The sequence below is a fragment of the Delphinus delphis genome, chromosome 21 (genome assembly GCF_949987515.2).
Source record: "Delphinus delphis chromosome 21, mDelDel1.2, whole genome shotgun sequence".
NCBI lineage: Eukaryota > Metazoa > Chordata > Mammalia > Artiodactyla > Delphinidae > Delphinus > Delphinus delphis.
In genome coordinates, this window is record NC_082703.1 from 22,441,448 (window position 1) to 22,565,809 (window position 124,362).

Below are 124,362 nucleotides of genomic sequence, written 5' to 3' on the forward strand. Positions count from 1 at the left end.
CAAAAAGAGTCAGGTACCACAATGTTCACTGCAGCACTATTTACAATAGCCCGGAGATGGAAACAACCTAAGTGTCCATCGACAGATGAATGGATAAAGGAGATGTGGCACATATATACTTTAAGTAGTGCAAGGATTCCAAACTTTTTAGAAAGGATGCACTCTTGGATTTTTTGGTTTTACAACATCCCACATGGTCTCCATAAATCCCTTCTGGTACATATTTAGTTTTTTAATTAAAGCAAATTACAACTGGTAATTCATTTGTTTAGGGATTTCATACCATTCTTTAAGACAATTTAGGATTACTCAAAACAGGAGGAGGATTTCTGGATCAAATCAGTGGATGAGTCCATCAAACCATTTCATATAATTCGGGAAAAGAAACCCATAAGGGAGACCCCCTGAGTCAGAAAGTGAAATTAAGAAAAATATATCCTGTTTTCAGAGTGAAATCTATGTATTTTCACTTATATTTTGGCCTCATACTTTAGTGGCTTGTATGAACACTGTGTTTCTTGACCCGGTTTTCAGTTTTCATATACCAGGTTTATGTTCTACAGTACTATGTATTTTCTGTAATATGCTCTCCATATTTTCAAGTTGTTCTCCAATTATAAAAGCAGGACTAAAAGAGCTCAATGTTCTTGTGTCTATCTAGCATCTTCTTCTCCATGTTGACTTCTAGAATGTACCAAGCTTGAGTGCCTGCAGTGCTGTACATGGTGTGCTCTTTCATTCTCAAGTAAACGAATTATCATGCTCTTAAGTCCTAGCCTTGGTCGGCTGGTTTTGCTTTCAACCTCATTCAGTAGACTTCCTTGTCATAATAACCAACGAATGGCTTCAAGCTAAAATACTCGTTTAACTGCTTCTAACTCTCCATCCTCACTAATTCTATTTCCTTTCTTCTCCTGCATTTATAAGTGTATCTTTTGACTTTGTACTGTTGTACTGAATTGCTACAACTCTGAAAGTTGTACTTTTACTTCAAATCATTAATTAATCACATCACTGGAACCTTTTTGTAAGCAGGTTTTTATGAAAAAGAAGCCAATACAAGGAAACAAAAATTATATCAGGAATTTTTTCCAAAAACATAGTCCAGGATAAATTGGGTCTGTGTAGATTCATCCTATTCCCATACACATTTCATATTTCCATCTGTCCAATAAAGACTCTGTTCAAAGTAGTGATCCTAAAAAGCTGATTATAAAGTCCTAAAATAACAAAAAATCTTGAAATATATAATATGCATTGTAACTATTGAGGTGGGAAATAATAGATTAACTTATGTAAGACTGATTTGCAATAAGAATTTATATTTAAGGGAGTTTTCTGTTTAAGAACTTTTATTTCCTTAAATCTTATTCTAGCACCACTTGATTTTCTATTATTTTTGTTGGTGATAATGTTTCTTTAAGATTTCTTTTTGTTAATGCTGCTGTGCTTTTATTTTGGTAGTACTGATCTGCTCTTAGTTTTTTTCACTCCCTCCCAGGAACCATAGTCATCCTAATTATTATATTTTAAGTCTTTACTATTCTCACATATTTTTATCAACTACATTTGGCCCTCTGTAACCGTGAGTTCCACAATTGCGCATTCAATTAACTGCAGATTGAAAATATATACATTTTTTAAATGCCAGAAAGCTCCAAAAGACAGAACTGGAATTTGCCACACACTGGCAACTATTTACATAGCATTTACATTGTATTAGGTATTATAAGTAATCTAGAGATGATTTAAAGTAAATGGGAGGATGTGCATGAGTTATATGCTAGTACTACCATTTTATATAAAGGACATGAGCATTAGGGAATTTTGGTATGGGAGAGCGGGGCAGGGGTGTGGATCCTGGAAACAATCCCCTGTGAACACTGAGGAATGACTGTAATTAATTTTTGAATGGCAACTTTCTGTCCCTAATAATTAATTTACTATTCGTTCCTTATTATATTGTTTTATTACTAAGTAACTGCAGTGTATACCATTTCTTTTTCCCCCTCTAAATTTCTTATATATTCTCACAAATAACTTGACAGGTTGGGTTTATGTAACAAATTTCCTCACACTTCTCAGGCAAATGTACCAAAATAAGGAGATGAATATTCATAGGGGAGAATATATATCCATATATATATGAATATTCATATGTATATGGAAAATCAAAGATAAAAGAAATATTGAGGAATATTAAGAGTCTATAGCTATGTTTCACTTATGTTCATTTTATGTTGTTCATATTTATGTTCATGTACATATGATTTCTAATATTTTATTTTGTAGTCTGCCTTCTCCTTCACTCTGATTCTTTTCATTTATACCTAAACATTTTTGTTCTTAGGAATTCCAGTTCTGGATGTGGTAGTGTAAATTATTTGGATTAATCCTCCTGCTGAGAACTAGAATATCTGAACAATTATTTTTTTAACGTTTGAAGTCATCAAGGAATTATGAAGTCAGGAAGAATCAAGGATCCACAATCTTAAAAAAGAAGGAAACACAAAGAGATGGTCATTGCATTCAGGTCTCTGGAGCTTCCGAAAGAGGCAGATGAGAAGCTGAGCAGCTCAACAGAGGTACTGACAAATTCATGAAGTTAGGAGAAAAACCTGGAATTCACAAACTACCGAAGAAGAGGATCCCAGGAACCCCTCTAAGCTTTGGATAAGCTACAAGGCTACACTCTAGGACTAAGTGTGAACTCTAAATGAACTGACCTTCAAAGGGACTAAAGCAAGCTTCAGATAATCTCAGCTACTAACAAGAAGAAAAACGTAAGTGCTCTATTTAAAGATACCACCATCTTAGACTCCAATTTATCTCCCGATTTTTCATATACAGTATCTGCTACTCATTAAAAAAAAAATCAGGAAAATGAGGAGACAAGTTAATGTGATAGCTAACCAAGGGGGGCAAACAATAATAAAAACAGACTTACAAGTATACAAATAATCCGACACAAACCTTAAAATAACTGTACTTAATATGTTTACAGAGATAAAAGGTGAAATTGAGAATTTATGTAGAAAACTGGAAATGATTTTTAAAATGAAACTTCTATAACAGAAAAATTTTATAATGTGTTTAGCAGCTGGAGAGAGAACAGTGAACTGGAAAATCAGTAATAAACATCCAAAATAAACGCACAGAGGAACAAAAGGATAATAAACGCAGAAAAGAGGCTAAGAAACATACGAGCTATAGTGAAAACTGTATGAGGAATTGGTCCAGAAGAAGAAGAAAGAGAGAATTAAACAGAAGCAATATTTGCCAAGATAACAACTGAGAATTTTCCAAAATGGATGGATGATATCAAACTACAGATTCAAGAAGCACAATAAAACCAAGAAGGTCACTATAAAACATATCACACCTAAGCACACCACAGTACAACTGCTGGAGATGAAGGGCAAAAAGGTGTTAAATGTAGCTAACAGAAGAAGAAAAATGAGCTTCAAAGGAGCAACCAGACTGACAGCAAAAATATCCTTCAAAAATGTAGGTGAAACAAATACATTTTCAGACAAACAAAAATGAAAAAAATTCATCATCAGCAGACCAACACTAATGAAAATACTAAAAGATGTTCTTCAGCCAGAAAGAAAATGATTCCAGCTAGTAGCTCAGAGATGCAAAAAAGAGTGAAAAGAAAAATAGAAGATAAACATAAAGGGAAATATAAACGAATATTGAGGATTGAAACCATAATAGTGAAGTCTTACAGGGTTTTAAATATATAAAAATGAAAATACATGGCAAAACCACTCTGGAAAATAATTTGGTAGTTTCTTAAAAAGTTAAACATACACTTACACGTGACGCAACAATTCCAATGTCCACCAAACGGTGAAGGTATAAACAAATTGTGGAATTTTAACACAATAGAATATCACTCAACTGTACCTAGTAATGAACTAACTGATCGATTTTTCTGAACCAGCCATCTGTGAGTGGGCTCTGTCAGTCTTTGAGGGCTGGCTTGCTGACTATCAGATGAGCTTTGATGAGCTTTGACACAGCCAAGTCCAAACTGTCACGGAATAATTTTGCCCTGGGCTACAAGGCTGCAGACTTCCAGCTCCTCACTTCTGTGAACCATGGCCCTGAATTTGGAGGTTCTATCCAGCAGAAGGTTAAGGAGCAGATTGAAATGTCACCGAACCTCGCTTGGGTGGCTGGCAGTTAAGGATACCCGTTTCTGACATCACCGCTAAATACAAAGTGACTTATAGAACTTCTCTATCTGCTAAAGTAAGTCATGCCAGCCTGATTGGACAGGGCCATACCCGAACACTTTGCCCAGGAGTCAGACTGACCCTATCTGCTTTGATTGATGGAAGGAACTTCAATGCGGGAAATCACAAGGTTGGGTCGGGATTTGAACTAAGAAGCTTAACGTGGTTTTGAGTAATGCACCAGCTTTGTCCCTGGGAATTAAGAGAAATGAAACCACTATGTCTTGACCTTAGTCAAGGTCTTCTGTGAAATTTGAAAAGTGCAAACTTTTATTCTTCCAAAAATTGTAATCTTGCCCATACTGAAGTCTAGAGATCGTAAGTCCATCCTAAGGGAGGTGCTTGAAGGCATTCCTGGAGGTTGTCACGTTTGTGCCACCTTTTAGTTCCGAAGTGTTATTTTGAGTGTGTTCCTCAGTGATGATGTAGTGTCATGTTATAAAGAAATGACATGATCCTCCAGTTTGTACATCACGTCCTGCCTGTCCCTCACTTCCTCATGTCCTTTTATTATATTGGTCTCTGTGCTGTAGTGGAATCTTTGGTTTTGCATCAGAAGAAAATAAAATAAAACCATCACATTTGAAACAAAAAAAGAATGGTTTAACACCTGAAAAATTTTGTCATATTAACAGAATTAGGGGAAAATATCATATTACCTTATAGATAAGTGCCAAAAAAGAACTTGCCAAAATTCAATATATATTCATGATTAGAACTTTTAGCAAATGTAAATAAAACTGCTTGAATCTGATAAAATGCACCTATAAAAAAAACGTACACAAACATTATGATTAAACGTTAAAAACTTTCCCTCTGGAACTGAGAATGAGACAAGAATATCTGAGCCAACTAATAAGAAAGATAAAGAAAACAAGTGTAAGAATATGAACACAAGAACGAAAACTGCCCCTATTCACAGGCAATTTGGTGGTGTACATAGACTATCCAAAAAGATCTACAGCTAAATTATTAAATTTAATTAGTTAGCAAGGTTGCTGGATATACCAATATACAAAAATCAATTGTATCCTTCTATCCCAACAACAAGCAAAAAATTAAAATTTTTATTTATTTATTTTTATTTTTAATTATTGAGGTATAATTGACAAATAATGTTATAGTATTAGTTTCAGGTACAACATAATGCTTTGACATTTATATACATTGTGAAATGATCACTATGATAAGTCTAGTTACCATTTGTCATCACAGTTACGAAATTATCTTTTCTTGTGATGAAAATGATTTAAGATCTACTCTCTTAGCAACTTTCAAATACACAATACAGTATTATTTGCTATAGTCAGCATGCTGTACATGACATCCCTGTGGCTTATTTATTTTATAACTGGAAGTTTGTACCTTTTGGCTTCCTTCACCCATTTTGCCCACCCCTCACATCCCCTCTCTGGCAACCACCAATCTGATCTCTGTATCTATGAGCTTGGCTTTTTTATTTGTTTGTTTTGTTTTAGATTCCACATATAAGTGAAATCATGCAGTATTTCAAGGTCCATCCATGTTGTTGCAAATGGCAAGACTCCATTCTTTTTTTATGGCTGAGTAATATTCCTGTGTGTGTGTGTGTGTGTGTGTGTGTATGTGTGTGTGTGTGTGTGTGTATCACATCTTCTTTGTCCATTCATTCATTGATGGGCACTTAGGTTGTTTCCATGTCTGTCTATTGCAAATAATGTTGCAGTGAAAATGGGGGTGCAGATATCTTTTCAAATTTTTGTTTTTGTTTTCTTCAGATAAATACCCAAAGGTGGAATTGCTGGATTGTATGGTAGTTCTATTTTTAATTTTTTGAGGAACCACCATACTGTTTTCTGGAAAGCCATTTGCCAAGCAAATTGGAAAGAAAACATCAAGAGAAGTTTAGATAACATAATTGTCACAGTAATTCACCTTCTAAGAATCTATCCTTAGAAAACAATAATATCACAAACACACTTGGACAAAGGCTTATGTCCAAGGGTGTTGCAGCCTTGCTTACCATGGCAAAAGACTGAAATAACGTAAGTGTTCAAACTTAGGAGAACGATTATAGCGACACTGTCTCTCCATCAGATAAAATGTGCCTGCCAAAAGAAAATAATAAAATGGATAAATATATAACATAATTATAATAACTATAATCACTATCTATGTAAATATATTCATATTATATGTAATATACAATAAGAAATATTTTAATAAAATGGAGAATGATCATGAGATACCATAAAGTGAAAAAAGGAGATGCAAAATTGTAAATATGTACTGGAAAAACCCAAATGTCCATCAAGAAATGAATGGATAAATAAAATGTGAAACACACACACACACAATGGAATAGTAGTCAGCCTTTAAAAGAAATGAAATTCTGTTACATGCTACAACATGGATGAACATTGAAAATATTACGCTAAGTGAAACAAGTCAGGCACAGAGGGACTAATAGTGTATGATTCCGTTTATAGGGGGTACCTAGAATATGTAAATTCGTAGGGACAGAAAGTAGAGCAGCGGTTATCAGGGGCTGGAGGAGGAATGAATGGGGAGTACTGTTTAATGAATATAGAGTTTCAGTTTGGGATGATGAGAAGTTCTGAAATGGATGGTGGTGGTGGTTGTACGATCTTATGAATATATTTAATGCCACTGAATTGTATACTTTTTTTTTTGACAATGAAAAAAGCTTTAATTCTGTCTTGAAGAAGAAGAAATGTTACCAGTGAATCACACACAAAAATAATTCTTTAAGCAAACAGACCACACTAGTCCTGTGATTTTTTTTTTTTTTTTTTGGTTGTGTTGGGTCTTCTTTGCTTTCTCTAGTTGCGACGAGCAGAGGCCACTCTTCGTCGTGGTGCGCAGGCTTCTCTTGTTGCAGAGCACAGGCTCTAGGCACGCGGGCTTCAGTAGTTGTGGCACACAGGCTCAGTAGCTGTGGCTCGCAGGCTCTATAGCACAGGCTCAGTAGTTGTGGCGCACGGGTTTAGTTGCTCCGCGGCATGTGAGATCTTCCGGGACCAGGGATTGAACCCATGTCCCCTGCGTTGGCAGGCGGATTCTGAATTGTATACTTTAAAACCATTAAAATGATAAACTTTATGTTAGGTGTATTTTACCACAATAAAAACATGCCCAGGAAAAAAATACACAAGTTTACAGAAAATGCATGCTTTGAAATATGGGATGATGTGCAACTGATATTAAGATGTAATCTCTGGATACCGATTGATTCATTTTTAAAATTGGGATTGATTCATACAGAAAAGATGTGGAATTAAACGCCTACTATGTGCCAGTTACTCTTCTAGGATCTGGGGGTAGAGCTTGGTAAACAAGACAGGTGGCCCCTTAGGGCAGGAGATAACAAATATTGAGATTATAAGAAATTCTTTCTTTTTTATCTCTTTCTATATTTTCTAAATCCTTCTCTTGAGTATGCTATTTTTATATTTGGGGAGAAAACATAAGTGAAAGAAGAGAAGCAGTTGAGATGGACTTTCTCCCTTGGTGTAAACTCATACCCCATCCGTAGAGAGAAGAACAGGCCTGATGATGGGTGAGGGGCTGAGGGAGGAATCAGAATTTACGGAACCAGAGAGACCTGTGGTTCCTGCTCAGTCTGCCATCCTGCTTTTCTCCCTGTTATGTTCTGGGTTTTCCAGCTTCCCGAAGCATCTGGACTACAGTTACTCTGTTAATCCTGCCCACTGCATCCCATTCCGATGGTTTACATCCGTATCCGAAAGATTAAGAGCTTCGCTTTTCTAACGCCAGGATTTTATTTCTTTGAAAATAGTCCTGCCACAACTTTTGAATCATTGTGTTGGCCCTCTCTCTACTTACAAAAGGCCATGAACTGTCTTCTAGAGACTCACAAAGCCGATCTGCAAATATCAGGCAGAGGTCAGTAGACTCAGGGGTTCAACACGTCTCTACCGAGGAATCAGAGCAAAACTGAGATAATTTCAAGGCTTTAAAATGTAAGGAGTCCCCAGTGGCCTCATTTCTACATCCTGTCTCTGCCCCCAAATAAGTGACCCTAAGTTTGTTCTTTCTTGTCTGATACGGCTGGGATGAGGGGAGGAAGCTTGACCTGAATGAGTGGAATTATTTGACTTTCTTCACAAGAACCTCCCCCTCCCTCCCCTGCCAGCTCTTGCAATTCTTCTGTAACTTTTGGCCTAGGGATCTATTTTAGGCAGCCCTTTCCACACTCTACTAGAAACCTCTCCTGTTGTTGAACTAGATTTTGGAGGTGTATGAACATCTGGTTTTTAGACTGTGAGTCCCCTAAAAGCTGATATCATCATGTTTAATTCTAGCTATTCAGTGAATGTCTAATTTATAAGTCTATGATGCATGAATAAAACTGGCTTTCACGGCTTCATTTTCATCTTATTCTTAAGACAAATTTTATTCCCTGTATTTTCCCCACAAAAAACTAATGTTTTTCTCTTCTCCATTTCAATTCTTTTCATTTCTCTTTCCCCAAATCTCCAGTTACCAGTTCTTACCACTGAAAATTCCTTCTCTACTCTCTGTTCCTGCTTGTTCGTGATCTAGCAGCCTTGCCTAGGAAAGACGGTGTGGTTTGGTGGTTATAAAGCACAGGCTGCCTGAGTTCAAGTTCTGATTCCACCACTGGTTTGTAACTTCTGTGTGTCTCAGTGACTTCATCTATAAATTGGGGCTAATTGACAAACTATGTGATAGGGTTGTTGGGGGAGGGGTCAGGAATGCAAGGCACCTAGTGTGGAATCTGGCAACTGAAGAAGGATTCAATGACTGTTCGCTGGTAGTGATGTTGCCTGAATGGGTATAAGGAATAACATTATTTAGGTAGGCAGTCCTTCCTTCATGGACTTTGTCCAACTCTAGACTTGATCCTATGAGGAGAAAATGGATCATTGACCAGTGAGGGAAAATCCAGAAGAATGGGTTTTGGCCCCAGGGGAGAGGTGACTGAGAAGGGTGACAGCTGCCACTTGTCCAGCGCCTTCCAGCTCTGGGAGCACTTCTGTGTGCCTCAGACCCCTTGATGCTCCAGCAACCCCGCCATCGGCACAAGCTCTCTGAGATTCGGTGACCCTCCTCGTCAGCTGTATGGTTCCTCCCTTAAAAGGAAGAAGCCACAACCTAGAGATACAAACCGTTTGCCTGGGGCACACAACCAATGAGTGGCAAAGCTGAGCTGAAGTTCCTGGTCTTCAGAGGACCAACCTAGGACCTTTTGGAGACAGCAGAGCTGCTGGGTCTGTTCTTCATGTCCACTTGATCCACCACATTTCCACGTAATCGACCCTGCTCTGGGGGCCTTGCCTTCCTAATCAACCCGCAGTTACATCCTTCCATCCCCCGCAGCCCTGGAGTCAGTCCTGGACGCCACAGATGCAAACCATGAGTGTCTCCACCCCTCCTCACATACCTAGGGGGCTTGAGGATAAGCCACCAGCCCAGACTGGGTCCTGTGGCCTGGCCACAATTGCCGGGCTTAGGTGACTCTTGGAGGGACCTTGTGTGAGACTTGGCAGCTTCCAGAAGCATCCAGGGGGCTCACCTAGTCCCCAGCCCTCTCTCTCCCTGCGCCCATCTCTAGCTAAGCACTGCTTCCTTAAGTCTGGTCTGTTGCCCTAGCTAGTCTGTAGGCCATGGGGAGGCCAGCCTTATTCTGAATCCCGGTTCAACTGTCAGTGGACTTGGCACCCAGCCTGGCCCCGTCTCTGGGATTTGAACTGACCCATAGTGTCACTTCCTGCCATAAACAGATGTCTGGGAACCGTGCTTCATCCTCTCGGCTCCCGAGCACTAGAAGGCTGCCTGTGTCCCCCAGTCCCAGGCCTTGCCCACCTGCTTATAGACACTTTCTTTACCTACTGCTTCAGAAACGGGCCTCCCATCCCTCTGTTCCTCCCTCCTACCACCCATTTTGTCAAAGGACCCATGATATTTTGCATCCAAGTAACCTCAATTTCAACACAACCATAGGATTGCTAATACCTCTTTATGGAGTAGAATTAGACTATTCACTCCAACTGTGACATTGGGCAAGTTATTTTACTGCTTCAAGACTTTACTTCCTTTTAGTTTTATAGTGGACATTAAATTAGGTGACATCTTTCTGCTATAAAACTCTGTATTTAGAGCTGAAACATCTTTTCTGTTACCCGAGACCTCTAAGAGAGAAAACACGGTTATTGGTCTAATGACTTTAAGTAAGTCTGTCTGTCTTCCAGGGGGAGATTCTGCACATTTTCTCTGCCATAGACAAAGAACTCTAGTCTTTATTCCCAACTCATATCTCTCATGCTATTGTTTGAGAATGATCTTTTCTGTCTGTATAACCTCTATCATACTGGTCATTTTTTTAAATTTTCAAATCTACCTTTGACACTTCTATAAAATACCCTCAACTTGCTACATTAAGGTACTTGCATGAAAAGCATGATAATTTCCTTCAATCTGAAAGAGGTTTGGAGACCTCAAATAACCTTGGGAACGAAATAGCACCCTGATGCAAAACTGAAACATTGAAGTTCCTAGAGCTCAGCTATTTCAAAACTCTGTACTTTTGTCTCTTAATAAATGCTGTAATTCTTGGCTGAATGATTAATTTTCATAATTCTCATTTCTGTTTCTTAGACTTTTTTTTTTATTTCTATGTTTCTTGGTGGGGAAAAATTAGCTCCCACTATATCCCTATAGAAGCTTCATTAATTTAGTAACTCATTGATTCAACAAATAAACTTTTGCAATCTCCATTTACTCACATTCTTTTACCAAAAAGCACATGAGACCCATAGGCTTTTTGGGTCTTCACAACCCAAAACATCTGTTTGAAATGAAAAATTAAATCATTCCATGCTTATAGGCATGTTGATTGGTAGAAAAATTTGAATCATTATTTGGATTTTTAAAAATCCAACCCAATATTTTCCTCCATAGGGATTAACTCACCCCTCCTATTCCATAATCCTAGGAAAACAGTCAAATTAATTTCCCAGTCACCAGTGCATCTAGGTAGGACCTTACAACTTGTTCTCATCAATGGAATGTAGAGAAAGTGATCCTGCCACTTAGGGACTAAGGAAGTTCTCTTCCCGCTTCCCCCATTCGCTGATGGATGATTCCAGGATGATCTTGGGTTGAAGACAGCAGAACTTCACTGAAGGAGCTGCTTCCCTGAATTACTATGTGGAAGGCCACCTGCCTAACACCTGATTGGACATTAGAGTTCTGGGATTGTCTGATATAGCAGTTTGCACACCTGGTGAACACATCCCTCTTATCCTTTAAGTCGAACAACTAGTGACTGCAGAGTCTTTGGAGTAAGTAGCCTTGCCTACTTGCCTTGGCCTGAGGCCAACAAGGCTGCTCTGCAGGTGATTTACAGCAAGCTGGCTACTTACTCTGCCTTCACGTCATATAATATAACCTACATCCCCTCTGCAGAATAATACAGGGCTTCAAAGCCATGAATACATGCTCTCCTTTCAATTCTCCTTGGCTGCTCGTCCATGGTGGCCAGTCCCACCAGTCAGAGTTCATCAGCTTGTCAAGATCTCTCCCAATTTTGGCATCTTATGAATATAGCAGATGGGCTCCCTGGCATGACTCGATCTCAGAAACCAAAACAAAGCACCTGTATCTAGCCTTTTTCACTTCTTCCAGTTCACTCAATAAACATAATCTGGTTTCTTTCAAAATAATACGGTTATCTGATTTCCTTCCTAGTGGCTAGTTAAGCAATGAATCTGTCTTTCCACGAATTTACTGGGTCCTTGAGTTCATTTAAGGCTTTTCCTCTTACTCTTTCATCAGTCACAATCTCACTTCTTTAATATTGCCTGGGTTTTTCTGTTTGAATGTGCTTCCTGGTTTTTTCTGTGTGGTTTACAAACGTGAATGTCTTGGACCCTCTCTTCAGTATTTCCAGCTCAGTGCATCTTCACACCATTCTGTCTCTTTCACTGCCTGAAAATGTGTCTCACAGCATTTCCTCCTGGGTTTATCTCTTCTTTAGGAGAAAGAACTTAAAAGTAAGAGATGAATAATACAGAGATCTACCATTTCTCTGTCCCTATACTACAGTTGATATCAACTCTTTTTCTGTATCTCCCCTACTGGTTCAGGCTTCTTACAGGATAATCTAAACACCATCATTGATTGCTAAATCAAATCAAACAAGAGAATATCCAATTTGCTCCTTTTTCCTCTCACATTTCTCCTAATGTTTAAATTTCCCCATCAATCAATTAACAAATCACTTTGGTACACTTTGCCAAGAGCTTTGAGATGAGAACAGAAGAAACACAAACAAGTTCACAAGTAACTTGTGAGGCTGATTTATGCAAAACCATTCAAGAATAAGACAGTATATGATACTAGTTGTCTAGTTATATAAAAAGTGCATTCAGAATTGTAGACGGGAGAGACCAATGTGTGCTGGAGTAAAGGAAAACTTTAATAAAGATGGGATTGGGGATTAAGACATACAAACTACCAGTTATAAAATAAATAATCCACAGGGATGTAATGTACAGCACAGAGAATATAGTCAATATTTTATAATAACATTGTAATCTATAAAAATATCAAATCTAACCTAATATCTACTGTCTAATATAATATCTGCTATAATATCATAAGTCAACTATACTCAATTTTAAAAATAAATAAATAATAAAAAATAAAAATGATTAAAAAATAAAAATGGGATTTGGCCTTCAGGAACTGTTAGGCTAGAGCAATATGAAGGACAAGCATTTCCTACGTGGGGAATATCATGAACATAGGCACAGAGGCAGGAATAATAGTAACAGCCACAGTGGGTCCTGTTTATTATGCACCTATTATGTTCCTTGTACCATGCCAGGCCCTTTACATTCATTGTATCGAGTCCTCACAGCCATCCTGGGATTATGAGGTAGGTATTTCACAAATAAGAGAACTCGGATGTAGGGAAGCGGTAGATGTCAGATTCATGATCCAATGTCTGTGCTCCACCCATTACATAGGAAGGTGGGGCCGTTAAGAAAGGTGCCACTCTGGAGAGCAGAAGGCAGTAAACTAGACAGATTGGTGAGGCTAGATTATGGAGACACTGGATGCTGGATTTGACCTGAAAAGCAACAGGAGACTGTTGTAGATTTTTTAGCACATATGTAGCATGACAAGACAGAAGTTCAAGGCCATATTCATGTTAGCTGTAGACTCTGGGAAACATGGTTAACTTGCTGAGATTCAGTAAATGTAAAATGTGTTTAACAGTAGTATCAATTCATAGAGTTGAAAGGCTTAAATGTGGTAATGTATTTAAAGCTTCTACTAAAGTACTTGACATACAGTAAGTGTTTAGTTATGATACTACTATGATACTACTACCACTGCTACCGAAGCAGTGTTTAAGGAAGATAATTTAGAGAAAAACAACAAACATTCTACTCCCTGGAGAGATGTAACGAGATGGCTTGGGCTTCTTGGGATAAGGAGAGACAGGTATGAATTTGCCAACATGGCAAAGATGAGTCCACAGGACTTGGTGACTGATGTAAGGGACAAAGGAACACAAAAGCCCAAAGACACAAATTTAGAAGAATTTGGGTGTGAAGTGTGATAACATGGCCAGAAATTAGGAAGTGACGGGGGGAGTTAGTTTTGGGAGATAGCTGAGGAGGTAAGTTTTGGATGTTTTGAGCTTGAAATGATAATAATACATAAAGCAGTATGTACTACAAGCTTTGACAAAAAGGTGGTCTGTGGAAATGCAGATTTGGAGATTATTATAAATGTATTTATTTGAAAAGTGAAAATGAACAAGAGTCCAGTATAAAGAGAGCAGACCAGAGGACTAGGATTGACACCTGGGGGTGCCCACAGTTGAGGAGCATGATGTGGGAAAGGAGTCACTGAAAGATGAAAGGAAGGGGCAGAGAGAGAGAGAGAGATAAGACACTAATGTAGGTCACGGAAGTCACAAATCAGGGAAGAGAGTTTCCAAAAGGAGAGAGCCCTACTGTGCCCAGGGCTCCTGTGGGGAGAAAAGACTGAGGGGATTAGGAAAAGACTTCTACCATGACAGCATGGAACCCAGATGGGGAGGAACCCAGTTAGCAGGCACTGCCCATTAATGTGAGACATAAATATACAGAGAGAACGAGGCTGTAGCTAGAGGTAGTAGCAAGACAAACAGAGGAGGTTATTTCTTGTTCCTGGAGAGGCCAACACCACCAATAATCCTCAGAGTGAGCTTCCGTTCATCTCCACCCCTTGCCACGGTCATCACTTCACGGACATGCCGCCTTTTCCCATGGCTACTAAAACCGTCCTAGTCTGACCTCTATTAACTCTCATCTTCTCCTTTAGATCTCACTATTGCTACTGCACTCATCAACTTCATCCATTGGACCCCAAACCCACCATTTCTGATGATGTTGTGGACCCTATGATCTTTAACAAGCACAACTAAGATTGTTTCTCTTTCAAAGGCATCATCAGGAATGAAGATTATTTTACCTAATTTATTTTCTTCTGCTTAGACACAGGTATCTAAAAAACGATAGCAATTGTTATTCAGATCACTCATCTCAAGCATGCTCAAAGTTCCTTTACCTCTTACACTGTAATTGCATCATGAAATGTACCCAACAGTTATTTGGAGCATGCACTGGGAATAACCTCCCTGCCCAGCCAACTTTGTGATTCTTAGAATCCTATTTCCTCCACAAACCCTCTGCAGTTGGATTTCTCTGATTCCTGCCCTGTTTAAGCATAGAACTTCAATGATTATTGCCCATTTTTCTTCCTCCAAAACATGCTACCTGCATTCCATTTCAAGTTAACAAATATTGTGTGCCAATGAACAACGTAGATACAGTTATTGCATCGCGTAAGTAGTGTCTTATTTTCCTTCTGTTGTTGGTTTTACCCAATGAGCTAGCCTGAGTTAGCTTCATTTTATGTTACCTTCCATCATACAGGTCAGAAACCATGTCTAATCCAGCATGTGTAATGAAAGGCCATCCTCTACACTCCAGTATCCCTGCACAGTGTAATGTGCGAAATGGTACTTTATTGGTGCTTTTTGTTGATGAGTTGATAATGATTGTGACCCCATTCCTATTCTCTACAAGTTTATCTTTCATGGTAACAGCCAGATAGCCTCATTTTTCTTCCACTTCCTGCAAACCCGCTGCAGGCATCGTTAACTTTCTTGGTTGCCAGCAGCTCTGAGTTCCAGTTCTTCCTTTCAGAGAGTTTCTCTCTTAATATTTGTATCATAATGTTTACCTGCTTTCCTTGCATTGTATTCTGACTTTGGGCAGGTACAACAATTATTTTCTGATTGGAAGAATTCTCCACAGACTAGCTTCCGGTTATATAAGTTTCACACTTTGTTTCTCCTCCACCGCGCATATGTTTTCATTCTAATTCCAGATACCATAGGACTCAGTCAGATCACAGTACGAGCTCTGGCCTCGGACTTTAGTATCACATTCCTGGATGAGTGTCAGTAAGTCATAGGAGTGTTTCTGGAAGTCATTTCTGCTTTGGGAAGCCCAGTAATAACAACTATATGTTGAAGTTACTGAAATCCACATCTATAAATCCCACTCCACCAAAACTAAATGTATCCATAATTCACTTTCCCCTTAACAGGATCTCCAAAATGCTCATCATCATTCCAGTGACACCTGACACAAGGAGTAATGTGATGGAGAGGAGGTCAAAGTGGAAAAGTACAATGGATTTAACCAGTTGCAGTTAAGATATCTTACCTCAAAATTTACAAAACATATGACCCTGTGAACACAATTCTGGGATCCTCTTAGGGCCTTGGAAGAAGGTGTCAGTGCTAGTGAGGGGCTCTGAAACTAAAGCTTCATTAAATTCACGGCAAATCCACCTTTCTACTCTTGTCTCTCTCAGTTTTGTTTCCTCATCTGCAAAATAAGAATAATATTAGCTTTGCCTATTTGAAAGGTTGCCATGATATATATAATAAAATTATCTGTGTTTTTTAAAAGTGCTTTATATTACATTTAATGCATCATTAGAGATGGTTCTCACATATATTTTCTAAAATTGGCTATCACTTCTCCCTTCCCACCTTCTCTTCTTACAAAGAACTTTGATGCTCCTCGCATTGGGAGGCAGAGTCCCTGTTCCCTCTCTTTGCACCTGGGCTCCTGCTCACAGCCAAAGTGATACTCTGACTCCCTGAACTAGGTCATAAAGGCGACACGTCTTCCACCTGGCTCTCTGGGAATGCTTACTCTTGCAACCCAGCAGCTGTGGGGAAGCCCAAACTATAGAGGAGCCCACATAAAGAAGAAGAGACAGCCAACCCTCCAGCCGTGGGACGGGGTCCTCATGAAAGTGGATCCCCCAGCCCCAATTAAGCTGATGTTGAGTAGAACAAAGGCAAGCTATAGATTCATGAGCAAAATAAATGGCTGTTGTTGTTTTAAGCCTTTAGGTTTTGGAGTGGTTTGACTTGACGGGAACCAACCATCTTTCCAATGAAACCCCTCTCCACTCACTCCAGACTGAACTTCTCTGCATTCCCTGACCACACCTCACAATTCCCTACCCCTATGCCTTTCTCATACCATTTCCTCTACTGGAATGTCCCCTTCCCATTGAAATCTTACCTATCCTTGATGGGCTCACTCAGTTGCCACGTGTCCTATGAACCTCCCCTCACTGCCTCGGTTGGTTGTGATATCTTCCTCCTCTGAAACCTTGAAGAACTTTGTTTCCACTAGTCATATAGTACTTATTGCCACGATTGATGTTCAGCATATTTCACTACTGGCAAGGCCAAGTACCGACCAGTCAGAAGGGGGCCTCTTGAGTTATCTATCCTGTGATTTGGTGACCCTCCGCCTTGCAGCAAAGTTGGTTCCATGTAGTCTTAGCTCCTCCTGTGGCCTGTATGCACCTTCAGGGCAGGGCGCCTCATATATTTTTGTCAGTATTCCTGTCCCCCATGAAAACATAGGGTCGTGCGTGTAATATACTATATACATTATGAATACTTTGTTGAGACTTAAAAAATAGATCCCTGACTAATAAAAGAGAAAGTCCAGAGAGTATATACAGGGAAAAAAGAGCTTAAAACTGTAAATAACTGAAAAATAAGGTAAATTTTCTCAAATCAGGATCATGAAGGTTTTTGATCTGAGAGCTTGTGATCATCTAATTGCGTCTCACACTCTTGTGTGCAAAAGAATGGCTTGGGGAAAACTAGTGTGTGTTGGTGGGGAGAGAATGAAGATTCTGGATTCCACTCCCAGACATTCTGAATAAGTAGGTCTGGATGGGGCTGCTGAAATCTCCTCCTTGGTGAGATATGCAGGGGACTCTGATGCGGGTGGTCCATGGACCACACTTGCAGAAACCCTGGTTTGGTCAGATCCCCTCCATCGGTGTCTGGTTTACGCGCTCACGCTGTGTCCTGTGCCCTTTGAACTGGCTGTGGCTGCGGGCTGCCGTGAACCGGAAGAGATAGTGTGGCCAGAAAGAAAGAGAAGGTGGGAAAGCTGTAACTCCAGGGCTGTCTTTGAAGGAGAAATCATTGCCTTTAATCTGTGGGTGGTGGCTAAATGAAACAAAACACTTCACGGAGCTCAGCAGGGAAGCAAGTAGCCTGGTTGGGGAGTCTTCCTTCCGGGGGTGTCCTCAGGTGGGTTGACCTGTTTCCACATAGTTGAGTAAATTGTTGATGGTGTGCATCACCTCGTGCAGTTCAGTCTCCACCCTTGGCTACCCGGTTGCTACCAGTCCAATGCCTAATTTCATTTACTCAGAGCTAACATTAGAAGCCTGGATTCTAACAGATTAGCTTCTTCAATGCCTTTTTTCCGGAATAAAATCTATGTGGTTCTGAGTCCTTCAACTATTTAAAAATAAACTCACAGGGTCTTTCCAGCTTTGTTCTTCCAGTTTCACTCTCACCATCTTCTAGAATCCTTTGCCCAGTGAGCGAGTCTGCCCTGGAATCTGAGTCTCTGGAAGAGGCCTCTGAGTCACTGCTTACTCCTGTGCTGTCACTCTGGGGTCTCTAAGAGGCAGGGCCCCAGCCTTTCAAATCTCAATATTGCCCTGGAATAAAAACTGCCAGATGACCTGTAACTCAAACAGCTTTTTGTTCCCAGCATCTTCCTCACCTTAGAAGGCAGAAGAGGAAAGCAGGGAAGCAGTAGGCAGCTACCACTGACTCACCACGAATCATCCTCCACCATAAATTATTCAGGAACTGCAGAATAGCCATCTTCTATAAAATTTTAGGCCTTTCTGAAAACACTCTTCATCTTCCCCAATCTTTGTGCATTTTAAAATTTTCATAAATATCTGCCTGGAACATAGTCTAGCAACTGACATCCACTAAGTGATAGAGACCCTGTGGAACTTGCATACTGGGCTAGCGTGCCGTGTTCCACAAATGTAACCACAAAGATGGGGAAAGTCCCTCTCATTGCCACAGACCTTCCTTAGAGCAAGATTCCAGACTTTCTGTTGTTGGTCTTTAATAATTGTGCTTTGTTGATTTTGTTCAACTCGGGCATTCAGCATTTGTATCAACACTGTACAAAGCACTCTCTCCCACGTGAGCTCATTTCATTTTCCACAACACCGTGAGACAGGTATTGGTTTCAAATCAAGAAACCAAGGCTCTGAGAGGCTCGGTGACTCTTCTAAGGTCACAGAGCTAATAAGTGATGATCAGGAGCTTGACCTAGGACCTCAGTGTCAATTCCAGGGCACAGCCCCCCATGTCATGTGGCACTTGCTCTGTGTATGAACCATGAAGGGCCCACACAGCTTGTTCATGAGAGAAACTGGACACGGGCCTGAAAGCGGCCATGGGGGCGCACCTTCCAGACCTCCAGCTACCAGGGGCATCGCTGGTCCAGGGCACCAACTGCCGCTCTGAAATCCATCTCTGCCTTGGCCAAGGTCTCGCTCCCCACAGGCAGCTCCCCACCGATGACTGAAGGTGGCAGGGGCGCTAGGAACGGCCCCTTCCTGGGGGACATGGAGCTCTTCTGGCTGGCTGGGGACTTTGTCTCAGGCTCCCTCTGGCTCTGCCCAACTTTACCACGACTGCGAGGAAGAGTCCATCCCGGCTTCCTTCCTCTCCTTCCCTCAAGTCCGCGGGCAGGCTCGCCTTCCTGCAGCTCCCTGATCAGTCCTTGTCTGCTGCTTTTCGAAGGCCCCGGGTTATCACAGCCTGTCTCATTCCTTCATTGCCAACACCCCCGCAAGGCACATCTCTAGGCTCAGGAAGCCAGGGGAGGACCTAGTGTTCAGACTCTCATGAAATAGCAGATGAACCAAAAAGGCAAAAGGTAGAAAGGCTGGGCAATTTTCAACATGCATGCCCACGCTGGGCTGAATCTGTCTTTAGACATGGAATCTTCAGGGAAAAAGTTAAGCAGGGAAACTGCCACAGGCATGTCTGCACGGGCAGCCTTCTTGAAGTGGTCGGGAAGAAGTACTTTTCCTAAGCAGCTTGCTCCCAATGAAGCCCCATCTCACTGTTGGAGCTTCTGCACCTCTCTTAGGTTTCAGAAGCCGCTGTCCTCAAGACCTCTTTTTACTGACCTTTGAACTGCACGTGATGGGGAAGAGGCAACCAGCTATGACGCATACTTGTTAAAGAAAGAAATACCCGTGTTGATTCTTCCTGGGAGGAAGATGTCAGAGAAGGCATTAGTCTTTGTCTATATCTGTCATTTGAAGAAGGAACCAAGTTCAGAAACATAATCCTACACACTTTCCTCCCCTGAGTCATGGAACAAGCATACCATTCCCGTGTTCACTTGCTGAGCACACAGTGAGCCCTACCATGGCCAGGTGCTGGGTATCAGAGGAGAAATACCACCAAGTGGAGTCACCAGCACGTGTCAGGGACACATGACAAGGGAGGTTGTCCACAGAGAATGCGGGATTGAGACAGCTTGATTTACAGAAAGCCAACTTTTTTTTTTAACCTTGCCAGTAAACATATTTACCATGGTAGCAATGCTGCCATTTTAAAAGCACACAGCAGTTATCCTCCAGTGGGTCACTAATTAATCTAGGTGTGGCTGGGGACAGCTGGATACTGATCTGTGGAATGATAACACCTGTGTCATCAGGTTGCCATTGCTGGCCCTTCAGGCAGCATGAACTGATGGTTTTGCTCTGGGGCCGTGATCCTCAGAGGTTCCACCTCGCTATTGTACAGCAACCTGGAGCCCCAGATGGTCCCCGATGTCCTGAGATAATCAGTGGGCAGAGGGAGGGGTTTGCATATCAAGGAGCAAAGTTATACAGCACACTCTAGGTCTGAGCTGTCCAATAGCCACGTATGGCTGCTCAGTGGTTGAAACGTGGTTAATCTGAGCTGAGATGTGCTGTACGTGTAAAATACACAATGGATTTTGAACACCTAATTTAAAAAAAGTAAAATATCTCATTAATAATTTTGATATTGATTACATGTTGTAATGATATTATTTGGGGACATATTGGGTTAAATAACATATATTATTAAAATTAATTTCATCTAATTCTTTTTAGCTTTTTAATGTGGCTACTAGAAAATTTAAATTTACATACGAAGCTCAGATTGTGTTGCATAGTGTTGCAACTATGACCTAGGTGTCAAGGTCGATGAGGGCAGTGATTGTATCTATTTTTACTCATCTTATTACCATTGTAACCACAGAATTCAACACACCATCTAGCAGTGAAAAGCACTCAATAAATATCTGAGGAACAAATGAAAATATAAATTGACAAATAGACATCAGTTCCTCATTTCTCTGAAGCCGAGAAGGATTTCTTCCCCCTCCTTACCTTAGCCTAACACCTGAGAAGGAGGTTGGAGATTTGCAAACTCTATCTCCCAGATCTGAATCTCCATTGCCAGAGCTCCCCTGAGTGTACATCTGACAGCCTGCTCAGAAACTCTGCTTAGATGGGTAGTAGACCTCTCAAACTTAACATCTCCAAAGCAGAATTATTTATTTTTTTCTCTCAAACTTGTTTCTGCCAAAGTCCTTCTAATCTCAATAAATGGAACCACGATCCACCAGTTTTTCAGGGCAAAAACCTAATCATTTTAAGTACTCTATTTCCCCCATGAATAACACCACCCAACCCCATCCAATCAAGAAACAAGTCTTGTTGGTTCTACTGTAAAATATATTCCAGATATATCCACTTTCTCCACCACTGCTACCACTTTGGTACAAGCCACCTTGGTCTTTCACTGGCACTACTGTTCCTAATTGGCCCACATGTTGCTGCCACTGCCCCCAGAAACTCTGTGAACCATTATTATCCTTCTGACAAAGACAAAGAAATGGATGCCCAATAAACTTGACCATAAGAACATTTTTATCTGTATTTAACAAACGTGCTTCAATCAGGCACACAAACTGTGGGATGGAAACAGCTGGGGCAGTCATCTAAATATACGCTTGCCTTCAAGCAAGTATTCAGTTAGGCTGGTCCAGACAGAAATTAACTCTATTTATAAAGCTCTCTGCAGATGTAGGATCCCGAGGCAGACGGGTCGAGGCTTTGCCTATCTGTTTATTAACTGTTTGACCCCGGCCTTACCCCGGTGGTGGGTACAGTAGCCATAGCAGCATCACTCTCCATCCCGGTGCTTTTGGGCACGTCACCAACGATGCTCCCTAGCTCAGAAGCAAGCAAAGCAGAGCCCTCGCCCCTCCACTTAGAACATACAAAACATACAAATAGCTTTCAACTGCTGGATCACAGATAAAATGAATGCTCACAGATAAAAGAAATCAAACATTCATGGGACTAAATCACAGGCACATTTTGCTGACTGGGTTATTTAATGAGCTTGTACTGCTGCAGAATTGCAAGGAAAATTAGCTTAAGGGAAGAGGGACATGCTGAGCAGGAAGCTTTCCCAGGGACCTCAGCCTGTTCCCTTCCATGACAGGAGAGCAGGCATCTTCCCTGCTCATCTCTGCGATTAGACTAAGGCTCTACATCTCCATGGCCTCCCTCCCCCAGCCCCTAAATTTCACCTTGTCCTGGGACGATCCTCCTTAAACACATCCTCTTCCCGTACAAACCACGGCCATCCTCCTAGGCCCCCGATCCCTCATATCCGTCGCCAACTCTTGTGAAGTGCTTCAGATGTTTCTTAGACCTGTGGGCACTACCTGGAGCATCACGTTCTTCCCCGTGACTACACGTTTCCCAGGGGGTGGGCCGCTCTTCACTTTCCTCCCTACTCAGTCCTACTCATCATGTTCATTTCTACCAGGTTAATCTTCCAGAAGCACCATTTTTTCTAAGTCATTTTCCTGAATATGAATCTACGTAGCCCCCAATGGCCTATTCATTCATTTTAAAAAATCCATTCATCCCACAAATATTTATGTCAGGCCATATGCTAGGTGCTGGGGATGATGATGAGTGAAACAGTCTAGTGCTAACTCCCCGAGTCTGAATGAACTCTGCACTCTTCTGTGTGATTTGTAATACCTCACCATTTCTTAGACAGGCCTTTGCAGTCATTATTTCCCCAAATTGAAGTTCCACCTTTGCTCATTTTCATCCTGTGAATTTTGCTCATCATGAAAGGACTGATTCAAAGCCTCCCCCCGCAATACTTCTCTGAATTTATATTATTTACTGATTTGCTTCCGATCCTTCACTGTCTCATTTCTTAAATGCAGTTATCTTTTCGTATGTGTAGGTCTTATCCCCACAGTTAAATATAAATATAAACACCCTGAGGGGGATTCTCCCACAGTGTCTAGTTGGTAGAGTGTTTTGCAATATTTTTTGATTAATTGATTGACTTCTATAGAAATTTATTATTTGAGAGATCTACTCCATTATCAGTGAAAGTCATATATAGATATTTTCATCATCATACTCAATTATCCAATTGAATTTCTATTGTTTGGACTTTATATTAAATCTTTAATAAGCAGATATTTAATATCTATTCTCTACACTGAAAAATTGTTTAAAAATTCTATTCGTAAAGCAGGAGACATGCTTAAAGTCAGGATTTCCTATTTTACTTTTTGTTACTTCTCGTGTTTAATATGGCATTGAGCATACAGCAAGTGCCTGATTAAAAAAACGACTGATGGTAATATTTCCCTGTATTTCAATGATTGATTTCTTGTTGAACTTTGCCGTTACATTCTGATGTTGTCAAAAGTAAGATTGTTTTTTGCCCACTGCTGCATCAGCAGTGCCCAGGACAGGCCTGCTACCGGTTAGAAAGAAAAAGAATCAATGAATGTGATAGATGGATGGATGGAACGGCAGCGATTTCTTCAAGCCTAGGGTATTAGAAATTTCCTGAAGGAACTGGCATTTGAGCTGTGCCATAAAGACTAAGGAAGCTTTACATGTGTGAGATGGTAATGAGGGCAAACCTGGGCAAAGCACACATCTTAAGCAAAAGCTTGATGGACTAGAAGAGTTCGACTGAAGTTGGCAAGATAGGAAGTGATGGAAAATAAGGTTGATGACTGAAAACGTGTTTGACATACTTGGGAGTCCATTGAAGGGACTTAAGCTCCTTGAGGGCAGGGCCAGTTCAGGGCTGTGTTCCCAGAGCTTAGCACAGTGCCTGCCACCCTGATATAAGGGAATAATAAAAAACTTGTGGACGAAGGTTGACCCTTGGCCACTTCTCTGAAGTCATCCCTGTCTGTTTTCCTGGCTCACTCTTATACTCTGTTGATAGCCTTGCCCTCTCTTCTTTTAAACATTTTTATTTTAATAAATTTATTTATTTATTTGTTTATTTATTTATTTATTTTGGTTGTGTTGGGTCTTCATTGCTGCATGTGGGCTTTCTTTAGTTGCATCGAGTGGGAGCTACTCTTCGTTGCGGTGCGGTGGCTTCTCTTGTCGCAGAGCACAGGCTCTAGGTAGTTGTGGCACATGGGCTCAGTAGTTGTGGCTCGTGGGCTCTAGAACACAGGCTCAGTAGTTGTGGCTCACAGGCTCAGTAGTTGTGGCTCGTGGGCTCTAGAACACAGGCTCAGTAGTTGTGGTTCGTGGGCTCTAGAGCACAGGCTCTGTAGTTGTGGCGCATGGACTTAGTTGCTCCGTGGCATGTGGGATCTTCCCTGACCAGGGCTCAAACCCGTGTCCCCTGTGATTGGCAGGCGGATTCTTATCACTGTACCACCAGGGAAGCCCAGCCTTGTCCTTCTTAAACTTGACTCAGAGCTTTTGCACTTGCTTGTCCCATTTCCTGAAACATCCCTTATTCCGTTCTGTCCTCTCTGACCTTCCTGCTCTTCCTTAAACACGCCAACCTGAGACCTTTGCACTCGCCCTTTATTTGATCACTCTTCTTGGAAAATTCTCCCCACCTGTTTTCATGGGACTCAATCCCTTCCTTCGTTTAAACCTCTGCTCAAAAAGCTCTTTCACTTCCTCTAGAAGCCTTCCCTCCCAGCCTATGTAGGGAGTGCCTCTCTCCTTCTGTCACTCTCAATCCCAACTTTTATTTTTCTGTCGTTTTAATTTTCTTAATAGCATGTATCGCCACCTTACATTGTTAGAGTTGTTTCTTTACTGTTGGCCCCCTCCCTGTTAGAATGTAAGCTCTCATACGGTGGTGAGGACTTTTCTTGTTCACTGCTATTTCCCTGAAGCCTACCTTGAGCAGTGCCTGACACATAGAAAACACTTAATAAATATCTGTTGAATAAATAAATAAGTAGTTTAAGTACCTTTTTCCTAAAACAGAAGGATTTTTTTTTTTAACTTTATTTTTTGGCTGCACTGCTCAGCACGTGGGATCTTAGTTCCCAGGACCAGGGATCAAGCCCGTGCCCCCTGCATTGGGAGCGCGGAGTCTTAACCACTGGACCACCAGGGAAGTCCCCTAAGGCCTTTTATGTGCATCCTCCAATGTACCTTTAAACTAAGTCCTAGAACTTTAAAGGTAGAATGGACCACATTAGAATTATGTTACCTGTTCAAAGCATTTTAAGATGACACCAACGAGGCCCAGACAGGTAAAGCCCAGGTTGGAAGCCAAATCACACAGTTAATTGGTGAAAAAGCCAGAACTGGAAACTTGGTCTCCCCAGGCCTACTCCAGGCTTACCTAACCCAGGCCAGTTCCTGCCATCTGCCTTCCTGAGTATAAGAGGAATGGAGATTTGAAACGCTGTTATTATTCATTTAACAGGTGTCTGTAGATAATTCACTGCTACCACCAGACTTGGTGCTATGAGCTCTGTGTCATATAAAGGTGAACAAGGCACAGTCTATATGTGTGCATGTTGCACAAACAAGTGATCACAATTGAATGTGACAAGCCCTATACCAGAAACATTATAAAGAGCTGTGGGAGCACCTCCAGAGGAAGGAAGGATTATACCCAAGGGAATGAGAAGCAGTTCTACCGGAGGTGACCTGTCAGCTCAATTAAATAAACGCGTATCAAGTGCCAGGCACTGCATTGGCACGGGGCTGGAAGATGTCTAGACGCCGCGTATGCGCTGTCAAGGAGCTCAAAGCCAGGCCACAACAAAGGCCCTGCGTCTGAAGTGCAGGGTAGCACAGCTCTGGGAACAAGAAACGTGTGTGTGTGCACGTGTGCACGTGTCCTGGAGAAAGTGGTGCCTCAGTTAGGTTTTGGAGGATAAATAAGAATTTAAGGGGTTGTAGGTAGAAAGAGGAATAGATACAAAGGCTTTCCAAAGAGAAGCAAAAATACTAGTAATTATAGAGTGTTCACTTGGTGCCAAGCACTCTGTGACATATGTCATGAGAGACACCCCTTTTTTAACGTAATGGTCCTTTCTTGGATAGAAGGTGACACACAGCCCCAAAAGAGCCTACCATACTCCAGACACATCTATCCACCCATCCATCCATCCATCTGTATCTATTTATCTATCAGCATCATCTACCTATCTATCCATATCTCTCCCAGTGTTTATTCAGGAATCAGATATAGGATTTTCTTTCCTTCAGAAATTATAGTTTTCTTCTAATAAGCAGAAAACACATTTTCAAAAATATTGGCTTAAGTATTCCTCTATTAGGTTGGCTGAGTGATTATTGAGCGAAAAGAGAGTACCATGTATGGAAGACAGGACTGTGATTCATACTTAAATACCTTGAAAGGAGCTCTCTTGGTGATATATTTCATCTCGTCACCCTAAACTGTTTAAAGTGACATTCCAGGAATTTGTGGTTTGTCAGAGCAGTAGTGGCTATGAATTGGGAGCTTTAATTCTATAAACTGTGCAGACTCAGTGAAGTTTATGTACAGCTGGAGGGCTCAAATGGTGGACCTGCCAGGAATGCTCCAGAGCAGACACTCCTTAGGGGAAGCTGTGTGTACCATTGTCTTCCGTTGAACTGGGCAGTCCTACATGCTTTCAGGTTGATCAAGGAACTATTTCCTTGGCAAAAACCCACAGAAGCATTATTTTTCCTGCAAGAGCATTATTTCTTCTGTGAAAACAAAAGGACTGCAGGATTGTAATCTCTGAAGGAAATGGGGGCTGAGGGGGAAGGCTTTGTAAGTATCTACTGTTTAGAATGGAGAATATTTGACTTACTTTAGTCATAAGAGTAAAGGGTGGGATTCCTTTCTCCTTCAACTCTAATATCTTCCAACTTTATCTGTATCCTCTTGTACTTCTTTCCCTCCAGTCCCAGAAAAAGGTCTTTTCCTCTGCTAGCAGCTTTACCTGTTTTCAAAAACATTTCCCTCCCATCTCTTCCAACATTGAGGTCGGACTCCACCAATAATTCCTGTTCCCATTTTATTTTCAATCTCTTCCATTTTGCTGGCTTCTGACTCAAAGCTTGTAGGTTTACACATGCTCTAATTTCTCCCACCTTTATAAGTTAAAGCTACAGACAAAATAAATATTCTTAAACTCTATGTTCCCTTTAGCAAATATATTTCTTCTCTCCCTTATGTTCTTAAATTGAGACAAAATTGACATATAACATTATATTGGTTTCAGATGTACAAGATAATTATTTGATATGTATATATTGCAAAATGATCACCATAATAAGTCTAGTTATCACCATAACAAGTCTAGTCCATCACTATTACTATATTTTGTGTATTCTTAGCTGCATAATTTTCCAGATTTTATTTTTTAATTTTTACATCTCTAGAATCAGGATGTGAGGTACATAGTTTGCAAAATGGCCACCACGGTTCCCCTCCTTGTATCCATGTCCTTGGGTAGTTCCTTCCCACATGGATTCTTGACGTGGTCATGTGGCTTGCTTTGGCCAATGGAAGAGCAGCAAACAGGATGCAAGCAGAGGTTTGAAAAGCAATTGTACATTGGGGCTTGTCCCCTTTGCTGAGTTACAGCCTTGAGACCACCGATTGAACATGCTTGAACTAGCTAACTGAAGTGGCCGTGTGGAAGAAAACTAAAGGACCCCAGCAAATAGCCTGACAACCATCAAACATGTGAGCGAGGCCATCCCTGGACCATCTGGCCCCAGTTTATCCACCAGCTGACCAGCTGCAAGAGAGAGCCCAAGAGAGACTAACAGAGGAACTGACTAGCTGAACCTGGCCCAAGTGCCAGCCCACAGAATCATAAGCTAATAAACGATCATTGTTTTAAGCCACTTAGTTTTAAGGTGATTTGCTATAAAAGCTAATCAATATAGGATGCATCACCCAACAGATGATGTCTTGCAGTTATAACGTGCAACATTTTTTTTTTCTTTTTCAGGGGTACATAAAGTAATGGTGCATCTTACAATTGATTTTGATTTAGATTGGACAAAATACAGTACTATACTCATTTGGCAGATGAGAAAGCTAGGGTCCAGAGGGGTTTTTGCCCTAGGTCTGCAACCGGCAAATTGTGGAATTTGAATTCAAATGGTCTGACTCCAAAACTTTAGCTCTTAACCTGCAAGTAGTTCCACGCAGCTGGAGAGGGGAGTGGCCAGAGAGCTGGCTGGTGAGAAAAGCAACCAGCATCTTATGAAGGGCGTCTCACAAGTTCTGATAAAGAGTTTGAATTTCATTGGTTGACAATGAGAAGCCAGTTGAATTGGAAGATTGGGGTTCTTACAATTTCTATTTGATGGACTAAAAAACAATCTTCATCCCACCTCAAGAAACAGAAAGTCTAGTGTTGTGGGAGTGCAGGATAGAGTCTGGAAGTCCTGTCCTCATCCAACAGCTCTGTGTTGGGGCAGCCCTGAAAAGCCAGGAGAGGGCCTGGAGAGCGCCTCTAGGAGAGCTGGTGGACCCTCACCCAGGAGGAAGAGGGGCAAACCCAGAGAAGTCACTGCCTGCGCAGCTGTGGTCTAGCTCTCCCTCATAAAGTTAACAGAGTCGGTGGTCCAAGTGCATTTAAAAAATAAAAGGGATGTGGGAGACGGGAGGACTATGGCTTCATTAGGGCAACTAAAGACCATGTGATAATCATCAGTAGCTCCAGAACAGTGTCAGTTTGGAGAAATATCCTCCCTCCCTATTGCTGGAAGCACAAGAGAGCTGCACTAGCAAATCTGACCAGTAGCACGGTAGCTCTGCAAAAAGTCCTGCCAACTGTGAAGCTAACGTAGCTTAATTTTCAGGTTCCTTCCTTACAGGAGCCCCTTGTAAGACCTGGAAAGGGCTCTAGCAACATGTTCACATAGTTCAATGTTTCTGCAAAATTTGCAAAAGTAAGATAATTTAACTGCAATCAGTTAACACTGTTGCCATTCTCTACTCCAAGTCCCCTCTGTCACCACCCCTCCCTTGGCAGTGCTGAAGTGGTCAGGTCGTTTTTGGCACCCAGCTAAGGGGAACTGGAGTTGGGCATATATTACTGTGGGTTTGGGGAGATATATATGGGATGTTCAGTCACTTGCACGCATATTCATAACCTCAAAGTGTAAGAAAGCCTTCAGGACTATTCTCTCTGCCAACTCACGCAGTATCCTGGCAGAAAATCTCAGGGCCAGTGCTCATATTTCCTTATCAACCTGTCCTAAGGCATCTGGAAGTATTTGGGCAATGAAAGAGAAACACAGGGTGAAAGGTACATAGCCAGAAGCTATACTACTGAAAATTCTTCTGATCAGCGTTTCTTTAAAATGGAAAGCACTGGATCTGGTTCTCATCAACAGCTAATCAAAGCTATCATTAAAAAAAAATTCCATCAACCATGCTGAAGGAAAAGAATGAACTTTCCTTCTATTCTCTCTGTAGAAAATTATATAATAAAAATATCATATGTGGTCTTCCTTCCCCAAAATCCATACTTATTGTGAGAAAAACCCCGGACAAATCCCAATAGAAGGACATTTTACAAAATAAAATAACCAGTATTTCTCAAAACTGTCAAGGTCAAAAACAAGGATCGTCTGAGAAACTGTCACAGCCAAGAGGAGTCTAAGGAGATACAACCACAAAATGTAGTATAGTGTCTGGTCAGGAACAGGAAAAGGACATTAGGTAAAAAATAAGGGAATCTGAATGAAGTATAAACTTTAGTTATAAAAAAGTATCAATGGTGGCTCATTAATGTTAACAAATGTACCATACTGGGGACTTCCCTGGTGGTCCAGTGGTTAAGACTCCACGCTCCCAATGCAGGGGGCCCAGGTTTGATCCTTGGTTGGGGAGCTAGATCTCACATGCTGCAAATAAAAGATCCCATGCGCCACAACTAAAGATCCTGCACCCCGCAACAAAGATCCTACGTGCTACAACTAAGACCTGGCATGGCCAAAAAAAATTCATTAAAACAAACATCTTGTTTTAATTCATTAAAACAAGATGGCAGAGCAGAAGGACATGTGCTCACTCCCTCTTGCGAGAGCACCAGAATCACAACAAACTGCTGAACAATCATCAACAGGAAGACACTGGAACTCACCAAAAAAGATACCCCACATCCAAAGACAAAGGAGACGCCCCAATGAGAGGGTAGGAGGGGCACAATCACAATAAAATCAAATTCCATAACTGCTGGGTGGGTCACTCACAAACTGGAGAACACTTATACCACAGAAGTCCACCCAGTGGAGTGAAGGTTCTGAGCCCCACGTCAGGCATCCCAACCTGGGGGCCTGGCAACAGGAGGAGGAATTCCCAGAGAATCAGACATGGAAGGCTAGTGGGATTTGATTGCAGGACTTCGACAGGACTTGGGGAAACAGGGACTCTACTCTTGAAGGGCACACACAAAGTAGTGTGTGGATCGGGACCAAGGGGAAGGAGCAGTGACCCCAGGGAAGACTTAACCAGACCTACCTGCTAGTGTTGGAGGGTCTCCCAGAGAGGCAGGGGCCAGCTGTGGCTTACCATGAGGACAAGGACACTGGCAGCAGAAGTTCTGGGAAGTACTCCTTGGTGTGAGCCTTCCCAGAGTCTGCCATTAGCTCCACAAAAGGGCCTGCAGGCTACAGTGCTGGGTCACCTCAGGCCAAACAACAAACAGGGAGGGAACTCAGCCCTACCCATCACTAGACAAGTGAATTAAAGTTTTACTAAGCTCTGCCCATCAGAGCTCTACCTACCAACAGTCCCTCCCATCAGGAAACTTACACAAGCCTCTTAGATAGCCTAATCCACCAGAGGGCAGACAGCAGAAGCAAGAAGAACTACAATCAGGCAGCCTGTGGAACAAAAACCACATTCACAGAAACATAGACAAAATGAAAAGGCAGAGGACGATGTACCAAATGAAGGAACAAGATAAAATCCCAGAAAAACAACTAAATGAAGTGGAGATAGGCAACCTTCCAGAAACAGAATTCAGAATAATGATAGTGAAGATGATCCAGGACCTCAGAAAAAGAATGGAGGCAAAGATCGAGAAGATGCAAGAAATGTTTAACAAAGACCTAGAAGAATTAAAGAACAAACAAACAGAGATGAACAATACAATAACTGAAATGAAAACTACACTAGAAGGAATCAATAGCAGAATAACTGAGGCAGAAGAACAGATAAGTGACCTGGAAGACAGAATGGTGGAAATCACTGCCAAGGAATAGAATAAATAAAAGAGAATGAAAAGAAATGAAGGCAGCCTAAGAGACCTCTGGGACAACATTAAATGCACTAACATTCGCATTATAGGGGTCCCAGAAGGAGAAGAAAAAGAGAAAGAACCCGAGAAAATATTTGAAGAGATTATGGTCAAAAAATTCCCTAACATGGGAAAGGAAATAGCCACCCAAGTCCGGGAAGCGCAGAGGGTCCCAGGCAGGATAAACCCAAGGAGGAACATGCCAAGACACATAGTAATCAAACTGACAAAAATTAAAGACAAAGAAAAATTATTAAAAGCAACAAGGGAAAAATGACAAATAACATACAAGGGAACTCCCATAAGGTTAACAGCTGCTTTCTCAGCAGAAACTCTACAAGCCAGAAGGGAGTGGCACAATATATTTAAAGTGATGAAAGGGAAGAACCTATAACCAAGATTACCCAGCAAGGGTCTCATTCAGATTTGACGGAGAAATCAAAAGCTTTCCAAACAAGCAAAAGCTAAGAGAATTCAGCACCACCAAACTAGCTCTACAACAAATGCTAAAGGAACTTCTCTAAGTGGGAAACACAAGAGAAGAAAAGGACCTACATAAACAAACCCAGAACAATTCAGAAAATGGTAATTCAGAACACACATATCAATAATTACCTTAAATGTCAATGGATTAAATGCTTCAACCAAAAGACACAGGCTCACTGAATGGGTACAACAATAAGACCCATATATATGCTGTCTACAAGAGACCCACTTCAGACCTAGGGACACATACAGACTGAAAGTGGGGGATGCAAAAAGATATTCCATGCAAATGGAAGTCAAAAGAAAGCTGGAGTAGCAATACTCGTATCAGATAGAATAGACTTTAAAATAAAGGGTGTTACAAGAGACAAGGAAGGACACTACATAATGATCAAGGGATCAATCCAAGAAGAAGATATAACAATTGTAAATATATATGCACCCAACACAGGAGCACCTCAACACATAAGGCAAATGCTAACAGCTATAAAAGAGGAGATCGACAGTATCACAATAATCGTGGGGGATTTTAACACCTCGCTTACACCAATGGACAGATCATCCATACAGAAAATTAATAAGGAAACAAAAGCTTTAAATGACACAATAGACCAGATAGATTTAATTGATATTTATGCAACATTCCATCCCCAAACAGCAGATTACACTTTCTTCCCAAGTGCACATGGAACATTCTCCAGGATAGATCACATCTTGGGTCACAAATCAAGCCTTGGTAAATTTAAGAAAATTGAAATCATTTCGAGTATCTTTTCCAACCACAACGCTATGAGATTAGAAATAAATTACAGGGAAAAAAACGTAAAAAACACAAACACATGGAGGCTAAACAATACATTACTAAATAACCAAGAGATCACTAAAGAAATCAAAGAGGAAATCAGAAACTACCTAGAGACAAATGACAATGAAAACACGACCATCCAAAACCTATGAGATGCAGCAAAAGCAGTTCTAAGAGGGAAGTTTATAGCAATACAATCCTACCTCAAGAAACAAGAAAAACCTCAAGTAAACTATCTAATCTAACACCTAAAGGAACTAGAGAAAGAAGAACAAACAAAACCCAAAGTTAATAGAAGGAAAGAAATCACAAATATCGGAGCAGAAATAAATGAAATAGAAACAAAGAAAACAATAGCAAAGATCAATTAAACTAAAAGCTGGTTCTTTGAGAAGATAAAGTTGATAAAGCTTTAGCCAGACTCATCAGGAAGAGAGGGAGAGAACTCAAGTCAATAAATTTAGAAATGAAAAAGGAGAAGTTACAACGGACACCACAGAAATACAAAGCATCATAAGAGACTACTACAAGCAACACTATGCCAATAAAACTGACAGCCTGGAAGAAATGGACAAATTCTTAGAAAGGTAAAATCTTCCAAGACTGAAGTAGGAAGAAATAGAAAATATGAACAGACCACTCACAAGTGATGAAATTGAAACTGTGATTAAAAATCTTCCAACAAACAAAAATCCAGGACCAGATGGCTTCACAGGTGTATTCTGTCAAACATTTAGAGAATAGCTGACACCCATCCTTCTCAAACTCTTCCAAAAAATTGAGGAGGAAGGAATACTCCCAAACTCATTCTATGAGGCCACCATCACCCTGATACCAAAACCAGACAAAGATACTACAAAAAAAGAAAATTACAGTCCAATGTCACTGATGAATATAGATGCAAAAATCCTCAACAAAATACTAGCAAACAGAATCCAGCAACACATTAAAAGGATCATACACCTTGATCAAGTGGGATTTATCCAAGGGATGCAAGGGTTCTTCAATATATGCACCTATGGTCAACTAATCTATGACAAAGGAGCTAAGGGTATACAATGGAGAAAAGACAGTCTCTTCAATAAGTGGTGCCAGGAAAACTGGACAGCTACCTGTAAAAGAATGAAATTAGAACACTCCCTAACACCATACACAAAAATAAACTCAAAATGGATTCAAGACCTAAATGTAAGACCGGACAGTATAAAACTCTTAGAGGAAAACAGGAAGAACACTCTTTGACATAAATCACAGCAAGATCTTTTTTGACCCATCTCCTAGAGTAATGGAAGTAAAAACAAAAATAAACAAATGGGACCTAATGATACCTAAAAGCTTTTGCAAAGCAAAGGAAACTATAAATAAGTCAAAAAGACAACCCTTAGAATGGGTGAAAATATTTGTAAATGAATCAACAAAGGATTAATCTCCAAAATATGTAAACAGCTCATACAGCTCAATATTAAAAAAACAAAAATCCCAATCAAAAAATGGGCAGAAGACCTAAATAGACATTTCTCCAAAGACATACAGATGGCCAAGAGGCACATGAAAAGCTGCTGAATATCACTAATTATTAGAGAAATGCAAATCAAAACTACAATTAGGTATCACCTCATGCCAGTTAGAATGGGCATCATCAGAAAATCTACAAACAACAAATGCTGGAGAGGTGTGGAGAAAAGGGAATCTTCCTGCACTGTTGGTGGGAATGTAAATTGATACAGCCACTATGGAGAACAGCATGGAGGTTCCTTATAAAACTAAAAACAGAATTACCATATGACCCAGCAATCCCACTACTGGGCATATACCCAGAGAAAACGATAATTCAAAAAGACACATGCACCCCAGTGGTCATTGCAGCACTATTTACAATAGCCAGGTCATGGAAGCAACCTAAATGCCCATCGACAGACGAATGGATAAAGAAGATGTGGTGCATATATACAATGGAATATTACTCAGCCGTAAAAAGGAACGAAATTCGGTCATTTGTCGAGACGTGGATGGATCTAGAGACTGTCATACAGAGTGAAGTAAGTCAGAAAGAGAATAACAAATATCGTATATTAACACATATATGTGGAATCTAGAAAAATGGTACAGATGAACCAGTTCACAGGGCAGAAACAGAGACACATGTAGAGAACAATATATGGACACCAAGGGGGGAAACTGGCGGGGTGTGTGTGTGTGTGATGAATTGGGAGATTGGAATTGACATATATACTCTAATATGTATAAAATGGATAACTAAGGAGAACCTGCTGTATAAAAAGATAAAGAAAATTCTAAAATTCAATAAATAAATAAATAAATATTTTTTTAAAAAAATGAAGATAAAAACAGTAAAAAAGAAAAGAGAGATAACTAATAAGAACCTGCTGTATAAAAAAATAAATAAAATTAAATTAAAAAAAAAGAGACACATGCACCCCAATGTTCATTGCAGCAGTATTCACAATAGCCAGGTCATGGCAGCAACCTAAATGCCCATCGACAGACGAATGGATAAAGAAGATGTGGTACATATATACAATGGAATATTACTCAGCCATAAAAAGAACAAAACTGGGTCATTTGTAGAGAAGTGTATGGACCTAGAGACTGTCATACAGAGTAAAGTAAGTCAGAAGGAGAAAAACAAATATCGTATATTAACACATATATGTGGAATCTAGAAAAATGATACAGATGAACCGATTTGCAAGGCAGAAACAGAGGCACAGATGTAGAGAACAAACGTATGGACACCAAGGAGGAGAGCGGGGGGCGGGGTGGGATGAACTGGGAGATTGGGATGGACATATATACACTAATATGTATGAAATAGATAACTAATAAGAACCTGCTGCATAAAAAATAAAATTCAAGAATAAAAAAATTAAAGAAAAGAAAGCAAAAACTAAAAGCAAATATACCATACTAATGTTAGATATTAATAATAGCAGAAATTGGGTGTGGGGTTTATGGAAATTCTGCAATTTTTCTGTAAATCTAAAACTGTTCTAAAAAATAAATTTTAGGACTTCCCTGGTGGTGCAGTGGTTAAGAATCTGCCTGCCAATGCAGGGGACACAGATTTGAGCCCTGGTCCAGGAAGATCCCACATGCCACGGAGCAACTAAGCCCATGCGCCACAACTATTGAGCCTGTGCTCTAGAGTCCGCGAGCCACAACTACTGAGCCCATGTGCCACAACTACTGAAGTCTGTGTGCCTAGAGCCTGTGCTCTGCAACAAGAGAAGCCACCGCAATGAGAAGCCCGCGCACCGCAATGAAGAGTAGCCCCCGCTCACCACAACTAGAAAAAGCCCGCGTGCAGCAACGAAGACCCAACGCAGACATAAATAAATATTTTTAAAAATAGAGATTATTTTAAATAAATAAATAAACTTTAAAAAAATCTCATATAAAGAAGCAATTAATGAGTATGCAGCCAAAATGGTAGGGGTAAAAACTTATTATAGAGCTCGGAAAAAATTGATAAAATGTTTAGATTTCTCCTAGTTTTTGTGAAGTGTATGGTGTTATAAAGTTTTAAAATTTGAAATTTATTTTTATTTCTTGTTTCAATCTATTGAAACTTTCTATTTTGTATTCAACTTTGTAATTTTCTTAATGAGGCCCCCTAAATTACATAAACTTCCAGTTCCACAAAACCTGGATCCATGCTCGTTTGATCATGTGTGAATAGTTAGAAAAGTATGTCCAGTTCAACAACTGAGTACGTACTGTGTGTAAATAGCATGCTAGGACTTGCATAGGCGTGTGGGGTGGTGGTGGTTTATGAAAATAGGATACAGTGCCTGCTCTCCAGACACTTACAGTTTCATGGGGGAGACGGTTATATGTCTAACGTAGATGTCTACTGATGCCAACCCTTTCTTTAACCATCCACCTCCCAAGGTCTGGAAGTAAAAGCACATTGGCCATTATTACTTACTTTATTTATTTTAGCTGTGCCGGGTCTTAGTTGCATCACGCAGGATCTTCATTGCGGCATGCGGGATTTTTTAGTTGCGGCATACAAACTCTTAGTTGTGGCATGCATGCGAGATGTAGTTCCCCGACCAGGGATCAATCCTGGGCCCCCTGCATTGGGAGCACATAGTCTTACCCACTGGACCACCAGGGAAGTCCCAGCCATTTTTTTTTAATTGTTCATACATTTAAAAAAAATTTTTATTGGAATATAGTTGCTTTACAATCCAGCCATTATTAACTGATGTGGCTTAGTTCAGAGGACCATGCTCAAAAGCAACAGATGTAGACGATTAATAATCATCACAACTTCACAGGGGGCAACTGCAAGTGAGGGCTTTGGAGACAAGGCCATTGTCAACCTGCCCCTCAGCTTGTCTCCAAAGGATGACTTTGACTCACTTTAGCTTCTCTAGAAGATTGATGTAGATTTAGATCTAGCTGGAATTAGCCACAAAATTCTAATCAAGTCAAAATGTAATGGGGGTGAGAACAACTGAGAAGACTCAAGCTTCTGTTAGGAAATTCGTTGCACTGAAACATCCAGTTGGCTCTTGGTCGCTCAGGTAGAGAGTCTTTTGGAAGAAATAAAGTAGAAAAGAGGTTTGAGACTGGATTCCTACTTCTACGCGAGTCACAAAATGGAACCCCCAGCTGTGGAGTCTGGAACTTTCATTTAATGAGAAGACTGAGGCCAGAGGATGGCAGTCCTTGTGACACCCTTCTAAGGTCCGTACTCTTAATCTCGTTTTACAGAGGATGGAATGGGGCTTTATGCAGGTTGGCCCAATCCCAAAGCCTGTGTTCTCAACTTCTGTGCAATACTGCCACCCATCATGTCTATATCTGATGGTCACAGGACAACCCCATAAACTGTGAAAGTTTTTGAAATGATTACAGAGCAAAGGCTTTTTAAAAAGTCTTTGTGACCACCTAGAAGAGTGGGATAGGGAGGGTGGGAGGGAGATGCAAGAGGGAGGGGATATGGGGATATATGTATATGTATAGCTGATTCACTTTGTTATACAGCAGAAACTAATACAACATTGTAAACAATTATACTCCAATCAAGATGTTAAAAAGAAGTGTTAGTGCCGAAAAGGACCTGAGAAATTATTTCTTCTAGCCCCCTTAATTCCTGAGGGGAAACCTGGACTTCTGGGGAGTGAAGTTGCTTCCCAGCGTCACAGAGTAGCTTCTGCCAGCGGGCTAGGAATCGAGATGCAATCCCCGGTTGTGTGCCGGTCCCGGTCTAGAGCCTGAATTAAGGGCTAGAACCCAGGGACAGGCATGCTCATTAGGAGAAAAGTGTCCCTGGAGAGGGAAGGGATAAGAGGAGGCAGCCAATGACAACTGTGACATGTTATGGGTGGAATTGAGGGCCCCCCCCCATTTATACGTTGAAGTATTAACCCCTACCACCTCAGAATGTGACCTTATCTGGAGATAGAGTCTTTACAGAGGTAATCATGTTAAAGTGGGGTCATTATTGTGGACCCTAATCCAGTTGGACTGGTATCCTTATATGGAGAAATCTGGACACAGGCACATATGGAGGGAGAGCCACACAAAGAGACATAGGGAGAGGACGGCTCTAGAGAGAGGCCTGGAACAGAGTCTCCCCACACAGCCTTCAGAGGGAACCAACTCTGCTCTCACCTTGATTTTGAACATCTAGCCTCCAGAACTGTAAGACGATACTTTTCTGTTGCTTAAGACACCCAGTTTGTGGCACTTGGTTATGGTTGCCCCAGCAAACTAATGCACCACAGACCTTGGGAAGCATCTGAGGAGGCACCGTGGCTGAAGGACCGGCAGGAGAAGTCAGGGGGCAAAGGAGGGGCTGAAATGATGAAATTATGGGTGCGGAGAAGGAGACACAGGCAGAGATCTAAATCCAGGATTAGCAAGTGGAAACCCATACAAACGAAAGTGGAGTCCATTTTTTTCTTTTAAGTGGAGAGTCAAGATCTAGCAGATCTAGATGAGAAGGGAGCCTAGGAGAAGTGAGCTGTTATAGAGGCCACCGGGGTGTGGGCTGCCTCACCATCAGCTTCTGGAGCAGTGAGAGAAGCCCAGGGGGAAGTCCTTAGGAGATTATCGTGGAGTCAGCTGCAGTCCGCTTTGAGGTCTCCGTGAGCACAAGTTCACCAGAATGTTAAGTACAAGTACACTTGCACGGCCTGACTATTATGGACGTGCTCTGGAGGCCGACTGCCTGAGTTCCCAGTGACTTTTGCCCTCACTAGCATTCAACCTCTCTGGGCCTCAGTTTCTGAATCTGAAAAGGGAATAATGACTGCACCCACCTCATAGGGTTATGATGAAGATTCAATAAAATAATGTGTGTGAAATGTTTCAGTAAAAGTTATCTGTCATTATTAGAGGTGTTTATTACAACAATAATTCTTCTCCTGCCTCCAATTCCAAGCAGTACTAGATAAGTGCCCTCCACGCACTGCGGGGCACAAGCGCCACTGTAACTGGGACCACCGGTATTAGAGGTTAAGGATACTGGCAGGCCACAGGTGCTAAGAGGAAAAATAACATTTGGGCTCCGAGCCTGAAAAAAATTGCGTTGGCTTCTGAAAGCCCCAAATCGGCATCGCATGCTCGCAGACAGAAGTCCTCACAATAGCACAGCCAGGACTGAGCAGTGGACAGGCCACAGGAATTGTCAGGTGAACACCGCCCTTGAGCGATGTCGAGCATGCGCTCTGCTCCACCTATACCTGGGCTCATCTGTCCGGGTTGCTTCATGTCCAGGGCTCTGCAGAAATCCAGACGAGAGCCTTCCCAGCCAGGGAGTGTGGCGAAACTCTATGTGGGGGCTGTAGTGAAATCAGGTTAAAAGGGGTTACGCACGTCGCTGCCAACGAAAATAGGAAAGGAAAGTCCTCGGGCCCCCAGGGCCCCTCCCTGCAAAAGCCCCCTCCCGCCAAGGAGTCAGCGGGGCACGCGGTTGCGGGTGGAAAACGCAAAACGGCGTTTCCCGGCCGCCGCAGCACCGCAGCCTTCCGGGCTGAGCCACCACAATTTACCCCTTGCCCTTCCTCGGACTCATTATGAAATCCACGGCAGTTCGGACGACTAGAGATACGTGTGCCCCGGGACACTCCGTGCCCTCCCGGCATGCGCGCGACCAGACGGGAAGGCGAGCACGCGGCGGGCGGGGCGGGGCGGGGCCTGAGGGCGGGGCGGGCGCGGCACGAGCACCCGCCGCAGCCTGGCTCCAAGGCGGCGGGGCGTGGGGCGTAGCCAGCCACGCAGTGGCGGCGGCCCCCTTAAATAGGATCCGAAGTCGGCTCGGGGTCAGCAGTGGGCTGCGGTGACAGCCGGCGGTGCACGGCCGAACCTGTGGAGGAGGTGAGTGCTCCTGCCGCGGGGAGCCGCATCCGTGCCCGCTGCGGCGCCGGCGTCTCGGCGGGGCGCGGGGCTGAGGCTGCCCTGCCGGCCCGAGCCCAGGAGGTTGCGGCCGCAGCGGAGGCACGCGAACAGGGCCTCGGCTCGCAGGGACGTTCCGCTTTTCCGGCCTCTGCCGCGCAGCTCCTCGGGTTCCCGCCGCAGCGGAGGCCTCCGGGCCGCCCTAGCCGCCGCCGCTTCCCGTGCCGGAGCCGGGGATGCGGGCCCGCAGCTCCCCTCGGGCGGCGCGGGTTTGGGGCTGGTGCACAGCGTGGTGCGTGTGACGCGCGCCGCCGGACCGGGTCCTTGTTTGTGTGGCGGCGGGGACCGGCCCGGCGGGAAGCCGGACCCGGAGCTGCAGATACCAGGCGATGATTCGGCGGGGCCGTGACGGTGCTCTCTGGGCCGCGGCCTCCTTCCTGCCCCCGTGGCGGGGTTTCAGGCGCTCTCGGACCGCGCGTGGAAGCATCGGAGCAGGCGGTCTCCCAGCCTCGGCGTGACGGTGGCCCCTGCGCGCAGCGCCCGCGGGAGGGTCAAAGGCAGCATCAAAAGTCTGTTGCCACCATGTGGAAATTCTCGCGGTGCTTGCAGAGGAGTGCCCATATCCGCTGCACATGGCCGTGATGGAGTCATTTAAAGAGCCTGGCATGTTTTGAAATTAGGAAGCAAAAATCATGTTATCTATTACCTTGTAGCCTAGACGGTGACTTGAATGAACAAAGAGCCTGGCATGTTTTGAAATTAGGAAGCAAAAATCATGTTATCTATTACCGTGTAGCTTAGACGGTGACTTGAATGAACACGTGCACGAGAACCGAGAGACCAGACTCCTTCCCCACCCCACTCACTTTCAAGGTTATGGAGCTTAACTAAGACCGTTATAAAAGTGCCCTTGCCTTTGAAAGTTCAGACTTTTAAGCTTCTTGTTGATGCAGGAATATACAGAGTGCCCTAACTGTTAATATTCTTACTTTTATTTTTGACCTTTGCTTAGCATAAGAGAAACTGGTTAAATTTCAGTTTCTGACACAGATTTCACCTGTGATTATCTCAGTGTAAACAATTATTTGCTTAACACTTAACAAACAAAAAGCCAGTCAAAACCTCTGGTTTGATGCAGTTTTCAGATGGAGGTGGCAGGTTAGATTGGCTTAAAACTTAAAGTCTGAGTTGACAGTCTGGTTGGGTGGGCTTGAGAAGGTGGGACTTTCACCTTCGCTTGCCATCAGGGTAGAGCCAGTCCTGGGAGACTTTTTTTCTTATTCTGACTCAACTGGGAGAATCCCTTCCTAGTATGAAACTTGACTCCTCATTTGGAAAAGACTGCATTAGACCAAAGTCTTTCACAGCTAAAATTCTGTGACTAGAAAAAGCAAACCCTGAAGAGTAGCACACTTCATACCTCCCTCCCCCACTTAAAATAAGATAGACGCATCATAGACCATGTGTTACAGATTTCTGTTTTCTGCATTTGCTGTAGAATGAAAAGGCTTTTATTAAATCGCCCTTCTCTCACAATTATAAGCATGTTGACCTATTTCCTTCCCGTCTCTGTTATGCATAGTTTGGCAGTATTTTTATTATCGTTGTGAGCAGCCTGACTAAAAAGAATCTCTGGGCTTTTAAATTTGGGGCATTTAAGACATAGATACTTGTGACAAAGGCAGGTAGAGACAGGTGTCTGTTTATATCACAAAGGTCAAGTGTTCATAACTGTCTCTGCTTCTGGTTGAGCTTTGGAATAGCTGACAGTGTACCGCATGCCACAGTGTCCTGCTTGATATCCAGGGCTGGTTACATCTTTGGTTTTTGATGTAGCTGTCTTGTGGAAGTTTGGAGGAGGGCCTGGGGAAAGATCATGTTTTGTCATTACAGCTGGGGATTTCTCCTCTCTCCCTTCAAGTTTCACTTTCCTGGAAAGAGGGAGACTGTAGGAATAGTAGTAATTTCTAGATGTGATACTCAGTAACCTTGGGGGAATAGATAATTTTTTAAGGTCGGTTGCTGAATTTATTGTGCAAATTTGCCACCTATGTCCATTATTCTTTTGCATTTACTATCTGTTATAACCAAATTCTGTCAGTGTTGACAGAATTAATCACGTTTTGTGAACAGTATTGTTTGGATGATGCAATGTGTTAGACTCCCTGTCTTAGAAAATACAAAAGAACATCCTTTAAGGCAGCTCAGAGCTGTAGTTATCCTAAGTCCTCTTCAAGCTCTGCTGTCTGACAGGCCGTGGCCAGTCAGGAGGGAGATCAAAGATGCCAGAGTTTTTATTGAAGGTTATCGGTCCAACTTGATGTGCAGACAAACACATTAGAGTCACTTTGCTTTGACACTCCTGCCTGGAGGCCAAGTCTCAGGGAACAGAGAAGGTGCCAGGGGTTGAGTTTGAGTTTCAACGTTCTAGTACTTAAAGGAGCTTTGGAGAGCTTTTAAACAAGCACAAGCCCCGAAGTCATAGCTGTACGTGATGAACTAGAAGGTAGAGGCAAACTTACCAGTGCTTGTGTCCACAACTCCATGCCATTTCCTCACCCTTTCCTCATCTAAAATGCTGAATGCCAGCTCTTAAGAAATCCTAGTTTGTGTAAGCTCGAGGTGATACATAATTTGTACCACAGTGACAAGAGAAAAGGGTCACATAATTTGAGTTCGGTTCATTTTTCTGCTTTCTCACATCCTAACATTTAGGATTTCTTAACTGTGTTGGAGGCAACACAGTTATTAGTCATAACGTTTGTGGAATCAAGAGGGAAGGAGAAATATGACACAGCCTTCTCTGAAATTTGGCCGGCTTGGAGGGGTGGCACTTTCTTTGGCCAAAAACTTAGCTGGGGGTGAGGACTCTGTTTCCCTGCTGCAGAAGAATACATGTGGCTGGAGGCCAGCGTCTTGTCTCTAGAATCTAAGATTTCAGGCCTGGTGCCTCCACGTAGTTTTCAAGTTCTAAATAAAATTTGAAAGCTGTCTAATATCTAAGTCAAAACTATTTGCCTCAGAAAATCTGTATGTATAAATAAAATTATATGTTTATATAAATACAGTATACAATAAGACATCATTTTTATAATATATACATTTAATGTTGTAATAGGAATCTATGCTTGTTATAGAAAATTTGTGAACTATAAAAAATAAATCTGGGAGTTCCCTGGTGGCCTACTGGTTAGGATTCTGGGCTTTCACTGCTGTGGCCCGGGTTCAGTCCGTGGTGGGGGAACTGAGATCCTGCAAGCTGCATGGTATGGCCAAAAAAAACCCCCAAAAACAAAAACCTCTCTTCAAGAGATTGAATATTAGTAACATTTTCATGTATTTCCTTTTGGTATTTTTCCAGATTTTTTTAAGCTTAAGTGTATATTTTTAATAGAAGGTAAAACTTTTGATCAATTTTAATCACCTAAGTTATATCGTGAACAATTTTTTTCATGTTACATACTATTGAAAAAAATGAGTTTTGAAGGTGACTGCCTTCTATGGTTTACGGGATGCGCCATAATTTATTCACCTTTCCCCTATCGTTGGATATTTAGGAACAGCTGTCTATTTCAGAGCAGTTCACCAAGCTTCTTACGTATTTCAGTATATCTTTTTTTTAAGTTTGGGCAAGTTCTGCTTTAAAATTGTTGAAATTGACAATGATTTGGAAATTATTTTTATTAGTGTATGGTTTTAATGGACTTTTGGGTTCATGTGTTCTAGTCAAAAGCTGTTCAAATAAGGATTTCATGCTTTGGAAAGGTAAGTGAAAAGAAGTTAGGGCATCACAGGAGGAAATGTGGGCTGCCTTTTGCACCATTTCCTCATTCTAGAGGGACTTCTGATAAATGTATTATCTGTCCATTTGCACACTTATTTGGCCGCTGTAGAAGTTGGCACTTTCCCCACAGGTTTGTTGTGGGAAAAATATCCATATACGTAAGGCCAAAATGCCCTGAGTACCATTTATTCTTTTGTTAACCAGAGTAAAGAGAAAGTTCCTGCAGGAGCTCGTTTCTCCCTCCAGGCTCAGCTGTCAACTGCAGAGCAAGGCAGTGTCAGCTGAGTGGACAGGATGGGGGGTGATGACAGCTCATAGAGCCAGGCACTGTTCTTGGTGCTTCAGATCTGTTAACACATTAATCCTCCCACCTACCCTGTAAGGTAGGTCCTACTTTTATCCATATTTTACGGAAGGTAAAGGAGCAGGTGCAGGGATTAAGTCTCCCAAACCAGGGTTTGAACCTCGGCAGTTTGGCTTCAGGGCCGGAGCGCCTAATGGCTTGGCTCTGCTTCTTGAACTTGAAGGGTTCTTAGTCCGGGGGGGCCTGGAAAGTTCTAGGTTATCCGGCAAGACTGAGGACAGAGCTGGTTCTTCTTCCGTATCATTGCTCCTTGGTCATCCCCTGTCTCATTCACACGCTGTCTTTACTACCAGCGGGCTGAAACGACAACAGATTTTGATTCAGCTCCATTCGGCGAGTGATGAGATCACTTGTTACACAGCTGTGACGTTCTAGAAAATTAAAGAGTAAAAGGCTTTGCGTGCCCTGGAAGTTAGTCTTGTTCTAGATCGCGCTGGAGACTTTTAATAGACAAGAGAATAGAATTGTGGATTTGCAGGGTTTGAAGGCACAGAGGTATAGTCCAGTGGTTATGGCCTCCTTTCCCCAGAACAATTTTAGGCAGAACCCCAATATATGAAATAAATAAAAGCAGGGCTGCCATGGTTTAAGGAGGGAGGGGTGGGAATCCCAGATCACAGAGACTCGAGACGCGGCTGCTTCCTCACCTCTGAGACACTCCAGCGCACCCCAGGTTCCCTGGGTCCCTGAGCCTAACTCACTCATCGCCCGATGCAGTACCTGGTGCAGGAGAGGAGGTGACTTACCAAGGTTACACACACTGTGTTCCCCTCGGGCCGTGACACACATGGCGTTTGTCCCTGGGCCCTATGCCTGTTCGAGGAACAGCTGGACCTCGGGGTCATCCTTGACTTGTGCCCCAAGATCCTGCCAGTCAGCAGGTCCTGCTTATTCTGTACCGTGCTGCCCAGCACACACACATTTCTTCCTTTCATTGTCCATGTCACTGCCCTGATCCAGAGTCTGTCACCTCCAGTTTAGACAGCAAAAGTCCTTAGTTAAAAAAAGAAGGGGAGGATGATGACTCTTCCTAACACAGAGTTCGGATCGAATCCCTCCTCCGCCCGGAAACCTTCCAGGGCCCCTCTGGAAGGCCCCAAGTCTTCACGTAGCTTGGCTCTCGGGGGCTTCTGGGGTCTGGTTCCAACCTGCTGTTTCCCATGAGTCTCCCAAACCACCACGAGCTGGGACTTTTTTTTGTTTGTTTTGTTTTGTTTTTTTTGCGGTACGCGGGCCTCTCACTGCTGTGGCCTCTCCCGTTGGCGGAGCACAGGCTCCGGACGCGCAGGCTCAGCGGCCACGGCTCATGGGCCCAGCCGCTCCGCGGCATGTGGGATCCTCCCGGACCGGGGCACGAACCCGTGTCCCCTGCATCGGCAGGCAGACTCCCAACCACTGCGCCACCAGGGAAGCCCAAGCTGAGACTTTTGGAAAGAGACTCTGGTGGCACAGGGTTGAACCAAGGCCTCTGCACCCATTACTCTGTCTTCCACCCAACTCACCGTCCCGTGCCCTGGACGAGCCTCCCGGGCCTGTGTGCCCACCGTCCCCCGTCTGCAGTGACGTTCTTCATCCCACCCTCGTTGCCCATCGCTCCACTCTTCAGAGGCACTTTCCCCAGAGGGACCGTCGCCGTCCTCAGACTCCACATCACTCACTGAAACCCTCGGCTGACAGCAACTGGTGGTTAAAATGATGAAACACTCCCATTCCGGTTAGAAGACAGCTGCTACCCCAAGAGCCCTCACCCCTAATTCAGAAACTGTAGAGTTAGCGCCTGGCCGGGGAGGCTCTCCTGAACCCTGTTCTGGTGGTTGGCCTCCTTCTTTTCCAGTTGCTTGGTGCCAGGCTGTACTGGTTACCCCGCGTTTTGAGCGCCCCCCAGCGCCCTTCCTTTGCCTCTTCGTACGCGCATAGCTCACTTCCGCACTAGGTCCCCCAGCCACGCCCTGAGCTCTGTGCATTTAGGAGACCTAGTCACCGTTGTTTCTGTTTTCAGCAGCGTTTAACGCAGGGCCTCGCTGCCAGTAAGTGCTTAGTGTTATCTGATGATTGATTGAGACCAGGAGACATTCAGATGGACAGATGTCTCATAGACGGTGTCACTGACAAGAATGTACATTTCATCGTTCCAGGTTTGTATGTTATGATCCTGTGCAAGGCTTAGATCTTGTAGCTGAGATCAAGGCGTTGAAAATCTCCGGAGGCGCCCCAGGCTGAGTAGCTGGCAGGGACCTTGCTGTCACACCATCCAACCAACCAGCTCACCGGGGAGGGACCCGCAATGCAGAGGGTATGCCCAGCAGCCCAAGCAGGCTAGATGCCGGAGGCGGTGCCGGGCTGTGTTTCCCCTCCTGGCATGAGTCAGAGAATAGCACGTCAGACTCCAGGGCCTCTCTGCAGGGCACGCAGGGACTCTAGCTGAGGTCCCGGGACAGACCGCCTCCGATGAGCCAGGCCCTTAGCCTGCCGGGGCCCTTGCCTAGAGTCTCCTCCCTCCAGAGCAGCCCGCTCAGTCCGCTTGGCCTCGGCACTAGCCCGGGTGCCTGTGACGTGTGCTGTACTGCCCTCCCCGGCACGCTTCTTTCCATCACAGGGCGACGCGGAGTATTTTTGTCTCCCCCTGGATAGAAAGTCCGTGCGCAGCTTGGGCCGGCACTGTTACCCTGCGTCCTGGGCGCCGCAGGCTTTTGCAGGCGCTCCGGTTAGCAGTTGTATTTACCGCTGCCCGTAGTCGGGAACTGACAGAGACTCTAGCCAGGCAGGTGACAGAGAGGAGGTGGGGCGCTGGTCTCCAAGATGGGGTGCATGTGCCCCAGGTTGGGGAGACCATCTATAAGGGTGCAGGTGGATGTATTAGAACTTCTGTAGATATTTATTTTTTAGCGTTCTTTTTAAATTCATAATTGTATGTTTCATAATGTTCAGAAAATATTTGTACATGTATACAGTTTATAAATAAGTGCATCTACATATCAGGGATACATTTACTTATGATTTTTGATGCATTGTCAGAAGTTTAGAGAGCCAGAAAATTAACTCCTTCTCTGCCACCAGTAGGGCAAGACCCCTCCAAATGCCATTGTTAAAAGAAAGGAATTTGTTAGTTAAGGGGGGATAGACACTGCTTTGTGACACTGGGTTGTGATTCGTGTCAAATTAGCCTCTGACTTTAGGAGAGCCAGGTTAAATCTGGAAGATGTTTTGCCTTTGGCCAAAACTTGACAATGTAGAAAGAAGCATCTTTAGGACAAGGATTTCATTTTTTTCTGTTTTATTCATTCACTCCTGTGCGTCAGGCAGTGCTTGATGTAGAGTGGGTGCTGCCTAAATATTCTCAGTGTGTACATATGTACCTTTTTCTTGCAGGACAATTAAATATCATGCTGGGTTGGCCACTTCAAGTCAATATTTGAGTTGGCTGTCTTTGTTTAAACCTTTGGTCAGTGGCAGGTTACAGCATCTGTGCCCGTTTTACTCCTCTTAACTAAGTTCTCAAAGCTGTAGGATCGTAGAGCTAAAAGGATCGTAGAGCTAAAAGGATCGTAGAGCTAAAACGGGCCTCAGAAGTGTCACTTGAATGATAAGAAGTTTGGGATTTCCTTTTAAATTGTTTTTTAAGAATGAAACAATGCTGACAAGATGTTGATCATTATTGAAACTGAAGCTGGGGTTATTATGGGTACATGGTGGCTTCTTATACTACCCTGTATACTTTTGAATAGATTTGGAAATTTTCATAATAAAAATTTAAACAAAACATAAAGGGAAAATAAAGACCCCCAACTAGCGTCACCTGTTCCGAGGAGGTACGGCCAGATGGGACAATCTCTTTTTTTTCCCTTCCTTCTTTTAAACACTGGGTCATTATTCTATAATCCTCTGTAACTGGTTAGATTCGTTTTGTCTTTAGCTTCCCCAGGGCTAATCACCTCTTATAGTTACCTGAACTCTGGGTGTAACCCTCGCTCACCGAGGCCTCCCTCATCCCTTCTCACACAGTGAGCCAAATCCTGCTTGAACCTTTTCTCTGTTTCTCCTGTCGCTTTCCTGCCGCACCACTGACGGTGTCCCCAGAGCTGAGATCTGTCAACGCTCAAAAGTGGATTTCTTCCAAGTTTGGGAGTAGCTGGCCTTGCTCTCTCTCTGGGTAGAAATCTGCCTTTTATTCTGTGTTCCACTCACCCCTGCTTTGTTAGCCATTTCTCTGGTTTATCTGTCCCTTTGGAACCTTGGTCTGTTTTCAGAGGTGTAAGTATCTCTACCCAACCTTGTGTCCCCTCAGCCTGCTTATCCAGGTCACTGACATTTGCAACCTCTGGGAGCTGCAAGGGCTGGTCCTGCTTCCCTCTGGCTCCTGCACCAGCTTTGCTCAGACTGCCGCCAGGCTGCTCTCCTGGGAGAGAGGCGTGTCGGGGCCTCTGGTCTATGTCACTGTTGTCCTTAACCTACCCGCCACCCCGAGTGCTGCCAGCACAGCCGGGCCTTGACGTTTCCCCACCCCCAGCTGCCTCTGCCTGTTCCTGTCTGGCTCTCGGCTCGCTGGACTGCCCTCCCTCTGTGCTCCAGCCCATACACAGTGCTTTCTCCCCTCTGGCTCCTGGAGCCCAGGGCCCTGAATAGTTTGGTTAACTCCTGCAGGTGCGTTAACTCCTGCAGGTGCGTTAACTCCTGCAGGTGCATTAACTCCTGCAGGTGCGTTAACTCCTGCAGGTGTGTTAACTCTTACAGGTTAGGGCAGACGGTGAGAGCTTAGATATATATTTTCTGGGAGGGGCTTTCACCCCATCTGTCACTTTGCTGGAAGGACAGGTTACCACCCAGGGCCCTTTCTGGAGCAGGTGAGAAATACATAAATACAGGAGGAAATGAACTGACCTGACCTAGTTATAGCTTGTTTATCTTGAGAAACTAAAAAAAAAAAAAAAAAAAATACAGCAAAGTACAAAGAGTAATAAAACCATAAAACAAATACCCATAGAATTGATGGGGGCTTTTTTTCTTTTCTTTTCTTTTTTTTTTTTTTTTTTGCGGTACGCGGGCCTCTCACTGTTGTGGCCTCTCCCGTTGCGGAGCACAGGCTCCGGACGCGCAGGCTCAGCGGCCATGGCTCACGGGCCCAGCCGCTCCGCGGCATGTGGGATCTTCCCGGACCGGGGCACGAATCCGTGTCCACTGCATCGGCAGGCGGACTCTCAACCACTGCGCCACCAGGGAAGCCCTGATGGTTTTTTTTAACAATGGGCTGTTTTCTTTTTATGTCCTTCCATCACCCGGAGTTTCTGGGTGGGTGGGATCCTGTTATTTAGTCCCAAGTGCCAGGACTGCCCGGCCAGCTTTTGCCTCCTTGAGCATCACCTTGGAGATGCTCTGTGGTGTTGGAGACAGAAGGGGCGGAGCTTCCCTCTGTTCCCCCTCCCTTCCTTGTCCCCCGGGGGCCTGCGCAGGCAGCAGGGGGCTGGCTCAGGTTTTGCAGCTCACGGGGCACAGCCAGTACCTGGACAGAGAGCTCCGTGCCTGTGGGTCTAGCGTTCTTTCATGATTCTGTTCTGCCCCCTCCCATAGCCACTACCGGAAGTTGCTAGCTTTGGACAGAGCATCTGAAGGGACCCCAGGACTTCGGTGCCTTCTCTGTGTGCAGCTGCTCAAACAAATGGACCTCCTCCTGGTCCTGAGGCCCTTAGAGGAGGGCCCCTGCCAGCTGGGTCCAGCCCTGGTCATTGTGAAAGACGTGGGTCCTGTTTCCTGTTCGATTGTTGTCCCCTCCTCTCGGGGAGCCTTCTGCTTCGGGGTTTACTTTGTGGTTCATTACATGCCAGGAAGGTAGAGAATCTTTTCTTCTGGATTGTTTAGTGGCCACAGGAATTTTATTTCTTCTCCAGCTATTATCGTAACAGGCTCTCCTTGTGTTGCCTGACTGCCCCATACCACGGTGTCATTCTCTGTGACATGCAGGCCCCCAGACGTAATCAGGACCCTCCGTGTGCCCAGATCAGCTGAAACAACATGCCTGTCAGACCCACTGATGAGCGGGAAGCCTCGCCTGCAGGAGCCTCTTCTGTCTTGGTTCTCGCAGAAGCCTGGGCCCAGCCTAACAAACAGCCGCCCGGTCTCCAGCCGCTGAAGCAGAGCCGGCGGACTGTGGGTCTGCTCTGTCCAGGGCCGTTCCCTTCTCTGGCTCTTCCTGAGAAACAGCCCTGCCCCGTCGTGACTCGTATCTAGATACCACTTAACAGTAGTGAATCGCTGTTTGAAGACCAGTGGAAACATCTTGCTTCTCTTCGGAATGTTTTTTTTGAATGGAAACATTTCCTCTTAAATCCATGCCACTAAAATTTCACCCTGACAGAGAGGCTTTTAGGTGACCTGCATATCTTCACCAGGCAGGGCCTGACTATAATTATCGTTTTCCCAAGTGGATGTGCCTGACAGGTCTCTGTATCTGTGTTGAAGAGAGAAGGGAGGAGAGCTGTGCTTGGTGGTTTTTTTTCTCTCTGGGGAATGCTGGACAGGTCCTGCTTCGAGCATTCCTTGCATCCCAGATGGCCACCCACCCATCCACGCCCTGGGCCTTTCTAAGGGCTCCTCACGCGAGCCCGCCATTGTGTTCCAGCCCCTGGGCAGTTTCTGTGGTTGGGAGGATTTGCTTTCCTTTCAGAGATAAAACTCACTTACAGAAGTTGGTGGCCAGCCCTGGGGTCAGGCTCTGGACTCAGCCCTTCCGCTGGCATTGGCTGTTCTATTTAAGAAAGGGGTTTGCTGTCTTGTCTTCCTCATGGGCAGCCTTGATTTGTTGTAAACTAACCTGCAATCACATGTCTGAATGGATTTCTACAAAGGAGAAGTGAGGACCCTTGCCCTTAGATGACCTTGGGGGTGACATCATACATAAGTGAAAGAGTTTGAGAAATAGGCAATGGGAAGATGGGAAAATGGACATTCTGAGGTAGCCTCTCAGTCAGTGGCTTACCATCCTGTCTGCTGGTTTGTTTCTTTCCCCTTCAGGTCCCCTGGAAGGTGCTGCTTCCTCCCAGCTCACTGCCTCATAGCAGCAGCGAGGGTGCCAAGGGAAGATGCTGAAGTTTGGAAATGGCCTGAATACCCGCTTTCTCTTTGGAGAATCACAGCTCTGTGTACACATCTTCCAGAGGCTTGCAGTAGAGAACTGGGCAGAATCACAGAGGGTCGTTCATGACTCAGGAGATGTTTAGGAAGCACCTGTTCTGGGCAGGGCACCATGTTAAGCACTGAGGGCATCTTGAGACGGTTGGGCCAGGGCTCTGGTCCATGAGGAGGGGTAGCCTCTCCCCACGGGAAGCATACACTCGCCATAAGCGCAAAACAGGAGACGCTAAGGACCACACGAGGGCTACAACTAAAGCATTCCTGGAATTCAGAGGAAGGACTCCCGGCTTCTGACTGAGTGGGTCCTGTAAGAATTTATTCGGGAAAGCAGCCTCTGGCCTATTTGGGTAGGATTTGGACATTTTTTTTTTTTTTTCTGGCTGCGTTGGGTCTTCGCTGCTGTGCGCAGGGTCCCTCTAGCTGGGGCGAGCAGGGGACACTCTCCGCTGCAGTGCGCAGGCCTCTCATTGTGGTGGCCTCTCCTGCTGCAGAGCACGGGCTCTAGGCGCGCGGGCCCCAGTGGTTGTGGCTCGCAGGCTCAGTAGTTCTGGCTCGCAGGCTCTAGAGCACAGGCTCAGTAGTTGTGGTGCACGGGCCCAGCTGCTCCGTGGCATGTGAGATCTTCCCGGACCAGGGCTCGAACCCACATCCCCTGCACTGGCAGGCGGACTCTCAGGCACTGCGCCACTAGGGAAGCCCTGGACATCTTAAAGCAGGACCAGGGAGGAGAGCTGTAGGTGAGGGGGACTGCGGAGTGGGTTTGGAGGCACAGGGACCTTCTTCTGGGCTTTGGGGGGCTTGTACGGTGCAGCAAGGGCAGGGGTGCCTAGGAGGAATGGAGGTGGCGTGCGCTGTGACACCTGCCTCCGCGGCAGCCCTGAGGCTGGGTTGGCAGGGGAGCCCGGAGGACAGGGGGAGAGGAGGGATCGCCCTTCCACTTGCGCCAGGACGAGGGCCTAGAGATGCCTCACGGCCACCTCCGCACTTCATGGCTCCACCACCATTCTCCAGACTCCAAAACTCACCTTCCAATTCCTTCTCTTTTTTCCATTTATATCCACTTAGTTACTGAATCCTGGTACATATTTTTTTTTCAGTGATTAAATTTTTTTAAATTCTGGTAAAATATGAGTAATATAAAATTTACCATTTTAACCATTGCTAAGTGTGCAATTCCGTGGCGCTAAGTGTGCAATTCCGTGGCGTTAAGTGTGCAATTCTGTGGCGTTAAGTGTGCCATTCCGTGGCGTTACGTACATTTCCAGCGTTGTATAACCATCACCACACTCTAGTCCAGAATTTCTCATCTTCCGAAGCAGAAACTGTACTGTGAAGCAGTAAACCCCCCACCCCCGTGTGTCTTTTTCTGTCTCCATGATTCACCTATTTTAGGCCCCTGGTATAAGCAGAATCGTATGGTATGCGTCCTTTTGTGTCTGGCTTCTCTCACTTGGCATAACGTTTTCAAGGTTCACCCACGTCATGGCGTGTATCAGAATTGCCGTCTTTTGTAAAGGCTGAAGAATATTCCATCGTGTGCATGCACCGCATTCTGTTTATCTCTTCACCTGTGGGTGGACATTGGGGGTCACATCCCAGCTTTTTAAAGCCCTATGTGTCCTCGCTTTTTGTCATCCTCTGCATTGTGTCCCACCTTTGTGTAGATTTGAATCACCGTGTGCCTGGGTGCCAGCACTTGCCTCTTAAGGTCCAGTGGCCTTGCCCTCAGCCCAGCCTCTAGTCCTGTTCTTATGTGGCGCTGGGGAGGGACTTGACCTTCCCCGCACGGTTTCCTGGTCTTTGCATTGACAGTAACAACTCCGTGCAGTGAGGACTGTTACTACACGTGCTCTCATGGGTGACTGCTTCGCACCGGCCTGACACGTGCTACGTGCTTCACTCACAGTGGCCTCACAGACATCGTAACCTCACGCTGATTTCCCCAAACATCTTCCTTCCCATCTCCCGTGCAGCTTACCCTGTCATGCGTTCCGGATTAACTTGCTCCAAATCCTTGAGCTGAGGTGGGGAGCTGCTTCTCATCCCCGGAGCCTGAAGTTACGCTCATTTTCTTAGGCCACACTCACCTCCTGCGTCCACACACAGCTCCCCCGAGACGGTGTGATGGTGTCCACAGTTTCTTTTGCACCTACTGGCACCTTGTTATTCTCTATTTTCTGTCTGTATTGTTGTTATGCAGTTTACTTCCAAGCCTCATGAATGGCGTCTGCAAGTTTTCGAAGTTTGTACCCCCAAGTGGATATTAAATCATGTACGTGTCCAATAGAAGGTGAGGTTTTCCCAAACCCTCTTTCAGTCCTCACGTTAAAGTCTTACCAAGCCTTTCACGCTACAGAGTGCTCTCTCGGGCACTTTATTTTGAACAACATCAGTAGAGGGGCACCCAGTCTTTTTTTTCATTTATTTATTTTATTTATTTATTTTTGTTTGCGTTGGGTCTTCGTTGCTGCACACGGGCTTTCTCTAGTTGCGGCGAGAGGGGGCTGCTGTTCGTTGTGGTGCGTGGGCTTCTCATTGCGGTGGCTTCTCTTGTTGTGGAGCACGGGCTCTAGGCACGCAGGCTTCAGTAGTTGTGGCTTTCGGGCTCTAGAGCGCAGGCTCAGTAGTTGTGGCGCACGGGCATAGTTGCTCCGTGGCATGTGGGATCTTCCCGGACCAGGGCTCGAACCCGTGTCAATGCAGGCGGATTCTCAACCACTGCGCCACCAGGGAAGCCTGGGCACCCTGTCTTGAAGCCACACCTGCCAATCCAAATCTTGGGTTCTTGTAAAAGTCTAAGGCAAAGAAATTGAATGCTGGCTGGGTAATTACTTCTGGGGGTTGGACTTTACAAAGGCAAGCGTTGGATATTATTATAAAAACCTTTTAAACATCAGTTTAAAAAGCAGTGAAGTATGTGGTTTAGTTATATGAATATGGACCCATAGGACAGATTTTTTTTTTTTAACTGTCCTAACATTATACAGATGTGGTCCTGTGACCTGGGAGAATTTTTGCAGTGGTAGCTGCAGATGGGAGTTCAAAAAATGCTTCCACTTAACCAGCTTAAATGGAAGAGAAAAATGTGAAGATAGGCCACAGAAAACTGTTAATCCTCAAAATGTGGCTTTGGAGATTCTGAAGACCCTGTTGGAAGAAGCATGTTCAAAGACTTTGAATAAAATATTAATGAAATGTGAATAGAAAACCAGTAAATATTTCTAAAGTAATGTATATTGTTGTGTGACTTAAATATATGTATAGCTTGGTGAATACAGAGACTGTAATAAGCAGGCATTTGACCAGTTTCATCTGATCCCTAAAAGTTGATCTGTTCCAGTTGGGCACGTTATATTTAGAATCTCTTTATTTTGGGATGTATGTGATAGTGGTGGCTGGTGGCCAGTGTGAACGGGTGAGGCCTGGCCCTAATCTTACTGGTAGAAAGTCAGTCTAGCCCTATACTTGCCTGTGAAAGCTTTGTGTCCCGCTCTGGGACAGCTTTAAGGAGATGGGCAGGGAGTGCTTGAGTGTAGAATTACTCAGCTTGCCTCAACTATTTCAATAGAACAGTTTTCTAAAAACAAAGCATCTCCGCTCCCTTTGTCCTTTTAAAATCTTCTTGGAAATGGAACTGGGGATCCACACACAGAATCACTTTAATGAAAATTAGGCGGCTTTAAGGTTTACTATGCTTCCTTGGGGAGGAAAGCCCCAAGGCGGCGGATGGGGATAATTCCCTGTGGAACTACTTGCTCCTTGTGCCTGGGATCCCTGAGTGACCCAAGTGGTCCTTGTCCTTCTTGTGCTCCGGATGAGGAGATGGTCCAGGGGCAGCGACCGCCGTCAGGAATTCCCCCGTGGGATGGGGTTGGAACAGCAGACCTGGGCACCTCTGTGGAGCTTCTGTAGCTCCCACTCTCTGCAGGGAGCCTGACTGCTCCTTCGGTTCCAGAGGGGATGGTTCAAGCAAATCTAGCTTTAGGTACTTTGCCAGCCAGGGTTAAGGAGCAAGAATCCAGCGGGTCTGGAGAGGCCCCGTTGAAAGAACAGCACACGGTCTGGCTGCTGCTCTCTTGTTGCTCTCGAGGCTGAGCTGTGCCCAGCTAGTGCCGGACACAGAGGGCACTTTCAGGCCTCTGTAAATAGCCTGTTGTGCAGGGGAGGAGGTGGATAAAGAATGGCAGCATCTCGCCAGCTTGGCTTTTTGCTACTTGAAGGCGAGACGTCAGGACTTCTTCATTTGCTGCTGCCGGGGCAAGGGTACTATTTGTGTGGGTTTGTTTGAGGGCTGCATTCCTGGTGAAATAGTCCATCAGACCGCTATTATTTAGCTGGATGAAAGCTCGAGGAACTTTAGAAGGAGAGAAACATCCAGCTCACCCATTTGGGGGATTTATAAATGACACGAAGAAAATAAAATGCTAATGTAAGTATCTGTTTGCAGAATCGCAGGAGCTGTGCGTGCGTGTGTGTGTGTGTGTGTGTGTGTCCATAGAGAATGATGCCCTTGTGAGTCACCTCTGGCTCTGAGCCACTTTTTTCCTGGTGCAAACGGAATGGTAAGAGGTGACCCTTTGTGTACAGTGGGCCTTGAACCCACATGCTCCCAGGCCAAGGTAAAGGGGTGAATGCTAGCGGTTCTGTAGGACATGGAGAGTGAGATGGATTTCAGATGGCGAGCTCTCCTAATACTGTGGCGTGTGAGTGCTGGAGGGACCTGTAGAGGCCGCCTGCTCTCATGGTTCCTAACCTGGGGTGTGGGCTGTGGGGGGCTTGGGAGCCCCAGGTGCAAACAAGCACGTGCATGTTCTCAGTGGAGCGAGTCAGCGGCCCAGCACAGGGTAAGAATTGTTCCTGTAGAGGAAAAAGCATGAGTTTAGTTGGGTTGATGTCCCGGTCTTGGGAGATACCTTCCGGAAGCCTTGTTAAGTGTCCAGCCTCTGTTTCCTCATCAGATTTTATATTTTGATGTTTAAGTGAGACACACGATGTGAAAGCCTTTCCAAAACACCACATTGATGCTAATTGTATCATTTAGCTCCTCTTCCCAAAGTTCGGGCAGATGGGTGCCAGGATTTCTGTTTTCTGACAGTCATGCAGTCCAGTTTCTATTCCCCTGCTCGTACATCTATTTCTACCCAGGTCTATTTAAAGGCGTCCTCTGCTCTGGTTCTTTGCAGTGAGCTTGTGCCAGGTTTCCCCCACCATTGGAACACTCCCCGTCATCCTGTGGTTTTAGACTCCAGCTTTATAGGAATTTCAAAAGACTCAACTGAGCGAGCTCACTTTCTGTCGGTGTGAGAGTAGCTATAGGGGAGGAGGAGCTGGCTGCCAGTAGCCTTGTGTGTGCAACAAATACTGGCCGCTTAAGCCGGCTTAAAAGCCGACTGAATCATGTTCTTAGCAAACAGCACCATGATTATATGCCTGGGCTATAAAAAACTGCCTGAGATGGTGATGTGGAAATTTAAGAATTAGGAAAAAGATTCCAACTAGAGCACCGTTGGAACAAGCATAAAATCTGGGTTTTAACCGCTTGTTGCAAGTACGTGAGTCTTGATACTTCTTAGAGACCTGCTGGGACTGTCTTAAGACGTGGTGTTTGTGTTCAGCTGGAGCATTGAAAGGCTATTTATTGTGGCTAATTTTCTTTGAATGTAGGTCTGCCTCCATTTCTAAATAGCCCAAGTGCCGTTTCCTTAAGAGCAGTTAAATGGCAGGGAAAAGATTTATAACGCTCCCCGTTCACATCGAAGAGTTCTCCCTTACGTGGATCTGCGTGAGGCATTGCCTGCGTTCTTCCCTGTGTGGACTGTAGTTCTCCCATGGACAGCATTAGCCCATTTGTTCAGCAAAGTGGACTGGCAGCTCGCTACCTGGCTGCCAGCTAAAAGGCATGAATTAAACTGCGATAGCTTGTCATCATCACCCACGAAAGATAAGAATTTAGCTGGATTGAAATCCTTAGTGTTACGGATTAGTACCTAATAAAATGTTCTTGCATGGGTGCTACTGAATCAGCACTTTTCTGTTTTGTTTTGTTTTTTTTTAAGTTTTCTTTCCTAAACTTATTTCTAGAAATAGACTTATTTCTTTCTTAGTATAATGCTACCGAATCAGCAATTTTCTGGGTTTTGTTTTGTTTTTTTTTTTAAGTTTTCTTTCCTAGACTTACTTCTAGAAGTAGACATTTCTTTCTTAGTACAATGCTACCGAATCAGCCATTTTCTGGGTTTTGTTTTGTTTTAAGTTTCCTTTCCTAGACTTATTTCTAGAAATAGACATTTCTTTCTTAGTACAATGCTACTGAATCAGCAATTTTCTGGGTTTTGTTTTTTCTTTTTTTTAAGTTTTCTCTCCTAGACTTACTTCTAGAAATAGACATTTCTTTCTTAGTATAATGCTACCGAATCAGCAATTTTCTGGGTTTTGTTTTAAGTTTTCTTTCCTTATTTCTTTCTTAGTATAATGCTACCGAATCAGCAATTTTCTGGGTTCTGTTTTGTTTTAAGTTTTCTTTCCTAGACCTATTTCTAGAAGTAGACGTTTCTTCCTTAGTACAACGCCGTCTACTTGTAGCTTGCCTATTGCTGATGCTGAATATAATAGAATATAAAAAATTAATCACTTGTTTATGACTGTGTTTGTTTCTGGGGGGATGATTTAATATTCTCACACAGGGATGTGAGTCTGTTGAACAACTCCTGTAAATTCGCACGATCTAGGTTTCATGGAAATGACTTCAGGGACTTTGGGGAGAGAGGAGGGAAGGGCAGGCTTGTGTGTAATAAATAGGGTGGGTACCTCCCATCCAGACTCGAAGTGCTGTGGGGTGATGCAGACAGCCAGATGATTGGAGGGAAAGGCAGGTGTGCACACTGTATGCATAAGGTTTCTGCGCAACCGTGGGGTTGCAATACTGTTTGTGAAATCTGACCGCTCGGGGCCAGTAAGACCTGGACTTGATTTGTCTGCTTATCCTCGAGGTCTCGGTGTAAACATCCCCTCCTCAGAGAGGTCTTCCCTGATCACTGGATCTTAACGGTGCTAACACTTACTCCACCTTGCAGACAGATACTGCTTGTTTATCTCCCCCACTAGCTGGTTAGCCCGTTGAGAGCCCAGACCAGCTCATCTGGCACTTTCTTCCCAGCTCCTAGCCCACACAAGATGCCCAGATTTGTTGAATGGCTGGGGTAGTTCAGTTCGAGTTATGAATTCATCTAGAAGAAACCTGCTGTCAGTGTACCGATAATCAGTTACTTTCTTGATCTGTCTTATGTCCGTTTGACATGACCACCCAACATCTGATCGTTCATTTCAGTGGTTTTAAAAAAAATATGCCCATTGTCTCTCCTTGGGATGCTGAGCAGAAAGAAAACAGTGTCTGTCTTCGGAACTGGCACCGGCATTGACACTCACTGGTCCTGTCCCTGCCCAGTGGGGTGACTGCGCCCAGCTTCTCATTGGCCTATCCTCCCCTGTCTGTTCTCTTGGGAAGTCAAGTACGGATTTTGTCTGCTAGTTACCTTTAGCCCAGTGGGCAGCAGCACAGGACTGCGCATGTGACGGATGCCCTGAGAGACCTTGGCAGGCTGGCTAAGCACCGGGTGAGCACGTCCACCCCCTACTCCGCCCCTACCCCGCGGCCTAGTCTGTTTCTGCAGTGGTGTGTCACCCAGCAGCCAGCTGTTGGTGGCACAGATGGTCAGTGGTTTTATAAGTGCTGGTGCTTTCTCTGCACAGTTATGACCTGCAGAAATGCACTTACCTGCTCCTTCTCCGTTGTCATGTTAAAGCTCAAAATTGTCTGTGTGTCTGTGTGTGTGTATGTATGCCTACACGGGGCTGTTGTAGCACAAGATTGCATTACATTGCCTCCTAGAGAACTGACGGCCAGTGAAAGCCCCTGATATTCTGCAGCTCTATATACGGTGATGAAGATTTAAATTTGAAGAGGATTTCTATATTTGGAAAAAAAAAAACGATTTTCAGTCTTGGAACCTAGCTGTTTAAAAAACATAAAATAAGGAGCTCAAAAATACCGTCTGAATTAATGATAAAGGTTAACATGTCGCATTGCCAGGCAGTTTCTGAGAAAAGTCTTTCAGATCGTTTCCTAGGATTTCCTTCCCTGTACTGCCAAACATACTTTAGAGCAGTTATTCATCAATAATTTTCTAATTAGAATTATTCTTATTTGTTCTCTGTACTGCACATTAATTTTTACATTGATATATATATATATAAATTGTTTATAATATTCAATTTGAGGCTTTAATATATATATGGGGCTGTTCATCTGATTTTCTTCTGTGTGTTTTGGCTTCTTAATTTTGTATGTAAACTCCTCGTAGTTGTGTCATCTTTTGTTACCTCTGTCTCTTACTGTTCTCCATGCAGGACTAATCACAGAATGTCGATAGAGGAAATAATAATAATGCCCAACGTGGATTGAACACATTGTGGTGCCTCACACCATTCTAAGCTCTTTATGTGAACCATTTAGTCCTTATAAAAGCCCTATGAGATAGGTGCTGTTTTTATGGTTGAGGAAACTGAGGCACAGAAAGGGCAAGTGATTTGTCCCCAGTCATACAGCTGATGAGCTGGGGGGGGTGGGATTTGGCTGTAGAATCTAGGATCTTAAATACTATTTTGTACTTTCTCTCAAATACTATGCTATAATCTCTCTAGATATTTGCTAGATAAATATCTCTAGATATTTATGCACACCCTTTTATTATTTATTTTAGCTATAATAGCTTGAGGAATATAAGTGACACTGTTTTGTTAGCGTAGCCAACGCCAGTTTCCCCTGCGCTTATACGGCTGCTTTTGTGGGGAAGGTGAGGGGCCCACTCAAAACCCGGCTTGGTCTCTTTCACCAGCTGGGGAGCTTGTGCTGAGCTTTGTCAGAAGAAATGGAAACTGATGGCCTTCGGGTGGTTCGGGCTACTTTCTGCTCTCTGTTCTCCCCATCAGCTGTGATAATGAGAGTTGAGTGTGTTTGATTAGGTGGAAGAGAACAAGAGAGAGAATATAAGGCAAGAAAATAGTAACTTATGCCCCTTGGAACATTATATGGCAGGAATTCTGAGTGACTGAATCTTTTTAATATGGTCAACGAAAACTTTACACAAGGTGATAGAAGTAAAACGAATTCCTAAAATGTTTTTAGAAAAATGAGATTTGACAGCCAGGAAAAGACCTGGACCATCAGCCTGTGGCTTTAATGCCCCCGATTGGTCAGCCAGCGTCGAGCTGATGATCGGCCCCGGGGAGTCTGGAGCAGCATCGCGCCACCCTGGAATGAACGTGACGTTTTTCTCTCTGGCAGATATCGGTGTAGGGTGCTACCAACCCAGGACGATGCAAGCCCACGAGCTGTCCCAGTTCTTTCGGATGCCAGAGATGGTTGACTTCCGGCAGTACGTGCGCACCCTTCCAACCAACACGCTCATGGGCTTCGGTGCGTTCGCGGCGCTCACCACCTTCTGGTATGCCACACGGCCGCGGGCCCTGAAGCCACCGTGCGACCTGGCCATGCAGTCGGTGCAGGTGGCGGTAAGTGGAGCCTGGCCGCCCCCGGGCCTCTGCCTCTCTCTCCACAGGTTCCAAGCCCCATCGAAGGCGGCGTCGGGCAAGATCCTAATCACAAGCAGATATTGGTGGGGCACTTTGTAAACTGAATGTGCTCCCCAAACAGAATTTCAGCAGTGATGAGAAGAGGAGGGCAAAAAAATAGGGCAGAGGGACACAGGCAGTGATGCTGCTTGGGTGTCTGGCCACATCACACGGAGCAGAGGCTCGTCCCGTAATCTCATGGGGCTTCTGCCCTGCGCTGGGCTCTGAGCTGTGCCCGGAGGATCCTGAGAGGGGAAAGGACAGGCACAGGGTCCCTGCCCTCAGCGGAGAAGACGGTAGTCAATTGTTAGAGAAAGAAGGATTTCACCTGTGGTTGTCTGATACCTGGAACACATTGCACAGGGGTTAAAAAGGACTCAGGTATTTGTTTCTTTTTTTGTTTTGGCTGCATACTCATTAATTGCTTCTTTATATCAAATTTTTTTTTAGTTGAGATTTTAGAACAGTTTTAGATTTACAGAAAAATTACAGAATTTCCTAAATCCCACATCTATTTCTGCTATTATTAACATCTAACATTAGTATGGTACATCTGTTTTTTGTTTTTTTAAGCTTTTTTTTAATTCTTGAATTTTATTTTATTTTTTTATACAATAGCTTATTAGTTATCTATTTTATACATATTAGTGTATACATGTCAATCCCAGTCTCCCAATTCATCCCACCACCACCACCCCACCCCCGCCGCTTTCCCTCCTTGGTATCCATACGTTTGTTCTCTACATCTGTGTCTCTGTTTCTGCCTTGCAAACAGGTCCATCTGTACTATTTTTCTAGATTCCACATATATGCATTAATATATGATACTTGTTTTTCTCTTTCTGACTTACTTCACTCTATATGACAGTCTCTAGATCCATCCACATCTCTACAAGTGACCCAATTTCATTCCTTTTTATAGCTGAGTAATATTCCATTGTATATATGTATCACATCTTCTTTATCCATTCATCTGTCGATGGGCATTTAGGTTGCTTCCATGACCTGGCTATTGTAAATAGTGCTGCAGTGAACATTAGGGTGCATGTGTCTTTTTGAATTATGGTTTCCTCTGGGTATATGCCCAGTAGTGGGATTGCTGGGTCATATGGTAATTCTATTTTTAGTTTTATAAGGAACCTCCAGTGGCTATATCAATTTACATTCCCACCAACAGTGCAAGAGGGTTCCCTTTTCTCCACACCCTCTCCAGCATTTGTTTGTAGATTTTCTGATGATGCCCATTCTAACCAGCATGAGGTGATACCTCATTGTAGTTTTGATTTGCATTTCTCTAATAATTAGTGATGTTGAGCAGCTTTTCATGTGCCTCTTGGCCATCTGCATGTCTTCTTTGGAGAAATGCCTATTTAGGTGTTCTGCCCATTTTTGGATTGGGTTGTTTGTTTTTTTGATATTGAGCTGAATGAGCTGCTTGTATATTTTGGAGATTAATCCGTCGTCCGTTGATTCATTTGCAGATATTTCTCCCATTCTGAGGGTTGTCTTTTCGACTTGTTTATAGTTTCCTTTGCTGTGCAAAAGCTTTTAAATTTCATTAGGTCCTATTTGTTTATATTTGTTTTTACTTCCATTACTCTAGGAGGTGGATCAAAAAAGATCTTGCTGTGATTTATGTCAAAGAGTGTTCTTCCTGTTTACATCTAAGAGTTTTATACTGTCCGGTCTTACATTTAGGTCTTGAATCCATTTTGAATTTATTTTTCTGTATGGTGTTAAGGAGTGTTCTAATTTCATTCTTTTACATGTAGCTGTCCAGTTTTCCCAGCACCACTTATTGAAGAGACTGTCTTTTCTTCATTGTATATCCTTGGCTCCTTTGTCGTAGATTAGTTTGACCATAGGTGCTTGGGTTTATCTCTGGGTTTTCTATCCTGCTCCATTGATCTGTATTTCTGTTTTTATGCCATTACCATATTGTCTTGATTACTGTAGCTTTGTAGTGTAGTCTGAAGTAAGGGAGTCTGATTCCTCTAGCTCTGTTTTTTTCCCTCAAGATTGCTTTGGCTATTCAGGGTCTTTTTGCCTCCTTACACGTTTTAAGATTTTTTGTTCTAGTTCTGTAAAAAGTGCCATTGTTAGTTTGATAGGGACTGCATTGAATCTGTAGATTGCTTTATGCAAAGCATTTGCATAGCATTGCTAAACTGCTAAATTGCTAAAGCATTGCTAAATTTGCTAAAGCATTGCTAAATTTGCAAAGCATTGCAAATGCTTTGTATAGTCATTTTCACAATATTGATTCTTCCAGTCTAAGAACATGGTATATCTCTCCATCTGTTTGAGTCATCTTTAATTCCTTTCATCAGTGTCTTATAGTTTTCTGAGTACAGGACTTTTACCTCCTTAGGTAAACCTTAGATTTATTCCTAGGTATTTTATTCTTTTTGTTGCAGTGGTGAATGGGATTGTTTCCTTAATTTCTCTTTCTGATCTTTTGTTGTTAGTGTATAGGAATGCAAGAAGTTTCTGTGCATTAATTTTGTATCCTGCAACTTTACCAAATTCATTGATTAGCTCTAGTAGTTTTCTGGTGGCATCTTTAGGATTCTCTATGTATAGTATCATGTCATCTGCAAACAGTGACAGTTTTACTTCTTCTTTTCCAATTTGTATACCTTTTATTTCTTTTTCTTCTCTGATTGCTGTGGCTAGGACTTACAAAACTATATTGAATAATAGTTGTGAGAGTGGACATCCTTGTCTTGTTCCTGATCTCAGAGGAAATGCTTTCAGGTTTTCACCATTGAGAATGATGTTTGCTGTGGGTTTGTCATCTATGGCCTTTATTATGTTGAGGTAGGTTCCCTCTATGCCCACTTTCTGGAGAGTTTTTATCATAAATGGGTGTTGAGTTTTGTCAAAAGCCTTTTCTGCATCTATTGAGATGATCATATGGTTTTAATTCTTCAATTTGTTAATATCACATTGATTGATTTGTGTATATTGAAGAATCCTTGCATCCCTGGGATAAATCTCACTTGATCATGGTGTATGATCTTTTTAACATGTTGTTGGATTCTGTTTGCTTGTATTTTGTTGTAGGTTTTTGCATCTATATTCATTAGTGATATTGGTCTGTAATTTTCTTTTTTTGTAGTATCTTTCTCTGATTTTGGTGTCAGGGTGATGGTGGCCTCATAGAATGAGTTTGGGAGTGTTCCTTCCTCTGCAATTTTTTGGAAGAGTTTGAGAAGGATAGGTGTTAACTCTTCTTTAAATGTTTGATAGAATTCACCTGTGAGGCCATCTGGTCCTGGGCTTTTGTTTGTTGGACAATTTTTAATCACAGTTTCAATTTCATTACTTGTGATTGGTCTGTTTTTATTTTCTATTTCTTCCTGGTTCAGTCTCGGAAGGTTGTGCTTTTCTAAGAATTTGTCCATTTCTTCCAGGTTGTCCATTTTATTGGCATAGAGTTGCTTGTAGTAGGATGCTTTGTAATATCTGCAGTGTCTGTTGCAACTTCTCCTTTTTCATTTCCAGTTTTATTAATTTGAGTCCTCTCCCTCTTTTTCTTGATGAGTCTGGCTAATGGTTTATCAATTTTGTTTATCTTCTCAAAGAACCAACTTTTAGTTTTATTGATCTTTGCTATTGTTTTCTTTGTTTCTATTTCATTTATTTCTGCTCTGATCTTTATAATTTCTTTCCATCTACTAACTTTGGGTTTTGTTTGTTCTTCTTTCTCTGGTTCCTTTAGGTGTAAGGTTAGATTGTTTATTTGAGGTTTTTCTTGTTTCTTGAGGTAGGATTGTATTGCTATAAACTTCCCTCTTAGAACTGCTTTTGCTGCATCCCATAGGTTTTGGATGGTCGTGTTTTCATTGTCTCTAGGTAGTTTTTGATTTCCTCTTTGATTTCTTCAGTGATCTCTTGGTTATTTAGTAATGTATTGTTTAGCCTCCATGTGTTCGTGCTTTTTACGTTTTTCTCCCTGTAATTTACTTCTAATCTCAGTGTTGCGGTCGGAAAAAATGCTTGATATGATTTCAGTTTTCTTAAATTTACCGAGGCTTGACTTGTGACCCAAGATGTGATCTATCCTGGAGAGTGTTCTGTGTACACTTGGGAAGAAAGTGTAATCTGCTGTTTTCAGATGGAATGTTGCATAAATATCAATTAAATCTATCTGGTCTGTAGTGTCATTTAAAGCTTTTGTTTCCTTATTAATTTTCTGTATGGGTGATCTGTCCATTGGTGTAAGTGAGGTTTTAAAATCCCCCACTGTTGTTGTGTTACTGTCAATTTCCTCTTTTATAGCTGTTAGCATTTGCCTTATGTATTGAGGTGCTCCTATGTTGGGTGCATATATATTTATAATTGTTATTATATCTTCTTCTTGGATTGATCCCTTAATCATTATGTAGTGTCCTTCCTTGTCTCTTGTACCATCCTTTAGAGTCTATTCTATCTGATATGAGTATTGCTACTTCAGCTTTCTTTTGATTTCCATTTGCATGGAATATCTCTTTGCATCCCCTCACTTTCAGTCTGTATATGTCCCTAGGTCTGAAGAGCATCTCTGTAGACAGCATATATACGGGTCTTGTTTTTGTGTCCATTCAACGAGCCTGTGTCTTTTGGTTGGAGCATTTAATCCATTGACATTTAAGGTAATTATCGATATGTGTGTTCTGAATTACCATTTTCTGAATGTTTTGGGTTTGTTTTTGCAGGTCCTTTTCTTCTCTTGTGTTTCCCACTTAGAGAAGTTCCTTTAGCATTTGTTGTAGAGCTGGTTTGGTGGTGCTGAATTCTCTTAGCTTTTGCTTGTCTGGAAAGCTTTTGATTTCTCCGTCAAATCTGAATGAGACCCTTGCTGGGTAATCTTGGTTATAGGCTCTTCCCTTTCATCACTTTAAATATATCATGCCACTCCCTTCTGGCTTGTGGAGTTTCTGCTGAGAAAGCAGCTGTTAACCTTATGGGAGTTCCCTTGTATGTTATTTGTCATTTTTCCCTTGTTGCTTTTAATAATTTTTTTTGTCTTTAATTTTTGTCAGTTTGATTACTATGTGTCTCGGCATGTTTCTCCTTGGTTTTATCCTGCCTGGGACCCTCTGCGCTTCCTGGACTTGGGTGGCTATTTCCTTTCCCATGTTAGGGAATTTTTTGACCGTAATCTCTGCAAATATTTTCTCAGGTTCTTTCTCTTTTTCTTCTCCTTCTGGGACCCCTATAATGCGAATGTTGTTGCGTTTAATGTCCAGAGGTCTCTTAGGCTGTCTTCATTTCTTTTCATTCTTTTTTCTTTATTCTGTTCCTCAGCAGTGAATTCCACCATTCTGTCTTCCAGGTCACTTATCCGTTCTTCTGCCTCAGTTATTCTGGTATTGATTCCTTCTAGTGTACTTTTCATTTTAGTTATTGTATCGTTCGCCTCTGTTTCTTTGTTCTTTAATTCTTCTACATCTTTGTGAAACATTTCTTGCATCTTCTCGATCTTTGCCTCCATTCTTTTTCTGAGGTCCTGGATCATCTCACTATCATTATTCTGAATTCTTTTTCTGGAAGATTGCCTCTCTCCACTTCATTTAGTTGGTTTTCTGGGGTTTTATCTTGTTCCTTCATCTGGTACATAGTCCTCTGCCTTTTCATTTTGTCTATCTTTCTATGAATGTGTTTTTTGTTCCACAGGCTGCCCGATTGTAGTTCTTCTTGCTTCTGCTGTCTGCCCTCTGGTGGATGAGGCTATCTAAGAGGCTTGTGCAAGCTTCATGGTTGGTGGGACTGGTGGTGGGTAGAGGTGGGTGCTGCTCTGGTGGACAGAGCTCAGTAAAACTTTAATCTGCTTGTCTAGTGGTGGGTGGGGCTGAGATCCCTCCCTGTTAGTTGTTTGGCCTGAGGCAACCCAGCACTGGAGCCTGCAGTGTCCTTGTCCCTGAGGTGAGCCACAGCCACCACCACCACCCCCACCACCACCACCACCACCACCCCCACCCACCCCCTGCCTCTGCAGGAGACCCTCCAACACTAGCAGGTAGGTCTGTCTCAGTCTCCCCTGGGGTCACTGCTTCTTACCCTGGGTCCCAGTGCACACACTACTTTGTGTGTGCCCTTCAAGAGCGGAGTCTCTGTTTCCCCAGTCCTTTCAAAGTCCTGCAATCAAATCCCACTAGCCTTCAAAGTCTGATTCTCTGGGAATTCCTCCTCCCGTTGCCGGACCCCCAGGTGGGGAAGCCTGACGTGGGGCTCAGAGCCTTCACTCCAGTGGGTGGACTTCAGTGGTATAAGTGTTCTCCAGTTTGTGAGTCACCCACCCAGCGGTTATGGGATTTGATTTTATTGTGATTGTGCCCCTCTACCGTCTCACTGGGGCTTCTCGTTTGTCTTTGGATGTGGGGTGTCTTTTTTGGTGAGTTCCGGTGTCTTCCTGTTGACGATTGTTCAGCAGTTAGTTGTGATTCCGGTGCCTCTCACGTGAGGGAGTTGGGACTTGGAGAGTTCTAATAGGATGAGGCCGGACTGGGAGCCTGCATGGTTAATGTGGCCACAGAATTTAGGATGGGTGTGAAGAATCAAGGACATTCAAGAGGTGTGTAAGGTGGGATAGGGAGGGTGGGAGGGAGGGAGACGCAAGAGGGAGGAGGTATGGGAACATATGTATATGTATAACTGATTCACTTTGTTATAAAGCAGAAACTAACACACCATTGTAAAGCAATTATACTCCAATAAAGATGTAAAAAAAAAATCACGAAAAAAAAAAGAGATATGTAAGGTAGAGTTGGGTGCCATGGTTGTGTTTAACTTGGCCAAACAAAAGGTCAGGCTCTCATCGCTCTAAGAACCAAGCAGAGAGTGATGTTCCGTAATTCGGGCTTACTGCGGGGGGAGGTGATCGGGAAGTCCAAAGGGAGGGTCTCAGCGCTCCTGCTCTACCTTCCTTCCCTCGAGAATCTCTTTTTAAGGTTAATAGAAAAGATGAAGCAGCCAGGTGTTCACTGGTGCTTTGACTCTTTTTTTTTTAATTTTTTTTTTTTGCGGTACGCGGGCCTCTCACTGTTGTGGCCTCTCCCGTTGCGGAGCACAGGCTCTGGACGAGCAGGCTCAGCGGCCATGGTTCACGGGCCCAGCCGCTCCGCGGCATGTGGGATCCTCCCAGACCGGGGCACGAACCCGTGTCCCCTGCATCGGCAGGCAAACTCCCAACCACTGTGCCACCAGGGAAGCCCTGGTGCTTTGACTCTTCACCTACTCTCTGTAGTTTCCTGCTTTCCCCTACCCAGGTCAGAATTCATTTTCAGGATTTATAACTCGCAAAAGAAAAGCAGTGGGAAACAGAGAATCACCTCATGTACTTTTAGATGTAGCAGTGAATGGTCGCCCCCCACGCCCTCCCTGCCCTCCTCTGACCTGGACTGATGGTCACGAGCAGGAGAGTGTGTCCTTCCAAATGAAGCCCTGGCCTAATTAATACCTTTTTGTTATTTATAGGGTTTCAGTTCTTTGTTTCATTTCAGACAATTTCTTGGATTCATTAATGTGAAACTCTTAAAATATATAAAATGATATGTCAGTGTAATTCATGCCAAAATGTAAAAATAGAATGAACTACTGCTGAGGAAAGCTGGCTTTGTATTTTATTTCTAGTTAGAAGGTAAATTTAGTATTTCACAACAGCTAGTCATATACCAAACGTAAATAGAAGTTAATTTTTTCTAATATGTGTGAAGTTTTTGGCATCCCTTCTCTTCTGGCAGAGGACCTGGTGTCTCACCGTAGCATTGCCATCACTCTGAAAAGAGTACTTGGCCAGTATAGATTTAAGATATTTTTAATTAAGCAGTAACTGTGAAAATTTAAAAAGCCAAATTCTTATCGTATGAGAAATTGGAGAGGCACTTACAATGTGGTTTTTAAGTTCCAGTTTAGCATAAAGTTATTGAGCCTTATTAAAATAATCATACATGTTCTCTGTAGAACAATTTAAAACTGCAGATAAGCAGAAAGAAAATTAAAATCTCTAATTCCATTACCTGGGGTATGGCTTCCTGATTTTTCTCCTTGCTTATAGGAATAGATTTAGCTCTGATTTTCAGAATTTGTAGGTCTTAGGAAGAGATACAAAATTTGCTTTGCATATCTAAAAAAGAACTTAAAATATTGAATTTGGGATTATGATACTTAGTAACATAGATACTTTTGTCTAGCTAGCATCGTCATATGGACTTGCATGGCAGAAACAGTAACTTAATTCATTAAGTGTTAATCAGGAGCCTGTCTGGCTGGCACTGTTGAAGGGGCTGATCGGCGGAATAAAGCATTGTTGCTTTGTTCCCACTTTGAAGCCAAGTAAGCACCATTTGCCCATCCCCACCTTCACACCCCCCTCCCATTTTGCATAGGCAGTTTTTTCACCCTCCTCTTCCCGTAAACTCTTCATGGCTGTGAGAATGAGAGGAATCTGCCCTTTGGGTTTGGCTGCATCTCATCACTACCCACACGGGCTGCTTCCCAGTCACACTTTTCTTTTAAAGCAGCAGCACAGTGGGGACTTCCCTGGCGGTCCAGTGGTTAGGACTCCACGATTCCACTGCAGGGAGCGTGGGTTCCATCCCAGGTCACGGCACTAAGATCCTGCATGACGCACAGTGTGGCCAAAAAAAAGGAAGAAAATAAATAAATAAAGCAGCAGCACAGAGGTTCTGGATAAGTTAAAGCTTCTAAAATTTCCTTTTACAAATCAGGGTAATAAAGTGGATGTTAGCACCCGTGCTGTAGACCTGTGCAGGAAAGGTGATACAGACACACGCTGTAGCATAGGGCAGCGAAACTGGAGTTGGCAACGGAATCCCAAAAGTCTCTCATAAATGTTTGAGCCTGGTTTGATCAAGACCCTATTTAGAGAGCCGTTGCCCTCTGTCTGCAGGTACAGCTCCCAACCTGCAACAGTACGTGTCCGGGAAGAATTCTGTCTTCCACAGCGTTTCTCTACTGTAGCTCCGTAACTTTGAGCAGGGGATGAAAGCAAGTTTTTGTGTGTATATCTGGGTTTTTTTGGTTTTTGTTTTTCAAATCACATTCACAAGTGATGTGCAAGTTTTCCAGTTTTAGCTGGTCTCAACCTGTTCTCTGGAATTGAGATCTCATGTCCCACTCGTGAAGGTGATCTTTGCTGGAGTGACCAGAAACCCTTTGGGATTGGTGAGGGCCCAGGCCGTGGTAGTTGCAGTTACGGGGCGTAGGAGAGCATTTTGGAGCCGGAAGGGACCAGAGGGACAGGGGCAGCTGTGGCCGAGGCTGGACCTGACCGCTCTGCTTGGACCAGGCGGCCTTGGGCAGCTCACCCAGCCTGACCTTCAGATTCCTCATCTGGAGAACGGAAGTGATGGGACCTTCCCTCCCGCCGTGTTCAGAGACTGCACAGATGCAAGCAGCATCCACTCGGCCCAAGAGAAGTGTTCAGTAAATGTTAGTTTCTTCTTCCATGAAGGTCTTCTCTTTGAACCCTCACATTTTATACACAAGAAAATAACTGAGCCCATAGAGGTGAAATTATACCATACAGTTAGTGGAAGTTCTGGAACTCTGTTATGCTGCCTCATTACGGTAGTTGAAAGTTATGTACTATAACTAGGACTCTGGTCGGGGGAAAAGGATAAAGCAGGATAATAAGGAAACTTTGGATCCGTGTAGGTAGGTAAATTTGATGAGTCAGTGGCTAGAGTTTCTAAACCCAGGGGCAGACTCTTCTGAAAACGGAGTTACAGGCAAATGAGTCCAAAGGTAGTAATGGAAGGAGGAGAAGGTACAGGTAGGGTAAGAAACAGAGTCTGGGGTCCCCCACACATGTTGGATGTATCGATAGGATCAGAAACTGTCAAGAATGAGGTGGAGGTGGGGGCCGGGGGAGGGGCAGAGCGCTGTCAGAACCTGGACAGCAGCCCGCGCGAGTTGTGGTGAGCTTCTGCCTTCCCTGGACCGGGTTGGGCATAGGTGGGGTTAGAGCAGAACTCGGTGCTCATGGGGTCGTGGGCCTGGGTTTAAGGGGTTTAGGCAACAAACCATTACAAAGTATAGACGAGAACCATTGCCATTGCGGGAAGGAGGTGGCAGGAAGAGTATGTGAATTCCTCCAATTGATGAAAGATGTCTTACACGCATTGAGATGGCTATCTTCTCAAATTACGTTGGAAAGATTTTTGAGACCTACCACGAGATTATAATGCACTGAAACGAAAACTCAAGTTAACTGTTTTGTTCTTAAAAATTAGAGAAGGGAATACATTGTAGCGAGTAAAAACGTTTTTATACCTTCCAGTCCTTAGCGTTTTGGGTTTTTTGGTTGTTCTTTGTTTTTTTTTTTTTGCAGTACGCGGACCTCTCACTGTTGTGGCCTCTCCCGTTGCAGAGCACAGTCTCCGGACGCGCAGGCTCAGCGGCCATGGCTCATGGGCCCAGCCGCGCCGTGGCATGTGGGATCTTCCCGGCCCGGGGCACGAACCCGTGTCCCCTGCATCGGCAGGCGGACTCTCAACCACTGCGCCACCAGGGAAGCCCCTTAGCATTTTAAAGGCTTCATTTGAAGACTGTCACAACTTAGTTGAAAATGTACCTCTGGTAACTCGACCAGTCAGTCTTTAACAGTCACTGTTTAGACTTGTTACCAGGGCTTGGCTTAGTGTGGGTTCATACCTTTCAATATGTAGAACCAGTTCTCTGGGTATAACTCATCCTGTCTCCGTGATGGATGACTTACTTCCACCCCAGATAACCTCATGACATCCAGGTCACATGCTGGCTGGGTGACCCTTTTGCATGAAAGGTTGAGATTTAAACATTCATATGTTGGGATATATATATGGTGAGGAACTTGCCTTAGCATTTTAATCCCGTGCTGCTGAAAGTCAAATATAGAGGCTGTGACACTCTGGATTCGATCCTCCCTGAGTCACAGAGTAGGTGTGAGATGGGCATTCATTCAGCAAATACATGGTGTGCCCAGATCAGGCAGGAAGAGGCTGCTGCCCTTGTGGAGTGTACAGTCCAGCAGGAAGGACCACCAAGGACTCCTTCCAGCCCTGGCAGAGGACAAGGGCCATCCTCAAACTAAGAGTCACATGAGTGACTTGTCTTCATGCCATAAAACTAGAACCACGGTTCTTTATCAGGAAGAACTTGAAAGAAGCAAATAAAGGTAGCACATCCAGCCTGTGGAAGACGTGCTCAGTAAATAGCAAGGCTTTCGAATTCAAAAGTCCCCTCCTCCAGGGAGGCCTTCTTGATGCCATTGCTCATCTGGACAAACCTCTGGCCTCCCAGCTCACGTGCCCACTGTGACACGGACTGGCATTCTTAGTCCATGTGTGCAGGTGCCTATGGAGCCTGTCACTGAGCAGGATTTCCCCCGTGGCTGGCAGAGTCACGCTCAACACAGGGTGTGGGTGTAAAGACCTCCTTGCAAACTGGCAAAGCAGTTTCCACACGAGAAGAGAGCAGGTCGTTGTTTGAAAGCTTTTATGAAGTTCTTACCCTGGACTTGTGGAGACAAAGGGGTGATGATGGTGCCCCCCCAAAAAAAGAGTTGAACTCCTAGAAACAGTGAGTAGAATGGTGGTTGCCAGGGGCTGGGTGGGTGGAGGAAACAGGGAGAGGTTGGTAAAGGGTCCAGACTTTCAGCTGTCAGAGGAATAAGGTCTGAGGGTCTGATGTCTGACATGGTGACTGTAGTTGATAATGTTGTATCGTATAATTGAAATTTGCTGAGAGAGTAGAACTTAAGTGTCCAAAAAAGATTTAAAAGGGTAAATATGTGAGGTGACGGATGTGTTAATTCACTCGATGGGGGGATCCTTTCACGACGTGTGTGTGTATCACGTCACATTGTCCTCTGTAGATATGTTACAGTGTTGTCAATTACACCTCAGCAAAGCTGGAAAAGCACAGCGAGGATGGCGATGCCCTTCTGGACCTGAGTGGAGGGGCTTAAGCAGCTGTTGAATTGGGCAGGATGAGGGGCAACAGCGTCGGGACGAGCCCGAGGGGAAGCTGCAGGGGCAGAGCAAGAGGAAGGCTGTCCAGGAAGGGCAGGTGCGGCCAGATGGCGGGATCACTCACTCCTCTGACACAGCCCTGTGGGCGTGCGGAAGACTGGCAGGGCATCTGCGAGGGGCGTTAGCCTCCTCAGGCCTTGGTCTGAGCCAGGTCCACACTAGGAGGAAGGGAGGGGGCAGCCTTGTTCCTGCAGTCATGTGTAAATATGAACGTAAACGTGAACCTCATTCTCATCTCTGGGAAGCCTGGGAACAGTCGACTAGGAGAGCGTGTGAGACTTTGGAAGAATCCTTGGTATGAGGCTCTGGCTTCATATCTGTCTGGGATCCTTGTGTAGATCTGTGATTAGGCATTAACGCTCACTTACTTACCATTTGTAATTGCAAGCTTCTGTCACTGTTCCCCACGGCCTGTTCTCCCCTGTGATATGATTATGCATGTGGTCAGGTAAAGAGGTGGGCAGAGATGTGCCCTTCTAGCCCCACCACTGGCGACCTTGCTGCTGTGAAATTCAGAGAATTTTCACACAGGTTTTCCAGAAACATCACAACTTCAGAGGGCATTTTCAGCCAGTTGTCCTAGCAGTTGGGGCACAGAGGGTGGGATGGAGGGGACACGGGTTCAAGCCCTGGTCCGGGAAGATGCCACATGCTGCGGAGCAGCTAAGCCCGTGCGCGACAGCTACTGAGCCTGGGCTCTAGAGCCCACGAGCCACAACTACTGAGCCCGTGTGCTGCAACTACTGAAGCCCACGTGCCTAGAGCCCATGCTCTGCCACAAGAGAAGCCACCGCAATGAGAAGGCCACGCACCACAACGAAGAGTAGCCCCCGCTCGCTGCAACTAGAGAAAGCCCGCGTGCGGCAACGAAGACCCAACGCGGCCCAATAAATAACTAAATAAGTAAATTAATTAATTAGCCTCGCCCCAAGCAAGGTCCACTCCTGTCGAATGAAACATGGCAGACGTAGGCCTTCTGAGCCTCTGGGCAAAAACCCCGCCTTCACAGCAGCCTCTAAAGGGCCGAGCAAGGGTAAGGAACAGACGCGTTTCCTTCCGCCTGTGAGCTAGTGCCTCGCACATTCTCAGTGGCCAGCACGCAGAGACGCTACAGGCAGGCTTGTTTTGCTGGACCAGTGTGTGTTTGTGGGAATTTGGATTTTGTGCCTCTGAACTCTCTCCCCTTCCACGGAGGTGGGAGGGAGCTTTTTCCCTCGTGCAGTTGGCTAGTTTTCTCTGGTGACGAGATTGACCTGTGTTTGGCGGCACAGAACTGGTTTGCTAAGTACTGAGTCGGCCTCCCCCACCCCTTAGGCAGGTCCTCCCGTGGGTACAGGGGGCGCTCAGGAAGCTGAAAACTGGAGAGGAAGCTGAGGTGGGGGGACAGGAAAGCCTCCTGAGGATTAGAGGAGAGTGATAGAGAACCAGACCCTCCCCAGGTGGCCACCAGGGTCTGGGCTTGTCTCCTGCAAGGTGGAGATGAACCGTGTGTGGGCGAGTTTGAACCCGGATGTCCTACAGGCTGGTCTGAAGCTCGCTCTGCCGCATTTTAGACGTGGGACTGAGACGGGAAGGTCTCCCCACTGTCTGTTTGTCCATTTTCTCATCTTCGAAGTGAATACTTCCTTCCAAACCTCCCGCACTCAGATGAGAACACCCAGCACCGGTTGTAACGGATGCTTCTGCCCTTCTTCACTCACTGTGTGTAAAGGATCTCAGGAAGTTGGCTGGTTAAATGGTGAGCGCAAGTAGTAAACCTGAGGGTTCATGGTTGCATGGTTACATTTATGTCAACATAATGGAGGAGTCTAGGTATTTTTAAAATACCCTGTTCATTATCCTAAAACATCTGGTTGGGAACATCACCTATTGGCTGGTCTTGAATAAAGGCCCTAGTTTGCTCTGTCAAAGATCTCGTGTTGCTGGATAGAACTGATGGCCAGAGAGCCTCTAGGTCCCCGGATGGAAAAGTCTCTGTGTGCCTGTTTATAAAAGGCTGCAGGTGATGGTGGCCTGAACAGGTAAGATGCATGTGAAATCTACATGCTGGGAGGAGTGTATTTTACATGGACGATATTGGAAAGAGCAAAAAAAGGTCATTTTTACCCCCGAGAACTGTGGTTTCCACCTGCTGCTTTTCTCCCTAGAGGTGGATTAGATAAAATCCAGCCCAGTCTTCAGCAGCCTCTTTAGATGTTACTGGGTTCTCCCCACTCCCTCTCTGCTGTCCCTTCCTTCCCCTCCTCCCTCCTTCCCTCCCTCCCTCCTACTTCCTGCCCTCCCCCAATCCATCTCCTTAGAGGAAATAAATGGTAGTAACATAATAGGTGGTTGACTGTTGGGGCCATTTTCTAGATGGAGATAAGTGGGACCACAATTTGTAAAGCTCAGGCCTTTCTATCCCTGAGAAATCCTCAAGGATGTAATAATTTGCTTTTGCATTTATTCATTCATTCATTCATTCATTTATATTTATTTTTGGCTACATTGGGTCTTCATTGCTGCGCGCGGGCTTTCTCTAGTTGCGGCGAGCAGGGGCTACTCTTCATTGCGGTGCGTGGGCTTCTCATTGCGGTGGCTTCTCTTGTTGCGGAGCACGGGCTCTAGGCGCACAGGCTTCAGTAGTTGTGGCTCATGGGTTCTAAAGCACAGGCTCAGTTAGTTCCTCGGCATGTGGGATCTTCCCGGACCAGGGCTCGAACCCTTGTCCCCTGCATTGGCAGGCAGATTCTTAACCACTGTGCCACCAGGGAAGTCCCTGCTTTTGCATTTAAATATGGGAGTGATGCAAAATGAGTCTCACCATCAGATGTTCCTTTTTCTCAAATATTGGCAAGAGCTCTAGTGCTGGGAACCATCGATTCACAGATGTTCACTGTCTTCCTGTCCTTACTGCCCCTGAGGGGAACTTGAACTTTTATTTCCTAACTCAGCCCACGTGGGGAGACTGACCTCTAGAGGAACCTTTGCTTGTATAGCCATTGCCGAATATCCTCGTGACCGCGATTTGACGGTAGGATGGTCACTACCCACTGACTCACAATCTTTTCTTTTTTTAAAACTGGGAAAACTGTATAAACCACATTAAAGAGGAAAGAAAAAACCCTTGATCCTCCCTGACTCAATCTTATTGGCCAATTTCCTGCACATTCCACTGGGGTTGTCTGCATAGCTCTCCCTGTTTTTTGAGTACAACTGAAACCCGCACCCTCACCCCCCATCTGTAGGTTATGTCAGAAGTCCAGAGAGGCCAGATTTAAAATATTTCTTCATTTAAGTAGGTGTTCCTAGAAATAGTTGCATGTACTTGGATAACCCGATAGTTAAATGCCCTGCCTTTGAAATGGCTCAATTCTGTAGCACATATGGACATTTGAGCTTCTGTTGCACTCAGCATGTAAGCCCTCACCTTGCAGGTGTAACTAAGGTTGCTAACACCCAGGGTTTATGGGTAGCACTTTCGTTCAAGATGAACGGTAACTCGTATGCACATCAAAAATGATGAGTCCCGGGCTTCCCTGGTGGCGCATTGGTTGAGAATCTGCCTGCCAATGCAGGGGACATGGGTTCGAGCCCTGGTCTGGGAAGATCCCACATGCCGTGGAACAACTAGGCCCGTGAGCCACAACTACTGAGCCTGCGCGTCTGGAGCCTGTGCTCCGCAACAAGAGAGGCCGCGATAGTGAGAGGCCCACGCACCCTGATGAAGAGTGGCCCCCACTTGCCGCAACTAGAGAAAGCCCTCACACAGAAACGAAGACCCAGCACAGCCAAAAGTAAATATATTAATTAATTTAAAAATTTTAAAAAATATTACTTCTAATTGTGATAAAATACACATAATGTTTACCATCTTAACCATTAAAAAAAAAAATGATGAGGCCTTATGGGCATACTGTGATCATCATGGAGCAACAAAACACAGACCTTGTTGCTCGGTCTTCCCTACCCTCATTTCACTCAGCTCCTCTCCTGAAATCATAGACTACGCCTTACAGTTAAGTGACAATGTGACCTGTCACCCAGTGTTTCACCTATACCTTAAATTGTACAGTTCTGGCATAGAATTCATTTACTGCTTTATCGTCAAACTTTTGCTACTTTGCTAATTAGAGTAATAATAAATGTCTTGTCCTCGGGTTCCTTTGCCAAGATGATGGCCTTATTTGGGATGTGATTAGCTTCTTTAACTTTGATTTGGCTGTTTTACCAGCATGCCTCTCAAAGTCCTGAAGATCATATACCACCAAAACGGTAGCATAACCAAAGAATTACTTAGGCAAAAGTTTGTTATAAAACGATACTCCAGAGCAGTGATTCTCAAAGTTGGAACTGGGGAGTTGACCTGTTGTCTTGAAGAGATAGGGTCTCCATATATCCAGAGCTAAACTTCATCTCTTTTTTCAAACCTACCCCCAATCCCTAGTTTCCTATTTTGGATAAATCGGAACTGCTGTTGTCTCAGGCCTCCGACTCTCCCTTCCTGTTTTCCTGCATCCAGTTACCTACCAGTCCCATTCATTCGTGCTTAGCGCCTCCAGTCTCACGTCCCTGCCCTAGTCCAGGCCCACGTCAGCTGGTCTCTGTCCGTCCTGTTCCGTACACTGCTCACCCTCCTTGTAGATTTTAAAGCATTACCCGTATATTCACCACTCCCCTGCTGGGGACCTTAATGCCTCCAGGCTGGCGCACCAGAGTCCCCGGAAGGGCCAGCTGAAACGCGGCTGCTGGATCACACCCCCAGAGTTTCCAACTTGGTAGATCTGGCAGAGGGCTCACTAAATGCTTTCCCTACAAGGGCCAGGTGTTGCCTTGACCATCCTCTGAGGACCTCAGCTCTGGGGTGAGCCTGTGCTCTGTAGATTCTAGGCTTCTCCTCTCTATTCGTTCCAGCTCCCTCCACGCTCCTCTGCTCAGCCAGTACTCCTGGAGTCCCTCTGGTCATGTAGGGATAAGGTTTAGCTGCCTTCAGAACAAACCCTGTATCTTATTTGCCTGGTTCCCACCAGCTCTGTTGGCAGCCGTGGGCACCGCTCAGCAGAACGCACTGGGAAGGCATTATTGCTTTTGCAGAGAGACAACTGAGTAGTGCCACGGATGAGCGACCGTCCTGAGGAGAGGTGTAGGTGGCACCACGCTAGGCTGAGGTCATGAGGGCCTCTCCGTGGGCCGCCGGGCTGCCTGGGCCTTCAGGCCATGTGGTGACACGCAGAGCAGGTCGCAGGTCGGCGGGTGGCCAGGAGACAGCTATTTAATGACGGCTGGCTCCCCTTTAGCAGGCGCACCTTTTACTTTTCTCAGCGTTTTCTCTCCTTCCATTTTGTGTCTTTCAGTCTCCTGTCTCTCTCTTTCTGTCTTAGCCTCGATGCCCTGGGTCTTTGGGGTAGCTTCCTGGGTTGAAGAGGCTTCTGATGTTTACTATAAAGCCACGAATTGCTTCTGAATTTTAATCTGAATATTTGTTGGTGAAATGATATAGGCTAAGAAGGACTGGCCTTGTAGTTAGGACACGTTATCAGGTGTCTGAGTAACATTCTACACATTAGTGTTTTACAGGAAAGTTCTTGTTTAACTAAAACTAACCCTGGACATGGGCACGTGATATCCCCATTTTACAGAAAAGAAAACAGACTCCGAGATTAAGCAATAATAATGCAGGATTCTCAAGGGAAGAGATTTTTCCATCTTTATGTGCACGAAGAATAACTTCTTTGCTTTTATAAAGTAGCATGTTGTAGTTAATAATTGTATTTTGGAATCATGGCTACAGGTCTTAGAAAGTTTCTGCCAAGATAAGACTGTGTGACGATGAGAAAATACGATTGGGTGATGTTTACCCCAGAAGACTATTAGCAGTTGTAGAGCAAGAGTTAAACACACATATGTAGCACATAGTAGATACTAAAAGAATGTATATAAACATATAAGCAAAAAAAAAATGTCTAGAAGGAGCTCACCAAACTGATAACAGGGGCTAGTCATTTTTTTCCTCGACATACTTCTATACTATTAAACATTTTAATAAGTATATAAATGATAACTTTTTTTCTTTTTTTTTTGCGGTATGCGGTCCTCTCACTGTTGTGGCCTCTCCCGCTGCGGAGCACAGGCTCCGGACGCGCAGGCTCAGCAGCCATGGCTCACGGGCCCAGCCGCTCCGCGGCATGTGGGATCCTCCCGGACCAGGGCATGAACCCTTGTCCCCTGCATCGGCAGGCGGACTCTCAACCACCGCACCACCAGGGAAGCCCTAAATGATAACTTTTAAAAAAATATTTATTTATTTATTTGGCTGTGTTGGGTCTTAGTTGCAGCACGCGGGCTTCTCTCTAGTTGCGGAGCGCAGGCTCCCAAGCTCACGGGCTTAGTTGCCCCACAGCGTGTGGGATCTTAGTTCCCCGAGCAGGGATCGAACCCATGTCCCCTGCACTGGAAGGCAGATTCTTAACCACTGGACCACCAGGGAAATCCCCTATAAACAATAACTTAATAGGGGAAGGAAAGAGCTAATGGGAGGAGGAGTGAAGAATCCTATTTTTTAAAAAACAACAACAACAAGGAAAAGAATCCACCAGCACCTGTCTGGCTGTCTCTTTGCCTTATAAAGGGTCTCCACATTGGTCTGTCCCCTGGAGTGCATCCTGTTTCCCCATCAGCTCTGCCTCTTCAGACTGTTTCCTCTTTGAGACCTCGCCTTTTGCCCCTTCGTGAAGCCTTTCCTAGTTTCTTCCTTCAAACCTCATGCTAGAAACAATGTCTCCCACTTTTGAACCGTGCTTTCTTGTGGTACCAGAAGTCCTTGTATCATAATCTAATCTCCCCCAAGAAATTTTAAACAAAAATACATCTCTACCCCTTGCAGTATCTCTGGGGCCCCAGCATGCTGAGCTGCTCACTGGTTGAGAATTCCTGCCTCTTGAGATGACTTGCCAGTTAGGGGTTCTTGTCCATAACGGGTGTACTTTCTGAGCCAACAGATGGCAACTTAGAGGAGGGGGCACAACGGTAGCAACTCTGCCTCCTTACAAGTGCTGCAGGTCAGTGTGTCCATGCACATCCTACATTTTATAGCTGATGATGGTAACTAGTAGATGCTACCTGAGAAACTGAAGTTGGCAAAGAGAAAAAGCAGTACACATGATCTCCAAAAGAATATAGCTAACATGATGGAAGTAAAACTGAACAGTGTGTTCTTTCCTCAAGACCTGACAAAAATCGGTCTTCTGTGCTGCTGGGCACAGTTTGAGAATCAGCACAGTGCATTTAGGGGGTTGGTGTCCAGTCCTCAGACTCCTCAGCCTTGTCTGGCAGGACCAGTGCTTAGAGGTCTGTGAGCCTCTTTTCTTTTTCCCTCAGTTGCTTCCTTTTCCCAGGGGTCCTGGATGGACATGGTCCCAGCCTTGCTTCTCTGAAGCCTGCACTTGTCTCCAGGTGGATGATTTATATCAGACGCCAGCACGTCCCGCCCTGGAGTTCATCCAGCAAATGCTCACCGAGCAGCTGCTCCCAGGCCCTGGAGAGGATTGAAGGTGCACACGGTAGACTTTTATTTTTGATGCTTCCTGCTGACGTGCTTTCTGTCTGTCTGTCTTTTCCCCAGGGCAGCGATGGTGCCCGGAGATCCGTGCTCCTGGACAGTGACGAGCCCTTGGTGTATTTCTATGATGACGTCAGAACGCTATATGAAGGTTTCCAGAGGGGCGTACAGATCTCAAGTGAGCATTTGACTGAATCCGTGTGACTAATGCTTCATGTTTCTCCTTCAGAAAGAGGGGTCTTTCGTCAGAAAGCCATATTTGCTCCCAACTTTCTCCCACTCAGTCTGGCTCCCAGCTCCCTGTCTCCTCCCATAACTTCTGCAGAGTGAGTCTCACTGCACACGGGTCCCGCTGGGTGTGCCCCGCGGCCAAGGGGCTTCCGTGGTCACACGTCTTTTAGCTCAGAATAGGCTCTGGCGTTTCTTGCAGTAAAGAGACCTGTTTAATTGCGCCTGATCCAACATTTCTCAAACTTGCTTGACCAGGAGACCTGTATTTTGAGAAATAAACACTGACATCCAAGGAAGCGGGGTTCCGTCAGAGACACTTGTGGGGTGTCAGCTCATGGGACTGCCCTTCATCCCTGAGGATGGCACAGAAGACCCCGGGTACCCAGAAGCTGCCCGGCCTTGCAGCCCCTCTCCCTCCTGCCCCATGTAAGAAACAAAATAGAAATAAAGAAACAAACAAAGACTCAGACCAAAACCCAGGGAGAAAACATTTCCAATCTGAATTCATTGTTTCACATCTGAGGACCACAGTAGAATCTACCTGATACTTTGTGGAATGAAAGATACAAACGAGAATCCAGGAATATTTATGTGTGTTAAAACGGGAATCTAGGAATATTTATGCATGTTAAGTCCATCCTTTTTTTTTTTAATTTTTTTCTCCTTTCAGATAATGGCCCATGTTTAGGTTCTAGGAAACCAGACCAACCCTATGAATGGCTTTCATACAAACAGGTGAGTTTGCTGGCTGTGTGGCCGCCTCACGCGAGCCACAGTGCTGGAACGTGGCAGTTCTTGGAGCCGTTGAACGTCGGGCAGGAAGGAGTAATGAGCTGTAGGTCCGGTGGGCAGAGGGATTTCTCAGTGTTTATTCTGCCCTACCAGAGCCAAATAGTAGTTTTCAGATCCCTCGTTTTCACAAGTGGTGTAAAAACAGTTCATGTGTGTTGGAAATTTCACATTGCACGATGGTCTGCAGGCCTCACAGAATCTTCACATGCTTCTGGGTTACATCATCTTCTTGTCATGTTACTGTTTTGTTCAGGTCTCAGCCTGTCAATAACCAGTATTGTGGCTGGACCAGCCCTCGTGGTTCATATTATGATTGCAAGACGCCTTTCAGCAATAACCATAAGGAAACTTGGAAAAAATAAAGCTTTCTTACTACAGGACATGGAAATGACGCAACACACCTGGGCCACACAAGCGAGGCCTCGGGTAGGGGGAGAGAGAGCGTAGAGCACCTGGGGTTCTGCTTTATTGGGGTCAAAGATGGGGGCCTAGGGTTTCGAGGGCTCACTCTTATTAATGAATTTGAAACAGAAGAGCAGGAACTTAAAGCACAGGAAGAGAGAAAACAAGTGGCTCAGACTGTCAGTTATCAACATCAACGGAGATCTGTAAAACAAAGGAGCCTCATGCGGGGAGGGGGCCTGGCTCCTTATCTAGCCTATGGCTGGTGATGCGTCAGCCTTGGCTTGGAAGTGGATGGTCAGCGATCAAAGCTTAAGGCAGGCACTTGCATTACAAAACAAGAGAAAGCCCAGCCTTGGGGTTTACACTACAGTTACCTACAGTGATCTGTTCCTCTATTGCTTCTGATAATATTGGCTGGAGGAGAGAAAACAGGTCCATTGCAGGTGGGATGTTTGAAGGCAGATTGGAAATCACTGGGGTTTCAGAAGTACATTTGTACATTTCAGACAGAGGCTGGTGAAGAGTAAAAAAATAGACTTAAGCTAACTTTGAATTTGTATATTTTTACTTTTTTTTTTTTTTTTTTTGCGGTACTTGGGCCTCTCACTGCTGTGGCCTCTCCCATTGCGGAGCACAGGCTCTGGACACGCAGGCTCAGCGGCCATGGCTCACGGGCCCAGCCGCTCCGCGGCATGTGGGATCTTCCCAGACCGGGGCATGAACCCGTGTCCCCTGCATCGGCAGGCAGACTCTCAACCACTGCGCCACCAGGGAAGCCCTGAATTTGTATATTTAAATCACTTTTTCCCCCTAGCCCAGTGATTCTTAGCTTTTGGGGCTAGGAACCCCTGTAAGGTTTTTTGAAGAAAGGTCTGGACCCTCGTTCTAGAGATACAAGTACATGCATAGAATCCCAATAAGCTCTGAAAACCATCTAGGTACTCGTGGGTTCCCAGCCCTTACACACAAGCAGGAGTTGTGAAACAGTGCATGGGGTATGGAAGTAATAAGCATGTTAATGTCATTCTTGCTGTCGCCTGGCCAGTGTTGCTTTCACCACCATTGCTGCGTACGGGGGGGCACTGTGTGCCAGAACCCACAGGCTTCTGGGGCAGGAGTAGGTGTGGTTCTGTTTTCTGCGGGCGTGAGTGTGGATTTAAAGTGCTCTTGAGAATTTACCAACTGAGAATAAAGAAAAGAATTCCAAATTAAGATTCAAAAAAAAATTTTTTAGTTCATTTGGGGTAAGAATGAGGAGAGGATGAGGGATGGGGGCAGGGATATAGCCCTGCCTAATTTTTATGAATCTACCTATTTTTACATAGTTGTAATTAATAGTATGCGTTTTTGTATTCATTTATCTTACTTAAAATTGTTACAAATACTCTGTTTGATATGGTTTTCATAACTGTAGTATTTACTAGCTGTAGAACATTTTCTTAGAGATTTACCATCATTTACTTAACCATCCAGCCATTGGTCTTTTTTCCCCTAGACTTTTGTGACTTTAGATAATTTTGAAATACATATCTTTGTACCTAAAGTTTTTTCAAACCTTTGGTTAGGATTGGGTTATTTCCAAAGAATAAATTCTCAAGAATACAATTGTGGAGCGTAATGATAAGAGCTTGTTCTTATTTTTTTTTTAAAGATCTCCCCCAAACTTGTTGTTTGTGTGTTTATATCAAAGGACAAGTTTTGGCTGCTTGGTTGCTCTTTATAAACACAGACACAAAGTTCTGTGTCCCTGGATTGCTTTTATAATTTTATAAAACTGAAGTATAAAAGTATAGAAACGAAACTAAAGTATAGAAACTCTGACATGTATCATCTGTGACCTGCAGCTGTTGGGGTGAAGTTCATTTGCTTTGCAGAAGGAACTGTATGATCAGTTTTCTTACAGTGAGTTCTGGTGATTCAAACCTTGAACTTTACAAAAATGTGTAACTAAAGGAATACCTGTTTGCCCCTGTTCTTCCCCGCAGGCAGTGCTGCTTCTTGGCTAAGGTATTAGGCTTGGCCATCACAGGAAGCTGTGTTCCTTGAGTTGGGCCTGATGCTCTTCCTCATTTTTTCTCCCCCGTTTTAGGTTGCAGAAATGTCAGAGTGTGTGGGCTCGGCGCTGCTCCACAAGGGCTTCAAGGCGGCCCCAGATCAGTTCATCGGCATCTTTTCTCAGAACAGACCTGAGGTATTAACCATTAGGCACTGACCGTACATGGTTTGGAGAGGTCTCAGATGGAAGAACCAGTTAGGGTTCACACCTGTCTCTGCTTCAGACCAGATTCTTTGGTCTGATTACCTCTAAGAACATGACTTTGTGTTATGCCTTAGAGAGTTACATGTATGAAAACCCAAACCAGGCCCTTCTTAGCCTTTAGGTAGGAAAAAAAAAAATCACTTTTAAAGAAAATCATGGTTTTTGTTTTTTTAAAATCAGGTCCCCAAACAAAAACGAGTGAAGAAAGTCTTAGAACAAATAACTAACAAAGAAGTCTTCCCACTTTAAGGGCTTCCTCTGTGATTAGAAAAATGGCATTAATAAATGACAGAGAAACTTGGATACATTTTTGTCAGTAGCAAACTCCCATCCTTTCTCTCTAAAAGGTCTGGGCTCTCTCTGCCCAGATTATAAAATTTAAAATCCCAGGGGCCATGGGGAAGGGGCCTCACTGGGAGCTGGCCTTAATTTGGGCAAGCAGACTGTTGTTTAGCCATCCAGGCCCATGCCTGGTGCTTCTGTAAACCACTGTATTAAATTACATTTAAATGAGAAGCCCTCTGGAGCTATTGCCTGTAGTGTGAGTAAACAAATAGTGGCATAGCTGGTGCAGAAAAATTCAAGCACTGGGCTTGAAGAAATTGAATTGATTCTTAGACCTACTTGGGTCCAAAAGACATGTTGGTTCAATCCCTGTGCTACTATTTTATAAATTAGAGTGGTTTCTCAGCGGTTGTTTTTAATAAATTTATTTATTTATTATTTTTGGCTGCCTTGGGTCTTCGTTGCTGGGCACAGGCTTTCTCTAGTTGCGGCGAGCTGGGGCTACTCTTCGTGCAGTGCACGAGCTTCTCATTGCCGTGGCTTCTCTTGTTGGGGAGCACAGGCTCTAGGCGTGTGGGCTTCAGTAGTTGCAGCACATGGGCTCAGTAGTTGTGGCGCGCAGGCTCTAGAGCGCAGGCCCAGTAGTTGTGGTGCGTGAGCTTAGTTGCCCCGTGGCATGTGGGATCTTCCCGGACCAGGGCTTGAACCCATGTCCCGTGCGTTGGCAGGTGGATTCTTAACCACTGCGCTACCAGCAAAGTCCAAGGTGGAGTCTTGATGCCTACGAGGGTGGGGAGGCCAAGGGAATGTCAGGAACAATGGCACGCTTGCGTGGAGCAGCATGTCTGTGATGGGGGATGAAGCATTTCACTGTGGTGGAGGGTGGAGTGGCAGGATGAGAGAGAGAGACAGCTCCAGGCCAAGTGAATGTGAGTGGGTTGTGCTTGCTCGCCATGGCCGTTGTGCCCTTATCTGTGCCGTGTGTTCTGCGGACGATGGGCACCACTGAGGATTATAAGCGAAAGAGGGACTCTGCTGCATCTGCCTTGTAGGCGGGTCAGTTGCTGTGTGGCTGATGTGTTTAGAGGAAGATGACCAGTGACTGTGTCACTTCTTTCCTTCCTCACTTTCCTAGGGAACCTTCCAGGACAGTTTTCCCGGTAGACACTGTGTCCCTCTTCCCCTAGTCCCAGGCCCTACGGCACACTGTGGCCAGATTGCTGTCCCTTAGAGCCCCAGTTGCTGTTTGGCCGAGAAACCCCAGAGGCTGCACCTTGCCAGGGACATAGAGCCAGGCTCCCCCATGGCCTCAGGCCGGCTCCAGCCCTCGCTCCAGCCTAGCCAGTCCCCACAGCCCTGCTGGGCCGTCCCTGCCAGCCTGGTGGCTCAGTGATGCCCCCTCTCGCTGCCTTTTTTTTTAAAATATTTATTTGGCTGCGTTGGGTCTTAGTTGCGGCGCGTGGGATCTTCCTTGCGGCATGCAGGATCTTTCATTGCGGCATGCAGGCTTCTCTCTAGTTGTGGCACACGGGCTCAGTAGTTGTGGCACGTGGGCTTAGTTGCTCCGTGGCATGTGGGATCTTAGTTCCCTGACCAGAGATCGAACCTGCGACCGCTGCATTGGAAGGCAGATTCTTACCCACTGGACCACCCTCCCTGCTTTTTTTTAACATCTTTATTGGAGTATAATTGCTTTACAATGGTGTGTTAGTTTCTGCTTTATAACAAAGTGAATCAGTTATACATATACATATGTTCCCATATCTCTTCCCTCTTGGGTCTCCCTTTACCCTCCCTGCTTTGATCTCACAGTCCCAGCTCCCAGAGTCCCCTTACCTTTCTCTCCACCTGTCCAAATCGTGCTGCTCTTGCAAAGGGCAAGTTCGGTTACCTCCCCGACCAAGGAGGCCCACTGCAGGCTGTCTTGCCTCTGAGCCCGTCACTCTCATGCTTTTCATTCTCTTTTCACATATTTGCCTCAAATTTTCAGGCAAATTGTACTTTCCTTTTAAGAAGTGAGCAAGTGTTTTGCTCTCATTAGGAATCCCTTTGGTGCCTGGCACATAGTAGTAGATACACAGATGTTAGTTTTGCTACATCTGGTGTTTCCATGTTGAATCTCTATAGAGTATTGTTTTCCCTGGAGTGGTTCCACAATATCTTATTTTCTCACCCTGATCTTTACGTTTTCTTTAGTGGGTGATCATTGAACAGGGATGCTTTGCTTATTCGATGGTGATCGTTCCCCTCTATGACACCCTCGGGGCAGAAGCAATCACCTACATCATCAACAAAGGTATGTTTTCGGCCTTCAGGGGCACTTGGCATAGTTATTGGTTAGATACAGAGGCTACATTTGCTGATACATTATATGATAGGGATTTTTCCATTTAAATGTACATCTACCCTCCTATTCAAAAATGTAGTACTTAACCTGGTGTCAGATGTTACAGTCAAGCTTTTAGTATCCCAGAGCTGGTTCCTCACTGTGTCTCTTCACTTCCAGCTGAACTCTCTCTGGTTTTTGTGGACAAGCCAGGGAAGGCCATCCTCTTATTAGAAGGTGTAGAAAATAAATTAACACCATCCCTTAAAACTATCGTTCTCATGGACTCCTATGGCAGTAATCTGTCCGACCGAGGCAAGAAGTGCGGGGTGGAGCTCATCAGCTTGAAGGCGATGGAGGTGAGTCACCCTGCCCTGCCCACCTCGCTGCAGGGTTTCCCTGAGGTCATTTTGGCTCAAATGTGGTGTCCAGTGCGGCCACAAAGTCCCAACTCTGGCTGGTCCTGTAAAAGATGGAGAGCAGAGATCTCTGTCTCATTACTGGAAAGAAGAATTCTACCCGCCTGCCCAGTGGTAATCCATCACATTTTACAGGAAGTGTTCTCGTCAGGCGAGCTGCAGTGCTCACATACTCACTCCAGAGCACTGACAAGCCATGCCAATAAATGCTGGAAATGGGAATTCAGATTCAGGCAGAGATTTAAGTTTGTATGTCCTCTTTAGGCTTTAACACCTTTTACTTACTGATTTATCTCTTAAACGGAGCCAGACATAGAAATCTGCCTCGTTATTCCTTTCCCCAGGTTGCTTTTATAGGGTCCTGGTGAATGTCTAGCATAGAGGCTTGATTTGATTTATTCTTGTATTATATTTAAGATTCACATTAATCACAACTTTAAAGGTAACCATTCTAGGAAAATGAGTGTGGTCCATACCTTAATTGATTGTTTGACTTCGGATCCTACAAGAAGCTAGTCTCCCCAGTTTTTGGATTAAACTTCAATCCAAAACTGGGCAAGAGGAGGCCCTTGTTATTATGTGCACATCACGGGAAGTAATAGGTTCAGTAGAATAAGTCATTCTCTTTCTGAAAATATTATAAATATTTTCCTGGAACTGTTACAAAAATAGGGTTTTGAATTTTATTTACAGTTCTCCTTCTATCAAGAATTTGAGCTACGAGGAAGGATCTATAAAACTTTTCCTGGGGAACTTAGTTGTCACAGAGAATCTGTCATTTGTTCTGTCAGAGCTTCTGCCTCTCTCTCTCACACACACACACACACACACACACACACACACACACACGATAGCATACAACAGGAGTCCATAAGAGCTAATGGATGTGCTGAATTGTTAAATTGGGTTTTTAACTAGATTTTCACCTAGCATTTCCCTATTTTTGTATTTTTTACTTGTAACCCCATTTCATAATTATATCTTTTCCCCCATTTTTCCTCTTCCTGCTGCCCCCACCACACACAGACACATACACAAGCTTCTTTTTGTCTTTTTTGACTGCTCTGTATGATAAAGAAGTAATCTTAAGATTAAAATTTAGATAAGTAAGTGACCAAAGATTATAATGTAAAGTTTATATTAAAATATTTATAAAAGACATTGTTTTACACTTACCTGTATAATATGATCCATATTGGGTTTTTAAAATTTTTATAAGCAAAATATTAAATTTTTAAGCAATGAATTTAAAACTAACTTTTTGGTTGATCATGTGATCTAATTTTTATTAATGTCTATTTTTATAGCATCAAAAATAGAAACATTGGTATTTTTGCATTTTTTCCAATATTTTGTTATGAAAATTTTCAAATATGCAAATAAGTTGAAAGAATTGAGCAGTAGACCACTATATCCCACCAAGAGTCTACAATTAACATTTTAATATATCTGCTTTATCACAGATTAATCATTCTATCTCTTTATTCACTTCACTGATTTGTCTTTTTTTTTTTTTTTTTTTTTTTTGCGGTTCGCGGGCCTCTCACTGTTGTGGCCTCTCCCGTTGCGGAGCACAGGCTCCGGACGCGCAGGCTCAGCGGCCATGGCTCACAGGCCCAGCCACTCCGCGGCATGTGGGATCTTCCCGGACCGGGGCACGAACCCGTGTCCCCTGCATCGTCAGGCGGACTCTCAACCACTGTGCCACCAGGGAAGCCCTGATTTGTCTTTTTTTATTCATTTTCAGTAGGGTACAAATTTTATCACCCCCAAATACTTCATTAAGTAGAATTCAGTTTTCCTTCTGTTTATGGTTCTTTTTTATTTTGGCATTTGGAACCTAAAGATGACAACTTTAATTTTTGTAATAGCTGTATTTTTTCCTAAATAATGACATAAGTCAGGCTTCAGGCTATGAAACTCTTGGAAAATAATGGACTAATTTGGATAATTTTTTTCTAATAAATTAAAAGTCTAATTGCATAGACTTGCTTTATTTTACTTAACATCAATTTTTGAAGAATTAGAGATCTTAAGAAGTTAATGTAAGAATTTTAAAAAGATGAGTGGAAATTTGGATCTGATAAAGATTATTTTAGAAAAAAGATTGGTGGAATTATCATTACTTTAACTCTTAGTTGACTTCTATTTGGATGTCAATGTTCCTATTTTTAATTAGTGGTCTGTTATATATATAATTAAAGTGTGATTAGGATTAAAAACTGTTTAAAACTGTATGCTGGGTAGAAACTCACTGAGCCCTGAGCCCACCCATCTAATTTCCATTTATTTCTAGGCATGCTCATTCCACATGCTCACTCAAGCTGTTCGATTTTCATAGGAAAAGAATATTAATAGTTCATTAAAAAAATTAATAGATATTAAAATGGTCATGGAGACACCTTCATGAAGTAACACCATCAGAATTAGCCCTTGGTAGTAACTGGGAGTCCGCCTTTGGGAAATGCCGTACCTCAGAAATGAATCTGTCGTTCTTAACCTTCATAGCCATTCGCGAGTGGTCTTAAAGCTTCTGTCGTGGCCTGTTTTATAATTGGAGATGCCCCAATCCTTCCTCTGATCCATGTGGGGAGTACAGATAGTTGAGCCTCTCCAGAATGGCCACCAGTTAAGTCTGGCAGAGACTGATTTTCTCTCTCCAGATTGAAGATGTCAGTTCTGCAGAATGGGGTGATCACATATCTGTGCTGAGCTCTGGTTTTGGAAGGATACAGAGCAGCTGTGGTTCTCTGATTACGGTGCAGAGCCGGGCTTTGTTAAAGGCTGTGATAGGGGAGTGGAAACCAGAAGAACGTGTAAAAGACTTGGATTCCTGTCTTCTGAATAAATCCTGTTTCAAAGGCCAGTCCTAATACCATCGATATAGTTTTATATAAGAGAGAAAACAACCAGAAAATGGCTTCTTAGAACGATGGGTAAGTATTTGGGTTCAGGTTAATGAAAATTGCTGTCGTTTATTTAATTTGAAATCTGTGCTGTCTTTGAGTCAGCTGGGAGCGAATCCCACAGAAAAGTCAGCTTGAACTGACTTGATGTGACTTTTGTTCTTTACATTTAGAAAATGTTTCCATTTAAGATTTTTTTTTTTTGTCTTCTCTTTAAGGACCTGGGAAGAGCCAACAGACGGAAGCCCAAGGTGAGTGCACCATGTGCGACCCTGCCCCAGCCTCTGTGTAGCTTCCGTGTCTAATCAGCTCAGAGTCTAGTAGAAATCTTGAGTGATTATCTTATGACTTAAAGTTTTCTATTCTATTCTGATTTATACTGGCTTTTTTTTTTTTTAATATGCTGCAGCCTCCAGCACCTGAAGATGTTGCAATAATTTGCTTCACAAGTGGCACTACAGGTCAGTTTTGAAAAGGAATTGTTTCCGAGTGGTATCTGGAAGTGTATATTCCCTGCCTCTTCTTGTGGATGACTTATTCGAGCTATAGATGGACTAGAACTAGAAGAGACAGAAGTGTTCAAGCCTGTCTTACGGTAGCTCTATAAGACGTTCCCAGAATCTGAGCACGTCCTCAAACATTTATGAAAGGTCACAGTAGGTAGGATCACCCATCTTCCTGGGACAAATTGTATCCATGGTTTCCAGAAATAAAATTGCTGGATTTTCTTCTCTTACTGCTACACACACCCTCTAAAACTTGCCCATATTAGTAAAGATGGTTTAAGATAATAAGTTTCATTTTAAAGGATTGCAGATGGCTCAGAAATTTAATGTGACTAACTTTTGGCTTTCATGGGTGTACCTCACACTACAGGCATCAGAGGCTCTAATGATATGGGGTTTCTGGGCTTCTGTCATGTCCATCATTCTTGGATGGAGTTTCTGTCCTCTAACTCTGTTCTGTTCATATGTGTTCACAGGCAACCCCAAAGGAGCATTGATCACCCATCGAAATGTAGTGAGCGATTGTTCAGCATTTATTAAAATGACAGAGGTAAACTTTGGGGATATTGTCATCTTTCTTCATATCCATTGGTTGGCATCAGGCCTCAAGGATGAAGGTGGTAAAAGCCCCCCTATCATGTTAGGCATGGGCTGTATTTGAAACACTGTCTGAAATACAGATAAGGTCTGAGCTTTCGTACATTCACCTTCTCCCAAATAGTTTTCACTGTGGACCTAATCCCCAACTCCTGCTGTGACTGTTAGGATGAATTGACAGATAGAATTTATTCCATCTTTTATATGGTAAAACTTTATTTGGATACTGCTCTATAAATGTTTGCAGGAAAGGACAGAGAAGAACTGATTCTTGTTTTTATCTCCTATTTTAGTATGGAAAAGAATTAATTTCTTTAAGTTGACAAAGAAATGTTAAATGCTGCTGAAGGCTTTTTGGATTATTATCGTTTTTATTATTTATTATGCTTGATTGGATTTGACTTCCACTTTATAAGAAGGATTAAAGCCTCAAACTTTAGTTACTTCCTATAATCTTAAAGTTTGCTTTGTAAGTATCTTAGTCTGCCTGGGCTGCCGCAACAAAATAACGCAGACTGGATGGCTTAAACAACAGACATGTATTTTCTCACAGTTTTGGAGGGTAGAAGTCCATGAACGAGGTGCCAGCAGGTTTGGTTCTGGTGAAGGCTCCCTTCTTGGCTTGTAGACCGCAGGCCCCTCACCACCCCTCCCCCGACCTCTCCTCTGTTTGCATATGGAGAACAAGAGAGAGGTTTCTAGTGTTTCTTCCTGTTCTTACAAGGACACCAGCCTTATTGGATCAGGGCCCCACCCTCATGACCTCATTTAACCTTAATGACCTTCCCTGTCTCCAAATACAGTCACTTTGGGGGCTAGGGCTTTAACATATGACTTTGAGGGGGATGGTCACAATTCAGTCTGTAACGCCAAAGGTCTATTTCAAACTTGCCGTTTAAAAAAGTACTTATTGAAAAATATAATGAATGCCTTTCCCTCATATCCTTTGCACACTTTTACATAATTTGCTTTTGCAAATTACATGTCTCTGGGAGGGCTCCATACGGTCTACTTTTCGTGGTAGGAGCCTGTGCTTAATGGTTTCGGGGAATGGGCACCTTTGGCGACTGCAGAAGCTCAATCTCACTTTCACTTATACTTACACTTTCTTAATCCTTTTCGTATATACTTTCTAAACAGAGTTCAACATTTAGTACCTTACCAAGTGAAATTTTAATTTCCTTATTGACCTTCAAAGAAAACTTAGAATTCATGAATCATTGAAGTAAATGTTTACAGTTAATGTTAATATTAAGATTAATAATTTGTAATTTATAATAATAAAATGGAAAATTCCTGGAAATTCTAATGCTTTTCTGCCTATCTGGTGTCTTTGCTTTCCAGGGTGCATTCGTTGCTTCCTCAGATGATACTTTGATCTCTTTCTTGCCTCTCGCCCACATGTTTGAGAAAGTTGTAGAGGTAGGCACTGAGTTTTGTTTGTGCATATGTGTTTGGTTGTGTTCTGCTAAGTTGTTGTGTTTAACAGAAAGCACTTGTCTTGAATGCTAGTGACACAGACATTTCATTTTTACCATTGCACACATGCATGAGTGGTTCACGCAGATAAGTTTGAGTGTGCAGACTGTCCTCTACGTAGAGAGTTCTTTGCTCAGGCCCATTTTAGAAATTGAGCTAATTATTTAAGAGTATAATTTTTTTTCTGGGTCCAGATACTTGAACTTTAATACTCATTTTAAAATTGGAAGCTCAGACTTTTGAAGGACACGAATATGGACGTGAATTCAGAAAGATGAGCTGTGAATGTAGAATTTTTATGAATACCATCCCACAAAGGCTGGTGAGGCTTCAGTTCTGTAAGAAGTCTCTATTTTTTTTTTTTTTTGGGCCACGCCATACGGCTTCTGGGATCTTAGTACCCCGACCAGCGATCGAACCCGTGCTCTCTGCAGTGGAAGGTACGGAGTCCTAACCACTGGACCGCCAGGGAAGTCTCTATTTTTGACTGCTTGTTCATAAGGCACAAGTTGATTCCAGATTCATTTTTTCAGCAATATTCCAAGTGCCTTTGGCAAAGCGGGATGACCTTTAGCTGACCTCTGCCTGAGCTCCTCATACACGAGTGTGTGACTAATTTAAAAACTGACCAAGAACCATCTTTTTTCCTTCTTGGACAGTTTTGGATTGTATGCTTATAGGAGAAGCAGTGAGCACTGCTCACTCATTTAATGAATGTTCACGGGGCACCAGCTGTGTTGCAGGTACTGGGCAGGTGTTAGAGAGAGCGGGGCAGCTGATAAAATCCCGGCCCTTTGACTAGCTGCTGCCCTGTAGGATTCACTTCCCCCAAAGGATCAAGGATCTTCCATCAGATACTTGTGTCTCCTGCACGCCTCAGGAGACCTTGTGAGTTTACAGAGTGATTGCAGACGTGTTGACAGTGGAACTAGTTTTCAAAGTGTGCCCAGGAGGCAGGCCACACTGAACAGAAACCTCCGAGCTTTAATTTTTAAACAATGAACCTTTCTAGTTGTTTCTGCTTTCAAGCCTGAGACCGTTTGTACTTCCGTTGCATCATCTCTTGAATCTCTCTTTCTTTTTAAAATTTAAAACAGGCAGACTCTTTGTCAAGTGCCTGTGGCTTGCCAGTGCAGCTTGCATCAGACAGGAAAAAATTCAGGCACTAGGTTACAGCTGAATGCAAACTGCTGCGGTACAGATGGCCTAGTGCCTCAGCCGCAGCGTATTCTGACTACTCAGAATTTTTTAGTTAGATTCAGATAGAAGAGATGAGACTTTAAAAAGCTAAGGCAAGTAGCTAAGTTTTTCTGATGAGAATAAGTTAGACCTAAAGTTTCTAGAAGGCTAAAAATACTTGGATTATCGCATACCATGTCATTCATTCAGCAGATATTTATTATTGAAGCTAAAATAGCAGAAGCTCTCTGATAATCACTGAAAACCACGTTCCCTGGTTTCTTACTAGTCCTTTTATCTTCAGGATAATCGAGAGCGATGCCACATGCCCGTGTTGTACAAGGACGCAAGCACGTTGTTTTAAAAGCTCCCTACATTTAGGAACTTTATGATTTCTGGAAGCTGGTCTGAAATGCTAACACTGGAGCCTTGTGTGTCTGTGTGTGTTGTGTGATGCCTGCTGCAATGATGACATGTTGGATGTTTCCATTTACCTCTCTAGTTTTTGATGCTGAGTCACGGAGCTAAAATAGGATTTTTCCAAGGAGACATCAGGCTGCTTATGGATGATCTCAAGACCCTTCAACCCACCGTCTTCCCTGTGGTCCCCAGACTGCTGAACCGGATGTTTGACCGAGTAAGTGCCAAGCGAAGAGAAGGGGCAGAGGTCCAGACCTTGAGTCCAAGACCATGTGTGACCATGGCCGCTGCCCTTACTCTCTCGAGGGACTGCAGTTTACCCCTCTGCTAATAAAGCTGAGTGCTTTTACCTCCCAGAGCTGTGAGTGACGGTTATAAGAGAAAGTGCCTGTGGACACACCTTGTCAACTGGAAGGCACAATACAGGTGTGAGGTGGAGCTTGTTTTATTTTCATGATAAACTCTTTGAGCCTCTGTTTTCTCATCTTTACAGTGGACTGTTACCTCCTCCATCTCATAAAGATGCTAATTACATCATATGAAAAGACTTTATAAATTGTAAAGCCCCACTGCATGAAAAATATTACTTACTTAGCCACCCTGAGAGACGTGACTAAACCAAGCCAGGGACCGAGAGGAGATGGTGAGCCTTTACAGCACAGACCCCACAGCTGGGGCAGGACCCGTGTGGTGTGAGCAGTCTCCAGAATGAATTTGGACTGGGCAATTCTAATACTCTTTATTTTGAGACATGGCTTTCATCATCTATGAGAACCTTCTCATTTTTTTAAAAAATTTATTTATTTTTGGCTGTGTTGGATCTTCGTTGCTGCCCACGGGCTTTCTGTAGTTGCGATGAGCGGGGGCTACTCTTTGCTGTGGTGCGCGGGCTTCTCATTGCAGTGGCTTCTCTTGTTGTGGAGCACGGCCTCTAGGCACGCGGGCTTCAGTAGCTGTGGCGTGCAGGCTCAGTAGTTGTGGCACATGGGTTCAGTAGTTGTGGCACACGAGCTCTAGAGCGCAGACTCAGTAGTTGTGGCGCATGGGCTTAGTTGCTCTGCGGCATGTGGAATCTTCTGGACCAGGGATCGAACCTGTGTCCCCTGCATTGTCAGGCAGATTCTTAACCACTGCGCCACCAGGGAAGTGCCAACCTTCTCATTTTCTTAATAGTTCTTTTTTAAAAAACTGTAAAACAGCTTTATTGAGATATAATTCACATTACATGCAATTCACCCATTAAGTGTACAATTCAAAGGTTTTGAGTTCATTCACAGAGTTCTGCAACCATCATTACAGTCCATTTTAGAACATTTTTATCACCTCAAAAAGGATGTGGTATCATCCTCCACCCTGCTACCTCCCTCCACCACCCAAAAAACTCATCTACTTTCTGAATCTATAGACTCCCCTATTCTGGATTTTCATGGGAATGGAATCATGCAATATTCTTTTGTTGCTGGCTTCTTTTGCTTAGTATGCTTTCAAGGTCCATCCATGTCATAGCATGCATCCATACTTCATTCCTTTTAATGGCCAAATAATATTCCACTGCATGGATACAACACGTTTTATTTATCCATCCATCCATTGATGGGCATTTGGGTTGTTTCTGCTTTTTGGCTATTATGAATAATGCTGCTGTGAACATTCACGGGCAAGAGGCTGTGTGGACATGTGTTTTCATTCTCTCAGGTATGTGCCTAGGAGCGGAATTGCTAGTCGTACAGTAACTCTGTGTTTAACTGAGGAACCGCCGGTCTGTTTTCTAAAGCAGCTGCACCATTTTACATTCCCACCAGCAGTGTATGAGGGTTCCAATTTCTCTACATTTTTACCGACACTTGTTATTATCTGACTTCTTAGTATCTCTCCATCCTACTTATTGTGAAACCTTCTTGCTTCTTGACTTAGATTTTTGCTCAGGCAAACACCACGCTGAAGCGATGGCTGTTGGACTTTGCCTCCAGGAGGAAAGAAGCCGAGCTTCGCAGTGGCATCATTAGAAACAACAGCCTGTGGGATAAGTTGATCTTCCACAAAATACAGGTAGCACATTGACTCACAATGGTTATTTGTCATGTAAACGCCTTTGCGTTTCAAACTTTCTGTGAGGGCTCTTTTTTTTTTTTTTCAATTGAAGTATAGTTGATGTACAATATTATATAAGTTACAGGTGTACAATATAGTAATTCACAATTTCTAAAGATTATACTCCATTTATAGTTATTATAAAATATTGGCTATATTCCCCATGTTGTGCAATATATCCTTGTAGCTTATTTTATACCTAATAGTTTGTACCTCTTAATCCCCTACCCCTATATTGTGTGAGGACTGTTTTTAAAAGAGAAGGTGAGAGGGAGAATTTCTGGCACATTTCTAAAAACTAAGGACAAAGCCATTAGCAAAACCTCAGTGTCCAAGATAAATCTGAACAGTGTTTAGCTATCCAGGGCAGAACAGGAATCAGGTAGCATAGCCTTTCTGATTCTCCATTTTGTTTTACCGTTCTGGAACTCTTGAGGTATTTTTTTAGGCATGAGTGATAAAGAATACGGAATAATATTATGTCCCCCAGAAGGTGGTGGTTGCTATAAACCCATGACACTCTTGTTCTAATTCCTTAAAACACCTGCAGGTATAGAGGTGTTGCTTTATTTTCCACACCTGTCGAGAGTGAATGGAGTGGTTTCGGGTGGAACCAAACTCCAGTCAGGTGTCCCCCTTGGGGTGCCTGTGCGTCGTCGGGCGCAGTGAGTTCTGTGCAGCCTGCAGACAAGGAGCTGGTGGGTTAGAGTATCGGGGTTCCAAGAAGGAATCTTTGAGAAGCCCGCCACCTTCCAGTCACTTGCCCCTCACCCTCTCCCCTCTCCCTGCCTTGCAAGTCGAGCCTGGGAGGAAAAGTACGGCTGATGATCACAGGAGCAGCGCCCGTGTCCGCCACCGTGCTGACCTTCCTGAGAGCCGCGCTGGGCTGCCAGGTGAGGCGCCTCCCTCCGCACCCACCCCTGGTCTCGGACCGAGTCCTGCCCAGGAGTCTGCTTTCCAAAAGGCACTCTTCTTCTCCTCCGTGTGCCGTATTGTTGTTTGGAAGATCATGTTATTCCTAGGTTGCTTGGAGAAAGGGGTATAGGCACACCTCGGAGATACAGCAGGTTCAGTTCCAGACCACTGCAGTAAAACCAATGTTGCAACAAAGCCAATATCGCAGTAAAGCCAGTCACGTGAACTTTTTGGGTTCCTGGTGCAGATAAAAGTAATGTTTACACTAGTCTGTAGTCTGTTAAGTGTGCAATAGTATTATGTCTAAAAAGCAATGTGTATATCTTAATTTAAAGATACTTTATTGCTAACCGTCATCTGACAACGCAGCGTTGCCACAAACCTTCAATTTGTAAGAAATGCAGTATCTGCAAAGCGAATAAAATGAAGTGTGCCTGTATATATCTTTTACCCCAGGCAGAATATGCATTTGTGTCTACCGCTGGGTGATTTTCTCTAGGGTGAGGCACAGAAGATGCCTTTAGATCAGGTGTGAGGGCATGGGGATTGGCAGTAAGTGATAAGGCGACCTGCAAAGCATGCAGAGACCCTTTCTTAAGGGGGAGGGGGAGCCAGCAGAGACTGGGTGATAAGTAGGCGAGCCGACGGAGCGAGTGAGTCCCTGGGCAGGTGGTGCACGGCGTGACCTGTGAATGGCATTGTCTCCTACGTGGGTGAATACGTTGGGTGCTGTAATAAAGCGTGTTGTAGTGTATGGGCTGAGGTTACCAAACGAGCTAGAGGAACTCAGTTACTGAGCACTTCCAGCAGAGGTGTGACTGTCCCCCTCTCTTCCTGTCCCACCTCTTGGTGACCCAGTTCTACGAAGGCTATGGACAGACCGAGTGCACTGCCGGGTGCTGCCTGACTGTGCCTGGGGACTGGACCGCAGGTATGATGGCAGGACTTTCCTTATTGGGATCTTACTTTTGGCATTGGAATGACTGGAATTGGGTTAATAAACCAACTTAAACAAGTGCTGTGTCTCTGATGATTAGGCCTTGGGGTCAACAATCTTGGAAACCAGGGGGCCCTGTGGCAGAGTGGGATGTGACTTTGAGGCTCTGACTGTCAACCTGGGTGGGTGGCAACAGAGACTTACGTAGATCCTGAAGGTCACATCTAGAGATGGTGTTCTTTATACCAGGTTCAGAATGTTTGGCCCAACAGAGCTTTCCAGGAATTGATTGGGGCCTAATTATTTGCTGGTAAATTTTAATTAAATTTCCAGAGACTCCAGACAGAAATAAACACAAGTCCTTTGTCCCCAAAGGAAAAAACAGGGGAGGACAAACTGTCCTGCCTGAGGTTCTGCCTCAGGAGTTTATGATGCATATTATATGTGCTTCATCCCAGCGCCCCTGTGAGAGAAGCCCTGTTACCTCTGCGAGGACATGACTGATTGTTGGCTAAAAAGCATGTCAGTAATGTATAAGAATTTACACAGCTTTATGTTTTGGAGCCAGGATTCCAACCCAGGTCTGACCACAAAACTCCTGTGCTTTCCCCTGTCCCACACCGGCAGTGTATTCTACGCTGTGATAAATAAATTCTGTGATTTGTTTGCTGTTTTACACGTATGAGCATCTAATGACATAGATCCTAGTATCAAGCACTTTCTAGTAGCATAATTCCACTGCGATTGGCACTAACAGTCTGTGAACCTTTTTCATGGTGTTTGTTTAATATATTTTTTTAATAAATTTATTTATTTATTTATTTTTGGCTGTGTTGGGTCTTCGTTGCTGCGTGTGGGCTTTCTCTAGTTGTGGCGAGCAGGGGCTACTCTTCGTTGCTGTGCGTGGGCTTCTCATTGCGGTGGCTTCTCTTGTTGTGGAGCACGGGCTCTAGGCACATGAGCTTCAGTAGTGGTGGCACATGGGCTCAGTAGTTGTGGCTCACATGCTCTAGAGCGCAGGCTCAGTAGTTGTGGCACACGGGCTTAGTTGCTCCGTGGCATGTGGAATCTTCCCGGACCAGGGATCGAACCCGTGTCCTCTGCATTGGCAGGTGAATTCTTAACCACTGCGCCACCAGGGAAGTCCCTGTTTGTTTAATTTTTAACTCCTGGTGCCTTACCGGCTAGAGAATTTGAATAGTGATTTCTTTAAGCTAAAATTATCAAAACATAGGAAGAATGACTTGTGATGCTCTTAAAACTTAATCTAATATCTGTTACTTTTGTTTTGGGAAAAGAACCCAGTCCTAGCACTGTCTGGCAAGAGAGTTAAGTGAGTTGTGAAAAGAATCCCTGTCCTGTCTTCATAAACTTACATGTAAAACATGTTCGTTTATAATCAAGGGAATAAGGCCGTATTAGTCAGAACCATCTGACCCGTCAAGGTCTGTTCTTATAGAGAACGGGGACGTGACCTCTGTATGAGGGAGAGCAGGGCCCTCAGATCATGGGAACCAGGTGAAAGTTTCAGGAAACCTGCTTCCAGGTGTTCAAAGAAACCCTGAAAATGAGCAGCCAGGTCATTTATACTTTGAAAAATAATTTGGAGCGTCAGACTTGGGAAAGCTCCCTAGGAGACATTGGACTGTTTTTGTCTCTTTTCTAGGAATAACCTTTGTAATTTACCAGGGGGAGACAGGCTGTGATTGCCGAAACCAGAGGTTTATACCCTCTGTTCTCATCGTGAGTGGGCTTGTTTGTGATAAAAGTGATCTGTCCTAAGGATATCGGTAGTCACGGTAGGAGTGATCATCTTTTATTTGATATACAGGCCATGTTGGTGCCCCAATGCCTTGCAACATTATAAAGCTTGTCGATGTGGAAGAAATGAATTACATGGCTGCCAAGGGCGAGGGCGAGGTGAGTGAAATGCCGCAGTCACCCCCGCACTGCGGGCTCCTCCAGTAACCAGCCACCTCTCAGCACCACAGCACGTAAAGCCACTGAGCTTGGTGTTGCTGGTGACCCTGAGTCACACAGGCTTCTTTTTGACAGTACATTTATGCCTAACTCGCAGGGCGGGTAGGGAGGTGGGGGGCTCTAATGCCTGCCTTCTGCCGCCAGCCACGATGGGGCCGAGGGCCCAGGAGGGTACAGAGGCTCCAGGGCCTGAAGTCCTGGGCCGCGGCTTCCTGTCTGCTAATTGCCCTCCATGCCTGTTAGTGAGCTACTGGCTAGAGGAAGGAAGGCCAAATTGCTTTGGGATTTTCCAGAAGCTCTGATCCAGAGCCTAGGGTGAGCGTGAGCCCTGGAACTTGACTACAGCCAAGGCCATTATGGAAGGGAAGTGGGGGATTGGAGGTGCTGCCACGATGCCAGCGGGGCTCTGGTAGCTCTGGGAGACACAAACACACACACACACACACACACACACACACACACACACACACACACACACACACACACACACACACACACACACACACACACACACACACACACACACACACACACACACACACACACACACACACACACACGAGGTTTCTCTGGAGAAGCCCCAGTCAGTGCTCTTAACAGATCATCTGTTTCCCCCTCCAGTTTTGTTGAGATATAATTGACATCTAGCACGGTGTGAGTTTAAGGTGTACAGCATCATAATTTGACTCGCATATATTGTGAAATGATCACCGCAGCAAGTTTAGTAAACATCCATCCTCTCATAAAGATACAAAAAAAAGAAGAAATGTGGTTTTTTCCCTTGTGATGAGAACTCTTTAAGATCTGCTCTCTTAACAACTTTAAAATCTTCCCTATGGCTGTGCTAACTGTAGTCGCCATGCTGTACATGACACCCCTGGTCCTTATTTATCGTATAACTGGATGTTTGTACCTTTCATCCACCTTCTTCCAACTCCCACGCCTCCCTCCCGATCTTTTCCCCTCAGGTGTGTGTGAAAGGGGCTAATGTATTTCAAGGCTACTTAAAGGACCCAACAAACACAGCAGAAGCTCTGGATAAAGACGGCTGGTTGCACACAGGGGACATTGGAAAGTGGTTACCAGTAAGTGGTCCCCTCCCCTGTTCACAGACACTTTTGTTCCACCGTAGGGAAGAAAAAACCCCACGTCGCAGTGGCACCCTAACTTTCCCTCCCCTTTCTCCTCACCGAGTGGTGGAGCGTAGACCCTTCCGTCTTCTGCAGGAAACAGGCTTATACTTAGCATCCTCGTGTAGCATTTTCACTTTAACGGCAGCAAATATGTTTTGTTTTGATGCTTGACATCCTTTCTGGTTGCTGCTTCCGGCTTGAAATCCAGAGACACTGTGTCTGGCTTTTCACATTTCACTGCTGTGCCTTGATGTTGAGGCCTTAGTTAAGGTCTGGGGGCACTGCATAGGCTGCCAGGCATGTACGACAGGCGAAAATTTGTGAACACACATGTTTCTTAGCATTGTCATCTCAGTAAAAACAGGATAAGTACTTAGAGGATCAGGCCATCCCTTTGAACTTAGCCTCAGAACCGTTTACTATAGAGAAATACAGAGTCCGTCTTGGGAGTGAGTTGCTTGTGCAAAAAGCCGACCTGTAGGTTTCACCACTTTTGCTTGTTGTGGTGACACCACTGCTTTTTAAAGTTGTTACTGTGCTTAATTGCAAGCACTCAAATGGCTAGTGTAATTTTTATTATTGTGTATTGTTCTAGTCTTACAGGTGCTTTATTTATTTATTTACTTATTTATCACCTATGAGGAATGATTACATAGAAATTCCCCTTTATTTCTGCTGTTCTTGGACAGTTTGAAAAAAGGAGAAAAACATGATGACCATTGGTTTAGGGAACATTAGTTTTAGAACTTCTTTTTTTTTAATTTTTTAATTTTATTTTTTTATAGAGCAGGTTCTTATTAGTCATCAATTTTATACACATCAGTGTATACATGTCAATCCCAATCTCCCAATGCATCACACCACCATCCCCCCACCATCACTTTCCCCCCTTGGTGTCCCTATGTTTGTTCTCTACATCTGTGTCTCAATTTCTGCCCTGCAAACCGGTTCATCTGTACCATTTTTCTAGGTTCCACATATATGCATTAATATACGATATTTGTTTTTCTCTTTCTGACTTACTTCACTCTGTATGACAGTCTCTAGGTCCATCCACATCTCAACAAATGACCCAATTTCGTTCCTTTTTATGGCTGAGTAATATTCCATTGTATACATGTGCCACATCTTTATCCATTCATCTGTCGATGGGCATTTAGGTTGCTTCCATGACCTGGCTATTGTAAATAGTGCTGCAATGAACATTGGGGTGCATGTGCCTTTTTGAATTATGGTTTTCTCAGGGTATATGCCCAGTAGTGGGATTGCTGGATCATATAGTAATTCTATTTTTAGTTTTTTAAGGAAGCTCCGTACTGTTCTCCATAGTGGCTGTGTCAGTTTACATTCTCACCAACAGTGCAAGAGGCTTCCCTTTTCTCCACACCTCTCCAGCATTTGTTGTTTGTAGATTTTCTGATGATGCCCATTCTAACTGGTGTGAGGTGATACCTCATTTTAGTTTTGATTTGCATTTCTGTAATAATTAGTGATGTTGAGCAGCTTTTCATGTGCTTCTTGGCCATCTGTATGTCTTCTTTGGAGAAATGTCTATTTAGGTCTTCTGCCCATTTTTGGATTGGGTTGTTTGTTTTTTTAACATTGAGCTGCATGAGCTATTTATATATTTTGGAGATTAATCCTTTGTCCGTTGATTCATTTGCAAATATTTTCTCCCATTCTGAGGGTTGTCTTTTCGTCTTGTTTATGGTTTCCTTTGCTGTGCAAAAGCTTTTAAGTTTAATTAGGTCCCATTTGTTTATTTTTGTTTTTATTTCCATTACTCTAGGAGGTGGATCAAAAAAGATCTTGCTGTGATTTATGTCAAAGAGTGTTCTTCCTATGTTTTCCTCTAAGAGTTTTATAGTGTCCAATCTTACATTTAGGTCTCTAATCCATTTTGAGTTTATTTTTGTGTATGGTGTTAGGGAGTGTTCTAATTTCATTCTTTTACAGGTAGCTGTCCAGTTTTCCTGGCACCACTTATTGAAGAGACTGTCTTTTCTTCATTGTCTATCCATGCCTCCTTTGTCATAGATTAGTTGACCATAGGTGCATGGGTTTACCTCTGGGCTTTCTATCTTGTTCCATTGATCTGTGTTTCTGTTTTTGTGCCAGTACCATATTGTCTTGATTACTGTAGCTTTGTAGTGTAGTCTGAAGTCAGGGAGTCTGATTCCTCCAGCTCCGTTTTTTTCCCTCAAGACTGCTTTGGCTATTCGGGGTCTTTTGTGTCTCCATACAAATTTTAAGATTTTTGTTTTAGTTCTGTAAAAAATGCCATTGGTAATTTGACAGGGATTGCATTGAATCTGTAGATTGCTTTGGGTAGTATAGTCATTTTCACAGTATTGATTCTTCCAGTCCCAGAACATGGTATATCTCTCCATCTGTTGGTACCATTTTTAATTTCTTTCATCAGTGTCTTATAGTTTTCTGCATACAAGTCTTTTGTCTCCCTAAGTAGGTTTATTCCTAGGTATTTTATTCTTTTTGTTGCAGTGGTAAATGGGAGTGTTTCCTTAATTTCTCTTTCAGATTTTTCATCATTAGTATATAGGAATGCAAGAGATTTCTGTGCATTAATTTTGTATCCTGCAGCTTTACCAAACTCATTGATTAGCTCTAGTAGTTTTCTGGTGGCATCTTTAGGATTCTCTATGTATAGTATCATATCATCTGCAAACAGTCACAGTTTTACTTCTCCTTTTCCAATTTGTATTCCTTTTATTTCTTTTTCTTCTCTGCTTGCCGTGGCTAGGACTTCCCAAACCATGTTGAAGAGTAGTGGTGAGAGTGGACATCCTTGCCTTGTTCCTGATCTTAGAGGAAATTATTTCAGTTTTTCACCATTGAGAATGATGTTGCTGTGGGTTTGTCATATATGGCCTTTATTGTGTTGAGGTAGGTTCCCTCTATGCCCACTTCCTGGAGAGTTTTTATCATAAATGGGTGTTGAATTTTGTCAAAAGCTTTTTCTGCATCGATTGAGATGATCATGTGGTTTTTCTTCTTCATCTTGTTCATATGGTTTATCACATTGATTCACTTGCGTATATTGAAGAATCCTTGCATCCCTGCGATAAATCCCACTTGATCATGGTGTATGATCCTTTTAATGTGTTGTTGGATTCTGTTTGCTAGTATTTTGTTGACGATTTTTGCATCTATATTCATCAGTGATATTGGTCTGTACTTTTCTTTTTTGGTAGTATCTTTGTCTGGTTTTGGTATCAGGGTGATGGTGGCCCCATAGAATGAGTTTGGGAGTGTTCCTTCCTCTGCAATTTTTTGGAAGAGTTTGAGAAGGATGGGTGTTAGCTCTTCTCTAAATGTTTGGTAGAATTCACCTGTGAAGCCATCTGGTCCTGGACTTTTGTTTGGAAAATTTTTAATCACAGTTTCAATTTCATTACTTGTGATTGGTCTGTTCATATTTTCTTTTTCTTCCTGGTTCAGTCTTAGAAGCTTATACCTTTCTAAGAATTGTCCATTTTCTTCCAGGTTGTCTATTTTATTGGCATAGAGTTGCTTGTAGTAGTCTCTTAGGATGCTTTGTATTTCTGTGGTGTCTGTTGTAACTTCTCCTTTTTCATTTCTAATTTTATTTATTTGAGTCCTCTCCCTCTTTTTCCTGATGAGTCTGGCTAATGGTTTATCAATTCTGTTTATTTTCTCAAAGAACCAGCTTTTAGTTTTATTGATCTTTGCTATTGTTTTCTTTGTTTCTATTTCATTTATTTCTGCTCTGATCTTTATGATTTCTTTCCTTCTGCTAACTTTGGGTTTTGTTTGTTCTTCTTTCTCTGGTTCCTTTAGGTGTAAGGTTAGATTGTTTATTTGAGATTTTTCTTGTTTCTTGAGGTAGGCTAGTATAGCTGTAAACTTCCCTCTTAGAACTGCTTTTGCTGCATCCCACAGGTTTTGGATGGTCGTGTTTTCATTGTCATTTGTGTCTAGGTATTTTTTGATTTCCTCTTTGATTTCTTCAGTGATCTCTTTGTTATTTAGTAACGGAGTGTTTAGCCTCCATATGTTTGTGTATTTTACGTTTTTTTCCCTGTAATTCATTTCTAATCTCATAGCATTGTGGTCTGAAAAGGTGCTTAATATGATTTCAGTTTTCTTAAATTTACTGAGGCTTGATTTGTGACCCAAGATGTGATCTATCCTGGAGAATGTTCTGTGCGCACTTGAGAAGAAAGTGTAATCTGCTGTTTTTGGATGGAATGTCCTATAAATATCAATTAAATCTATCCGGTCTACTGTGTCATTTAAAGCTTTTGTTTCCTTATTAATTTTCATTTTGAATGATCTGTCCATTGGTGTAAGTAAGGTGTTAAAGTCCCCCACTATTATTGTGTTGCTGTCGATTTCCTCTTTTTCAGCTGTTAGCAGTTGCCTTATGTATTGAGGTGCTCCTTTGTTGGGTGCATATATATTTATAATTGTTATATCTTCTTCTTGGATTGATCCCTTGATCATTATGTAGTGTCCTTTCTTGTCTCTTGTAACATTCTTTATTTTAAAGTCTATTTTATCCGATATGAGTATTGCTATTCCAGCTTTCTTTTTTTTGGTTGTTGTTGTTGTACGCGGGCCTCTCACTGTTGTGGCCTCTCCCGTTGCAGAGCACAGGCTCCGGACACGCAGGCTCAGTGGCCATGACTCACGGGCCTAGCCGCTCCGCGGCATGTGGGATCTTCTCAGACCGGGTCACGAACCCGTGTCCCCTGCATCAGCAGGCCGACTCTCAACCACTTCACCACCAGGGAAGCCCTCCAGCTTTCTTTTGATTTCCATTTGCATGGAATATCTTTTTCCATCCCCTCACTTTCAGTCTGTATGTGTCCCTGGGTCTGAAGTGGGTCTCTTGTACACAACATATATACTGGTCTTGTTTTTGTATCCATTCAGCGAGCCTGAGTCTTTTGGTTGGAGCATTTAATCCATTCACGTTTAAGGTAATTATCGATATGTATGTTCCTATGAGCATTTTCTTAATTGTTTTGGGTTTGTTTTTGTAGGTCCTTTTCTTCTCTTGTGTTTCCCACTTAGAGAAGTTTCTTTAGCGTTTGTTGTAGAGCTGGTTTGGTGGTGCTGAATTCTCTTAGCTTTTGCTTGTCTGTAAAGCTTTTGATTTCTCCATCAAATCGCAATGAGATCCTTGCCAGGTAGAGTAATCTTGGTTGTAGGTTCTTCCCTTTCATCACTTTAAGTATATCATGCCACTCCCTTCTGGCTTATAGAATTTCTGCTGAGAAAACATCTGTTAACCTTATGGGAGTTCCCTTGTATGTTATTTGTCGTTTTTCCCTTGCTGCTTTCAAAAATTTTTCTCTGTCTTTAATTTTTGCCAATTTGATTACTGTGTGTCTTGGCGTGTTTCTCCTTGGGTTTATCCCGTATGGGACTCGCTGCCCTTCCTGGACTTGGGTGGCTATTTCCTTTCCCATGTTAGGGAAGTTTTCGACTATAATCTCTGCAAATATTTTCTCTGGTCCTTTCTCTCTCTCTTCTCCTTCTGGGACCCCTGTAATGCAAATGTTTTTGCGTTTAATGTTGTCGCAGAGGTCTCTTAGGCTGTCTTCATTTCTTTTCATTCTTTTTTCTTTATTCTGTTCTGCAGCAGTGAATTCCACCATTCTGTCTTCCAGGTCACTTATCTGTTCTTCTGCCTCAGTTATTCTGCTGTTGATTCCTTCTAGTATATTTTTCATTTCAGTTATTGTATTGTTCATCTCTGTTTGTTCTTTAATTCTTCTAGGTGTGTGTTCTTTAATTCTTCTAGGTCTTTGTTAAACATTTCTTGCATCTTCTCGATCTTGGCTCCGTTCTTTTTCCGAGGTCCTGGATCATCTTCACTATCATTATTCTGAATTCTTTTTCTGGAAGGTTGCCTGTCTCCACTTCGTTTAGTTGTTTTTCTGGGGTTTTATCTTGTTCCTTCATCTGATACATAGCCCTCTGCCTTTTCATCTTGTCTGTCTTTCTGTGAATGTGGTTTTTGTTCCACCAGTTGCAGGATTGTAGTTCTTCTTGCTTCTGCTGTCTGCCCTCTTTTATGGTGCTTTATACTCCGAAATTTTTATTGTTTTGAAGAATACCCCCCCAATTAATTTCAGAATACCCAAGCTATTTATTTTTTTCATAGACATTATGGTACTTCACCGTGGTTCTTTTTTTTCTTTTTCTTAATATTTATTTATTTATTTATTATTGATTTATTTTGGCTACACTGGGTCTTAGTTGCAGCATGTGGGATCTTTAGTTGCAGCATGTGGACTCTCAGTTGTGGCATGCATACAGGATTTAGTTCCCCCACCAGGGATTGAACCCAGAACCCCTACATTGGGAGCTTGGAATCTTACCCACTGGACCAGCAGGCAAGTCCACCCAGGCTATTTAGAAATAAATTAAGTCCCTCTTTCCAGACTCAGGAGGGATGAAGTATCCGTTCTAATTCTGACTATGGCTCTAAGGAGCACATCTCATAATCTCCCTGGACCTCAGTCGGCTCCCTTTGGAAACGGAGGAAAACTGATGTGGGCTGAGAGAACTTTCCAGTGGATGACCCTCCGAAGCGAGAGAGTGGCCTCGGGTGGGGATGGGGTTTTGTTTACGGGAGATGGGGAGGTGGGAGCTACTGGCATTTGGCGAGTCTGGTCTGGAGATTCTCGCATCCCCACAGTCATCATGGGGGCAGCTGACAGCCCCCTCCTGCCCCCACCCTGGAACAGGGACAGAGGGAAGTGAGCTGCTGCCTCTGCAGCCCCTGCTCTGCGCAGAGCCCTGTGGGAGGATGAGCGCGTCTCAGCTCTCGAGGACCTTTACCCCATCGAGCGGCCGATTCAGATATGAGACAAAGTGAAACTTGCTGAGCTGAAGGGAGCAAGTGGGGTGCTCTGGTTGGCTGGGAGTGAGGGGGGCTCCCAAGTCCCTTCTCTGTCTCTCTACTCTGCTCAGTGGCCTGGGGGAGGTTACATAATCTCTCTAAGCCTCAGTTTGCCTCTCTGCAAAATGGGTTAACAGCTGACCCCTGCCAGAGGTTATTAGGATTAAATGATAGTGTACAGGAAATGCCTGCTGCTGGGGGGAAAGCAGCTGCCGGACCTGCTCACAGGCCGCTCCCCGCCCTCCAAACAGAATGGCACCTTGAAGATCATCGACAGGAAAAAGCACATCTTTAAACTGGCACAAGGAGAGTACATAGCTCCGGAGAAGATTGAAAACATCTACCAGCGAAGTGAACCTGTCGCTCAGGTGTTTGTCCACGGAGAGAGCTTGCAGGTACGCACTGCCCCAGCCGTGAATTCTGTGGCCCGCGTGGCCCGGGCCTAGAAGTCCAGGGCCTTTCAGTGTGATGGGAAGTTTGCGATGGATGTGAGTTGACTTTCATGTCTGATGTGCTGGAATGTTATCAACACGTTACTGGTTTTTACTGCTTGGCGTTTCTTTCTTTTCTCATCTATTTTGTAACTGGAAATTTGTACCTCTTATTCTTGGCAATTCTTATCCAGAAAAGTTTTTTTCTCTTTAATTTCATATTACCAAGGGAAGTTGGATAAGGATACCAAGGGAGTGGGTAAAATAAGCTTCTAATTTAATTATGAGGGGAAATATTGATACACAGGTTATAGGAAAGTTTAGAATTTTCAAACATATTAAACCCAACTTGTTATGATATGTCTCCTACGTCATTTTTGAGCAAATGGTGGTTGTGAGCCAACATATCTTAAAGTCGAAAACCAACATCAGTATTGCAATGAGACATCATTTGCTAAAATTTTGGACAGATGGTGGGAAGGAAGAGAAGGGTGTCTGGTTTCCTGAGGGTTAATATTTCTACAAATCTTGAAATTTTCAAATAATTTTGGAAGAATATTTTCTTACAAGAAAGTGAACCTATGTTTCTTCGACCTGGAATCATACCCATGCCTCTAATTTTTATTCAGTTTCATTGTCTCTAAATTGTAAAGAATGAGGGATTAGAGTTTTTTCTAAATGAATCTGCATACATTTTCTCTTTTTATAAAGCAGTTATCTGATATCTATCCCCTTGTTTGCTTATTTGACCCTGTTTTATTTTTTAAAATATATATGAGTAAGTAAAAATTAGGGTTTTATTAGGTTTTGATTTCCAGTGGTTGTTTTAAAACATTTATTGCAAAATCCCCAATGCTGTCTATATTTCAGAGGCAGGAGTTAACCTGGGCCCCACAGACTCTGGGGCTGGTAACATGCTCTGAAAAGAGGATCTGTAACTCCCATCAGATTCTCCCAGGGGCCCAGGCTGCAGATAATAAAGAACCACAATTTTAGAGCATCTGGATCAAGCCCGTTAATAACTTACTTGTCTCTGTTAAAGGCATTTCTCATAGCAATTGTGGTACCAGATATTGAGACGCTAGGTCCCTGGGCCCGGAAGCGAGGCTTTGAAGGCTCCTTTGAAGAGCTGTGCAGAAGCAAGGTAGGTTCTGAAGTGTGCAGCCTACTTCTGACCCGCCCTTTGCATTAAGTGCAAAGTTCAGGGACTCCCGCCACGGGAGTAAGGATCTTACTTTTCTTGCCTTATTAGGGTGTCCAAAAAGCTGTTCTGGAAGACATGGTGAGACTTGGGAAGGATGCTGGCCTAAAACCATTTGAACAGGTAAGACTTGCATCCAAGTGTATGAATTCCTGCAAAACGGGGTTTTGACTGGAGGATGCTTTTTGTGAATATATTATAGAAGAGGATGAGGTGACGTAAAGACATCTGTGCGGAAGGGATAGTGGAGTGGTTTGGTAGGGGAGGGGATTTTTGTAACCAAGGGTGTGAATTCTCTTCCTGGAGGTCAGGCTACAGTCCTGATTCTGTACTGACAACAGGCCACTGCCCTTTGTTGAGACAGTGCAGCGGGACCTGGCCTGAGAGGCTGACTTGAGTCGCCCAGAAGGGTCTTTATCCCTTGGGAAGCTTAAGTGCTTTTTAGACTCAGGTGGCCTCCGTGCCCCTTTCCTCCTTTGACTGCCTGGTTTCTTTGCAGGTCAAAGGTATTAGTCTCCACCCTGAATTATTCTCTGTCGACAACGGCCTTCTGACCCCAACGATGAAGGCTAAAAGGCCAGAGCTTCGGAAGTATTTCAGGTCACAGATCGATGAACTTTATTCCACCATCAAAATCTAATGCGAGGAAGGAAGTTGGGAAGAGGCCGCATGCCTCCGCGGTCTTCTCCCGCCCGTGGCCTCAGTGGGTAGTTTTGACAAGAGCAAGTAGGGAAGGAGCGTCTTGTCTGCCTCGTGCGTTCAGATTCTCATCACAGGAAGCTTAGAGGGAATGGAACACTGCCTTATGGTCACGTCGCATTGCAGACCATGTTCACGGTGATACATAATTTCCAAAATGAGCCTTAAAAAAATTGTAAAGGGGAAACTATAAATGTGCTAAGTTATTTACGACTTCCTCAGTTTAAAAAGAGGGTGAAAACTTGTCTCCCTTTTTTGCTAACCAAGTGGTTAGGACTTTGCTATTTCTGAGATGTCTGCTACTTGCTGCAAATTCTGCAGGTGTCTGCTGCTCTGAAGAGTACCGTGCACTGGAGGGAACCGTCCCTTATAAACAAGAACTGTCCCAGCTGCAGGAAGTTGCAAGTGGACCAGAGGTTTTTTTTTAATCCCTGCCACCGTCCCCTCCCCATCTCATGTGACCCTTCTGATTAACCCCTGTCACTCCTGTTGGAGCAGAGGATGGACCTAACTCAGAACAACGCAGGTATGGATGGATGGCCGCTCACCAGACCGGGTGGATTCTGGCGTCCACAGAGCAGAATATTCACCGACCCTCTTCTCGAGACCCGATTCCCTCCCTCCATCCCTTCCCAGGGGTTATAAAAAAAATCTGCCTTAGACTCTGCAGTGAAGACAAGCATTTCAACAAGGAAACAATGACCTGGATCAGCCATGTTCAACTGTGACGCCTGAAGAACTGTCCACTTTATCTTCACTGAACCCGTCGCTCTGTCTGTGATGGTTTTTAATGTGGTTTTCATATCAGAAGAGTATGTTGTGATTAAGTGGCTTTTTTCCCCCAGAATAAACTCTCAGGCAAGGCATGTCTTTAAAAATATTAAGGGGGCTTCCCTGGTGGCGCAGTGGTTGAGAGTCCGCTTGCCGATGCAGGGGACACGGGTTCGTACCCCGGTCCGGGAGGATCCCACATGCCGCGGAGCGGCTGGGCCCGTGAGCCATGGCCACTGAGCCTGTGCATCCGGAACCTGTGTTCTGCAACGGGAGAAGCCACAGCAGTGAGAGGCCCGCGTACCGCAAAAAAAAAAAAAAAAAAAAAAAAATTAAGGGAGTAGATACACTTGGGTACTTATTGAAATGGATGGTAATTAATAAATGCTCTTCTATCATAATGCTACCTGATTTCTATGAAATGTATTTGACAAGCCAAAATTCTAAGACATAGGAATCTGGAAAACTCATTTTCTGGGATTAACTTCTCAAGGGATTTTTTTTTTTTAAGTTAATTTGGGTAATTAACAGCATTTCACTTTACTGCAAGTCTTTGCCACATGTGACTGAATTTAGTTGTCATTTATATGTTGAAAGTAGTTGTTTGTGGATATGTGACTACCTGTATTATACAAGCACAACAGGGTTTGCCCTAAAGAGTTGTCGTTGTAATAACGCTATTTGGTAGCCTAGCTTCATACGTGCATTCTTAATTGCACAAGAAGTCAATAATTTGTCACAATGGGGTTTTGAATGTTTGCTTTAAGTGTTGGCTATTTCTATGTTTTATAAACCAAAACAGAATTTCCAAAAACAATGAAGGAAACCAAAATAAATATTTCTGCATTTCAAGTGAGTGAAGCCTCCCTTTTTGCATCAGGTGTCGCGTTCGGCGTCGCCTCTGATGTGCACAAGCGAAGAGCAAGAATGACTTCAGCCTCCCAGTTCTTTCCTCCCTCCCAGGTCTGCTTCCTAGGACGCAGTCATCCCGACATTTCCAGTTGCTGACGCCGGGGCCCCGGCCAGCTCCCAGCAACGGCCCTGCTATGTTGCAGAGAAGAAAGTCTTGGTGTGAATAACATGGATATTCTTGAAAGTGCAAATTCTCGGGGGGAAAGCGACAGTGCAGGAGGCATCGCTGCAGTTGGTGGTCCTGGGGTGGATTTCATTCGGCCTCGCTGGAGTCATTCTCTCCCTGTGGAACTGTCGGAGAAGGTGCCCCATTGACAGCAGCCGACTGTTTCTTTTCTTCTATCACTACCCTACGCTGTCATTTTAAAGATTTTCTTTTCCAGAGGTCTTGGTTAATCACCCCCTAAGTTTTTCTGTAGCCTGTTTTCAGTCCTCTTTCCCTGCAGTCTTGGGTTTGGGGTGCTGATGTCTGCTTTCTTCCTCTAAAGCTCGAGCCCTGTGCACCCCCTCTCTGGTAAGATTCCTCATACACGGGACTTCCCTGGCGGTCCACCTTCCAGTGCAGGGGGTTTGGGTTCAAGCCCCGGTCAGGGAGCTGAGATCCTACATGCCTCAGGGCCAAAAAACCAAAACATAAAACAGAAGCAGGGCTTCTCTGGTGGCGCAGTGGTTAAGAATCCGCCTGCCAACGCAGGGGACAGGGGTTCGAGCCCTGGTCCGGGAAGATCCCACATGCCACGGAGCAACTAAGCCTGTGTGCCACAACTACTGAGCCTGTGCTCTAGAGCCCCTGAGCCGTAACTACTGAAGCCCGCTTGCCACAACTACTGAGCTTGCACTCTAGAGTCCGTGCTCCGCAACAAGAGAAGCCACCGCAGTGAGAAGCCCGCACACCGCAACAAAGAATAACCCCCACTCGCCGCAACTAGAGAAAGCCTGCGTGCAGCAACAAAGACCCAACACAGCCAAAAATAAATAAATTTTTTAAAAAACGGAAGCAATATTGTAACAAATTCAATAAAGACTTCAAAAAAAAAATGGTCCACATCAAAAAAAATCTTAAAAAAAAAAAAAAAAAGCCTCCTCATCCAGTCTGCCTTTTAGTTAGGTTATCAAGTTCCTCGTGTCTTTTTCTGCCCTGCGCCCTCTTGCTCTCATTCCCTCACGGGAACTGTGACCTTTCTGTCTCCTCCCTGGGCTCCCAGCACAGGACTTAGCAACTGGTGGGTGTTTGTTAAATTATTCTCATTTGAACAAATATTTGAAATTTTGAACCAAGCTTCTGTAATGAGGTTGATAGAAACACTGTTTTGTTTTCTTTTTAAAAACAATTCTGGTAAAATACACATAAGATTTATCATCTTCATCATTATTAAGCATACAGTTCAGCGGCATTAAGTGCGTTCACACTGTTGTGCCACCGTCACCGCCATCCATCTCCAGAACTTTTCATGTTGCAAAACTGAAACTCTGCCCATTTAAGTAATAACTCCCATTCCCTCCTCGCCCCAGCCCCTGGCCACCGCCATTCTGCTGTCTCTGAATTTGACTACTTTAGGTGCCGCATATGTGTGAATCATACAGTGTTTGTCCTTCTGTGTCTGGCTTATTTCACTTAGCATAATGCCCTCGAGGTCTATTCGAGTTGTCTCTCACTTTTTATAGCTGAATAATATTTGTACAATTACACCACATTGGGCTTCCCTGGTGGCGCAGTGGTTGAGAGTCCGCCTGCCGATGCAGGGGACACGGGTTCGTGCCCGGGTCCGGGAAGATCCCACATGCCGCGGAGCGGCTGGGCCCGTATGTCCGGAGCCTGTGCTCTTCAACGGGAGAGGCCACAACAGTGAGAGGCCCGCGTATCGAAAAAAAAAAAAAAAAAATTACACCACATTTTGTTTATTCATTTGTTTTGTTTTTTGGGTTTTTTAAATTTGTTTATCTTTTTATTTTTGGCTGCGTTGGGTCTTTGTTGCTGCGCGTGGTCTTTCTCTAGTTGCGGCGAGCGGGTGCTACTCTTTGTTGCGGTGCGCGGGCTTCTCATTGCGGTGGCTTCTCTTGTTGCAGTGCACGGGCTCTAGGCGTGTGGGCTTCAGTAGTTGTGGTTCGCGGGCTCTAGAGCGCAGGCTCAGTAGTTGTGGCGCACGGGCTTAGTTGCTCCACGGCATGTGGGATCTTCCCGGACCAGGGCTTGAACCTGTGTCCCCTGCATTGGCAGGTGGATTCTTAACCACTGCGTCACCAGGGAAGACCCTGTTTTGTTTTTTTTAGATTTTTTTTTTTGATGTGGACCATTTTTAAAGTCTTTATTGAATTTGTTACAATAGTGCTTCTGTTTTTATGTTTTGGTTTTGGCCACAAGGCATGTGGGATCTTAGCTCCCCAACCAGGGATCGAACCCGCACCCCCTGCATTGGAAGGTGAAGTCATTTTTTTTTAATTAATTAATTAATTATTTTTGGCTACATTGGATCTTTGTTGCCCCACATCCTCACTTTACTTTCTGTTTTCTGTTTTTTTTTTTGATGACGCCCATCCTAATGGGTGTGAAGTGGTATCCCATTGTGGTTTAGATTTGCATTTCCCTAATGCTGATGAGATCGAGCATCCTTTCGTGTGCTTATTGGTCACTTGTGTATCTTCCTTGGAGATGTGTCCTTTGCCCATTTTAAAAATTGGTTTTTGCTATCGAGCAGTAGTAGTTCTTTATGTATTCTGGATATTAACCCCTAAACACTGTTTCCAATTCTTAACTTTCATGGTACACTATATACAGTGGCACTCCATCCCCCAAATCAAAACCATACCTCAAGCCCAGGGGTCTCTGTCTCAATCCGGCAGCAGTGACCCTGCTGCCCTGAGAGTTCACCTTGCCCTCCCCGCAGGTCCAGCTCTGACACACCCTCACTCTGTGTCTAGACTCAGAAAAACAGTTTGTTTTTAAGTATATTTGGCATTTGGTAGTTAAAGTATTTTTGCCTCACTTCTGCTTTTTAGATTACTTGGAGTAAGAAGAAAACGAAGAAGAACTAAAATGTGTTGAGTGTTGCCACGTACCGGGCACTCTTCTGAGCATCTTACACAGGTGACCTTTTCATGTTTGCAACCCTCTGAGCCAAATGCCCCTGGTGTCCCCATCATACAGTGAGGAAACTGAAGCACACGACTTGGGTCAGGGTCATTCACTGAACAGAGTTGGAGCTGGGCAGTCTGCCTCTGGACACTGAGCTTTCAACTTCACACCGTGGAGGTTTCTTGTCTGCCTGTACCCGTAACCTCCTGACAAAACGTGTCATTGGATTGTTTCTTGGTGCCAGCAGTTATGCCTCTAAGCTTTGGTCCAAACGGTTTTGATTCCTACCTAATGGTTGTTCTTTGTCATAGCAGAGGCTAGTACCACTTCCCAGTTTTATACTGGTTCATGGGTCATCAAAAATTAAATATGGTTGCTCTCTGTGATGTTGGAAACCCCAAATCCATCAAGGACCAAAAGTTAGGTAGAACCTGCCGCTCTATTTCAGGAGGAAAGTAAGTGTAGAGCTGGGTCACAGACCTGTGGCATGTTCATGAGGTCCCTTGGCCGTCCTAGGAATCATCAGCTGCGGAGGTAGTAACAGCTCTAAGGGGCTGTGGGCTGGCTCTGGGTGGTGAGCTATGCTGCGCTCTTAAATTCTCAGAGGGGTTACATGGTGTGATGGTTAGCATTCTGGACTCTGACTTATGTTCTCATTTAATGCTCACAAAACCCCTGTGAGGCGGGTGATCCACCCATAGTTCTGTGTCTAACATCAGCTAAGTGCCAGACACAGTTCTGTGCTATGGGGACGCAGCAATGAGCACAGCAGACAAGATCCTTGCCCTGGGGCAGCTGACTCTCTAGCCGAGAGAGATGGACAGTAAACAGGAAAGCAAATGAACAACTTCAGATTGCAATGGGTGCCTTGAAAACAACGCATAGAGTCTTGGCGAGGGGCCACAAGGGCCTATTTTAAGTGTTGGGGTCAGAGAAGGTCTCTTTGAGGAGGTGACACTTGAGGTGATAACCTGAAGAATGAGGAGGAACCAGCCTTGCAAAGCTTTGGAGAAAGAGGTTTCAAATAGCAGAAGCAGTGAGTGCAAAGGCCCTGAGGTGAGAAAAAGCTCACTCTAGTCCAGGCCCTGAAAGGAAGCCAGTGCGGCTGCGGCATCGTAAGCACAGGGAAGAGTGGAACCGAAAGCAGTTAGAGAAGAAGGAGGGCGGGTTACCAGGCCTTGCAGCCCAGAATGGAACCTGGATTTTTCTCGGGAGGAAACCAGTGAAGGGTTTTGAGACAAGGAGTTCGCTCCCTGAATGAACCCCTTCTGGTGGCTGCAGAGGGATCAGAGGAGAAGCACGGAAACCCAGTCAGGACAGGCTTAAGTGTAAGGCAGCCTGAACCAGGTTGGTGGCAGTGGAGATAGAAGACAGTCGAAAGCAGCTGGAGGTGGTACCCGTCACGTGGGGAATCAGGAAAAGGGAGGGTTCGGGGGTGAGCACCGTTGGATGGATGGTGGAGCCCTACCTACCGAGCCGGGAAGACCCCGGGGCGTTGGTTTTGGGAAGGGAATCAAGAGGTTGGGTTTGGGCAATTTCCATCTGAGGTTCCTGCTGGACAACCACATAAAGATAGATACGAGTCTGCACCTCGGAATAGGGGTCCCCAAGCCCCGGCACCAGTCCGCAGCCTGTTAGGGGCGGGGCCGCACAGCAGGAGGTGAGCGGCGGGTGGGGGGGAGGGCGGAGCTCCATCTGCCACGCCCCATCGCTCGTGTTACAGCCTGAACCTTCCCCCTCCCCTCCCCCGTCCACGGAAAAATCGGCTTCCAGGACACCGGTCCCTGGTGCCAAAAAGGTTGGGGGCCACTGCCTCAGAAGACGAGTCAGGAGACAACAGATTGCAAAGTCCGCAGCACAGGAAAGGTATTTCAGGCTGAGGGGCTTTAATCAGGCAACCTGGGGACCGGGAAACCTGGATAGGAAATCGAGGCGGCCCCACACGGAGCCCTGGGGACCTCCACAGTGGGGCGTTGATGAAGGAGCCAGCAACGGGGGTTGAGAGTCACCTGCCATGAGGAAGGTAGGAACCAAGCACGTGGCATCCCTGAAGCCCAGAGGGAGAAGTGTTTCAGAAAGGGAGGGAGGGGCGAGCCAGTTATGTGGTGTGCTGCTGTAGCAGGGAATGGCGTCCACCTTGGCAATGAGTGTCCAGCGGAGTGGGGAAGCCAGCAGCCTGCTGGAGTGGGCTGAGGCCTGAACTCCTAGGAGCCAGGAAGAAGGATGGACAGCTCTGTCTTGAAGTTTTGCCGTGAAGGAAGTCAGATGAGTGGATGGATGGTAACTGGAGAAGAAGGGGAGGTGGAGAGGTTGGCTCTTCTTTGCTGGTGGTGGTGGTTTTGAAGATGAGAGATACAGAGCGTTATGATGTGATGTGATGATGATGACCTATCATCACAGAAAATGATGATGCAGAAACTAGGGGAGAACAAGGCTGTCCGGAGAGCGGGAGGGGTTAGAGCCCACAGTCAAGTGCAGAGATCGGTGGGATATTTCAATAGGATGATTCTTGCCTTGCAACAGGAAGGGGGCTAGGGAATGCGGGGGTAGATACAGGTAGATCCAAGGTGATTGACGCAGAACAATTAGGGAGCTCCTATCTGAATATTTCCTCTTCTTCTTTTTTTTTCATTGAAGTATCATCTCCTTGTTATGCGTGAGAAAACTGAGGCTTGGAGAGATCGGCTGACTTGTCCTAGCAAGTGGCTGAACTGGATTTTCTGACTCCAGGGCCTCTGTGTCTGGGCCACCTCCCTCCTGACCCTCCCCCTGCATGGCGTGATGCCCACTGCCCTGAGCGTCTCAGGGGCCCAGTCGTCATGTTGGATGAGTTTTCTTAATTAGCGCCTCGGGTGCAGTTACAGTCTCCAGTGCACTTTGAGTCCGGCTATGCGGAGGGGCAGGGTGAATGCCAGGGACTCCGGACCTTCCTTTTTGTGTTTCATCCATATTCCCAGTGATTGTTGCTTTTCATGGCAGCAGAAGAGAAGCTGCCTGTCTGTCCCCAACTGCTGGGCAGAGCAGGTGGACAGAGGGCAGAAGGCTCTGGCAGCACCGTGACAGGTGAGGGATGGATCTGTTAGCCAGTCAGGCCCCGAGCATCCCTCCCGTCCTCCAGCCTCCACCCCCTCCGCGGTTATTTTGGACGGTGGCCATGGCTGTGCGTGTGACTGAAGGGGACTCTCCTGTGGCTCACAGCACTGAGGATGAGCTCTGTGTCCTCTCTGAGCAGAGCGAGCCCGCCTCCACCCACCCCCTTGCCCAGCCGCCTTTCACTCCTGTATCCCACAGTGGGTGCTCAGACCTGTGTTCATCTTGATCTCACCCCTTCACCCAGCAAGAGGAATTGGAAGACTGACCCACCTTCCTTATTATCCATACATTTGGCATAAAAAGAAATCTAGAATTTTCCTTTTGACTTTTAACTCCTTTGCTGTTGATTTGCTCGAATGGTGGCAGTCTTGCTGGGTGAATTCTGCTTCTTGGCACCATTCTTCAGGTACAGAGAGATTCTGCTCTTGCCTGGAAGCAGGGTTTTTTTCCACAAATGTATTTTGCATGTAAGTTCTTAGCCACTTTCTTTTGCTGAGATTTTTAGGGAGGGGACCGTTTGGGCTGTCACATTTCTCTAACACAAATCGTCCTTGCTAAATACGAAGGCTGCTGGATTTTCCCCCAAGAACCCTGAGCAGGCTTCCTGCTTTCCACGGGGCTTGCTGAGCTGGACGGTGAATCACGGGCGCGACAGCAGTGCTGCCCAGGGGCGCTGGAGTCCCTGCTCGGCTGCGACACTCCTGGCACGGGTGCGGAACCAGTTGGCTCACGTGCTGCGTCGGGCCACGTGCTCGGACACAGAGGGACTCTTGTTTTCGAGTCTATTGCTTCCCCGCACCCACGACACTGCTGCCCCTACCCCATGGGCTCCTGCCGGCTGCCCGGCCCTGCCTGGGCGGAGCTGTCACCAGGCCCTGCGTTTGGGAGAAACTCCAGGGCAGCCCCAGGCAGCTTGGCCACTGCCCCTGCTGCTGCGTCCCCAGCTGTGCATCAGATCCACCCAGTTCCCTGCATCCCTTAGTCCTCCCACCCAAGCAGGGCGGCCGCCTCTCCTGCCAGGACAACCGCGCCGGCCTCTTACTCCGCCTCCTTGCCTTCGATTTTGGTCTCTACTAACTCACCCACTTTCCCTCCACTTTGCAGCAAGAATGATTTCTCTAAGTCATGTGCCTTAATCATGTGATTCACCTGCTTAATCATGTCGATGTTGCCTATTGCTCTCAAGCCTGAACTGCTGAATGTACTTAGAAGAAGGCTTGGCAAATGTGATTGCTCATCAGATCCCCTGGGGGAGAGTAAATCTGGAATCAGGCCTGAACTTCTGCATTTCTAATAAGCTCCCGGCTGAAGCCAGCGCTGCTGGCCTGTGCATTGCACTTTGAGGGGCAAGGAACTGGAGGGCCCCTGCCTCATCTCTGGCCACCTCCCCGACTCGTTCAACCATATGGGGCTCATTCTAGCTCCCAGAATGCATGATGCTCTCACTCGCCCCTGGGCCTTTGCACATGTACCCTGCCTCGAGCACTCTCTTACTCCCCCCCGTGGCTGGCTCCTGTCCTTTATTTCAGTGAGATTATAGGTGTCACTTCCTCTAGGAAGACTTCTCTGATTCTCCAAGCCCAGGAAACAAGTTGTCGAGCATGTTTGTGGCTGGCAGTGGTGTGAGGTGGAGGGGTAGGGTGATAACGATCTTTTCATGCCAGGGCACAAGGTCAACGGGGTGAGTGAGCTAGATCATGAGGTACAGGGTGGCAGCCAGAGGGCGGGGGGAGCCGTTTCCTTCTACAGAAGGCTCTAGGAAGAAGATTTTTGTGTCACCTGGGGTTAGAGGGAAGCCTGTCTGACCTGAGCTTGTCTGAAGTGTCCCTGGCTCTTCCACTGCCCCCTCCTACCTGCTCGCTGAGCAGAAAGGATCCCTGAGGAAAGGACCCTGCTTGCCGGGAACGTTCTGAACAAGGTCAGCCTCACAACTGTGTGTCTCCTCAGGCCACCCGAAAGTCATGTCCGAGTGAGCAAGGTCATCACAAGGATGAAAACTTTTTCCAGAAAGTTCTTTTTTGACCAGAGCTTGAAAGTGGAGACAAGTTTCTACTGTAGAAATTTTATGTCCCTTTTTTCCTTAAGAAAATCTTTTTCTTTGAGGTGTTCTTCCATTTTCTTTTCTCTTTCTCCGCTTATGTGCTCCTTTGATCCTTGTACAAGTTATAAAATTATTCCCTTCACAGATTGGAAGTTGGGTTTTTTTGGCTAGTGAAATCCTGGATTTTGCTAGAATGTTCCTGCCAGGGTTCCTGCACCAGACCCTCTGAGTCCTGCAGGGAGCTGGGAACGGAATCTGAAACATGAGACACAGCATCGTCAGGATGTAGTGATCCGACCTACTTAGCCATGTGATCTCAACTTGGGTAGGAGAAGTGCCAATTAGGTCTGGAAAAAGTAGAACATTAGTTACAGAGCAAACAAGTTTAGTAGCCGGGTATCAGAGCCAGGGCAGTGTTGGAAAGCACATGACCTGGGGAGGGAGCTAATGTCATTGCAGTTTGCTCCGATGGAAAAATCTTTCTGCCCTCCAACTTAAAGGACACCGAATAGTACTTCCTTTCTGATTTTTTATTTCCCCTTTTTCTTAAAGGGGGGCATCCAAGGGAAGGTCTCTTTCCTCCTGGCTGCCCCCCCCGCCCCGGCTCGCCCTCCTGGGATGTTTCAAGTTTGTTTTGCAGTGTTGTAGTTGTAGATGTCAAGCCGTTGGTCTGTTTGAAACAGATAACGACTTTAGTTTCTTCCCAATGAGAACTGCCAAGTTTAGTGGGTTATAACTGTGTACCCAGTAATTCGCAGGTGCTGTAAGAAGTTACAAAAGAAAGTCGGAAAATTGAAGAAATAAATGATTTTCTTTCCCACGATAGAAAATTACACTCTTTGCCTTAAGGGAAACTTACAGGAATGGATTTGATAAATTATGGAAGAGGATTCTGCACATGAAGGGGAAAATGAGTTGAGCAAAGGCAGTTAAGATGTCTAGTCCTATTAATCTTGAACCCACTTTGAACTGACGGTAAACATTATTGACAATGTCTGAACATGGGTAAGTAGCTCTGGTCTCTGGTTACGTTTTCCAATCTCCAGCCCATTCTTCCTCTGCCCCCTAGTGGACACAGCGCTGAACAGAACATGTAACAGAAGGAGCTCGCTAGAAAAAAAAGCAAAGAGGCACAGAAAGAAATGATAAGCCCTTCTATCTGTCTAGGAATCTCCAGATTCTTTATCTCTTTTTTTTTTTTTTTTTTTTGCGGTACGCGGGCCTCTCACTGTTGTGGCCTCTCCCGTTGCGGAGCACAGGCTCCAGACGCGCAGGCCCAGTGGACATGGTTCACAGGCCCAGCCGCTCCGAGGCATGTGGGATCTTCCCGGACCAGGGCACGAACCCGTGTCCCCTGCATCGGCAGGCGGACTCTCAACCACTGTGCCACCAGGGAAGCCCCAGATTCTTTATCTCTTATCTTCATGGTAATCCTATAAGATAAATAGTAATATTCTCATTTATATTTTCATTAAACATCAAGCTAATAATTCCAAAATATAGAACTAATATATAGATCAACCTACTCCACAGGGAAGATATATTTCCGCAGGGAAGCGTCCATACCTAACCATTCAATTTACCCCAAGGATCCAGGATGTCTTGTAGTTCTTTATTTTCTGTATTTGTATTATAAAAGCAGTAGTTTTTTTTTTCATTTCCCAAACATGAAAGTATATTCCATAACTTAACGACCCGCCTTGTAGGTCCTGCAGTCCCTCTGAGCTTCCCCGCGCCGCTCCGGGTTCCCCCGAGGCTCCAGACCCGCTGGCTCCACTCCTGTGTTTTCTGCCCCCATCCGCCCCGTCCTGAGCACTGTCCCTACTTCTTCACAACCCCAGTGACACGTCCTATTAGTTCTAGCTCTCTGGGACCCTGACTAATACAGGTAGGCATGTCACGAAAGCTTCCAGTTAGAGTAAATCTCAGGCCTTTTTCTGGAGAAGGAGTGCTGGGACATAGCTGCTCTCTTTCTCTGAAGGGTGGAATGCCGACGGGAGACTTGGAAGAGCGCCAGGTGCAGGCTCTGGGCCAGAATCCTCAGATCTTGTGTAGCCACAGTCACTTACCTCCTGTGGGGCTGCTCCTTAGTTTCCCCATATGCGCAGTGGGATTCTGGCGCCTACCACAGAGGGTTATTGAGAGGGTTAAATGGCTTCATTATACTAAACACTTGGAACGATGCCTGGATCATGGTACATGCTCAGTAAGTCCAGGCAATGATGATGGGGATGGGGATGATGATGGCAGGACCCAGGCTGAGGAAAAAGCTGAGGCCCAAGAGGAGCAGGGAAATGGATTCAGAGCCCTGATGGCTTCTCCAGCCTCTAGATCCAATTGACAGCCATCCTACCGCTGGACTTTTCAGGGACACGAGCTCATAAATTCCTTTATCATTTAAACCTACTTGGGCTGAGATTTTACTTCCATCCAGGGTGCTGAACCTCTTCTTGTCTTAACAGAAAGACAAGAAGTACAAGCACAAAAGGTTTGACTGTAACCCCTTTCCTGGGAAATGGAGCTATATTTCCACACTCTTACCGGTGACAACTTTCAGTGATTCCAGGAACCCTATTTCTATGCATCAGAGGGGAACTACCTTCAAATCCTCACAGGTGATTTACTCTTCCGTGGCAATTGCCCAAATGATTCCTGGATGGGGTGAACAGGTATTTCACTGAAGAGGAATCAGGAAGGACCTATAAACAAGGAAGAGATGATCAACTTAAGGGAAATGCAAATCAAAAACACAATAGGATACCATTTCAACTTGCTAGTCAGGGAAAAATATTTAAGTCTTGAAAATTCTAAGTATTGACAAGTATGTGGAGCCAATAGGGCTTTTATACACTGCTGATGGGGCTGTAAATTGTACCGTCTGTAAAACGGTGCGTAGAACTTGGCATTCTCATATAAAGCTGAAAATGTCTTTATCCCATGAGGCAGGAACAGTACTACTAAGTCTATTCTTGTCTCTTAGATATGTGCCCTGCAAGACACTTACAGGAATGTTTAGCATGGCATTGCTGGTAACAAACAGCAAAATGACTGAAAACAACTGATGTTTCCATACACGGGAGAATGGATTAATAAAATGTGGTGTATTTACTTAATGCCTTCCAAAGACAGTGAAAATGAATAAATGACAGCTACATGCATCAATGTGGATAAAACCTAAAAATCATGAGGAAGAAACAGCACTTCCAAAATACATACCAAATATCATTTATATAAAGTTTAAAAACATACAATAAGGCTTCCCTGGTGGCGCAGTGGTTGAGAGTCCGCCTGCCGATGCAGGGGACACGGGTTCGTGCCCTGGTGCGGGAAGATCCCACATGCCGCGGGGCGGCTGGGCCTGTGAGCCATGGCCGCTGAGCCTCCGCGTCCGGAGCCTGTGCTCTGCCACGGGAGAGGCCACAACAGTGAGAGGCCCATGTACCGCAAAAAAACAAAACAAAACAAAACATACAATAATTAATACATCATTTAGGGATATATCAAGGTAGAAAAACATGGGAATGAGAAACACAAAATCAGAAGAGTGGTTATCCGTGGAAGGAATGACCGTTATTACTTTCCTAACCCAGTGGTGAGCACATAGGTGCTCCTTTTTATCTTTACGTTATATATGTTATATTCTGTAGTACGCATGAAATATAATAATTTTTATTGTGGTAACTGTACATGACATAAAGTTCAGCATTTTAACCATTTTTAACTGTACAACTTAGTGTAGTTACTTATGTAATTCACACTACTGTGCAACCATCCACCATTAACCACCTAGAACTTTTTCATCATCCCAAACTGTGCTTTTGGCTGTCACATCCAAGAAATCATTGCCAAGGCCAATGTCGTGAAGCTTTTGCCCTATGTTTTCTTCTAAGAGTTTTAGCTCTTACAATTAGGTCTTTGATCCATTTTAAGTTCATTTTTATTTATGGTGTGATAAAGGTCCAACAT

General features: G+C 44.3%; 1 protein-coding gene and 1 pseudogene across 2 annotated transcripts; both read left to right on the forward strand.

Annotated features, from left to right (window-relative positions):
- Positions 1-3,927: 3,927 nt before the first annotated feature.
- On the forward strand, positions 3,928-5,728 carry LOC132417743 (voltage-dependent anion-selective channel protein 3 pseudogene; annotated as a pseudogene).
- Positions 5,729-39,807: 34,079 nt separating this feature from the next.
- ACSL1 (acyl-CoA synthetase long chain family member 1) lies at positions 39,808-112,129 on the forward strand. 2 transcript variants are annotated; one of them, XM_060001208.2, is made up of 21 exons: positions 39,808-39,941; positions 60,576-60,802; positions 80,483-80,597; positions 81,321-81,385; positions 83,937-84,038; positions 86,589-86,688; positions 86,899-87,077; positions 90,262-90,294; positions 90,453-90,504; positions 91,026-91,099; positions 92,491-92,568; positions 94,307-94,441; positions 96,139-96,273; positions 97,113-97,208; positions 98,089-98,161; positions 99,999-100,087; positions 101,116-101,232; positions 108,427-108,570; positions 109,649-109,750; positions 109,859-109,930; positions 110,307-112,129. In XM_060001208.2, the coding sequence occupies exons 2-21, from the start codon at positions 60,608-60,610 to the stop codon at positions 110,445-110,447; spliced, it is 2,097 nt and encodes a 698-aa protein (XP_059857191.1). In that variant the 5' UTR covers positions 39,808-39,941; positions 60,576-60,607; the 3' UTR covers positions 110,448-112,129. The 2 variants fall into 2 exon arrangements, with proteins under 2 accessions (XP_059857191.1, XP_059857192.1); XM_060001209.1 differs by lacking the exon at positions 39,808-39,941 and adding an exon at positions 50,774-51,579.
- The last annotated feature ends 12,233 nt before the right edge of the window (positions 112,130-124,362 follow it).

What these genes read in the sequence shown, in the direction of transcription:
- ACSL1 (XM_060001208.2), top strand. Translation starts at nt 60,608, where the DNA reads ATGCAAGCCCACGAGCTGTCCCAGTTCTTTCGGATGCCAGAGATGGTT. An exon ending in CTTCACAAGTGGCACTACAG is followed by an intron (nt 90,505 to 91,025) that starts GTCAGTTTTGAA and finishes ATGTGTTCACAG; the next exon opens with GCAACCCCAAAGGAGCATTG. An exon ending in GCCTGGGGACTGGACCGCAG is followed by an intron (nt 98,162 to 99,998) that starts GTATGATGGCAG and finishes TTTGATATACAG; the next exon opens with GCCATGTTGGTGCCCCAATG.